Raw genomic sequence first — 144179 nt, forward strand, 5'->3', positions numbered from 1 at the left:
ATTCAATTTAACAAGACTAATAGTGAACTATAAGTCATCAATATGCATAAATATAAATCACATTTACATTCATGCCAGTAACAACACTCTGATCCAAAACAATACAATGAGTTTGAAACTAAAGGCTCCTTCCCTCAAAAATAGTCCTCCTCATTCACAATAAAGCAACACTATTCTTCTCGAAAATCAAAAGCCCTCCTCCTTTCTTCGAAGGTAATATTTATGCCTTTCCCCTTGCTCTCTGTCTCCCCTACCTCTTCATCTCCCCCATTGTTTTTCGGAATGAAAATCGAGTACACAGGGATAGGAGTGGTGAGGCTGTTACCACATCAAAGTCACTTTGTTGGAGCGTTTTGCTTCTCGGGAAATGGATAGGTGTCGAAGGAACCGAGCGTGGCTGTGTATCCCTTCACTGCACCTGTGTGGAATGGTTATTATTCCCTGCCACTTCTTGAGGGAAACTTGAAACACCGTGTCCGTCATCTCACACCCGGCATGCTTTGAGGTGTTTCTGGAAGGAGTGACATCTTGAGGGATCAGTGTTGTGCTTTCCTTGCCACGGAGCGAGCCTTCATCATGCATAACGACAGTCCATCTCCCTTTCTGCATGCTTCGCCTTTGCAGTACCCAACCGGGGTTGCAAAGGTGTCATCTAGACATATAGCGCCTCTATCTGCTACTGGATCTACTCGAGCTCACCTGCAGAGATAATTCATATTAGCCTTATGATTATGAACAAATGTTAAAATGCCTAAAACAAAAAATATTTGCCTTCATGAAGCATTTATAACATCAAAAGAACAATTGTGAAAGAATCAGTCCCCTGGTCTTTAATCCATACATTGATTCAATCCTGTAGGCAAAAACTCTGTTTACACTGAAATTTATCGCAAAACACATAGCCGAATCAAAATCCAGACTTGAAACACTATAGGTGGGAACCTATACCCTATTGGGTCCGCTATATGGAATTTTCCATTAAAAATCGCGACCATGGCATTTTATTGAATACACATGAATACACATAAAAACCCTGTAGCCGGGCCGTATAGCCAGACTTCAAAATTATACACTAGAGCCTATAACTATCGGCGGGTCCGGTAAACAATGGCGCGCCTTATACAAAACTTTGGACTGGGCTAATTGCGATATGCGAAATGCTCCGGACCTGATATATATATATATATATATATATATATATATATATATATATATATATATATATATATATATATATATATATATATATATATATATATATATATATATATATATATATATATATATATATATATATCATGGTTGATAAAACCATTGGGTCCGGTAGATGGTAGCGCGCCATATATATAAGCCCTGTGCCTCCCGATAGCGATAAGCGATTAGCTCCAAACCCAATATATTATATGATATGCTTAATAGGATCAGCAGGTCCGCCACATCGCTGTGCACCTTATGTTCAAGCCTTGGGACCCCACCAATTGCGATATGCGAAATGCTCCGGACCCGAAAATATATGTATTCCAGTTGATAAGGCCGTCGGGTCTGGAGGGTAGCGGCACGCCATGTATGCATATGCCTTGGACTTAGGCCGATTGCGATATGCGACGGGGTTTTCGGACCCGAAAATATATATATTGTGGTTTATAACGCGTTGGGTCCAGAGCCTTATGGCATGCATTATGTTAATTGCGATAAGCCCCAAAAAAGGGATTTATGCATGTTTTGTGAGGGATTTTCATTATAAAGAGTTAGAACGAAAATAAGGTGCGATAGAAGTGAGGGTGGAGGTGATTATGTGAGTGAGCATAGAAGTACCATGAATGCATATGAATATTGAAAAGTTTGATGAAGGGAATGAATGAAGGGCTAAGTTGGGTCAAGAATGAACTATGCAACAAAGATTTATCAAAAGGTGGGTCTTGACCATTACGAATTAAAGATTTGACTTGGCAATGAGTTAAAGTCTCTGGGATAAAATGGATCATTCGGAGAGGTGGAAGATCAAACTTCTAGGGGGACCCATGAAAAATTGCTACCAAGGAAAGTTTTAATAGGGTGGTGGTTGTGGCCACAACACCACGATTTCTTACTCCTCCCATATGTACATCCAATATGTGGACTTCCTCATTATTGCTATCATTTGTACCCATGTAATTTTTCGTTGAGACCCATTTATCCCCATTATGTCTCATCATTATTAACATGCCACCTATTGAATGAAGGATGTACCATGGACATGTCTTTCCCCTTAGGGGCTGAGAACACCTAATAGGATCATTTATTAGCCACTCCTACCTAGGGAGGTAACACTACTTTGATATCAAAGCACCAAATTTGGAAGAGAAGCCCCATATGAAGTCTCAATTTTCCCTTGAATAACAAGGTTGGTTCACATAGATACACTAATGATTAATTGTACTTGATGGTCAATATGTAGCACTAGACATTATGTGTGATTGGAAGGTGATTTCATCATGGGTTGGACAACTTAATTGGGGCCTAAATCCACTAGTGGACCATATGACACCCTATAGGTGAAGCATTGAGAGCCATGGGTGATCCATATATTTTTACTTCATGGATGCATATAGAATTGCATATAAAAGAGCACGTAACCAAGTAACTTAAACACATGAAAAAGAAGTAGAAATCATAAAGCAACCATGATATCAAAGACACACAAATGATTTTATTACAAAGTTCACCTAGTGTGGGCTACGTCTCTGAGCCCTGCTCAAAGTGGGGAGGCCTCTTTCATTAAATGGCAGCAAAAATGAATTACAATCAACTTTACATAAATGACCCTATACCTCCAATTTCTGTCATGGACGAAAAAATGCAAAGCTCAGATGCAAAAACGGACATCACCATTTGATTCATGGCGCGAAATCATGTCAAACGACTATAAAATTGACCATATTTTGAGCAAGTGACCTATGGAGCTCCAAGGAATCTTTAGATTCCCTGCAAAAAGGATTCTCCCAAGGTTCCTTCAGAATTTTTCTTGATTTTCATGCCCGCCTATGCATGGTTCTGGCCTAGGCACTCCTAGTTCCGCCTACAAAATGTTTTGTTGCTACTCAATCCCACCATGTTCCCCCTATCGAACGACAAAGTGAGGTTTAAGTATAAGTCTATGGGCGGAGTTATCAATGGACGAGTCGTTGGCTCATTGGTGGCGAAGGAAATTAGGACAAGGATGGGTCAGGTTTAAAACCCGTTGCGCCCATATATGGTTCTTTGTTTTAACGGCATAACATATTTGAATAATGAATTTTTTATATAGTGCGGTGGATTCAATATAGTTTGAATTTGGAGCCGCGAGTTGGCAGGACGGACCACCTGGGTCAGGTGGGTTCGACCCCCGCTGAATCCTTCATACACATGACGTTGTGGTATTCAAGGGTTGGGAAATTCCAACCGTGAGTGGCTCGCCCACCATTATTATGTTTAGATATATGTAATTTCATTGGAGGTTGGCAGGGGTGGCAGCTCACTGTTAGTGTCAATATCTGCATACTTCCATCCACGATTAAATTTGCTCTTTGCATTTTCATTTTAGGGGTCTCATACTGAAATTTTTGCATCATTTCATTAGGTCATGTCAAACTGATCCACTGATGGTTGTCTTCTCCTCAGAAAATCCAATTTCTCCCTCATAAATTACACTTGCTGACCCATCTCCAGGTTATATTCAGCCATAGTTTCAGAGTCAAATGCAATCATGTTTCCATTAGGTCTTAGGACATGTTTTCACTAGGTTTTAGGGTTCATTTCCAAGGTCAAAGGCATGATTTAAAAGTGTAAATAAAGGGCAGCAAGGGTATGAGGATGATAAATAAATCAAGAATGATTTCTAGTAAGTCATAGTCACTGTACAATTATTTCTTTCACTAATGTAATTTCCACCTCAAAAACATGTTTTTGAGGTGAAAACAAAGTATTTTAGGTTAATTTATATTTTTATGTAATTTAAGTCACTTTATGTAATAAATGATCCCGGCTGCATCAATGCATCTCTCCTTGCTACAAGACAATGAACCACTGCAAAAATCAGTTCAAATTGAGCATCATCCACCTGAAAAGGAACAATGAAGAAAAGGCATTAAAACAAAGATTTTGAAAAGGTCAAAAAACATTAGAAAGTGGGTTTTTCTAATGAAAAATCAAATCTACTCCTATATAAGGTGTCACATTTCATTTTCAAGCTTATCATTCTTATTTGGCAAAGAAGGAGTCAAAAAGTGAAGAAGAGAGGAGAAGTTGAGCGAGTTTTGGGCCAAGGAGAAGTGGCATTGCACTTAGGGTGATTGGCACTGCGTGTTTGGGGCAGTTGGAGGTGGCGTTGCGCGTTCAAGCCGGAGCATTGCGCGTACAGACTGAGCGCTGCATGTAGGCCGGTTTTGGCAGTGGAGAAAACAATGACACTGCGCTTACAAAAGGGCACTACGCATTGGGCCAACAAGGGCCAAAAGACCTCCTGCCACCTAAAACACATCAAAATTTCCCTCCTTTCCCTCAAACAAGTAATTTTTCTCCCTGGACTTCATTATTGGTTTGCAATTAAAGCTTTTAAGGATAATTTACCATGGCAATGTAAAACCCTAGATTCTCCCCTAGTTATGCCTAAAACCCTAACCCCTATTATTCCTCCCATCACCTATCACTAAAACCCTAAACCCCTTCCCTATATCACTCCATAACATTCTATATCCCTTTTTCCTTCATCCCATAAGAAATACTTCAAAAACCCAAGCCCCTCTCCCTCATTTTTATGATTCATACCCTCCCATTCATTTTCTAGCCCACCAAATACCTCACAAGGTCACCTCCCCTTCCCTTATTCCTAATCACTCTTGCTCACCCCCTTCATCCCTTTTCTAGGAGTGCACAGCCTCAAAATTTGCAAACATGGACAGAGGAGATAGAGACTATGAGGAGGAGGAAAACATTGGAAATGACAGTTCAGCAGATAGATCTAGGCATCAGAGAAAACCACACAAGGGAGGCAGAATTATCAGGGAAGAGCCATCAAACCTCAGAGAGTTGCAGGCCTCTCATTTGTTTGTCACTTGTTTTAGACATCCAGGGCGTTATGAGCTCTATGAGCAGGTAGAGAGAGTTCAACACAGCAGGAACAGGTGCAGTAGTTGCACAAAGGGAAAGAAAAGATGCAGGTGGAAGATCTTGATGATGAAGAGGAAAGAGACTTTGATTTGACAGAGCATGATGAGCCAGAATAGCATTATATTCATCATGGCATAGAAACAATTGACTTAGAGGCTCAGGATGAAGCAACAATAAAGAACATCATCATACAAGAGAAAGAGGCTCAAATCCAAGCATTGATGGATAATTTAGAGAGAGCCAAGTATGTCATCACATATCTGGAACAAGAGAACAAGCAGCTGAGTGATAAGTAGGTCCTCATGGAGTTGGAACTTCTCAAGATAAAAAGACAAAGTGACAAGGGTAAGTCATCAATACAAGAGGAAGAAGCACCGGTCACTTTGATTTCAATTGAGAAGAAAATTGAGAGTGATAGAGAAATTTGGCTTGAAAGAGTCAATTTGCACTTAGAAAATATGTTGCAAAAGGCCAATAGGGATAACCAGATCATCAGGCACATGGCCTACCACTACAAGACCCAGAACAAAATTTGCAATATAAGGGTCAAACAGATGAAAGCAAGGCTAAGACGAGCTCTAAAAGGAAAAAAAGAGGAGGATAAGCTTAGGTTGCTTGCTGAAGCTTCCTTGGCCCATCAGAATACTTGAAGATGGTGTTGCTCACCGATTTTGGTCAATTTTGGAGGAGTTTTTTTCATTTGCAAATTTTGAAAATTTTAAACACAGAAAACCTAGCTCAACGTGCAGCGCGCTTTTCCTAGGGGCACCCAATGGACAAATGGCTTGCATTTTTGGATTCAAATCGATGACTACATGTAGCCTATGCATTTTCTACTTTTTTGTGGCAAACTGGTCCACCATAAAGTCAAAAAACACCCCAAAAATGACCTTTCTACCACTTTTTGGACACACAGAAGCAATCTTGGGAGAATCAACTTTTGAGGGGTCAAATAAGCTTCAAATGAGGAAATTCTAGGTGTTCGAGAAAGTAGACTTGAATATCTTTCCATTGAGCTATCATTAGCTTCATTTGGATGCCTGGAAGGCCTCCAAAAGGGACTTGAAAGTGGCATTATGCGTTGGACCAATGGCGCTACGTGTAGGACAAATTTTGCACAGGATGGCCATTTTACTGTGTTTTGATTGTGTTCATGGATTTTTTCTCATGGAGGATGTTTTACTACTATAAATGATGAATTTTCTTGCAAATATGATGGATAATTAGTAGTAGAGGGTAGATTCATTAGATTAAAAGTCATTTTGAGCACAAATGAATCAGTTTCCTCACTTTTACAGGCAAGTTGTTAGGATGCCTAGATTCCAGTTTCTTGTCCAGTGTTGGTTAGATTAGCTCCTCATCCTATGGATTCGACCCCTGAGGATGGGAGGAGATTGAAACAATGCCTATATCTTCTTCTTCTTTCTCATTGTAAAGGGTTGGACTCAGCCAAAGGTTTATCCTCTGATTGTACATCATTTTGTATCAGTTTAGCAGCAGATTAGTCAAATATTGCAGCTATTTCTTTGGGATTCATGTGGTATGCTGTTTAGTTCAGTTTCCTCTCTTTGTGATCATATGTTTAAAAAAAATTGTACTTCATTAATCATTTCATTGCTTCTAAGTGAATGTTTTCAAGTTGATAAGTAGAATCCATAACATTAATGCTCTGCTTTGGGAAAATATTCACAGTTCATGTTTTCAACAGTTTAGGAAGGATCCATGATGGTCACATGCTCTTCCTAGCTTCTCACCGGTCTTAAATCACCTCACCTACCAAAGCCTAGAGTGTTAAGCTTAATAACTACCTTGCCCCATCGAACACCCTACAATTTTGACCTAGTTTCCTTGCCCAAACTGTCTGGCTCCTCCTGATCCAGCAGAACCCCTTCAAAATCAAATCAAACCTTGTGCTACTATACCTAGCCTAATATCATTTTCTTGATCCAGTCATTTTGACTAAGATCCCTACAGAGAGAACCCTCTCCTGGCCTAGTAGGGCTAGCTACTTGGCTAAGCGTGGTTTGTGGTTACCCTGGAATTTCCTTCCTTCAGCCTGAGGCTCAATTTAGGTGATAACATAGTGGCGACCATACTGGGGAACGAAATATTAATCAACCCAGTAATATCTTTCATTTGAATTCTTAAGCTTTTGGATGATGAGTTTTAGAATTTACTAGGCTGAATTGGAAAGTTGTAAAGCAATATATAAATTTTCAAAATTAAGCATACTGGCTTATCGAAAGTACATTAGATCCAATCCAGATCCGAATCCTCCAACCATTATTAGTGATCCTCATAAAATTGGGTGGAAATCTAAGAAAGCTGCAGAGAAATTCAATATAGTAGAAGAACAATCAAGTGAAACTTCCATTCCTCGCGTTCATTCACTCCCAGAAAGGTTAGACACTTTGCAAGATATTGAGTTTGATGTTCATTTTGAGCAAAGTCTATTTCACAGTAAATATTTGAGTTGGATTGATCAAATAGTTGTTGATTCCTCTATATCTTTTGATAACCCCATTGAATACTTGTTTACACAAAGTAAATCAGGGTCACAGCTTATTCATGCTCTAGATCAGTTGCAGAACCTTACTTCAAGCGTAGACACTTGGGTGAAAAATAGGCCATCTTTTGATTTTCAAAATATCTCCTTTACATCTACTGCAACTCAAACAATTCCTTACCCACTGCTTTCATCTTTACAGATTGTTCACACTACTCCAGCTATTGTTAATCCCCCTTTGAATATACCGAGTACCCCAATCCTTGCTTTAAATCCACCTCCCCCACCTCGAGTTATGGTTGCCCGATATGCACCCCTTGTTTTACCTCAAAATCTTGGTGCCATGCCCGTTGATTATCAAACCAAAATACCTTTCTTTGATGCCACCCAAACCATTACAGCTCAGCAGCACGTAGATAAAATGAATGATTTCTTTGACCTCCATGAAGTTGAAATTGAAGATGTAATGATGAGGTTGTTTGTACAAAGTTTTGGAGGTGAAGTTCGGAAATGGTTCAGAGCCCTACCAGCAGCTTCTATCACCACTTTACCAGTCCTCCATAGGCAGTTCCTGGATCGATGGGAGGTGAAGAAGAATCCCCTTCATATTTTGTCTGAATATGAGAACATCAAAAGAAATGTTGGCGAGAGTGTGCAAGACTATTGTGTGAGGTTTAATGCAGTATACAATTCTATTCCTACAAACATTAAACCACCGAAGGGATTGGCTTTGCTTAAGTTTCCAGACAGATTCGATACTGATATGGCATATCAGTTGTGGGAATGTGATCCTACAACACTAGAAGACATGCAAAAGAATGTTGTGAGCGTAGAAGAAAACTTGTTGGCCAAAAGAGCAAGAATGAGATCCGAGAAAAGAGTGACCATGAAAGAAGAAGCATCTACTTCAGATGTGAAAATGGATACACTGATTTGAACAATGGAGCGGATGGTTGACCGGTTATCCATCACAGATAGACCTGAACCTCAGATCCAAAATCCAAATTTTAGAGGCCAGCAGCAGCCCCAATTCCGAATCAAACAGAGAGAACAAAAAGCACTAGAGCATCCAGCACAAAAACAATAGAAAATCAGAACTCCCCTACAGAAAAAATATTTCAAGGAATGGAAGAGGAAGATGAGGAAGATCCAGTAATTGAAAAAAATCACTTTTTCACTGCTAATGGTATGCCCATATTTATGATCGAAGATGAAGAGTATGCAGAAGTTCCCAACATTCAAAAGGATGAGGACTACATCTTGGCAAATGATGTGGTTTTGGAGGCTGAATCTGATGATTATCAGCGTGGTTACATGAATGCTTTGACTGCACAACAGAGGCAATACTCTTTAAGGAGCAGAGATGTACCGGTCAATCCCATTCAGAAAAGAAAGGATGTGCAATCAAAGAATGATCCCTCAAACACTCAAAAGAAAGGAAAAGAGCTTGTTGATCCTAATCCCAGCAAGGTACCATCAACAAGTACCACTGCAAACGAGAAGAACAATCAGCAAAAAGATAGTGCAACGAAAGAGCAAACAGATAAGAAGGACATCAGTGTCAAAGAGGTAGAGAAAGTTTCATCTTTTAATTTAGAAAGTGAAATTGCTAAATTGAAAGTGTCCATTCCTTTGACTGAGCTTGTTAAGAATAGAAACTATAAGCATCATGTATCTAGAATACTGCAAATAGATCCTTTGTCTGACATGGTGAATGTTGAGGATGATCATCCTGAAATCATTTTTGGTCCAACATAGTGAAGTCCCTCCCTTTTATCTGAGTCTTATACTGCATGAGTATATTCTCCATAATGCTATGTTTGATTCCGAAGCTTCCCACAATTTTATTCCCAAGGCCATTATGGAAAATTTGGGCCTTGATATCACCCGAAAATATCATGATTTATACTCATTTGATTCTAGTAGAGTTCGTTGCATTGGTCTCATCAAAGATTTGGTGGTTTCTTTAGATCAAATCCCAGCCAAAAATGTCTTGATGGATGTGGTAGTTGTTGATATACCACCACGATTTGGTATGTTGTTATCTAGATCGTGGGGAGCCAAACTCAAAGGCACTTTGCAACTTGACTTCTCTTATGCTACATCCCTATTTTCGGTCAGTTGAGGAAGTTGTACCAGGAAAAGAAAATGAAGTATATGATCACTAGTAAAGAGAAGCCTGTGAATCATTTGATAAATGATGTACATACTGATTTAGAGTCTTTTGTTTTGTACTCTGGTAGTGGATTGAATGATGTAGATATTCAGCTTGTAGAGGTAGACGATGTACCAGGAATTCCGAGAATTTTAGAGCAGTTCTTAATCAAGAAAAAGAAAAAATAGAAATTTCCTCTGAGCAACCTACACAGCATCAAAAGGTCAGTGAAGATCAGAAAAATGAAGCAATCAGCAAAGGTAAGGTTGAAAATAAAACAGAATTCCAGCATCTAGAAGATGAAGTCGGCCTTTGAAGCATGCACTTCGATCGTGCTTTGGGTAAAGACAGTGCCGGTATTGGAATTTGGATTCAAAGCCCTGCTTTCCAGCCTACCAAAGTCCCAAGTAATGTTAGAGTATGTTCCTACAAGTTAGCTTTTGATTGCTCTAATAATGAAGCGCAGTATGAGGCATTGATTACAGGTCTAAAAATTTTGAAGTGTAGGAATTTATAGGGTAAGTTCCTCAAACAGAACACCAAAGGACACCGCTCACAAATAGATCACAGATCAATACACCAGTATTTTGACGTGGTTAAAACCCTAAAAGAGGGAAACAGTCCACGGCCTGAGCCAATGCGGCCACTTCAAGTAATTTATTAATAAAAGAATGAAATTTTACATAAGCTTCTCTCATGAACATTTACCCTACAAATGACCCTCCATGCTCTTTAAATAGAGATCATGGACCAATCGGGTGTTAAGCCACGGATCAAGTGTCGGTAATACCGAGGAGAGAATGAACCGTCGGATCACTACATATCATGACCATCGGATTGTAAGTTACAAAATGTACATAGTAAAGAAACACACTTTACCTAACTCTATACTAGACCAAGTTATACTTAACTATTTCCTATGTGTCGGAATATCCTAACATCCCCCCTTAAGAACAACTTGGGATAGTATTGAAGGATTTACAAATATGACACGATAGGAGAAGGAAGGAGGCACTAGAGCCTATCCCCCCTTAGTGACAACTTCCTGAACTCCAACCTTAAATCGAAGTTTAGTAAACTTCGCCTCTGTGAGAGCCTTTGTAAAGATGTCTGCAACTTGATCATCTGTTGAATAATATTGCACTTCAAGAACATGGTCATGAATGAGCTTTCTGATGAAGTGCATGTGCAGTTCAATGTGTTTGTTGCGCTAATGTTGGACTGGATCTTTTCATAGTTGAATGGCACTTTGATTATCACACCAAAGTGTAGTCGGATGTTGCTGCTGAAAGCCAAACTCTGACAGGATCTGACGAAGCCACAAGGCTTCCTTACTAGCTTCTACGGAACCACGATACTCTGCTTCTACTGAAGAAAGAGAAATGGCACCTTGTTTCTTGCAAGCCCATGTAATAGGTCCTAAACCAAGAGTGAACACATAAACTGCAGTAGACTTCCGATCATCAGGGTCACCAGCCCAATCAGAATTAGTGAAACCAACCAATAGAGGAGCTGCTTCGGCACTGTAATGAATCCCAAACTGAACTATACCTCGAACATAATAAAGTATTCTTTTAGCTGCTTTCCAATGACTTTCATGTGGGTTTTGCATAAACCGAGCAACAAGGCCAACGGCAAAGGAAAGGTCAGGATGAGTATGGGTTAGATACAAAATTTTTCCTACAAGTTGACGGTATAAGGTAGCATCAACTTTAGGAGAAGTACAAGTGACTGAAAGTTGGACTCCAGACTGAAAGGGAGAAGGGGCTGGCTTACAGTCTTCCATGTGAAAATGGCATAGAATATCACAGGCATACTTGGACTGGGAAAGGGAAATACCTTCCTTGGATTGCAAGACTTGAAGACCAAGAAAATAATGTAAGTGTCCTAAGTCTGTCATTTCAAACTTCTTTTTAAGGCTGGACTTCACATGGTTTATAAGGTTGGGATCACTACCAGTGAGGATAAGATCATCAACATAAAGAACAAGAATGATAAGGGACTTGCCCACTTTCTTGGTGTAGACAGTATTATCAGAATGCCACCTAGAAAAGCCAGATTCTAAAACAAAGCTATCCATTTTTGCATACCAAGCCCGAGGAGCTTGCTTGAGACCATAAATGGATTTCTTAAGCCGACATACAAGGCTGGAGTCTGTTTGAATAAAGCCAATAGGTTGTTCCATATAGATTTCTTCATGCAAGTCCCCATGCAAGAATGCATATTTAACATCCATCTGATGGACTTCCCATTTGAAAGAGGCAGCAAGGGAAAGAACAAGGCGGACAGAGTTCATTTTGGCAACAGGGGAGAAGGTTTCGGTATAGTCAATACCTTCAACTTGTGAAAAACCCTTAGCAACAAGACGAGCTTTATGTTTATCAACGTTCCCATCTGGTCCATACTTGGTTCTGTAAACCCATTTGCATCTAACAAGTTTTCGTCCCTTTCGTAGAGGAACAAGATCCCATGTATCATTTGCCAATAATAAATGATATTCTTCATTCATAGTTGCTTCCCAATCTGGATGGCCTGAAGCTTCTGCAAAGGTGTCAGGATCATAATTCACTGAAGCTTGAGCCAGTAAAGAAGAGGCTCTATCAAACTGAGAATGTGTACGTCGCTGATCTGTAGGATCACCGGCAAGATCACCTGCTGCATCCCGAGTAGCACGGACCCATTTTGGAAGCGGAGGAGCTAAAGGAGGATCCTGAGAAGGTGGGGGAGGATTGTCATCCTCACTTTCATCATCTGAAGAAGAAATATTTTAAAAAGTAGAAGAGATAGGGAGAGGTGGCACATTCGGGAACTAGGTTTGTAGGTCGATATATTTTCAACAAACTTTACATCTCTTCTAATGATAACATTTTTGGACTTAAGTGGAATAAGTCTATATCCTTTGACATCTTCAGAATATCCAACAAAAATAGATTTTTCACTCTTAGGTTCTAAAGCTTTATGTTTCTCATCTGGAATATGGGCCCATGCTTCACTTCCAAAAAGACAAAAGTGACTTACATCTGGTTTAATTGAGCTCCATGCTTCTTCTGGAGTGATATTCTTTAAAACCTTAGTAGGAGTGCGATTTACTATGTAATTTGCACAATTAATTGCTTCTGCCCAAAAATTAAGACCAAGTCCTTTAGATTGAAGCATAAAATTAGCCATTTCCTTTTAGGTGTGATTCTTCCTTTCAGCTACACCATTTTGTTGTGGAGTATATGGAACAATATGTTGCATTTGAATTCCATTCTCAGTGCAAAAGTTGATGAATTTGTCATTAACATATTCTCCGCCATTATCAGATCTTAGCTTAAGAATTTGATGTCCATATTGTTTTTCAACAAAGGCCTTAAAGGCCAAGAACATGTTAAATACTTCACTCTTGAGTTTTAAGAAGTATACCCAAGTGCGTCTGGAGAAATCATCAATGAAAGTTAAGAAATACTTGTAGCCAGAGAATGAAACAACTGGAAGTGGACCACATAAATCACTATGCACAAGTTGTAAAGGGGCTGAGGTGTGCCAAGAGGCACGTTTTTCAGAACTATCCCGATGATCTTTTCCGAGTACACATCTAGAACAAACACCATCTCTGCAAGATACCATTGGAAGACCTGTCACCATATTTTCTTTACATAGATTCTGAAGGGAGCGATAGTTTAAGTGACCAAATCGCTCATGCCAAAGTTTTCTCACTTCATCGTTATGAGCAACAAATACCGAGGGAAGATTTGATGACCCAAATTTGTGAAACTTATACAACCTTGTAGAATCATCAGCAATTCCAGTAGCTAAAATCTGTCTAGGATCTCTTAGGTCCTTAATTACAACATCGTGAGGTGAAAATTCAAAGATTTTACCTTCACCTGAATGAGTTATCTGATATACAGATAGAAGGTTGCAGGATAAGGTTGGAACACATAATACATCATTAAATTGACCATTGTCTATATGAATAGTTCCAATCCCTACAACACTAAGAGATCTATCATCACCAACATATATATTTTTGGTGTTACAATCATTTAAAGAAGAAAACATGGCTTTGTTTTTGGCCATGTGATAAGAAGCTCCAGAACAAATGAGCCACTCATGAGAATGAGAAGAAGAAGATACATTTAGTGCATAGCCAGACCGAGATTCTTAACAACCACATGCAGAAAGTGTTATTCCTGAAGATGAAGTTGAAGTTGAAGAGTGCTCCAAATGGATTTTATGCTTCTTCATTGCTGCTTCCAAGGCTTCCATCTTCTTAAAGCATTTGGATTCTAAGTGGCCATCTCGATTACAAAAGTTGCAATGTCTATCAGTCTTCTTCCCTTTGTTTTTATTTGTCTTATCATTTTGTTGAAATGATTTTTCATTTTGAGGCTGAAATTGCTTAGGACCCTTGTTTGGTTTAGGACCATTCCTTTTAGGATACAACTTCTTAGGATTCTTTGAATTTGGTTGCTGCTAGGCGGCTAACGGTTTCTTAGAAGAGTTTCCAAGATGAAGAAGACCAAGGTGTAAGAGTTTTTCTTGTTCTCTTATTAAAGAATCACAAAAGCAATCAAAGGAAGGGGACTTGTAGGCTTGTCCTTGAGAAATGAAGGCTTCTCTTGTAGAATGGAAGGTGGAAACAAACACAGAATAGGTTGGTCCCAACTCAGTAAGAATGGAATAGATAAGGTTACCATCTTCTTTCTTAACCTTAACACCTTCCAAGAGAAGTCTGAGGGTCTTGAACTTGGACAAAAAATATTCAATGCAAGAAAAATTATTGGGGTCCAATGTAAGCAACTCATTTTCGATTTGATGGGTTTTAAGTTCATTTTTAATTCCAAAAACTTTAGTGATCTATTTCATTGCTTCCTCAGGAGTATTAAGTTCTACAATATGGAATCTACGATCTGGAGAAATAGACATCCCTATCAACCCTCGTGCTTGATCTTGCCTATTTTCCCATTTAGCTGCCTTATCTTCATCTTTCGGTTTGGTTTCTTGGCTTGAGGCTATTATGTAGAGACCTTTACTTCTAAGTAAATCCACAATGTAGGACCACCATTGGAAGTAGTTGGTGCTGTCAAGAATAACTTGGCATGGACTTTCCATTTTAACAGAAACTGAAGCTATAGATGCTGAAACTATGTGTTCCAATGGAAAGATCTCGAAAAATTAGGCTGGTTAAAAAAAACGGCTTCCGGATGAAGAAGTTATGGCTTTTTGAAGAAAAGTTGATGAAGATGCCGACGAAGTGCGGGAATGTGCGGAAATGAATGATAATGTTAAAAAAAAATCCGCCCCCTTTCCAAACTTAATCTAATTAGCTCAACAAAAAGAAGACTTGAACTCAAGACCTCTACTCTCATAAAGTAGCTTTGGACCAAGTGAGCTAAACTAAAAGTTTAGTAATTTTTGGAAAAGAGGAAGGGGGGTTTTTTTTTTTTGGTCGCTGAAGCTTTGGGCTGCGTGCTTACTTTGAGAAAGCTCTTTTTCCCTACAAAACAAAAAACACAAAACCCAACATGGACATACAAAAAAAATGAACCTTACGGCTCGAAGTTAGCTTTAGCCGGAAACTAAATATTTTCCTCAATGTTTCTGATTTTCCGAGATCACACTAAGGCACGACAGAAAAGAGCATACGCATGAGAAAAATCCTTCCTTTATGTTTCTGATTTGCCCAGATCGCACAGAGTCGTGGGGCAAAGAGCATACACAGAAATGAAAGGTATAGATTCGGTAATAAAAGAACAAAAAGCTAAATAAACCGAAACCGAAATAAACAGAGAGAAAATAACTGTAAACTGCAAATAAACACTGTATACCTCCAGATCTTAAAAATGACGTAGCTAGGGCTACCAGAAACCTTTTCGCGTGAAACGAAAGGGGTTCCTCATTGGAACAGATGCTCCTAACACAATAGAGCAGTCCTATCGGTCCGAAAGTAGTCAGAAACAGTAGATCTAGGAAACGACAGTCGGATGCAATTCTACTGGCTTCAGATTTGGATCACCAACGGACGCGGCCCTCAAATAGCTCTGATACCATGTAGGAATTTACAGGGTAAGTTCCTCAGACAGAACACCAAAGGACACCGCTCACAAACAGATCACAGATCAATACACCAGTATTTTGACGTGGTTAAAACCCTCAAAGAGGGAGACAGTCCACGGCCTGAGCCAACGCGGCCACTTCAGGCAATTTATTAATAAAAGAATGAAATTTTACATAAGCTTCTCTCATGAACAGTTACCCTACAAATGACCCTCCATGCTCTTTAAATAGAGATCATGGACCAATCAGGTGTTAAGCCACGGATCAAGTGTCGGTAATACCGAGAGAATGAACCTTCGGATCACTACATATCGTGACCCTCGGATTGTAAGTTACAAAATGTACATAGTAAAGAAACACACTTTACCTAACTCTATACTAGACCAAGTTATACTTAACTATTTCCTATGTGTCAGAATATCCTAACATGAAGAAAATGGGTGCGAAAAGGATTTTTGTTTATGGTGATTCAAAGTTAGTGATTAAACAAGTAAAAGGAGAATATCAAGCAAAGCATCCGCGGATGAGAGCCAACAGAAATGCAGTTCTGGATATTTTGAATATTTTTCTGGAATACACCTTGATAGCAATACCTCGAAGTCAAAACATCATTGTTGATTCCCTCACTACCGCAACAAGAAATTTGAAGATTCCAATGAATTATAGCAATAAATTTGAAATTTGAGGTATTGGCAAGTTTTTTGGGATGAAAATGAAATTAATGCCTTTTTGTAGAATGAAGGGAAGTTTAAGAATGCTTTCATTGATGATGTTTGTGATTCTGATGAACAAGATATTGAGGTAAATCAGATGGAGGTTTTACAACTAAAGGATAATATTATTCCTAGAGGTCTCATACCTTTAGAGGAGCTCTTTGATCAAGATTATGTGTTGATAAAACCAACCTTGGTTCCTACGGACAAAGGAGTTGAAGATGTAAATCTTGGAATAGTAGACCAGCCCAAGCTTGTAAAGTTATCAAAAACATTGTCTCTTGAAGCAAAGGCTAAGTATGTTAAGTTTCTTTCTGAATTTTCTGATGTTTTTGCATGGGATTATTTAGATTTGAAAGTGTATGACAAGAACATCATTCAGCATACTATTCCTATCAAGCCAGATCAAAAACCTTTTAGAAAAAAGTTGAGAATAATCAATCCAAAGTTGCTGCCATCCATCGAGAAAGAGGTAAATAGATTGTTTAAAGCTAGTATCATTGTTCCAATTAGCTTTTCTGATTCGATTTCGAATTTGGTCCCGGTACGAAAGAAGACCAAGAGATAGGGTTGTGCATTGATTTCTGGAACCTCAATAAAGTGTTGGGTGTGGAGCATGAATATCATCCTAATTTAGAGGTCTTTGTTTCAGCCGGATGTATACCCCAAGAAGATTGTACACCCCTCCATGCGGGGGGGACTTGTCCCTCCCACAGGGGTTTTGGGGGGGCCATTCCCCCCCCGGCTAGGGGGTCCGAGGGCCAACGGTCCCCCGGCGGGGGTTTTGAGGGTAGCACCCCTGAAGCTAAAAACAGATGTAAAATTTCCTTGTAAAAGTATAGTAGTTTCTAGTCAATCTGGGTCGTTCATTAGGCAGATGATCTGACAGTGGAATTTATGTTTAGTTTAGGGTTTTTTTCCCTAGAAGGCAACCCCTCTCTTTGTATGAGGGTATTGTATTGAGGCTATGAAATATATGTGTATTCTCAGAGCGAGAAACAGAGAGATGAGACTGTGAGAGAAAATAGAGGATATTATAGCGGATCTGCTGTAGGTTGTGTCTCTTCATTTTGCTGGATAATAGAAAAGAAGGACTGGTTGTTTGGGGTGGATGTAGCCCAAATTGGGTGAACCACATATATCTGTGTCTCTCTAGTTTTATGTGTTTATGTTTTTCTACATATTATATGTCTTGCATTTCTCTGTCATATTTAATATTTTTCTAACATAAAGTGTCCTTGAAGGATAATTACCCTCTTCCTAAGATGGATCATATTTTGCAAAGAGTAGTTGGAGCATCACATATGTCACTACTATATGGCTACTCGGGCTATAATCAAATCTTGGTGCATGAAAAATACCAAGACAAAACTGCCTTCACAACACCATGGGAAACTTTTCAGTATGCCAAAATGCCATTTGGGCTGAAGAATGTCGGAGCCACTTTTCTGTGGGCAATGGACATAGCTTTTTCTAATGAGAAGGATGTTTTCTTGGTAGTCTATTTAGATGATTTGATAGTATTTTTTGGTTCTAATGATGAACATTTGCACCACCTAAGGATTGTTTTTCATAAATGCAGGAAGTTTGGGATTTATTTAAACCCGAAAAAGAGTCTTTTTTCCATGGAAGAAGGTAAACTCCTTGGTCATATAATTTCTAAATATGGTATTCGCATTGATCCTTCAAGGGTGGAGGCAATCCAGCAAATAGACTTTCCGCGCAACAAAAAGGAGATTCAAGCTTTCAACGGTAAGATGAATTTCTTACGCATATTTATACCAAATTTGGTTGAGCATTTACGTGAGTTAACTAATATGTTGAAGAAGGACAGCACTGTGAAATGGACCAAGGATGCCATGAAATTGTTCAACTTGGTAAAGTTTGCTTTAACCACAGCCCCAGTTTTGATCAGTCCTGATTATACTCATGATTTTATTATATTTTCATTTGCATCTGAGCACACTATGGTTGCGGTGTTGATGCAAAAGAGGGATCAAGTGGAGCAACCCATTGCTTTTTTCAGTCGGACTATTAGAGATGCTACTTTGCGTTACAATATCATTGAGAAACAAGCTCTGGCTCTTATAAAAGCATTGAAGGATTTCCGAGTCTACATTCTGCATTCACATACCATAGCATATGTTCCTAATGCAGTTGTCAAAGATGTTCTCATGCAAACTGATCCGGAGGGAAGAAGAGGTAAGTGGATAGCAGCAATGTTGGAGTACGATCTTGAGATTAAGCCTACCAAACTGATCAAAGGACAAGGCTTGGAAAAATTGATGGCTGAATCAAATCTGCATGCTCTAGACATAAATCTCATTGCAGCAATGTCAGATGACGAAGATGGTGGCTCACTCATTCAGGTATCAGAAATGTTTCTCAAATCACCTTGGTATTCTGATATAGTATATGTTCTTCAGCATCTTTCGCCGCCTCCTGGAATGTCAAGAAGTAAAGGTAGATCACTAAAACTAAAGTCTGCAAAATTCTGCATTTTAAATAGTGCTCTCTATTGGAAAGACCCGGGAGGGGTTCTTCTTAATTGTTTGGTTGAAGATGAAGCTCAGCAGGTAATGAATGATTTTCATAGAGGTGATTGTGGCAGTCATTTGTTTTGGAAGACAACAGCTAACAAGGTGTTGAGAGCAGGATATTATTGGCCAACTTTGTTTTCAGATTTATATAAGACAGTTATGAGCTGCCACGAATGTCAAGTTTTTCAGGGAAAAAGGAAGTTGCTTCCTCTTCCTCTGAAGCCAGTTGAAGTAAATGCACCTTTCCAGTAGTGGGGACTTGATTTCATAGGAGAAATCCATCCCACATCATCAGCACAACACATATGGATTTTGACAGCTACCGATTACTTCACCAAGTGGATTGAAGCCATTCCAACAAGGCAAGCCATGGACATGATAATGCAGCAGCATTTAAGTCAAAGAGGATGGTCGAGTTTTGTAACAAGTAAAATATCACATTGGTTCATTCCACGGCATACTGCCCGTAGGGCAATGGATTAGCTAAGTCGTCAAATAAATCCTTGGTGAACATTATCAAGAAAATGTTGGAGGCAAACAAAAATAATTGGCATCGAAATCTTGTCAATGCCTTGTGGGCCGACAGAGTGAGCAGCAAGAAATCAATAGGTATGTCACCTTTTGAGTTGGTTTATGGTACTGATATGGTGTTTCCCACATCACTTGCAGTCCTGGTCATGAGATTATTACAGGAAGTCGGCAGTGAAGAGGATGATATTCAGCGTAGGATTAATCAAATGATTCACCTTCAGCAAACAAGGGAAGAGGTTTCTCAAAACACTTTCCAGTTGCAAGAGAAGATAAAGAGGATTTATGACCGCAAAACCAAGGCAGAAAAGTTTCAGCTGGAAGATGTAGTGCTGCGATGGGATGCATGAAATGAAGAAAAAGGAAAGCATGGTAAGTTTGACAATCTATGGAAAGGACCGTATAAAATCTCAGCCTATCGAGGACAAAATGCATTTTTGTTAAAGGAAATGGATGGTCAAGAATGCTCAGGAGGACTAGTGAATGGTAGGCTCCTGAAACACTACTACTTTTGATGATGTTCCCTGAAGTTGCTTCACCATCATTGTATATACCGGTTTACTTTTCCATGCAAGATTTCAAGTACAATATCATCTGAGCTTGGGGCCCGAAGAGAAGGCTATAAAGCTTGAATGATTTGTGTTGAGTTTGGTTGGTTTTTTTTGAGTCAGTTTAGAGTTGGCTATGATGTCAGTTTTCAGTTTGTATTGAGTCATTATTCTTCAAAATTGTAAAAGAAAAGGGGTTTTTTCAGTCTTTTGTTTGTTTGACCGTATTGGCCCAATCAGCTAGGCACTTGGTCTACGGTGTTCTTGACACCTCCAAGGAGATGCCATCCCCAATAAGGCCAATGTTAGTGTCAGTATCTGCATACTTCCATCAGGGATCAAATTTTCTCTTTGCATTTTCATTTTAGGGGTCCCATACTGAAATTTTTGCATCATTTCATTAGGTCATGTCAAACTGATCCACTCATGGTTGTCTTCTCCTCAGAAAATCCAATTTCTCCCTCATAAAGTACACTTGTTGACCCATCTCCAGGTTATATTCATCCATAGTTTCATAGTCAAATGCAATCACGTTTCCATTAGGTCTTAGAACATGTTTTCACTAGGTTTTAGAGTTCATTTCAAAGGTCAAAGGCATGATTTAAAAGTGTAAATAAAGGGCGGAAAGGGTATGAGGATGATAAATAAATCAAGAATGATTGCTAGTAAGTCATAGTCACTGTAAAATTATTTCTTTCACTAATGTAATTTCCACCTCAAAAACATGTTTTTGAGGTGTAGGTTAATTTATATTTTTATGTAATTTAAGTCACTTTATGTAATAAATGATCTCGGCTACATCAATGCATCTCTCCTTGCTACAAGACAATGAACCACTACAAAAATAAATTCAAATTGAGAATCATCCACCTGAAAAGGTACAATGAAGAAAAGGCAATAAAACAGAGATTTTGAAAAGGTAAAAAAACATTAGAAAGTGGAGTTTTCTAATGAAAAATCAAATCTACTCCTATATAAGGTGTCACATTTCATTTTCAAGCTTATCATTCTTATTTGGCAAAGGAGTCAAAAAGTGAAGAAGAGAGGAGAAGTTGAGCGAGTTTTGGGCCAAGGAGAAGTGGCGTTGCGCTTAGGGTGATTGGCATTGCGCGTTTGGGGTAGTTGAAGGTGGCGCTACACGTTCAAGGTGGAGCGCTGCGCGTACAGACTGAGCGCTACAGGTAGGCTGGTTTTGGCAATGGAGAAAACAACAGCGTTGTGCTTACAAAAGGGCATTGCGTGCCTATAGGAGGCGCTGCGCGTTGGGCCAACAAGGGCCAAAAGACCTCCTGCCACCTAAAACACATCAAAATTGCCCTCCTTTCCCTCAAACAAGTAAGTTTTCTCCTTGGACTTCATTATTGGTTTGCAATTAAATCTTTTAAGGATAATTTACCATGGCAATGTAAAACCCTAGATTCTCCCCTAGTTATGCCTAAAACCCTAACCCCTATTATTCCTCCCATCACTTATCACTAAAACCCTAAACCCCTTCCCTATATCACTCCATAACATTCTATATCCCTTTGTCCTTCATCCCATAAGCAATACTTCAAAAACCCAAGCCCCTCTCCCTCATTTTTATGATTCATACCCTCCCATTCATTTTCTAGCCCACCAAATACCTCACAAGGTCACCTCCCCTTCCCTTATTCCTAATCACTCTTTCTCACCCCCTTCATCCCTTTTCTAGGAGTGCACAACCTCAAAATTTGCAAACATGGACAGAGGAGACAGAGACTATGAGGAGGAGGAAAACACTGGCAGTGACAATTCAACAGATAGACCTAGGCATCAGAGAAAACCACACAAGGGAGGCAGAATTATCAGGGAAGAGCCATCAAACCTCAGAGAGTTGCAGGCCTCTCATTTGGCTATCACTTGTTTCAGACATCTAGGGTGCTATGAGTTCTGTGAGCAGGTAGAGAGAGTTCAACACAGCAGGAATAGGTGCAGCAGTTGCACAAAGGGAAAGAAAAGATGCAGGTGGAAGATCTTGATGATGAAGAGGAAAGATACTTTGATTTGACGGAGCATGATGAGCCATAATAGCATTATATTCATCACGGAATATAAACAATTCACTTAGAGGCTCGGGATGAAGCAATAATAGAGAACATCATCATACAGGAGAAAGAGGCTCAAATCCAAGCATTGATGGACAATTTAGAGAGAGCCAAGTATGTCATCACATATCTAGAACAAGAGAACAAGTAGTTGAGTGATAATCAATTCCTCATGGAGCTAGAACTTCTCAAGATAAAAAGACAAAGTGACAAGGGTAAGCCAGCAATACAAGAGGAAGAAACACCGGTCACTTTGACTTCAATTGAGAAGGAAATTGAGAGTGATAGAGAAATTTTGCTTGAAAGAGCCAATTTGCACTTATAAAAACTACTGCAAAAGACCAATAGGGACAACCAGATCATCAAGCACATGGCCTACCACTATAGGACCCAAAACAAAATTTGCAATATAAGGGTCAAATAGATGAAAGCAAGGCTAAGACGGGCTCTAAAAGGAAAAAAAGAGGAGGATAGGCTTAGGTTGCTTACTAAAGCTTCCTTGGCTCATCAGGATACTTGATGATGGTGTTGCTCACCAATTTTGGTCAAGTTTGGAGGAGTTTTTGTCATTTGCAAATTTTGAAAATTTTAAACACAGAAAATCTAGCTCAACGCGCAGCGCCACTGGCACTGCGCTTTTCCTAGGGGCACCCAATGGACAAATGGCTTGCATTTTTGGATTCAGAGCGATGATTACATGCACCCTATGCATTTTCTAAGTTTTTGGGGCAGAACTGGTCCACCAAAAAGTCAAAAAACACCCCAAAAATTACCTTTCTACCACTTTTTGGACACACAAAAGCAGTCTTGGGAGAATCAACTTTTGAGGGGTCAAATAAGCTTCAAATGAGGAAATTCTAAGTGTTTTGGAAAGTATACTTGAATATATTTCCAATGAGCTATCATGAGCTCAATTTGGATGCCAGGAAGGCCTCCAAAAGGGACCTGAAAGTGGCATTGTGTGTTGGACCAGTGGCATTGCGCATAGGACAAATTTTGCACAAGATGGCCATTTTACTGTGTTTTGATTGTGTTCATGGATTTTTTCTCATGGAGGATGTTTTACTACTATAAATTATGACTTGGCTTTTAAATATGATGGATAATTAGTAGTAGAGGGTAGATTCATTAGATTAAAAGTCATTTTGAGCACAAATGAATCAGTTTCCTCACTTTTAGAAGCAAGTTGTTAGGATGCCTAGATTCTAGTTTCTTGTTCAGTGTTGGTTAGATTAGCTTCTCATCTTAGGGATTCGACCCCTGAGGATGGGAGGAGGTTGAAACAATGCCTATATCTTCTTCTTCTTTCTCATTGTAAAGGGTTGGACTCAGCTGGAGGCTTATGCTCTGATTGTACATCATTTTGTATCAGTTTAGCAGGAGATTAATCAGATATTGCAACTATTTCTTTGGGATCCATGTGGTATGGTGTTTAGTTCAGTTTCCTCTCTTTGTGATCATATGTTTAAATGTTTTTTGTACTTCATTAATCATTTCATTGCTTCTAAGTGAATGTTTTCAAGTTGATAGGCAGAATCCATAACATTAATGCTCTGCTTTGGGAAAATATTCACAGCTCATGTTTTCAACAGTTTAGGAAGGATCCATGATGGTCACATTCTCTTCCTAGCTTCTCACTAGTATTAAATCACCTCATCTACCAAACCCTAGAGTGCTAAGCTTCATACCTACCTTGCCCCATCGAACACCCTACAATTTTGACCTAGTTTCCTTGCCCAAACTATCTGGCTCCTCCTGATCCAGCAAAACCCCTTCAAAATCAAATCAAACCTTGTGCTACTATACCTAGCCTAATATCATTTTCCTAATCTAGTCATTTTGACTGAGATCCCTACGGAGAGAGCCCTCTCCTGGCCTAGCAGGGCTAGCTACTTGGTTAAGTGTGGTTTGTGGTTACCCTAGTATTGCCTTCCTTTAGCATGAGGTTCAATCCAGGTGATAACACTCACCACCCCAAAGTTACATTTCTTTTTATTTTTATGACCATATTAATCAAAATTTCCGTGGAAATTTTTAAGGGTCACTGGGAAAATTAAAGAGGTGACAATTTTCCCATTCTGACCGTCGAATTCTGTGCGCCAATCACTTTTCCAAATTGTTGTCTCATTAGTGACTGCCACTTGGCCTAGTTTCACCACAACTTTGAACGGCTATATCTTGAGCATATGAACTCGGATTTGAGTGTCATTCACACCGTTGGAATCAAGACGACGAGCACTACTATCGATTTTTGTTTTCACTTCAATCTGATGACTTTGATTTTTGAGATTTTTCAAGGCCACTTCTATTTTTGGAGCCACCTAGATCATTCCTCCCCACTAATGAGCTTTTGGGACGCCAAAATATTTATCATTCAATTGGAAAGTGAGGGAATTTCTCTCTCACTTTCTCATTTTCAATCCATTGGGCCTTACTTGGATGCATTCCCTTAAAACCAATACAAAGGTACTCCATGTCTTCTCATCGTGAAGTCCTGGACTTCCTATCAACAATGATATCCTCAGGTAACTTGTCCAAGTATTCAGGTGCAAAATCATCCACTATAGGAACATGTCTAGCCTCTTCAACGGAGGCTCATAAAGCTTCAATTTTTCAACATTCACCACTGAGTACATCTGCGTGTATGTTGGAAAATCAAGACAAAAATCATTGTCTCCAATCTTCTATAATATGGTAAATGGGCCATATTAGATTAGTCTCCAGCTTAGAATTGGTGATCGACTCGGTGCTTTTCATGTCGAGCTTTGTACTGAGCTCGACTTTTCTTTAACTACTCTTGCACTACCTTTTGAATCATCTGAATTCGCTAAATGAACTTTCGCGCTTTGTCCCTGTCATCTTGCCCACTGGAATCTTCATCTCTCCCAAATACCATGTCTAAGGGATCCTTTGGCAAATATTTAAAGCATGTCTCAAATGGTGAGCTCTGAGTGGATGAATGCATTGCTTAGTTGTATGCATGTTGTACATAAGGAAGTTTCTCGTCCCACAACTTGGGATGCTTGCCACAATAGCCTTGGAGTAAATGTATCACTATATAGTTGAAAACCTTCATTTTTTCATTGATCTAAGGATGAAATGTCATGCTCCTCTTCAACTTAGTGTCCATCATTCTCCATAAACTCATCCAAAACTCTCCAAGAAAGCGAGAGTCTTAATTAGACACAATGGATGTGGGTAGCCCAAAGTGGACCCATACAAATTGGAAAAAGAGATGAGAAGTCTTCTCTGCAGTGACATGTTTTTTACAAGGCATTAAGACATACATTTTTCTAAATTGATCCACAATGACATACAAATAGTCATGACCTCTCCTATACAAAGGAAAATTGCCTACAAAATCCATTGACACACTTTCCCATGGATGACTCGGAATAGGGAGTGGTGTGTAGAGCCCCAATTTTCTATTAGTGGGCTTGCTAACTGAACACAACACACATCCCTTTACATATCGAGTCACAATATTTTTCATGTGAGGCCAATAACACAACCTATGCAAATGACACAGTTTTCCCTACACCAAAATGACCTGACAAAAGACAGGTATGTGCGTCTCTGATTACATTTATTCTCTCATTGCTGGGGATACAAAGTTTTCCAAGGTGGTAGAACAACTTTCCCTGCAAATGTTAATTGTCCACCTACGATCCATGAGTTAACTTTGCATAAATCTCCTTAAAAATTTCATCATCGACATATTGTTCAACATATCTTTCAAAAGACAAAGAAGCATTTTGAAAAACTATAGATGAAGAGATAGGAGGGTGAAAAATCATATCTGCCACATTGTTTCTGGTTCCCTTCTTGTATTTTATTACCAAGTGAAACTCCTAGAGGAATCCCATCCATCTGAAATGGCATGCTTGTTAAAGTGACTGGAGGTACTGCAAGGGCTGGTGATATGTGTGAATGATGGTCCCCTTGCCAATCAAATAGTGCTTCCACTTCTTCACGCTTTTAACCAAGGCATATGACTCATTGTCATATGTGGGATAGTTCACAACAACTTGGGAGAATGTGTTTGAATGGTAACATACAAGTTTCCTCTATTGCATCAACACTACTCCCATGGCGTATCCACTGGCATTGATCTCGATCTCAAAAGGATGATGGAGGTCAGATAAGGCCAAAACTGATGCGGTACTGATCTTCTCTTTCAGTGTATCAAAGGATTTTTGTTGCTTTCCTCCTCATTGAAAGGTTTGTTTCACACTTGTCAATGCATGTAAGGGGGATGCAATGATGGAGAAGTTGGCAATGAACCTTCTCCAGTATTGTACTGCACCCAAAAATCTATGAACCTCTGTAACATTGGTGGGTTTAGGCCACTTTACAATCACATCAATTTTAGAAGGATCTATTTTTAATTGTCCACCTCCAACAATGTGACCCAAGTAAACCAAAGAGGTCTTACCAAATTCACACTTAGACATTTTGACATACAATTTTTCTTTTTGCAAAACATCAAGCACCTTTTTAACATGACTCACATGATCTTCCCATGTCCTACTAAAAACAAGAATGTTATTGAGATACACAAGTAAAAAATCATCAAGAAAAAATCAAAAAATATCATTCATCGCCGTCATAAATGTGGTCGGAGCATTGCATAGTCTGAATGGCATCACTAACCATTCAAACAACCCCTGTTTTGTCTTGAATGTAGTCTTCCATACATCCTGTTCTATAATCTTGACTTGATGATAGCCACTACACAAGTCCAATTTTGTGAAATAGACAACATTTTTCAATTGATCTAATAAATCATCAATGCGAGGGAGAGGGTACCGATTCTTCACCGTTATTTTGTTGAGTGCCCTATAGTCCACGCACATCTTCCATGTGCCATCCTTCTTCGGCACCAACACGATGGGTGAGCCACATGGAGATGAACTTGGCCTTATGACCCCTTGGTTCATCATTTCCTATACCTACTTCTTTATCTCCTCTATCTCAATGGCTGACAACCTGTACATAGCAATGTTGGGTAAAGAAGCATCTTGCTGCAAGTGAATCTCATGTTGGATCTCATGCTTTAGAGGCGGCCCACTTGGTTCTTGAAGAAGCCCATTATAGTTAAAAACAATTTCATACAATTCCTTTTTATGAGTGGGATCACAACCTTGGAAATCATTGGATGTCTCTGCATATTTTTCTTTCACAACCATAAGCATGCACACTTTTCTAGAATTGATCAATCTCTTCATCTGACCTGCACTTACAAGACTGGCACTGATTTTGGAACGATGAGCTCTAACAATGTATTCCACCTCATCTTTTGTGAGATGATACTTGTTTTCATGGTGAAAGAAAACTACTTTCCTATCATAAAAATATGGACTCCCCAATACAATACCACAGATATCCAAGGGTACAACATCAAGATCAACCTCATCTACTAGTTTGGATGCAATCACAAATCTAGCTCTACACTGCTTGGTTACATGTAATTTGGCTTTATCACACACCCAACCAAGAGGGTAAGTTTTCAGATGAGGCTTAGTCTCTAATCCTAACTTATGATTCTAAAATCAAATTTTCTTGTGAGCCCAGATCAAACAAGGTTTCCACTTTAGTATGTTTCATTACGACTCTAATGTGGAACAATTCAGTCCTCTTTCGTTCATTAACAAGAGACTCATTTGAAGAACTTGTACTTGCATGAAATTCAGAATTTTCATTAGCATGAAGAGAAAGAGTACCTTGTATGCCCACTGTTGTGATCTATGTCTCGTCACCGAAATCAAATTCAAGGTCATGTTGCACGGTTGCCGCCGCTTTTTGTTTATTCTTCCCACCAAATCTCTTTGGTTTCAACTCTAGTTGCAACTTCCAGCAATGTTCATCATCATGGCCTTCCTTCTTGCAATGTGTGCAAGATGGCTTTTCTCCTTCCTGCTTCTTGGTTGTAGTTGCCTTCTTGTCTCTTGTCATTTCCCTTTCCTTTTCCTTTGAACTTGCCATTATGAGGTTTGAAAGATTATTTCTTTTGTTGCTCTTCTTTATAATTCTTGCCCTTGATTTCAAGGTGAATGGCCTTCACACTAGCCACATCAATAGTAGTAGGCTCAAATAACAATAAATAATGCCTAATGTAACTATGTAAAGCATCAACATACTTTGTTACAGTTTCTAGTGAATCAAGTGAAATGCCCAAGTTTAAAGCTTGTTTTCTAAACTCTTCTGTGAAGCTTTGTACATTTTAACCCTTTCATTGCCTCAAATATTGTCATTCCATTAAAGCCTTTTGTCGATAACCCGAAGGATAAAACTAATATTTTAATGTAGAAACAAAATTGGACCAAGAAGAAAGGAGATTATCCAAGTCTTTGTTGTCTTTCTACAACTTTCTCTCCCACCAGATGAGAGCGGTGTCATTTAGCCGAAGAGATGTTAATTGGATCTTGGCCTCATCTTCCTCGATCTGCTGAATCCAGCAATAAACCTTGATCTATCTAATCCAATTGTTTAGTTTCTCTGCATTACATTCTCCATTATATGTGGGCAAATCAAACTTTACATCTAGCTTTAAAAATGGCTTCTTAGATGTATTCCTATGATGCATATTAGAATGATGAGAAGAAGAAGAAGAAGAAGAAATATCACTAGAGGATGGAGAGGGCGGTTCAGGAGGCTATCCTCTTCCACCTTCATGATACGGAGGCATGGTCATCTGGTTCTTTCTTCCCGGGCTTGATTTTCTTCTCATATTCTGCAAACAGCTTGTCAACTTTCTCTGCCATGGTGAAGAATATTTTGTGGTAATTTCGCTCTTCCTCAATTTGAACTTCCTCATCTGTCATGTTTTGTCTTCGTGGTGCACACCCCACTTTAGGATCAAAGGATTTGAGCTTTCCTTCTCTTTAGAGCTTATTCTTGGTTAGCATTCACTCATGCAACTTGCATCAAAAAGACTTGTTTTGATACCAAACTTGATCCAAATCTTTTTACTTCATGGATGCATACATAATTTCATATAAAAGAGCATGTAACCAAGTAACTTAAACACATGAAAAAGAAGTGGAAAAATATTATATATTAGATGCTGCAAATTTGTAACAAATATGTAAAAAAATAAATAAATCTAACCTTGATATTTAATGCCCACCAAAAAAAAATTCTAACCTTAATATTTAATACTCCAAATTGCCACAATCCAACGTTCACAACTTGTTTAAAAAATGTCAAAGCAGAAACTATCAAATGTTACCCAAACCTTAGTTCACCATGACATTACATGCTTAAAAAATGTCAAAGCAAAAACTATCAAATGTTACCCAAACTTAGTTCACCATGGCATTACATTAAGTGAAATGGAGCACAAAAGGATTGAGGGGGAGGATTTTTTACTTAAACCTAAAATGATATATCCACTTAAAATATTATGTATTAGAAGTGACAAGTTTGTAATAGATATGGGATAAGATTTTTGTCAGCCGTGACATTAAATACTCACTAAATTGTCATATTTCAGCCTTCAAAACTTGTTTTAAAAGAAGCCAACTTGTTTTCAAATGCTACCTAACATTAATTTACTATGGCATTAAATTAACGCTTATTTACTATGGCATTAAATTAAGTGAAATGAGACACAAAAAGATTGAGAGGAAGATTTTTCATGTAGAGTTGTAAAAAAAATTATGAAAATATGTATTTCATAGTATAGTATTTTTGTTTCATTATGAGTTATAGTATTTTTGTTTCATTATGAGTTAAGTTTTTTAGTAATTCATTTTTCAATAACAAAAAAAATTAATCTTTTTAATCTAAAATTTAGGATAAAATTATAAATATTAAAAATTATAATTGTACAACTTAATTGTTTTGAATATTTGATTTTATTTTTTTGGATTTATTATATTGAGTTTTGAAATGTATTGATGCGAATATTTCAAACCATTAAATTCATTTTCAAAGTATATATATTAAACACTAAATCTAATTAAAATTTTCAAAATATTCAAAATTGCTCAATCTATTTATTAAAAGCAACAATTTTATTACAAAATTACAAACTTAAAAATCTAAATTTAAAATTTTGTACATTCAATTCGGATCTCCAGACGAGGGAGATGTCCTTATAAAAACTTTGACATATTGAGATCTCCAGCTAGGATACTTCACACGGGGCTTGAGCATGAGTAAAAGGAGGCAATACCGCAATGTTTGCCAGCCATATATGAGGAACGGGTCCTTCCAACGAGAAGGGTCTTAGACCAGAACTTTCCCATAACTTCATTCGAGATATTCTTTCTCTGGGGAGGTTGATTTAACAAGGTTTTAGATTTGTTAATGGAATACATTCCCAAGTGAGATTGTCGTTGTTCCTCATTTGCCCTTGCCCTTCTTCGAGGTGGCAGGCTATATTAGCATATGCTCATCGGCCTCTTGATTCTGGTTGCGGAGAATATGATGGAAGGATTCATGAACGAAAAAATCCAAGACATTAAAAATTCTGCAGAGGAGAGAAAAAGCATTGTAGAACAAAGGTGTTGAATAATCAAAAGAGAGTCCCCATAACTATAACGGAAAAAATACTCTGGTCCTTGGTTAACTGTAGTACTAAAAAGAGACCATATATTTTAACTGCATTGTTGGATTTCTTCCCAGGCCGAGGTGTACTTGATCTTCCTTTCTCTTTCCAGATTGCTGATAATTTCTTTCTGATGATAATTCCTCTCCCTCTTCCCACCTCTTTTTTCTAATATCATTTTTTAAAAAACTTGTGAAATGTCATTTTGTAGCTTTATTAATTATTTTGAAATAAGTAAAATTTGTAATCAACATAATTCATAGAATTCATCAATTCAAAATGTCAAAAGCAATCCATTACATTAAGTGAAATAGGGCCCAAAAGGATTGAGGGGGAGGATTTTTTACTTAAACCTAAGATGATATATCCATCTAAAATATTAATATATTATGTATTAGAAGTGACAAGTTTGTAATTACATTAAGTGAAATAGGGCCCAAAAGGATTGAGGGGGAGGATTTTTTTACTTAAACCTAAGATGATATATCCATCTAAAATATTAATATATTATGTATTAGAAGTGACAAGTTTGTAATTACATTAAGTGAAATAGGGCCCAAAAGGATTGAGGGGGAGGATTTTTTACTTAAACCTAAGATGATATATCCATCTAAAATATTATGTATTAGAAGTGACAAGTTTGTAATGGATATGTGATGAGATTCTTAAAATTGTCAAAGCAAAAACTATCAAATGTTACCCAGACCTTAGTACACCATGGCATTACATTAAGTGAAATAGGGCCCAAAAGGATTGATGAGGATTTTTGACTTAAACCCAGACCTTAGTACACCGTGGCATTACATTAAGTGAAATAGGGCCCAAAAGGATTGATGAGGATTTTTGACTTAAACCTAAGATGATATATCCACTTAAAATATTATATATTAGAAGTGACAAGTTTGTAATGATATATCCACTTAAAATATTATATATTACAAGTGACAAGTTTGTAATGGATATGTGATGAGATTTTTGTCTAGCCCTAATATTAAATACCCACTAAATTGTCAGGGCACTTAAAATATTATATATTAGAAGTGACAAGTTTGTAATGGATATGTGATGAGATTTTTGTCTAGCCCTAATATTAAATACCCACTAAATTGTCAGGGCCCAAAAGGATTGATGAGGATTTTTGACTTAAACCTAAGATGATATATCCACTTAAAATATTATATATGAGAAGTGACAAGTTTGTAATGGATATGTGATGAGATTTTTGTCTAGCCCTAATATTAAATACCCACTAAATTGTCATATTTCAGCCTTGAAAACTTGTTTAAAAGAAGCCAACTTTTTTCAAATGCTACTTAACATTAATTTACTATGGCATTAAATTAAGTGAAATGAGATAAAAAAAGATTGAGAGGAGGATTTTTCATGTAAAGTTGTGAAAAATTATAAGAAAATATGTGTTTCATGGTATAGTATTTTTGTTTCATTATGAATTGAGTTAAAAATTATTTTATAATATAGTATTTTGTTTCATTATGAGTTTTTTTAGTTGTTCAATTTTCAATAACAAAAAAAATTAATACTTCTAATTTAAAATTTATAATAAAATTAAAATTGTACAACTTAATTGTTTTAAATATTTGATCTTATTTTTTGATAAAATTTAATCTTATTTTTTGGATTTATCATATTGAGTTTTGTAATATATTTATGCCTATATTTCAAACCATTAAATTCCTTTTTAAAGAATATATATTAAACACTAAATCTAATTAAAATTTTCAAAATATTCAAAATTACTATAAAGAATATATATTAAACACTAAATCTAATTAAAATTTTCAAAATATTCAAAATTACTAAATCTATTTATTAAAAGCAACAATTTTATTAGATACTCCATATGCATTATTGTATTTAATCTTATTTTTTGGATTTATCATATTGAGTTTTGTAATATATTTATGCCTATATTTCAAACCATTAAATTCCTTTTTAAAGAATATATATTAAACACTAAATCTAAATCTAATTAAAAAGAATATATATTAAACACTAAATCTAATTAAAATTTTCAAAATATTCAAAATTACTAAATTACTAAATCTATTTATTAAAAGCAACAATTTTATTAGATACTCCATATGCATTATTGTAACAACAATTTTATTACAAAATTACAAGCTTAAAAATCTCAATTTAAAAATGTTTAATATTACTCTTTCAAAACTATTTTATTATAATAATAATAATAATAATAAATTATATTAAATTTATAATTACATGGTGTTAGATACTCCAAGTGCATTGTGTCATGCCAATTTTACTGACTTAAACAAAAACATAATCAGAATCAAACAATGCAACATACCAATTTTACCTAGATGAAAACATAATCAAAATCAAAATCATACCAATTTTACCTAGATGAAAACATAATCAAAATCAAAATCAAAATATTCCCGACTTAAATAAAAACATAATCAGAATCAAACAATGCACCATACCAATAACAATTTTACTGGCTTAAGATGAAAACATAATCAAAATCAAAATATTACTGACTTAAATAAAAACATAATCAGAATCAAACAATGCACCATACCAATTTTACTGGCTTAAATGAAAACATAATCAAAATCAAAATAAATTATTTCGAACGCCCACTTAAAATATACACTCACATCTCAATTCTTAGTGTCGCTCACATAGTGTTCTTCCCAATAGAGTTTTTTTCATTTAATTTGTCTACTCTAAGATTGTCTAAGCATGTAAAATCTTTTACTCTGAGATTCCGAATCAGCAGAGAAGATAACCTATACAAACCTTTACTGCCTATCCAAGGTTTAAGGCCAATTTGAATTCTCTCACCTGCCCACCTTCTGGATCAGCCAGTTACCTACCAAATTGATTTATATAGTTGTTTATCTGGATTTCTTACCAGATTGATTTATATAGTTGTTTATCTGGATTTCTTACCAAATTTTCTTCTGTATCTGGGGCAATATATCTTGCACTGCTCACTTGGACCACAGTCATGTCACTGTAAATTCCTCCAAACATCTTTTGCAGCTACAGCTGCTCCCAAGCAGTTCTTGTCCATGCAAATTCTAATTTTTGCTAGCGGAAATTCTTGTCTATTCTATGGAGTAAGCCGGACGGAAATACATAAAAACTAATAAATAATAATATAATATTTAAGTTTGTACTCTGCTCCCCTTTACAAGAAGTTATATAAGGCAAGAAAGCATGTTCTATCTAAGAATCCATGTATTTGTTCTCGAGGAAAATTCTTAACATAAATGACATGATTCTAAAATAGACACAAATTATGCTGCAAATAATTAACCTCTGTTTTTACATTTTGACTTTGATTTGGCAAAGCTTCAGGTTGAAATGTAACTCCATACATATCCATATTCACTGTGACCTGGGAGCTCTGCACCTGCCATTATACCGGATCTATGAATTGAATACATAACTATATACACACATACATATCCAACTTAATTCAGCATGTTTTTTCTCTCTTTCATCTTGTTTAGTGAGAAATGAGTCTAAGCGACCGGAGTTTTGCAACAGAGATTGAGAACTTCATCCAGGGGAGCATGATCTCCAGTACCCTCATCTTTCCTTGCATACAACAATTCTTTGCCTTTGAAAACAAACATCCCGCCCTGGAAGTGGGTATCATAAGATTAAAGCCTAAGTCAGTTTCACAATCAACAATATACGTAATCACGCCATTGAAATGTAGAATGAAACCGCAATCAATAGAAAAGGTAAAACCTGTTGCAATACACTGCTTCTATCGTCTGGGGTTGCAGAAATTGTGTAGTTCTTCAAAGCTTTCTGTAAGGAATCAAACCTTGTGAGGACCTTAGCCTGCATCATACCAATTATTTTAGAGAACGACCACTTCAGTGAAACAAATCCAAATTCGAGTTCCATGTATGTCATGATAGCGTTTGATAAAAATGACAGATAGTCATATGGATCCGACTCTCCTAATTGTGACGCACATGAAGTTGCTGTATTGAGACAAATTAATTCTCGTTTTCCAAGTGTACAAGTAGTTATAATTTGTTTTTCTTTCTTGGAGTTCCTCCACACGAACATCTAAAGTGCGTAAAGAAGTCTTACACTGGCAGGATTAAAGAATGTCCGACCCAAACCATAGTATAACCCAAGTGCATCATACGCCTGCAAATAGAGCATTACTGCTCAGTAAATATAAATGCATCATATGAAACCATTCAAGCTCTTGAAATAAGGTCAACGTCATGAAGAGTCAAACAATCACCTTGCGATCTGGGTCTGCATAAAGAGAGTCCAATGGGAATGGTAGCTGCAAGCAAGAAAGAGCAAACTGGTAATTAGACGTTGGAGTAGGCTCCAAAGTTTATATTCGCCTTATCTTCCATCTAGAAAGAAGTATCATATGCAAGAAATACACAAAGAATTATGTTTTTCCAAACTGAAATCGGCATTCTACTCAACAAATATTATGATTACCCTTTCACCCAGGATGCGGGCTTTCTCCGGAGTTCCTACACCAATTGCTATTAGCTTCACTCCAGCCGAGTCAAACTTTGGCTTCACATCTTTCAATGTCGAAGCAAACTCCCAACTTCAATGAAAAAAATTGGCATAAATCTCTGTTTCGAATATTCGTAAAGTCTAGAAAGAATCAATATTCTTATGCATGTCGAAAGACAAACAGACTCCCTATATTGGAAAATTTTAGATAAACATTAAACTTAGAATGCACATTCCCAACATCTAAAATAACATCAGAGAAAATAACTAAGTTTCCTGTAGCCTAACTTTATTGTTCAAAAATTGAATAGAAGTTATCTTTCTCCTACCAGCGTTATGAGAAAACGGTTACATACCAGCATGGACACCCAAAATGCCTGAGGAGAGCCACCACAGCCATTCCCTGAAAAGTGCGATATACAAAATGTTTTTAAGCCAACATTTGTAGGTACATATGAATCACACAACCACACTGTAAAAAATCAAAGCTTTGAAATTATATATGCCTAAATATATGATGCTCGATCCAAAGCTCAATATTTGTAAATCCCTTGGGATATACCTTCATATTGTGTTGGTGTATCTTTTTGTAGCACAGGGTCAATAATTCGATAAGTGCAGTATGTACTATGGTTTAGAAGGGGATTTTGCTTTCCTCGGTTTCTTTGTTCTGGACTTCAGTATTTAGAGGGGTTCTGTTATTAATGCCCTTTTTTAACTCTACGATGGTGACTGTTTCTGTCACCTGCATTTATTTTTATATGTTTTATTTGCATAATTGTTAAATTAATACGAAAGTTAGAAGCATATTTCAAAAAAAAACTTGAAAAATATAAAACCGACTAGCAGTCATCCATGATAGTTGCAGACTGTGCAGTGAATTGTTTTTGGCAGGCCAAGCATAATTTTGTTAGCTCCGAAACATTAGCTTTTACAGATCCAGTCGCAATCTCTTTCATTTGTGTAGTTTATTATTTAATTAAAAAAAATAAGGGAAGTGCATAGATTAGGTCAAGAATAAGGGGGTACTAATGTTCAATGCAAGTATTGAAAGACATAATGAAAAACAAGAAAATCAACAATTGGTGGAAAGGCTCAAAGCAGAAATTGTTATTCATCACATTATTCACATGATAGTACAATATATAATACATTCCTCCAATAACCACCTATAACGGTCCACATAACTAAATATATGTGACTTAGAATAATAAGTTATAACGGTCCACATAACTAAATATATGACTTAGAATAATGAATATATTTCAAGATAAACATAAGGTGATTTAGAACTCGATAATTAGGAACAAAATTGCTAACAATCCCCCCTCAATCATAAGTCCCTACAGGAGTACCAGCTAAGCAACAGAGACTAATGCAAATGATGGTAACATATTGTTTTCAACCTAATACTCATGGTATAAAAACTCACGAGTGTTGATGAAGATCCACTGAAAAACTGCCAAAAATGGATGCTGAATACAGAATCCAGAACATTCGTTGTGCAACAAATGAACTAGATAACTTATAGATGTTCACTGAGGTGAACCCAAAATCGATGAGAGCAAACCCTAATGAGAAGTGAATTGGTTGCAAGTCCAACACATCCTAAATCCTGAAAATGCTTGAAAATCCAGTATGCCAAGTGAAAATGTTGAAAAATCATTGGTCCTCTGCAAGGTTAAATGACCATCCCTGTGAAGTTAAAAGACTATCAGGTGAACAAATGTTCACAAAACTGCCATCAAAAATGACAAAAAAATGGTCAATAATCCAGCTAAGTGTCAATTAGCATCCCAAACCTATATCCTGTAAAATCTTGTGAATGATTCAAGCAGATGTGAATCATAATAATGCCAAAATTTGTTGAGAAGTGAACTAGGTGAATTGTCGTTATTGCTCCAAATCCTGAAACTAAACAGTAGATCAAAGTGTCAAACGATCATGCAAGTCACATATTTGCAAGTGATTTAATCCTCAAATGCCAAAATATGGAAACCCATCCATCCATACCAATATCCAAAAATCCATCAAAATATCATCAAACTCCTAAAAATTCTCAAAAATATCAAGTGCTGTAGGTCAAACTAACTAATCCAAAATTCTATGAGTGATCCATGTCAACATCATCAAAGGTCAAACTAAAAAATCCAAAACTCTATGTGAGTGCTCAATTTCAACATCATCAAATCCCGAATCAATCATCAATCCATCATTCTGAAGAAATCAGTCCTCAAAATCACTAAACAACCTCGATCCATCATCCCGAAGAAATCGTTGTCTTCAAAATCACTAAGTAGACTTCAAAACTTGAAAGTTTGACAAGCATACTTTAAGTCTGAAAACCTTCATCAGTATCATCCCCCTTGTCAACTGAAAGTTGAGAAGTCTCGGGACCTATAAATCAGCAATGTCAATATAGCTCCCCAAAAAGCATTCAAGATGAACAAAAGGGCAATTACATTGTCTTTTGGTGAAGTCGTAAGACTTGTTCTTCAACTAAAAACACTAATCAAGTAGGCCCTGGTCATGCTTTAAAACCATCGAGTCTTGAATCAAAATATTCTTGTCTATTTGGTGATGAAACCTCTCCTAATAAACATGTATGCACCTGTGTATGAACCCAACAATAAGACTGCTCCAATAACATGGCTTCTGAATTCCAATGCCAAGTATCTAACAATCTGAAATGTAGTTATTTATTAACAGTCTTTACTTACTTTAGACACCTTTCTGAAAGGTGATTTTGTCTTCCCGTAGAAACAACATGGGGTAAACCGTAAGATCAAACCAATGCAACTTTGTATGGCCAACTTGATGATAGTGTTGTCACAGTTCAAGGATATCATCCAACTCAACATCATCAATTATGTCATCATTATTCCTATCCTTCTATTTCTCATCATGTTCCTCACGTTCAAGTACTTCATCCAACTTATAAGTGTCAACAACATGCCTCTACAAACCATCATTAAGAAACCCTGCTCTCACAAATATAATTGATCTAAATTAATTAGGAATATGAAAAGACTCAGACTCAATCTTTTCACATCCTAAGCCAACTTAGTTCATCTTGAACTGCAATATTTCCTAAGGTCTAATAATTTTATCTTCACTCTCAAATTATCTTCGTATTTATCCTTAGTTTCTTTCTCCAATTCATCCATGTCATCTTTAACTGTATGTTTGGAATCTTCTTGTTCATTGCCAGCCAATGGTAATCCCAAAGAATCTCTAAAGGATTCAAAAATAGGAGCAGAATGTTGAAGTATATCCAAATTCTGAAGATCTCTTATGTGATCCATTAATAACCTTTTCTGAATTTGAAGTAGATCAATATTTTGTGTAGGAATTTACAGGGTAAGTTCCTCAGACAGAACACCAAAGGACACCGCTCACAAACAGATCGCAGATCAATACACCAGTACTTTTGACGTCGTTAAAACCCTCAAAGAGGAAAACAGTCCACGGCCTGAGCCAACGCGGCCACTTCAGGCAATTTATCAATAAAAGAATGAAAATTTACATAAGCTTCTCTCATGAACGGTTAACCTACAAATGACCCTCCATGCTCTTTAAATAGAGATCATGGACCAATCGGGTGTTAAGCCACGGATCAAGTGTCGGTAATACCGAGGAGAGAATGAACCGTCGGATCACTACATATCGTGACCGTCGGATTGTAAGTTACAAAATGTACATAGTAAAGAAACACACTTTACCTAACTCTATACTAGACCAAGTTGTACTTAACTATTTCCTATGTGTCGGAATATCCTAACATCCACCCTTAAGAACAACTTGGGACAGGATTGAAGGATTTACAAATATGACACAATAGGAGAAGAAAAGAGGCACTAGAGCCTATCCCCCCTTAGTGACAACTTCCTGAACTCCAACCATAAATCGAAGTTTAGTGAACTTCGCCTCTATGAGAGCCTTTGTAAATATGTCTGCAACTTGATCATCTATTAAACAGTATTGCACTTCAAGAACATGGTCATGAATGAGCTTTTTGATGAAGTGCATGTGCAGTTCAATGTGTTTGCTGCGCTGATGTTGGACTGGATCTTTGCATAGTTGAATGGCACTTTGATTATCACACCAAAGTGTAGTCGGATGCTATTGCTGAAAGCCAAACTCTGACAGGATCTGACGAAGCCACAAGGCTTCCTTACTAGCTTCTACGGCACCACGATACTCTGCTTCTGCTGAAGAAAGAGAAATAGCACCTTGTTTCTTGCAAGCCCATGTAATAGGTCCTGAACCAAGAGTGAACACATAACCTGCAGTAGACTTCCAATCATCGGGGTCACTAGCCTATTGGAATCAGTGAAACCAACCAATAGAGGAGATGCTTCAGCACTGTAATGAATCCCAAACTGAATTGTACCTCGAACATAACGAAGTATTCTTTGAGCTGCTTTCCAATGACTTTCACATGGGTTTTGCATAAACCGAGCAACAAGGCCAACAGCAAAGGAAAGGTCAGGACGAATATGGGTTAGATACAAAAGTTTTCCTACAAGTTGACGGTATAAGGTAGCATCAACTTCAGGAGAAGTACAAGTGACTGAAAGTTTGACTCCAGACTGAAAGGGAGAAGGGGCTGGCTTACAGTCTTCCATGTGAAAATGGCGTAGAATATCACATGCATACTTGGATTGGGAAAGGGAAATACCTTCCTTGGATTGCAAGACTTGAAGACCAAGAAAATAATGTAAGTGTCCTAAGTCTGTCATTTCAAACTTCCTTTTAAGGCTAGACTTCACATGGTTTATAAGGTTGGGATCACTACCAATCAGGATAAGATCATCAACATAAAGAACAAGAATGATAAGGGACTTGCCCACTTTCTTGATGTAGAGTATTGTCAAAATGACACCTAGAAAAGCCATTTTCTAAAAGAAAGTTATCCATTTTGGCATACCAAGCTCGAGGAGCTTGCTTGAGACCATAAAGGGATTTCTTAAGCCGACATACAAGGCTGGAGTCTGTTTGTATAAAGCCAATAGGTTGTTCCATATAGATTTCTTCATGCAAGTCCCCATGCAAGAAGGCGGATTTAACATCCATCTGATGGACTTCCCATTTGAAAGAGGCAGCAAGGGAAAGAACAAGGCAGATAGAGTTCATTTTGGCAACAGGGGAGAAGGTTTCAGTATAGTCAATGCCTTCAACTTGTGAAAAACCCTTAGCAACAAGACGAGCTTTATGTTTATCAACTTTCCCATCTGGTCCATACTTGGTTCTGTAAACCCATTTGCATCTAACAAGTTTTCGTCCCTTTGGTAGAGGAACAAGATCCCATGTATCATTTGCCAATAATGAATGATATTCTTCATTCATATTTGCTTCCCAATCTGGATGGCCTGAAGCTTCTGCAAAGGTGTCAGGATCATAATTCACTGAAGCTTGAGCCAGTAAAGAAGAGGCTCTCTCAAACTGAGAACGTGTACGTCGTTGATCTGTAGGATCACCGGCAAAATCACCTGCTGCATCCCGAGTAGCACGGACCCATTTTGGAAGCTGAGGAGCTGAAGGAGGATCCTGAGAAGGTGGGGGAGGATTTTCATCCTCGCTTTCATCATCTGAAGAAGAAATATTTTCAAAAGTAGAAGAGATAGGGAGAGGTGGCACATCCGTCGAACTAGGCTCGCAGGCCGATATATTTTCAGCAAACTTTACATCTCTTCTAATGATAACATTTTTGGACTTAAGTGGAATAAGTCTATATCCTTTGACATCTTTAGAATATCCAACAAAAATACATTTTTCACTCTTAGGTTCTAAAGCTTTATGTTTCTCATCTGGAATATGGGCCCATGCTTCACTTCCAAAAACTGTGATCTCGAATCATGATTCGAGACGTGATTATGAATAGTCATTAACTCAAATGATATGATAGGAATAGGTATCGAATCGGATCCACTCTTTTTGTATAGAATACACTCAATTTAATCAATTAATTTATATTTATTAGGTACTTAACTTAATGCTTCTTTAGCTGCGTGCATTACCTCGACAGTAACGTTCAAAATGCCCTTTCGTCGTGCAAATTTTTCTGTATTTCTTTTTACTTCGTCCCTTACAAAAGGGGGGATTTTACCCAATTCTTGCCGACTTTCAAGATCCCAAATTGGACTAATATCCGTGGATAACATCTGGTTTGATTGAGCTCCATGCTTCTTCTGGAGTGAGATTCTTTAAAACCTTAGTAGGAGTGTGATTTATTATGTAATTTGCACAGTTAATTACTTCTGCCCAACAATTAAGACTAAGTCCTTTAGATTGAAGCATACAATTAGCCACTTCCTTTAAGGTGCGATTCTTCCTTTCAGCTACACCATTTTGTTGTGGAGTATATGGAACAGTATGTTGAATTTGAATTCCATTCTCAGTGCAAAAGTTGATGAATGTGTTTTTAACATATTCTCCGCCATTATCAGATCTTAGCTTAAGAATTTGATGTCCAGATTGTTTTTCAACAAAGGCCTTAAAGGCCAAGAACATGTTAAATACTTCACTCTTGAGTTTTAAGAAGTATACCCAAGTGTGTCTGGAGAAATCATCAATGAAAGTTAAGAAATACTTGTAGCCAGAAAATGAAGCAACTGGAAGTGGACCACATAAATCACTATGCACGAGCTGTAAAGGGGTTGAGGCGTGCCAAGAGGCACGTTTTTCAAAACTGTCCCGATGATGTTTTCCGAGTACACATCCGGAACAAACACCATCTCTGCAAGATACCATTGGAAGACCTGTCACCATATTTTCTTTACATAGGTTCTGAAGAGAGCGATAGTTTAAGTGACCAAATCGCTCATGCCAAAGTTTGCTCACTTCATCATTATGAGCAACAAATACTGAGGGAAGATTTGATGACCCAAAGTTGTGAAACTTATACAACCTTGTAGAATCATCAGCAATGCCAGTAGCTAGAATCTATCTAGGATCTCTTAGGTCCTTAATTACAACATCGTGAGGTGAAAATTCAACGATTTTACCTTCACCTGAATGGGTTATCTGATATACAGATAGAAGGTTGCAGGATAAGGTTGGAACACATAATACATCATTAAACTGACCATTGTCTAGATGAACAGTTCCAGTCCCTACAACACTAAGAGATCTATCATCACCAACATATATATTTTTGGTGTTACAATCATTTAAAGAAGAAAACATGGCTTTGTTTTTGGCCATGTGATAAGAAGCTCCAGAATCAATGAGCCACTCATGAGAATGAGAAGAAGAAGATACATTTAGTGCATAGCCAGACCGAGATGCTTGACAACCACATGCAGAAAGTGCCATTCCTGAAGATGAAGTTGAAGTTGAAGATTGCTCCAAATGGATGTTATGCTTCTTCATTGCTGCTTCCAAGGCTTCCATCTTCTTAAAGCATTTGGATTCTAAGTGGCCATCTCGATTACAAAAGTTGCAATGTCTATCAGTCTTCTTCCATTTGTTTTTGTTTGTCTTATCATTTAGTTGAAATGATTTTTCATTTTGAGGCGGAAATTGCTTAGGACCCTTGTTTGGTTTAGGACCATTCCTTTTAGGATACGACTTCTTAGGATTCTTTGAATTTGGTTGCTGTTGGGCGGCTAACGCTTTCTTAGAAGAGTTTCCAAGATGAAGAAGACCAAGGTGTAAGAGTTTTTCTTGTTCTCTTATTAAAGAATCACAAAAGGAATCAAAGGAAGGGGATTTGTAGGCTTGTCCTTGAGAAATGAAGGCTTCTCTTGTAGAATGGAAGGTGGAAACAAACACAGAATAGGCTGGTCCCAACTTAGTAAGAATGGAGTAGATAAGGCTACTATCTTCTTTCTTAACCTTAACACCTTCCAAGAGAAGTCTAAGGGTCTTGAACTTGGACAAAAAATCTTCAATGCAAGAAAAATTATTGGGGTCCAATGTAAACAATTCATTTTCAAGTTGATGGGCTTTAAGTTCATTTTTAATTCCAAAGACTTTATTAATCTGTTTCATTGTTTCATCAGGAGTATCAAGTTCTGCAATATGGAATCTAAGATCTGGAGAAATAGACATCCCTATCAACCCACGTGCTTGGTCTTGCCTATTTTCCCATTTAGCTGCCTTGTCTTCATCTTTCGGTTTGGTCTCTTGGCCTGTGGCTATTCTGTAAAGACCTTTACTTCTAAGTAAATCCACAATGTAAGACCACCATTGGAAGTAGTTGGTGCTGTCAAGAATAAATTGGCATGGACTTTCCATTTAAAAAAAAAAAACTGAAGCTATAGATGCTGAAACTAAGTGTTTCAATGGAAAGATCTCAAAAAATTAGGCTGTTTCAAAAAAAACGGTTCTGAAAACGGCTTCTGGATGAAGAAGTTATGGCTTTTTGAAGAAAATTTGATGAAGTTGCCGACGAAGTGCGGGAATGTGCGAAAATGAAAAAATCCGCCCCCACAAAATGGAGACTTGGACCCAAGACCTCTACTCTCATAAATTAGCTTTGCACCAAGTGAGCTATACAAAAAGTTTGAGAGAGAGAGAAAGAGAGAGAGAGAGGGGGGGTTGATGCTTTGGATTGCGTGCTTGCTTTGAAAAAGCTCTTTTTCCCTACAAAACAAAAAACACAAAACCCAACACGGACATACAAAAAAAAAACGAACCTTGCGGCTCGAAGTTAGCTTTAGCCGGAAACTAAATATTTTCCTCAATGTTTCTGATTTTCCGAGATCACACTAAGGCGCAGCGGAAAAGAGCATACGCATGAGAAAAATCCTTCCTTTCTGTTTCTAATTTGCCCAGATCGCACAGAGTCGCAGGGCAAAGAGCATACGCAGAAATGAAAGGTATAGATCCGGTAATAAAAAAAGCTAAATAAACCGAAAACCGAAATAAACAGAGAGAAAATAACTGTAAACTGCAAATAAACACTGTATACCTCCAGATCTTAAAAATGACGCAGCTAGGGCTACCGGAAACCTTTTCGCGTGAAACGAAAGGGGTTCCTCACTGGAACAGATGCTCCCAACACAACAGAGCAGTCCTCTCGGCCCGAAAGCAGTCAGAAACAGTAGATCTAGGAAACGGTAGTCGGATGCAGTTCTACCGGCTTCAGATTTGGATCACCAACGGACGCGGCCCTCAAATAGCTCTGATACCATGTAGGAATTTACAGGGTAAGTTCCTCAGACAGAACACCAAAGGACACCGCTCACAAACAGATCGCAGATCAATACACCAGTACTTTTGACGTGGTTAAAACCCTCAAAGAGGGAAACAATCCACGGCCTGAGCCAACGTGGCCACTTCAGGCAATTTATTAATAAAAGAATGAAAATTTACATAAGCTTCTCTCATGAACGGTTAACCTACAAATGACCCTCCATGCTCTTTAAATAGAGATCATGGACCAATCGGGTGTTAAGCCACGGATCAAGTGTCGGTAATACCGAGGAGAGAATGAACCTTCATATCACTACATATCGTGACCGTCGGATTGTAAGTTACAAAATGTACATAGTAAAGAAACACACTTTACCTAACTCTATACCTAACTCTATACTAGACCAAGTTGTACTTGTGTCGGAATATCCTAACATTTTGTGCATGATGTCTATCAGTAAAGTTTCACTGATTTGAATAATTTATCCTTTTGTAGTATGAATTAAAGTGTGTTGAACACTGAACAAGTCTTCAATACTTGCCATCCTAATCCAAGCAAGTGCTTCAAATGCCAAAGCAATGTGTTATAACAAAAAACCGCCACAAACAAAACCTCCAAGTGCCACAAACAAGAAAAATGGCCAAGAGTTGCAACAGAAAAATGTTAAGCTATTCCATGAAACATAAGACGAGAAGAATGGTGGAAAATGCTTTAGCCATCTCAACACATGCATTTATCCAATGATATCAATATATAGTACATGTATCTGACAACCTCTAAATCTAATCTCATAGACAACTCATAAGTGGATAAGGATGACACCTCAAATTAGTGGCTAGAGATGTGACTCATAAGAAGGTGATCTCGGACTTTGGACTTTGTGACTTCTTAGGGACTCGCAGTCTAACATCCCCTACCCCCACCCTCTCACCCCAATCATAAGTCCAAGGATAGCAACTCATAAAAGGTGATGTCGAACTTTGTGATTATCTGGGGACTCACAATCTAACATTCCCCCACCGCAGCCCCACAAAATCATAAGTCCAAATAATTATACCAATAAGGCAACATGAACTAGTGCACACACTGATACCATCTTCAATTTGAAAATTCTGAGAATCTGAACTAAACTTCAAATAAGATATGCCTAGAAAAACACAAATATGAATGTTGAATAATTCATCTGAAATGAACTTTGTGTTAGTTTTTGGTAGCATTGGAAGTGCTCTAGCCTTAAAAATTAGTGGATAGGCTAAGGCACATGAGTTCTAAAGAACCCAGAAACCGTTTGGTGAAATTCCACCCGGATTGTATTTTATTAAAATAATTAATATTTTTAATGGAGTTCCTAAGTCTAAACTTAGGGAAATTAAAATATTAATGTGTATTGTTCAAAATATGGGTGAGAATGATCTAGAAGGCAGATCAAGTCATGTTTTAATCTTAGTCGTTGATTAGAGACTTAATCTCAGTCATTGAAGACTCAACGGGAAAAGTATAAAATGGAGGCTTAGGGTTCATTTGGAAAGACACACAAAGAGATTGAGGAAATCGATTTTCTGAGGTGAGAAGTTCTCAGGAGGAAAATCAATTGGGAAGATCTTGCAGCTGAGAGGCAGAGAGAATCCGAGAGAAGGACTTTCCGGAAAATACAGAACAGAGAGGCAAAGAGAGCTTACAGAGAGGCAGTGCAGTAGCCAGGAGAGCTGACGCAGAAAAGTTGTCTGTCACGCAAAATCCAAAACCGTCGGAACGGCCAAAACTGCCGGGAGAGCTAACACAGACGCAGCAAAGTAGTCGGGAGAGCTGACGCAGAAAAGTTGCTTGTCATGCAGAATCCAGAAATGTAGGGATCTGTCGGAACTGCCGGGAGAGCTAACGCAGAGGCAGCGCAATAGCCGCGAGAGCTGATGCAAAAAAGTTGCCTGTCACGCAGAATCCAGAACTATTGAACTACCGGAACAGCTGGAAGAGTTGATGCAGAGGACAGAGAAGGTGATGCAGGGCTGATGCAGAGCCAACGCAAAAATAGTTGGGGTTAGCCAGTCTTGTGCCGGATCAGCCGGAATTCTGCCGGGTGAAGTGAGGTAAAACTCAAATTTTCCGCCAACATTTTCTCTGTAAAGGATTGCTAGATGAGCATCCTAGATTTGTATTTAGATATTTCTCCTGAATAATAATAAAACCCTCAGAGTTGCTTCACTAGTTTTCCCACATTGGGTTTTTCCGAGGACTACTGTGTCCAAAAATAAGTGTCCTATGTATCTTGTTCTTTGCTCTGTTTTCTATTTCATGAGATCAAATGTTTAAGTAGTGTATGCTGCAAAAGTAATTTGCTTCAGTATTCAGAAGAATGACTTGATTAATGTATATTAAACATCAAGTAGGTGAAGTAGATTCAGATTTGCTACAGTAGGGGTTCCTTCGAGTCTAGGAATTTTCACATGGTATCGAAGCATTGATTTTGAAACAAGAAGAGCAGATCCAGTGCTGAGCAATGAGGCCGAAAGCTGCACTTGGCAGCGATTCGAATCCCCTTGAAGGGATTGAGCAATCCTTGCTGAGAAGCAGATCCGAGGAAATTTCCCTCTGAGTGAGACGACAAAGAGGTACAATTTCCAGTTTGTGAGTTTGCAGAGGTAGTGGGAGTGACGCAGAGCCTCAGCATAGTGCTTGAAGGGCACAGTTTTTGCCAGGGCAGAAATCCGGTGGAAAAGAATGGAGATACGTAGAAGGGGAATTTCTCCTCATAGAACTTTCCGCTAGAAAGTTCGAATTTATCACTTGCTGAGCAGCTGAGCAGTGCTAAGCAATGACTAGAGGAGTCAATTCGACAGTTGGGTGAGATGGCATCACATGGGCTCAGAGATCAGGCCAAGTTGGAAGGTGCTTCCATTAATCTTAGTTGCTCTGGAGGAATATGATCTCGAGGCCTACGTCAAAAGTGTTGTAGTTGTTCCGCTGATAACGATCAAAAGAAGAAATACAAGGTTGAGCAGGGGAAGGCAAAGAGGCTCATTCTCGATGGAGTTCGAGATCATGTGGTCTCACACTTGCAGGGCAAGGATACAACCCGAGAGATGTGGGAAGCCTCGCCTTCTTTGTATGAAGGCTCTTCTGAATAGTGGAAGATGTATTTGGAGCAGAAGTTGCAGCGGACTTTATAGCAGAAAGGAGAAGGGTGAACCTCTATCTTCAACGTCTTTAGGACACTAGAGACCAGGTTGTTGTAGTGGGGTACACTCCTCAGCCAACCGCAATGGTGAGGATAGCCTTGAATGGAGTCTTGGATGAATGGCAAGTTTTCGCCCAAAGCATATTTGGCAAAGAAAAACTACCTTCATGGGAGGAGATGTGGGTGACTCTTCAACAGGAGGAGCTAAGGAGGGACCTAGTGAAGGTCAACCTCAGTGGCAGCAGTGGGAGTGGCAAAAAGACTAAGGAGGAGGAGGAGAATGCAGCTCTAGCATCGAAGAGACAGCAGAAGCCGAAGCGAAAGAACATTTCGAAGGTGAAATGTTTCAGTTGTGGCGAGTTGGGCCACTATGCATCCCAGTGTCCTTTGAAGAAAAAGGACAAGGACAAGAAACATGACCCTAAGGCTGCTTCAACAAAGATTGACGAGGATGAGTTTGCCATGAGTGCCCATGCATCTCCAGGAGGGAGATGGGGCGATATTGAGTTGTAGTCAGGAGGACTACATGTGGGTAGGATCCTTGAGGAGTCCACCTCTTGGATCAGTTCCTTGCAATGAGAGCCAAAGATTCAAAAGTACTAAGATGGACTTAGTGTCAGATGATGCAATGGGTTGATTGGAGGACAGATGCAATAGCTTGGGACCAAAGACTGATCAGCGCAGAGCAAGGTTCGCAGCAGTGCAGTTGGCACAGTGCAGAAGTCAACTGTAGCGCGAAAGATTCAGAGGGTCAAAGACTAGTAGCAGTCAGATTCCAGCATTCATTGTATTACGCTGAACACAGTTAAGTTCAGCTAATTTTGGATTTTTTTCAGTTGCTTCTCTCAGCAACTGAGTTGCAGTACAGATGCAGTGTTAATAGTGGCAGTGCTAGCAAAATAGCAAATGCAACATTTGAGAGGGAGCTATAGTACAGATGCAACATGTGGTAGTGGCAGTGTCATGGGCAGCAGTATAGTAGCAGCAGTAGCACAGTGTTGGTGGCAGCAGCAGTGCAGAAAGGAGGTGCGTCAGAAATAGCACAGGATGCAGGTGGACATTGTTGCTAAAGCAATTTCCTCGCTAAGAGGGAGTGTTAGTTTTTGGTAGCATCGGAAGTGCTCTAGCCTTGAAAATTGGTGGAGAGGCTAAGGCACATGAGTTCTAAAGAACCCAGACACCGTTTGGTGAAATTGCACGCGGATTGTATTTTATTAAAATAATTAATATTTTTAATGGAGTTCCTAAGTCTAAACTCAGGGAAATTAAAATATTAATGAGTATTAATCAAAATATGGGTGAGAATGATCTAGAAGGCGGATCAAGTCATGTTTTAATCTTAGCCGTTGATTAGAGACTTAATCTCGGTCATTGAAGACTCAACAGGAAAGTATAAAATGGAGGCTTGGGGTTCATTTGGAAAGACACACGGAGAGATTGAGGAAATCAATTTTCTGAGGTGAGGAGTTCTCAGGAGGAAAATCGATTGGGGAGACCTTGCAGCTGAAGGGCAGAGAGAATCCAGGAGAAGGACTTTTCGGAAAATACAGAATAGAGAGGTGGAGAGAGCTTGCAAAGAGGCAACGCAGTAGCCGAGAAAGCTAACACAGAAAAGCTGCCTATCACGCGGAATCCAGAACTGTCGCAACAGCTGAAACTGCCGGGAATTGCCGGACACAGAGGCAGCACAGTGGCTGGGAGAGCTGATGTAGAGGCAGCGCAGTAGCCGAGAGAGCTGACGTAGAAAAGCTGCCTGTCACATAGAATCCATCACTGTTGGGAAGTATCGGAACAGTCGAGAGAGCTAATGCAGAGGCAACGCAATAGCCGGGAGAGCTGACGCAGAAAAGTTTCCTGTCACGCAGAATCCAGAACTGTCGGAAATGTCGGGAACTACCAGGCGAGCTGACGTAGAGGATAGAGAAGGTGACGCATGGCTGACGCAGAGCGAGCGCAGAAATAGTTGGGGTTAGCCAGTCTTGTGCCGAATAAGTCGGAATTCTGCCGGGTGAAGTGAGGTAAAACTCACTCAGATTTTCCACTGGTATTTTCTCTGTAAAGGATTGCTAGATGAGCATCCTAGATTTGGATTCAAATATTTCTCTTGCATAATAATAAAACCCTCAGAGTCGTTGCACCGGTTTTCCCGCATTGGGTTTTTCCAGGGACTATTGTGTCCAAAAATAAGTGTGTCCTATGTATCTTGTTCTTTGCTCTATTTTTTGTTTCATGAGATCAAATATTTAAGTAGTGTAGGCTGCAGAAGTAATTTGCTTCAGTATTTAGAAGAATAACTTGGTTAATGTATATTAAAAATCAAGTAGGTGAAATAGATTCAAATTTGCTGCAGTAGGGGTTCCTTCGAGTCTAGGAATTTTCACACTTAGAAAGAAAGCATAAATTTTGGAAGTGAACAAATGCCATGTCTGAACATTCCCATGTTAATTTGTGAACAAATAGGATCACCATTCTACTATTAGTGTAAAATTAAGGTCACCAAAGCACTGTTTGAATTTAGCCACAACTACATATTGAACAATATCCAATGAATAGTTGAAGAGCAATGATAGAATTCTCTATTCCATGCTAGATCTTCCCAAATATGTTTATTTGATGAGATTGATTTAAGCTGATGAATTATAGATAGCATATAGAGGAGACTAGTTGTCATGCTGGAATTCCCAAGTTCTAATTGAATTTTGATTGATAAGACTTGAAGCCTGACTATCATTATTGATATCCCCCCTATTAGATGCAAGGTGAGAAGTATGTGGAAGGGGTCTAAGCTTTAGCATTGGATTCTTTTATTTTTGAAATAGCTCTTTCATCACTATAGTTGGTAGTTTTGGTTAACCACTAACCATTGATAACAATGCATTGTACTCTATCAATGTATTCCTCCCCTCTAGGTGTAGAGAGTACAATGTTTGATCATGTTTCAATTTGAAAGACCTGTAGAATTGGGCCCCAATCATGCCCAAAATCTCCATATGACACAACTGTTTGAAACCCTTTTTCTTTTCTGATTTTTTCATGCAAATTTATATTCACCTATGTTTGAACTCGACAATAAAGGAGTTATCCAAATTCCAACCAATATCAATTTTTTGCTTTTTGTCCTTTGACTAAATGATGATTTGTCTTCCCTCAATGAGATAAGCATGGAAATTAAAACACTCTATCTCCATATGGCCAATTCTATGACAATGTTCGCATTATCATGATATTGTAAAATGTTTTTATCATCAACATTCTTAACTTCTTCATGAAGTTCTAGAGCCTTCAAATTTTCATCAAGAAATCTTGCACTCGCAAACTGAAGTTGTTTGGACTAATTTGGAATATGAAGGTTGTTGATTTTGTCATATCGTAAGCCATGTTGATTCTTGCTGAATTGCATTTCTTTTCGAATCATCTTGGAAAAATCACTTTGTACTTCTCAATTTATTTTTTTCTTTGTGGCTTCAAATTCACATTTACTGTTATTGCTATCACTTTGTGCTTCTTCTTGTCACTCAACTTAAGAACTTGTCTTCATCAATTCACTGTTTATAAATGATTCCCTCTCATGACCAGTTCAAGAATCATCAACCATATCATATTTTGCATCTGTATCACCCATCTGCATGATGTCATTTGCATCAAAAGTAACATAAACCATTTGCATTAGGTACTGTGTCACAAGTCAAATCAACCATGTTCTCAATTTGCTATCACTTTGTGCTTCTTCTTGTCACTCAACTTCAAAACTTGTCTTCATCAATTTGCTGTTTATAAATGATTCCTTCTCATGACCAGTTCAAGAATCATCAACCATATCATATTTTGCATCGGTATCACCCATTTGCATGATGTCATTTGCACCAAAAGTGACATCAACCATTTGCATTAGGTATTGTGTCACAAGTCAAATCAACCATGTTCTCAATATGCATTGTTACTATTTCTCGCTCATTTTCAATTAATTTTAGTTCAAGTGCTTCAATCAATTTATCATTCATATCGAACTTTTTGTGAAGATCAACAACCCAATATCCAATTCATATAAGGGGTTTTGTAGTTCTTTAATTTCTTGATTAGTGTCTTGCAAACACTTTCCTCTTTTACCCATTGTAGATTTGTAATTGCCACCCGCGTTTGTGTTCGCTTGTGCCATGCTCACTTGCAATTTGAATTTTAGGTCGGTCTTTTTTGACAATTTTCACAGCTGATTTTTGACTTTGAAAGGGTTTACAGCTCCACCCCTTGTACAACTCAATAACTCAACCTTATGCTTCAATTTCTACTAAACAAGATATTGACCCAAAAAGACACTTGAACTAATTTTAACATAGATCCATTGAATCTTGGACAATGTTCTATGAAATTTAGGGGAAAAAGAAACCCTTAGCCCTCTTGTTTTACAATATCACATCCATCACATGATTGTTTAATTCCTATTTGATGACGATGATGATGATTAACATACATTAAGACTGATATGGTCTATCAGACCTTAATAAGGTAAGAGATTACTCAAAATCCTTTAGCATTTTATTTCTATGCTCGAAAAACATCAAGGGAAGCATTCCAAGATCACCATAGTTTTGTTGAACCAAAAGGTCAATAAGGTTGGTTATGTGACAAATATTTTGAATATTAGATCGAACGTGAGTATAACATGGACGATCTAAGAGACAGTACTTTTCATCTTCAACCCTCTAGGTGTCAACTTCTCTTCTTGAAGGTTGACTTGTCTCGGGGGGTGTCTTTTGACATTTTGACTTTACAATGAATTTCCTTTACATGATACAATATGCCCAATAGGGTCTTTACATATGACAATGAATTCTATGACTCCTAGACTTTATGACAAAGCCCTAGAAGCACTCAATGGGTGCTTGACCTACAAATAAAAAGACCTTGAGCATGAAACACATGCTACAAAAATAATAATAATAAAATTTATTTTTCTCTTTTCATCAATACATAAAATCATGATTACATTAAACATTATGAAGACCGAACCTAGTTACACTTTTCAACACTCCCTCTTAACTAGGGAGGTATTCATAACCCATAAAAGGTACTTGGACATTCTCATACTGAAGAATTCTCATAAGAAGAGTCGGATTGGTAAGCCATCTCATAAGCTATTTATTCAGCTTATTTCAGTGCATCTCATCATATCGACCAGCATTGTCATATAGCAAGGCCTTGACTGAAAACTCTATCTCTCTTCAAGAATAGAGCACAATGTTGGGAGACAATGACTTATAAACACCTTCATCATTGTCTCTCAAGGAACATACCCCATCCGAATGTTCACAAGGTATGTCCTTCTACGACCATTCCCATTTTGGATTAACACATCCTCATGGAATTTCCTCTTCAACTACTCTTACCTATAGGATGCCCTACCTCATCCTCAAAGAGTATCTAAATCAATCTCAGATGCTTACCGAGTCCTCCATTCTTTCTTCATAACATGAAGACAAGAATGATGTGTCTATCCCTCCCTCTCAACTAGGGAGGATCAATTCATTCCTATAAAAGGAATATACCGAAGCTCCCTCTTAACAAGAGACTTTCCCAAGCTCCCTCTCAACAAGGGACTTGTTAGTAGTTACCAACAACATCTTTCTTCAGTGGAGATACTATCCGCTGCTTGTAGGGCTCCTCCTTTCAGCATCATGTCATGAACTTCGACTTCTTCATCACGGAGCCTTCTTCTTCGTAGGGCATCGACCATATTCCCTATCACTTCCTTTCAACGAAACATCGTGTTGAACCAATAGTCACATCATCCTTTTCTTCAACAAGAAGTGATCTTCTAGTCCACATCTAGTTATGCTTCATACAGCTACCTCTTCCAAGTCATCAGTCGTCCAGGATCTTTCATTCAATCTCATGAGTGTGTTGTAGGTGACTCTCCACAACCCTCTTTCAGTAGCCCTATTTCAACCCAACCAAATGTTGTCTCAAAAATCAAAATAAACATTAAAACAAAGTTACCTCTTTATGATGGCCTTTCATCATGACATGAGATTCTTACAACATCAACATCCTTCCGCACACTGTATGAATCCATCCCCAAGACATACCAAGAGTTCTCTTTTTCCAACATATCAGGGTCTTCATATCTTTCTTCATGGAGATGTCATAAGTTATAACTAATCCTTCTAGTTATCGGATGTTGATCACTTATTTTATCTTACATGGCAGTAGATGCATCTTCTTACGAACTCTTCTTTCACCTTTCTTCACATATTGCTTCCTCGGGATCGTTTTATACATAGTTCCTTCATTATGGAAACCATAGTTGCCAACCACCTCATATTCTTCATGAGGTCATATTATGTTGATTTCATCTTGTCAATATGTAGAAGAGTTCAAGGCACATTGATTACATGCCTTCATGCATCATTCTAATGGAAGAGTTTCTTCTTCTTTCATCATGCTCATGAGATAGAGAATTTTAACCCATATTATCTGCAACCATATGATGACATGACTTTATCTATCTATTACCAAATATATACATACCTCTTCCTTCTTTTAGTCATCTAGACTTCCTTTGGCAGCTTCCTTTCCTTGCTTGAAGATGAAAATACTTCAACCAACTTGACATGCTGCACTTCTTTGTCACCATACCTTCATCCTTCTAACCAGTGGATCCCACACAAGGTGGAATGTAGACTTTCTGCGAGACACTTGCTTCTTCTAAGTAGAGGTGAACCTTCTAATGAAGATTCCAATGGAGGATCTTGATGATCCTCATTCTGCAAATGCTTCTTCCTAATGATGATGATGTATGATGATCTCTTTATCTTCTATCTTGCTAGATGACTTTTCTCCAATCATATATATTGTTACTTTGGTTATCCTTATATGCTTTCAATGAAGACGCCATGAGCTATTTCCATTCTATCATGATGATTGTTATCCTTCCATGCTTTTATGATGATGTCATCTTCACTCTTTGCTACAATGCATGCTATCATTCTGGAGATGCTTCTTACTTTGACTTGCAAACTTCTGTGCACTTGAACAATAGGCTAAGTGAGTGAGAGACCTTGTAATAGTGGAGGTCTATCACTTATTCCTTCTTTGACTTCTTATTTTCTGGTTCTTCCACTTCTTTGGTGACATGGGCTTCAGGTCTATCACTTATTCCTTCTTTGACTTCTTATTTTCTGGTTCTTCCACTTCTTCGATGACATGGGCTTCATTTCTCTCTTTTCTCTTCTTGTTGTCCTTCTTAAGTTTAGGACAATTCCTTTTGAAATGCCCATATTCATTACATTCATAACATTGGATCTTTGACATGTCGATTTTCTTTTGAAACTTCTTTCAAGGCCCAAACTTTCCAAATTTCCCTTTCTTCCTTGCCATAGCTGAAAATGCTTGTGTTTGTTCATTTGGCCCAACATCGTTCTTCACTTTTAGTCTAGATTCTTCAATTCTGCATAATGACCACAGATCGGTGAATGGTGTGGTCTCCTTCTTCCCATAGATGCTTGATACAAAATTCCCCCATTCATCTGGTAGTGCATTGAGCACAATGGTGGTCATCTCCCGATTAGACATTACTTCTCCAAGTTCTTGTATTTGGTCTCTAATTTCAAATACCTTCATGAAATACGAAGATATCCCTTCTTCCCTTGAGATTTTCATATTGTATAGTTCGGTTCTTAAAGATATGATTTCTCCTACAACGCTCACAGAAAACAACCCCACCAATTTGTCCTAGATCTCCTTCGTTGTTTTCAACTTTGCAACATAAGGGATGAGAAATCTTTGATTGACTCTATGAGGATCCTTTGTGCCCTTATTTCTCCTTTCAAGAACTTTGATAGAGCTTGAGATTGCTCTTGTGGTGGTTTGGTGATTGATCCTATGACATATTCACTAACTTCACTCTCCATGAGAATTAAATCAATTCTCTTCTTCCATGCAAGTTAGTTCGAGGTCCCAACCAATTTATTGTTCTCCTTGCATAATGAAGTCATTTGATTTGAGGATTGAGACATAAATTATAAAATACTCACTTGTCAAGTGAAGATGCTGCTTGATGATGATATCTTCAAGTTGATGTCTTCCTTGATGATGTCTTCCTTCTTCAAAGATGACAACGTTTTTTTTTCAAGAGAGGGAGATTGCCTTGTTGCCTTCATTCCTTTGATGATGAAGTGCTCTTCTTGTTTCCTTTGGATGATGATTGTGGAATGTGTGAGCTTCCCAAGAATGCTTCAAGTGTTGAGTCCTTATTTGAATGGAGGTAGGGTCTTTGAGGTCTTCTTCTTATACCACAGGTTGTGATGATGTGTCCTTGTGATGTGATGGGTGCTCCTCCTTGATGCTCTCGATGATTTGATGTCCTTGATGCTTCTTAGTTCTCCTTGATGCTCTCGATGATTTGATGTCCTCGATGCTTCTTAGTTCTCCTTGATGCTCTTCTTGTGCTTGGCCCTTGTGTATCCTTCTTCAATTGGATGATCTTCTTCAAGCTGCCTTTCTTTTTTGTAGTCACCTTAGCTCTGATACCAAGTTGAAAAATCTAGGGGCAGCTAGATTAGGTAATTTCTCTTACTTTGATAACTGCTTGTGATGTTCTTTAACTTGATATACTTTTTATTAGCTTCTTCTTTCACTTGATTATTATTGTGTTCTTTAATCATCAAACGACTATCAAACAATAAAGATCAATGAGAGAAGAGGACACAAAATGTAGGCTACAAGCCAAGGCCAAAACCTCTCCTCTTGAGAGGAAAACCCACAAGAATTCTTCTCTTCTTATAGAATGTTCAGATGACGAATTCCAAGACCTATGACCCTTGACAAAGACCCCTCCAAGACCAAGTCAAACCTTCCTTTGATGAGCTTCTCTTCCACAAAGTCAATGTCAGTCAAACTTGCTCCAATACTTCAGATTTCGGCCCTTCCTCAAATTTTCGGCTTCCTGCTTCAAGACTGCAATTTTGGTTTCTACTGCAAAAGGCCTAGTTTGGCACGTGAGAGTGAATGATGGTGAATTTCTTCTCTTTTCTCCTTCGCTGGGACAGTTGCTTCTTCTCTAGCAATTTAGCTTGCAAAATAATCCTTCCTTTATCTGATTTTGGTCTCCTAATATCACTGCAATATTTTGGTTTATGCTACAATAAATGATGCCCTAACTTTCTCGCACGTGTGAAGGATTGTCCACCTAAAACTCAAAATTTTGGTTTGCTCTTTTGTCTCCTCGTTTCTCCTTCTTCACTTATATAAGGTCTTCCTTTCTTTCTTGATCAAACTTATTGAATGCCTCTCAAATGGGACTGAGTGCTTCTTATGTATAGGTTTCTTAGGAACCCTAATAGGCCGATTTCTCACTACTTGTAGGCCGACTTCTCTTCTTGAAGGTTGACTTGTCTTGGAGGGTGTCTTTTGACATTTTGACTTTACAATGAATTTCTTTTATATGATACAATATGCCCAATAGGGTCTTTACATATGACAATGACTTCTATGTCTCCTAGACTTTATGACAAAGCCCTAGAAGCACTCAATGGGTGCTTGACCTACAAATAAAAAGACCTTGAGCATGAAACCCATCCTACAAAAATAATAATACTAAAATTTATTTTTCTCTTTTCATCAAATACATAAAATCATGATGACATTAAACATTAAGAAGACCGAAGATAGTTACACTTTTCAACAAAAGGCTTGCTTCAATCAAGAGAATAGAACAAGAAGTATTTCTTTTAATCTTGAGATTGTAGGTTATATATTGCTTTTGGATCTATTCTAACCTTCTCCACAACTCTCTGGAAACATTGTGACCCCAAACCTCACATCCATGTAAATAACAAGGGTGACAAGAGTACTGGAAATACTGAGAGGGGGGTGAATCAGTATTTCTTAGCAATTAGCACTTTTTAATCTTTTTCAGAGCATTAGTTAATATTCAATTATTATTATTGTTTTTCTTCAGATGATCATAAACAATAATCAATAGTAGACAACACCATACAACAAAGCAGAAAGATAAAACAGAGGACACGAATATTTTTAGGTGGAAAACCCCTACCGGTTCAAAAACCATTGAATGCTTATTTAGTAATTGTCTTCTCCCTGTTAAAAGAAAATTGATTACATCAAGATTTCAGCTATAACTGAGGCAGACATCAATCCCCTAATTCACAATCTACAACCTGTAGGACACTACTAGACCCTAATATCATGTTGCAACCAGACGGACACCCCAAAGACCTCTAGATCAGCCCACAACCTAATGAGTGCCCCAACACTCTGTTTACCAGCTACTGTTGGAAAGGATGCTTCGCTGCCCTGTTTGTTTATCAGCGACAACCGAATAGACGCCACAACACCCTGTGCAATCCATAACTTTCCCTAGCACCACCCTGCCGCCCTAAAGTGTTCTCAGGCCACAACCTGAAGGTGACTCTAATCACCTACCTTCCACCACCCTGCCACCCTAACAAGCCAGAAGACCATGTTTCACAATTTTCAAACTAGATCCCTTGTACTCTAAATCAATGTATAAAAACTGCAAGAAAGATGTGAAATAAATGTCGAATCCTGGTAGCCACTGATCACTGTCCCCACAAAATAATCATTGCACAAAGCTACACATTAAGTTGTCATTGTTCAACTACACATCACTGTCACTGCACACTTCAAAGATGTTGGCTACCACTGAATGTCATTGCTCATGAATGAATAATCATCAATGCACAACCACTATCTTCATCGTATTAGGCTACACTCGATGCTACAACCATTTGGTACTGCTATCAAATAATGGCACAAACAAAGGTGCCTCAGGTCATCCCAATGACCTGCAATCAGTGCTCTCAAACACTATCCCCAGAGAGCTACCAGCATATATGTAAGCATGTTGTTTGACTGGTCAAGCCCTGCTATCCATCCTTCTCCAATAGGTTGTATAACTGGAGGATGTTCCCTTCAATGCTTGCTACCCTACAAGATCACAAATATGTCATCGTACACAAATCCCTAGAAACCCTAGGTCATAAGAGAAATCCAAGGTTATACTAGAAACCCTAGGTCAAGACCAACTCCCATAAATCAAGTCAAATGGTCAAGTGAAATATGTCAACTCAATGCAAGACTGTTATACATGTATATAGGTGTCGAAAACACTAGTATAGAGTCTTAGTCAAGTAAATTCAAAGACACTTGTCAACTAGATGTAAACTCACTATTCCAAACCATGTGTCATAGTTAAGTCTTATTCAAATGAATTAAGGTATCAACCCAAAGTCATGTTTAGGTATTACTATCATGTCACACTAAAGTCAAAGTCAAACTTCATAGAATGTTCACTACATCAATCCTGTCTCACTTCATAATCAAGGATTTATTATGTTAAGCAACTGTCAAGGTCATGTAATTATGTTAAGTCAAATTTTAGGTGTTATACTTGTTGTAGATTATCTTCTCACTGTATAAGAAATTACAGTCTCATTACTTCCATCAAACGGAATAGAGAATACAAACAGTCACACAAACTTGTTCACAACTACCTTGTTGTCCATTACATATAGTCATATTACTTGTCATGTTAAGGTATCAAGCAATTGTCATGTTTCCAGTCAAGTTCATTAGGTGCTTAGTTGTTGCATTCAATATTCTTAGTTAATGCATTCTGGCACACTGTCATAGATCAAACACAGAACTATTGTCACATCCTCAGTGATTAAGGTAACAAGAACAATGTTTTTCTCAAAAGATTGATAAGTCGTGTTAAGTGATAGATCCCCCAGAAAAACACAAAGTCTACCCAGTCACCAAATCATTACATGAATGTTACGTCATCATGAGATCTCATTGTTTAGACAACCATAAGAACTATTATGCTAAATGTCATCGCTATAGAACACATAATATAGGTCTTTGTCATATCAATGGTCATTTTGTCAACTCACTTGTTATGTCTAGGTCTGAGTGTCTTAATGGTGAATGTCAAGTTAAGGTCAAATTGTCCACTGTTATGGTTGTCGTCAAGTCAATAATCTAAATCACTTGCATTCTTGTTAATTTTGTAGTAGTCAAAGTCAGAAACATGCTCACCAAGGTGTTGTTTGAGGTTACGATACATTCAAGGAACAAGATTTCAGAGCTATGAAGCCCTAGGTGACAACTTTGTGCCCTAGAAAGCTATTTTTAACAATTTCCATACAAATTTCAACAATGAAAAATTTCATTGTTTTGGAGTATTCTTGGAGCTCGGTCCAGGCCTTCAATTTAGCCCGCAAGAGAGAGGACAAAGTGCCTACTTGAACCTACAAAAGAAATTCCCCAACGAACCACCAAATACTAATCAAAACAAAAATATAAACCCTTCTAGAATATCGTCCTCCCTTTAGAGCCATAGGTCCGAGTTATTTCAGAGCTATCCCAAAGATATGTCATGTATAGTTAAAGTGCACGATGATAAGGTTTCCACTTACAAAAAAAAGTTTTCCCCAGTGAATCATAATCCAAGGTAAAACCAAGACAAAAACAAAGAAAACTTACCTTTGATTTAGGTTGTTTTGTTCAAATATTGAGAGCCCTAGATGTTGTCCTTAGAAGCCTGAAAGAGTCTTCCTCGGGTAGATTGAAAAATTCAGAGCTAAGTCATAAGAATAATTTGTTATATTATTGTAATTTGAGAGATGAATTAGGCCTTATTTTATAGGTCTAGGATGGACTTCTTAAAGTGGATGTTGAAGTAATTTATTGGAGAGAAATTAAATATTAGCTTTATTTAAATTAAAACCATGAATAAGGTGGTTTAGAATTAAGTTTTAGAAACCCATTGTTAATGTTCAGGAAACCCATTGCATATTTTAATGTGTAAGAAACCCATTATATTTAACGTTAGTGACTCTAAGATTACTTTGCCATAGGGGTAACTATTTATTCAATTACCTTTATTATTATTATTACTTTTTCTAACATGCTTTGCCTTAAGCTCTAATAATATTTGAAGTCAATGATTGGCTTATTAGTGCATATGGTCCTACCCAAGTGTGAAGTCAATGATTGGTTTACTACCTTTGGATCTTGAAATTATTCAACTTATATGTGGTGAGATTACGATGAGAATCCCTGTCATATATTGACAGTGGTTGGTGAATAAGGTGTCATGTCTCTACCCCCTGGGGTTTTAGCCCACAAAACTGGGTCTTCGACTTTAAACTCAACTTTCTCTCAAACGGAAGGAACCACGGGGTGTACAACATATCAACAGAAACATCTCTTCAAGGAGAATCTAATGACCTAGATATTCAACACAAACTCAATGGTTTTACCCTTCAAAAACCCTCGACAAGATCGGGGTACCTCCTCAATGCAGGAAAACCAAACCCTAGGACTTGGGTTTTCAACCATCCAACAGTATACTTCCATCTTGATGTAATCTGACAATTACTAAGAAGCGTTCATTAACCATTTGACATCAATAATGAGTGTTTTTAGTTGAAGTCAAACCCAGTCAACTCCATGGGTTGACATCAATGACAACACCATGCAACAATCTCTTCCTTTGTCATTGATGGCAACACATGTACTCCTACGAGTACAACTCCCCCTGACATCATGCTTCACCTCCTTGAGATTTCAATATCCTTCTCGGGTTTTTCTCTCCCCCTTTGACATCAATGGCAAAGGGTTACTCCCCTTGAGAATTTGCTTGCTTCATGTGGACCTGTTATCTACCTGTGCTCCCCCTGATGATAAACCTTCTTGTAATAGTGTGTCAATGACGATCCCTGTGGACCTATGTCCTGTATGTGTTGCCTTTGAAGATAAACCTTCCTTTGTGAACCTGTAATCCTTCAACTGTTCTGCTCCCCCTGAACCTGTTATGAAACCGCCATCTGGTTCAAACAATCTATCTGTCAATCGTAGACCTTTGCAATATACTACTGCATAGACTACCCCTTTACAAGCTTCAAGGGGTCAACAAGCCAGATCGTTCAAAATAGTGGGTCACCTAACAAACCATCTTGATTCGAGTAATTAACTGAAGCAACTGTTGATTCCTTATGACTTGTTACGAATCTTGAAAGCATAACTTCTGAGACCTTCTTGCCTTCTTGCTTTTCTTGCTCATCTTGTACTTGTTCATCCCGTACCTGTTTTCTTTTCCAAACCTTCTTATTCTCATCATCAAACTTTTCATTCATGGTTGATTCCATCTTGTACCTGCAGTGACGAGCTATGTGTCCATTCATTCAATGTCATTCATAGAAGATTTTGTTTGGTGTTTGTCTTGTGGTCCTGCAAACTTGCTTCTAGGGTTTTGCCGATAATAGTTGTACCTGCAAGAAACTTCACAATCCCTAGCCATATGTCCATAGTTAGCACATAAAAATAAATAACCATTAAATGAACATGCGTACTTGGATAGTTCATTCGAAGGCAGTGGTCTTTGATAATTGTACCTATCAACAACTTTACAATCCCTAGCCATATGTCCAAAGTTAGCACACACAAAAGAATAACCATTAAATAAACGAACATACCTGGAAGCTTTTTCATTCTTTTTGGGAGGTGGTGTTGTAGTCCGTTGTTGTCCTTTGTTCTTGACTGCTTTGGTCTTGTATTTTGGAGTTGCAACATTAATCTTTGGCTTTTCACTTTGATCAACTTCCTTCTTAGGATCATCCTACGAATATGTGGATCTTGTACCTTTATCAACTGGAGTTTTACCAGCTTTAATTGCCTTCACTTTTGCTTCTTCATTTGTCTTATCTTATAAGTGTTCTTTTTCCTATCCCTTGTGTTTGTTGATCTCATCAAGCATTACATCAAGTTCTTCTTGCTTTTGAGCAAGATCTTCTTGAAACCATATTTTCAAGATCTCCAAGATCTCCCTTCTTTTTTTTGCCTCCTCAACCTATAGCTTGAGAAGAGTGGCCTTCTCTACTTATCTATTGAGAGCCTGTATCTGTTCCTTCTGCTCCCCTGCTTAGTTCAGTTGAAGAGGTTTCTAGTTCCTTTTGCTTTTGGTCAACTGCAAATATGTATCTTTGATCAGAATCCTTCCTTCTAATTTCTTCTTCCTACATCTGTTGTTTGAGCCTGCTAATTTCTACAAAAGTTGTGTCGAGTTCCTGTTGCTTTTATTGGACTTCTCTCTTGAGGTCTTGTGTCGAGTTCCTGTTGCTTTTGTTGGACTTCTCCCTTGAGGTCTTGTGTCTCTGTCTTCTTGACTTCTTCCAATTGAGTTCTAAGGTTGCTAATCATCTTCTTAGACTCTTAATTTTCCTTCTTGAGTTCTTTTGTTGTCTTCAATTCTGCTTCCAAAAGTCTTGCCTTTTCCTTTTGATTTTTGAGTTCCTTTATCACCTTGATCACTTGATTTTGGAACTCTGCCTTACTCATTTCTCCAATTTCTTCATCATAATCAAAAGGATCCAATTTTCAATAACATCTTGACCTGATTGTTTTGTTGAATAGAGATTATGAAGCTTTTCCCAAAGAGCTTTATCTGTTGAACATTGACCAACTTTTGTTTTCACAGAATTTGGCAAAACATTCAAAATTACATTCATGGCCTTTGAATTGTACCTTTTAGCTTCGTCGGTAGATGTGTCTCCAAAAACAACTGATTCCCATACTCCATGTGCCTGCAAATGTACTTCCATCCTAGATTCCCATATCCAATAATTATCTGCATCAAAATCAGGGGTTGGTACACAATACTCATTTTCTTCAAAATTTTGTTGTACCTGTACCTTCCTTTGAAATCCTTGCAACCCGCTTCTTTGACTTTCCCATCTCTATGCTCTGAAAACTGCCTTCCAGCGGTTAAGTTGTTACTGAAGGAACCAATCTCTAATTCCAATTGTTGGAAACACTGAGAGGGGGGTGAACCAGTTTTTCTTAGCAATTAGCACTTTTTAATCTTTTTTAGAGCATTAGTTAATCTTCACTTCTTATTATTTTTCTTCAGATGATCATAAACAATAATCAAAAGTAGACAACACCATACAACAATGCAGAAAGATAAAACAGAGGACACGAATTTTAGGAGGAAAACCCCCTCCAGATCAAAAACCACCGAACGCTTCTTTAGTAATTGTCTTCTCCCTTTTAAAAGAAAATTGATTACATCAAGATTTTAGCTACAACTGAGGGAGGCCTCAACACCCTAATTCACAGGCTACAACCTGTAGGATGCTAATAGAACCTAATATCATGTTGCAACCAGAAGGACTCCCCAAAGCCCTCTATACCAGGCCACTACCTGATGAGTGCCCCAACACTCTGTTTACCAGCTACTGTCGGAAAGGATGCTTACTGCCCTATTAGTTTAGCAGCCACAACTGAATGGATGCCACAATGCCCTGTGCAAGCCACAACTTGCCCTAGCACCACCCTGCCGCCCTAAAGTGTTCTTAGGCCACAACCTGAAGGTGACTCCAATCACCTGCCTTGCACCACCCTGCCACCCTAACGAGCCAGAAGACCATGTTTCACAATTTTCAGACTAGATCCCCTGTACTCTAAATCAATGTAGAATAACTGTAAGAAAAATGTAGAATAAATGTCGAATCCTGGTAGTCACTGATCACTGTCCCCACAAACTGATCACTACACAAAGCTACACATTAAGTTGTCACTGTTCAACTGCACATCACTATCACTGCACACTCCAAAAATGTTGGATACCACTAAATGTCATTGCTCATGAATGAATAGTCATCAATGCACAACCACTGTCATCATCGTATTAGGCTGCACTAGATGCTACAACCATCTGGTACTGCTATCAAAAAATGGCACAAACAAAGGTGCCGCAGGGCATCCCGATGACCTGCAATCAGTGCTCTCAAACATTGTCCCGAGAGAGATACCAGGATATATGTAAGCAAGAGGTTGTATAACTGGAGGATGTTCCCTTTGCTGCTTGTTACCCTGCAAGATCACAAATATGTCATCGTACACAAATCCCTAAAAGCCCTAGGTCATACTAGAAATCCACTGTTATACTAGAAAGCCTAGGTCAAGACCAACTCCCATAATTCAAGTCAAAACGGTCAAGTGAAATATATCAACTCAATGCAAGATTGTTATACATGTATTGTTGGGTGTCAGAATTACAATTTAATTTAATTCCTTCAACACTTAATTTGTCAAACTAGGGTACGTAAGCTTCGAGGCATAGCACAGGAAATGCCAAAGATTTTGGTTTAACCCTACAAATCCTACTTCTATTCTAATAAGTAAATCATGCAGAATCAGAAAGAATAAATTACAAGGAAAACCTTTCAATCCTTGCCAACAAAATGACACCACTCCACTCTAGGTACTGGATTCACTCAAAAGCATTAACCAAAGACTTTGCTAAAGAAATAAAGCATGCCATTCAATCAAAACTCAAGAAGAATTCGAAAAGCAAAAATATGTTCCTGCAACTAAATTCCAGTGCTAAGAAAATAGAGGAAGATTATGTCCTATTGTGTTATCAATTCTACTTCCTATACCGAAGAGATCTTATTCCTGTACTAGGACAATCTCATTCTTGTACCAGAACAAATCCATTCCTACACCAGATTACTTTGTTCCTGTACTAGAACACTTTGTCCCTGTACCAGAACGCCTTGTTCCTATACTAGAACAAATCTACAGTCGACAACCCTTCATTCCTTAATTCATAAATCAATACGCTATGTTCATCAAGCATGAAATTGACAAATGCAAAAGGAAAACTTAACTTGAGCAGCAACGAAAGAAATCCCAAATCAAATGCAAACTTTCAGTTCAAAAAGATAAATTGCGAAGATTCATGGAAATTCTATCAATTTAATGAATGATAAATTCTTGCATTAAAATAGAGAATCACTACTTAAAAGATCCCAAACTTGAACCCTCTCTGAATATTTATCACAGTGTGGCACATACTTTGCAGATAAACGAATTTAGTCTTAATATATAAAAGCCTTTATCGCTTAGTCCTAAATTCAGAAAACAACATCAACGATTCTTGTACTTAAAACCCTGATTCACGATCATTTGTTTAAGGCAAAGGATATCATTTGAGCATCAGATCATATGCAGAGAGATCAATACCATCACACAGTTATCATTTATATTTCAATCAGAGTGTGCTTGCTACAAAAGAAATGAATATTTAAACGAAGCTTAAATCACCAGAACATGCAACCCTGACTATCATTCAGAAACGATTCAAGAAAACTTTCTTAGAAGAAAAGGACACATTGCGATGCTTCAGGAAAATAAATGAAAATGCTTGAACTGAAATGAATCACACTTAACACACACAAAAATCCCTCAGATCTGAGATCACGCAGTGAAAGAAATACAATCACAAGAATTTTATCAAACCTGCATGCTCAACACAAAGAAATCAATCTTCTAACCAGTGATTCCTGTACCTAATGCACACAACGATAAAATGGGGAGAACGAGCTGGGTTGGTTATGCCCTAGCCAACCAGCTCATTTCCCTCTTAAGGAAACGCTAAGCTTATATGAGCAAGGTTACCATTACAAGAAATAACAGGAACAATAAATAAAAACCGTGTTAGGATCCAACCCTAACCCCCTTATTTATGTAATAGGGTCGAGTCATAGTTATAGTTAAGTAAAGAGTCAATAAAGCCCATATTAATAATTGTAAGTGGTTGACCCGCATTTCAAGAAGGGACCACAGTTAGTTGCAATGGGCCATGGTATTAGATAGATGGTATTAACAAGAACCATGGTATTGACCCATGGTATTACATGTATGAATCCTATATAAAGGATAGAGACTCCCCTCGAGGAGCATCCTGTCTTATTTTATAATTGAGCTCAGCTCTATTGGAGGTTGCCCCCTCGAAGAGGCAAGTGAACATTGCTTTCCTTTTCTGAATAATAAAATACTTGCTATTATTTCTTATTGTTCTGTGTTCTAGGTATATTTCTTCACATATTTGGTATTCTGATATCTTCTTGCAATTCAAGTACATAACAAGTGGTATCAAAGCACTTTCCAAGGCCGGTGGGATCTCCATTTTTAGCAGAGTTTTTTTTGGCTAGAGACGTGTTCCGGCGTCTTTAAACCACGGGATCTGTCGTTGAGCGCATAAACCTGCGGATTTGGGGAGGCATGCACATAGGAAATACAAGAGGTGGTCACGCTTGTTGGACTCCCTTGTAACCCCTGTGAGTACCCCTTCGAGTAGTAGCGCATTAGAGAGAACCGCACACGGACTGTCTTCCAAGTACCCTCTGGGTATATAGGAAGCCCCCTAGGCTTTCTTGAAACCTCGCCATAGATAAATCGTCGGTCGTCTTGCTGCTACAGCCGAGAACAGCACTCGGGGAGATTACTCGCGTGTACGATAAGGTAGTCGGGTTGTACGGCTAAGGGTACGGTTGATCCTCCTTGGTTAGTGCCCTGAAAGATTGGGCTGAGTACTACTGTCAAACCCTTATGTATATTGCGATCTTAACCAAGCTCAATCAACAGTGCTTCTCTTTCTCCTCCGGTCGCTTTTATCTCTATGCGAGCTTTCCCGGTGCGGTCGTTATTATTTCGGGTGGATGTGGCGTGTTGAGGGCAAGGGGAGAAGCATCTGTGGTCTTGCCCAAAGAGCAAGTGATTATGCTCAGGTCGGTGGTATTACCCGAAGGGCAAGTGATTCTGCTTTTCTACAGGGGCTATTTTTTTGTCAAAAAGAGCGTAGGGTGGGTACACTCATTTTCATGGATATCCATCCTCAAGAAAAACAAGCTCAGGCAAACAAGCTCAGTATGGGTCTCCTTACATCCTCTATAGGTATTTCATTGATAGCCATCCTCAACAAATATACAAGCTAAGTGTGGGTCTCCTTACATCCTCTACCTGTGGAAGTCACACCCAATATAGGTATTTCATAGAAATCCATCCTCAACAAATATACAATCTAAGTGTGGGTCTCCTTACATACTCTACTAGAGCGTAGGGTGGAGGAATCCATCTTCTTTCATAGAAATCCATCCTCAACAGACAAACAAGCTCAAGCAGGGTCTCCTTACATTCTCTACCATAAATAGCCATCCTCAAGAAAAAGACAAGCTCAGGCACTGTTATCCCAGCCCATATATTGGGTGTGACTTCCTGATCTCCACGACAGTTTAATGCATGATGTTAGAATGTCAAGAGCTTAATCAGCTTGACCCTTCCAAACAGAGGTTGCCACTTACTAGAGCAGATGAGAATGTATTGTGGTCCCGAGGGGAGCCTGACATGACACCCAACCACACCGCTGTCCAAATGAGTTAAACTGTACAGGAGGATACCAACAGATTCACGGATGACGTTAGGGAGCCAGGGGACTGCCTTGCCTCACCAGAATGGTACCACCCGTCTGAAGAGGAACGAGTGGGCCTGAGGGGGCAGACATGACTCTCAACCTCACTGTTGCATTGGAGGCTGTCCATCATGGGTCCATCATTAGGCGTAGGATACCCAACAGATTCACAGATGACGTTAGGGAGCCAAGGTGATTCTCTGCTTGCCTCAAGCGAATGGTACCACCAGTTGTAATGGACGAGTGGACCTGAGGGGCAGACATGACTCTCAACCTCACTGCTGCATTAGAGGTTGTCCATCATTTGGTTAGGGAGCAAGGCAGCTTACTGGAGCAATAGGTTACCACTGGCTGTAGTGGGCCTACAAGGCTACCAAGCATGACCTCCCAGCCTCCTAGTGTTGGTAGTGGTTGTCCCTTTGCCGATCATCTATTTATCCATCCTGCCTATCTATCTGGCCTACCATCCTGTGCCACTGACTTGTCTAGCTCTATGTTGGTGTCTGACTTGTTGTTTGTCTAGCTCTATGTTGGTGTCTGACTTGTTGTTTGTCTAGCTTTATCTTGGTGTCTGACTTTATGTTGGTTGTCTTGCCTTCATTTTCTAGATTTGGCTAAGGCACAAAGCCCTATTTTGGCTAACCCGGGCACCTAGCCCACTATATTCACGATGAGCTAGGCTAGAGACCCTCATTAATGATAGCCCCACATCGACTCAGTGCCTTAGTGATTCCAGGACAAGGCATAGGGGTGTTGAGGCCCTTTTTAAAGGTGTGACGTACTATTCTTTGCACCCAATGGCTTACGGCTCAGTGTTGCTTCAAGCTCAATATTGCCTGCACGGAGTAGCACCTGACACTCCTTGAGACCATAGTTCCCTCGTCTCTCTCTGGATCACGCATCATCTTTTCCAAATCAGATCTAGCAGGTGGGGTTCGGTCGCAGTAGCAACAATCAGTTTTGCCATTCAGATCTATCAGATTTGCCATTTAGATCTATCAGATCCGCCATTCAAATCTATCAGATCCGCCATCCAAATCTAGCAGTTTGGGTTCTGCAACAGTCGCAACAATCAGATCCGCCATTCAAATCTAGCAGCAAGGGTTCGATCGCTGCCACATTCCTACTCATACTCTGTAGTTGAGGGTTCGCCAACAGATCTGACTATTTGTGTGGGCTCCTATACCTGGGTGTGATTCTCGCAGGACATTGGGCAGAATTTACTTTTCTGCAATTCGGTTACTGCAATATTCCTAAGCAAGGAGTTAAAAAAAAAGTCTAAGACCCTCCCGAGACGCTTATAGGAGACTTAGCCCATAAGAATCAGGTCGACGAGCTGCGCAAGGTGGTACCATTCACTTGTTAGCGTCAAAAATTTCGGGTGGTCCCAAATTTTATTTATTTCGCAGTAACCATCAATGCACCGGATCGGTGCATGGTACAAACTAGAGCTCAAGCTATGGCCAATGAGAAGATCGACACCCTTGAAAAAAAGTTGGACGCATTATTGACGTCGATCCAGACCTTAGCTGACACAATCACAAAGGGCAAGTCGAGGGAACAATCGGAGGCATATGCTTTTAATGAAAACAGTGAGGGCGAGTCTAGCCATTCTCTTCACCTCTTTGGAAACCACCAACAATCCCAGTCGCGACCACCCAAGCTGGACATGTATAAATTTGATGGCTCTCATCCGACCACATGGCTAGCACAAATGGAGCAATATTTCACATTGAATCACATCAGAGATGATGTGACTCAGCTAAGTGTGGGTAGCATGTACTTGGACAACGAAAGATGGCAATGGTGGCAGTGGCATCAATGTTGCTATGGAAGGCCCATGACTTGGCAGGTATTCTCAAAAGCCCTTACGGATCACTTCGACAATGAATCTAATTTTTTGGGTCGTCTTACTAAGCTCCGACAGACAGGAATAGTGCAAGAATATATTACAGCCTTTGAAGCCTTAGCCTTCCGCACAAGAGGTCTACGAGATGAGTTCTACTTGGAATGTTTTGTCAGCGGTCTCAAAGAAGCCATACAAGCCCACGTCCAACTGCAACACCCAATCTCATGGCTAGATGCTTGCAGGATAGCTCGTGAAGTAGAACGTGCGTTAGCGGCTCAATCGACTCGTCCAAATTTCATAGCTAAGGGACGCCCCACCTAGGCTCCAAGCACTACCCAAACACTTAAGGTTCAAAAGGTGTCACTAGCAGAAATGGCAAAAAGAAGAAATCAGGGATTGTGTTACCACTGTGATGAGAAATACTCCCCGGGGCATAAATGCAAGGAACCCAAATTCTTTCAAATTGATGCTACTGATCTCAGTTCATCGGAGGAAGCCCCAACATTTGAGGAACCAGAGGAGGAAGATGAGGATCACCAGCCGAACAATGCGCTCCCAGCTACACCTGACGAACTAGTTATCTCGCCTCATGCTTTGGCAGGGATTTCTTCTCCCCAAACCCTCAAAATCAGAGGCTTTATTAAGCATCGCCCTGTATTAGTCTTGATTGATAGTGGCAATACGCATAACTTTATCCATCAAAGAGTCGTTGAAGCAGTGCATTGTTTTGTCAAAGCAGCCTCTAATTTCCAGGTGCAAATCGTTGATGGGGGGACAATGAAATGTGAAGGTCGCTGTGAAAATGTCAAACTTCAAATGGGGGATTATCAGTTAAAGACCCACATGTTTTCCATACACATGGGAGGGTGTGACATTGTCTTGGGTGCTGAATGGCTCTACACACTCGGCCCAATCACAATGGATTTTCAGGAGTTATATTGAGCTTTAAGCAGAACAACCACACACATATCCTCCGCAAACTCCAGACGGGGCTCCCTCTATCATCAGCTCGCATAGGATGGAAAAATTGTTAAAAAAGGGCCATCATGGAGTTATAGCCCAATTTAGTGCCATCCAGGCCTTGGAACCCACTTCTCTTCATATTCATCCTGAAATGCAACAGATCTTAAACAACCATCTGCCGGTCTTTGACAAGCCTCATGAGCTTCCACCCTCAAGAGGGGAACATGATCATAGCATTACTTTGGTCCCCAGGACCCAACCACCAAATGTGCGCCCATATCGATATCCGTTCGCCCAAAAGAATGAAATTGAAAAAATCATCAAGGAACTCCTCGAAGCAGGCGTCATTCGTCCTAACATTAGTCCTTATTCATCGCCTGTGGTCATGGTGCTCAAGAAAGATGGGGAATGGCGTATGTGTTCAGACTTCAAGGCTCTCAACAAATTGATGGTCAAAGAAAAATTTCCCATCCCGGTTGTCGATGATTTGCTGGATGAACTAAATGGGACTCAATTCTTTACTAAGCTCGACCTTCGCTCAGGCTATCACCAAATTCGCATGAAAGAAATAGACATTCCAAAGACTGCTTTCCGAACTCATGAAGGCCATTATGAGTTCCTGGTCATGCCATTCGGTCTTTGTAATGCCCCATCCACTTTTCAGAGCCTCATGAACCACCTGCTCAAACCATATCTCAGAAAATTTGTCCTTGTTTTCTTTGATGACATCCTCATCTACAGCCGCACCTGGGCCACACATCTTCAGCATGTAGATCTTCTCTTGCAACTGCTCTGGAAGCATAAATTATTTGTCAAGATGTCCAAGTGCTCTTTTGGCATGGAAGAATTTGAGTATTTGGGCCACATTGTGGGGCATGAAGGTGTTAGGGTGGACCCCAAAAAGATCCAGGCAATGCAGGATTGGCCTCAACCAAAGACCTTGAAGAGCTTGAGAGGATTTTTGGGTCTCACAAGCTACTATCGCAAATTTTTCCACAATTATGGTCGCATTGCTAGACCCCTCACTCACCTTCTCAAGAAAAATTCATTTCTCTGGAATGATGAAGCGCAACAAGCATTTGTAGCTCTCAAACATGCCATGTGTTCCACTCCCGTATTAGCACTACCCGACTTCACCAAATCTTTTGTGATTGAATGTGATGCTTCAGGTACAGGTATTGGGGCAGTCTTAATGCAAGAAGGTCGACCCTTGGCCTTCACTAGCCAACAACTAAGTGGGACAAGATGATGGCCATCTTACATGCAGTCTATACCTGGCGACCATACTTATTGGGGCAGTGTTTCCAAATCCACACAGACCATCAAAGCCTTGAATATTTTTTGGAGCAACGTCTATCCTCGCCACAACAAAATAAATGGCTCACCAAAATGTTGGGATATGATTATGAGATAATTTACAAGAAAGGGCACGAAAATGTCGTAGCAGATGCGTTATCACGCCAATTTGAGGAGGAAAGCACCTTGCACGCAATGTCCCCTCCCATTCCAGAATGGATTGAAGAAGCTCACAAGGAATGGTTTTCACATCCTTTGCTCTCCCAACTCATTAATAAATTGTAGGCGGATCCAAATTCCACGGCGGGCTACTCTTGGCAGGATGAGATTCTTCGCTACAAGGACAGAGTCGTGATATCACCAACATCCACCCTCAAAAGTCGCATTTTGGCGGAGTTGCACTTATCTCCCACTGCAGGCCATTCAGGCTTTCAGAAGACTTATGCTCACACTCGACGTTCATTCTTTGGACAGGCATGAAAAAGGACATTCTTACTTTTGTAGCTGAGTGCGACATATATCAGCGCCACAAAGGAGAAATAGTCAAATTTCCAGGCACATTACAGCCATTGCCCATCCCGACCTCAATCTGGACGGAGGCTTCTATCGACTTCATTACGGGTCTTCCGAAGTCAGGCAACAAATCAGTGATCATGGTGGTTGTGGACAGACTTTCTAAGTATGCTCATTTTTGCGCCCTACCCCACCCTTTTACACCAACTTTGGTAGCTCAATCTTTCATGGACCAAATCTTCAAATTGCATGGCATGCCCAGTTCCATTGTGTCTGATCGTGACCCAATCTTCACCAGTAACTTTTGGCGGGAACTCTTCAGGCTACAAGGTACCCAACTACAACTCAGTACTTCCTATCATCCCCAAACTGATGGTCAAACTGAAGCAGTCAACAAATGTTTGGAGACCTACCTTAGGTGTTCCACTTCAAAAAAGTAACATCTATGGGTACAGTGGTTACCCGTAGCCGAATTGTGGTATAACACTAACTATCATGCCACCACCAAAATGACTCCCTATGAAGCAATTTATGGTCAACTCCCTCCTTCCCCTACTTCTTATATCAAGGGATGCTCGAAGGTACAAGCAGTGGATCAACTCCTACAAAACCGCACAACCATGCTGGCCCACCTTAGAGAGAATCTCCATCAAGCTCAAAACCGCATGAAGCAACACGCAGACCAACATCATTCAGAATACCAATTTCAAGAAGGGGATCAAGGATTTTTGAGGCTGCAACCATATAAGCAAACATCACTCAAAGACAAGGGTTGTCAGAAATTATCTCCAAAATTCTACGGACCGTATCAAGTACTTCAGCGCATCGGAGAAGTCGCCTACAAGCTAGCTTTGCCACCCACTGCAAAAATCCATACGATCTTCCATGTCTCATGCCTTAAGAAAGTGATTGGGAACCCTTGCCAAATTCAAACCAGTCTACCAGAATTGGATGAAGAAGGTTCAATCTGGCTCCAACCTGAATAGGTTCTTGACACGCGAGAACGACACCTACGCGGCCGCACGATCAAGGAAGTCCTCGTCAAGTGGAAAGACACCTCTCCGGAAGATGCAACCTGGGAACCAGCCACTGTCCTTTAGCAATTTCCGCAGCTTCAGCCTTGAGGACAAGGCTATTCTTATGGGGGAGGGCATGTTAGGGTCCAACCCTAACCCCCTTATTTATGTAATAGGGTCGAGTCATAGTTATAGTTAAGTAAAGAGTTAATAAAGCCCATATTAATAATTGTAAGTGGTTGACCCGCATTTCAATAAGGGACCACAGTTAGTTGCAAATGGTCCATGGTATTAGATAGATGGTATTAATAAGAACCATGGTATTGACCCATGGTATTGCATGTATGAATCCTATATAAAGGATAGAGACTCCCCTCGAGGAGCATCGTGTCTTATTTTGTAATTGAGCTCAGCTCTATTGGAGGTTGCCCCCTCAAAGAGGCAAGTGAACATTGCTTTCCTTTTTTGAATAATAAAATACTTGTTGTTATTTCTTATTGTTCTGTGTTCTAGGTATATTTCTTCGCATATTTGGTATTCTAGTATCTTCTCACAGGTCAAGAGCATAACAAACCAGCATTAACTCCTTTTATTAAGAGATTCAAAAGTCTCTGCAAGTATACATGATAAAACAATGGATCCATCCCCATAGGGTTTCTGGCGATATAGATCTCAAAATTACAAAAAAGATGCCAAAGTCTTCCACAGTATCGCTAACCTATCCAATTATAGAACCCTAATTTATACATGTTCTATCGGCGCTCAGCCGTGGTGAATTAACTTAACATGAAACGCAGCAACCAATGACCGACCTCCATCGTTAGCACACTCGTAACGCTCCAAGCTCTATACAGAAAATGAAACAAATCTTCAACGTCAGGTGTGCACCATTCCAATTAACAACTGTGATACATTTGGAGGCAATCTACATGGAACCGGTCAATTGTCCAAGTCTGGTGTAGGAACCGCGGTGAGTACAAGAATATCAGGATCCTGAACCAACCACTTTGACTTCGATTAATGACAAGTACTTATCAAGCCTTAAGGAAATCTAAATTAATGAGTTACATGGTAATATAAACCTATTTAACCTTTTTAACAATTAATAAGCTTATGTAATCCATATCCAAGAAAATCATTAAAAGGAACCAAGAATCATATGTAAAAGGGTTAATTCAAGTTGTAAAACAGAGGTTAAGGTAGAATAATTTAGCGTAAGGGTAGGGTAAAATAAGGCAATTTCGACAACCAACATGTATATAGGTGTCGAAAACACTAGTATAGAGTCTTAGTCAAGTATAGTCAAAGGAACTTGTCAACTAGATGTAAACTCACTGTTCCAAATCATGTGTCATAGTTAAGTCTTATTCAAATGAATTAAGGTATCAACCCAAAGTCATGTTTAGGTATTACTATCATGTCACGCTAAAGTCAAAGTCAAACTTCATAGAATGTTCACTACGTCAATCCTATCTCACTTCATAATCAAGGATTTATTATGTTAGGCAACTGTCAAGGTCATGTAATTATGCTAAGTCAAAGTTTTGGTATTATACTTGCTGTAGATTATCTTCTCACTATATAAGAAATTGCAGTCTCCTTACTTCCATCAAACAGAATAGAGAATACATACAGTCACACAAACTTGTTCACAACTACCTTGTTGTCATGTTAACGTATCAAGCAATTGTCATGTTGCCAGTCAAGTTCATTAGGTGCTTGGTTGTTGCATTCAATATTCTTAGTTAATGCATTTTGGCACACTGTCATAGATCACACACAGAATTATTGTCACATCCTCAGTGATTAAGGTAACAAGAACAATCTTTTTCTCAAAATATTGCTAAGTCATGTTAAGTGATAGATCCCCCAAAAAAACACAAGTCTACCCAGTCACCAATCATTACATGAATGTTACGTCATCATGAGATCTCATTGTTTAGACAGCCATAAGAACTGTTATGCTAAATGTTATCGCTATAGGACACATAATACAGGTCTTTGTCATATCAATGGTCATTGTGTCAACACACTTGTTATGTCTAGGTCCAAGTGTCTTAATGATGAATGTCTAAGTTAAGGTCGAATTGTCCATTGTTATGGTTGATGTCAAGTCAATAATCTAGATCACTTGCAGTCTTGTTAATTTTGTAGTAGTCAAAGTCAGAAACATGCTTACCAAGGTGTTGTTTGAGCTTACGGTACATTCAAGGAACAAGATTCAAAGCTATGAAGCCCTAGATGACAACTCTGTGCCCTAGAGAGTTGTTTTTAACAATTTCCATACAGATTTCAACAACGAAAAATTTCGTTGTTTTGGAGTATTCTTGGAGCTCAGTCCAGGTCTTCAATTTACCCCACAAGAGAGAGGAGGAAGTGCCTACTTGAACCTGCAAAAGAAATTCCCCAACGAACCACCAAATACTAATCAAAACAAAAATATAAACCCTTATAGAATATCGCCCTCCCTTTAGATCCACAGGTACGAGTTATTTCTGAGCTATCTCAAAGATACGTCATGTATAGTTAAAGTGCACGACAATTAGGTTTCCACTTACAAAAACAAAATTGCCCCAGTGGATCATAATCCAAGGTAAAACCAAGACAAAAACAAAGAAAACTTACCTTCAATTTAGGTTGTTCTGTTCAGACATTGAGAGCCCTAGATGTTGTCCTTAGAAGACCGAAAGAGTCTTCCTTGGGTAGATCAAAAAATTCAGAGCTAAATCATAAGAATAGTTTGTTATATTGTTGTAATTTGAGAGATGAATTAGGCCTTATTTTATAGGTCTAGGATGGGCTTCTTAAAGTGGGCATTGGAGTAATTTATTGGAGAGAAATTAAATATTAGTTTTATTTAAATTAAAACCATGAATAAGGTGTTTTAGAATTAAGTGTTAGAAACCCATTGTTAATGTTTAGGAAACCCATTGTATATTTTAATGTGTAGGAAACCCATTATATTTAATGTTAGTGACTCTAAGATTACTTTGCCATAGGGGTAACTATTTATTCAATTACCTTTATTATTATTATTATTATTATTTATAACGTGCTTTGCCTTAAGCTCTACTAAAATTTGAAGTCAATGATTGGCTTAGTGCATATGGTCCTACCCGAGTGTGAAGTCAATGATTGGTTTACTACCTTTGGATCTTGAAGTTATTCAACTTATACGTGGTGAGATTACAGTGAGAATCCCTGTCATATATTGACAACCGTTGGTGAATAAGGTGTCATGTCTCTACCCCCTGGGGTTTTAGCCCACAAAATTGGGTCTTCAACTTTAAACTCAATTTTCTCTCAAACCAGAAGGAACCACGGGGCATACCACATATCAATAGAAACATCTCTTCGAGGAGAATCTAATGACCTAGATATTCAACACAAACTCAATGGTTTGACCCTTCAAAAACCCTCGACAAGGTCGGGGTACATCCTCAGTCCAGGGAACCCAAACCCTAGGACTTGGGTTTTCAACCATCCAACAATATAACTGCCATCTTGATGTAATCTGACAATTACTAGGAAGCGTTCATTAACCATTTGACATCAATGACTAGTGTTTTTAGTCAAAGTCAAACCCAATCAACTCCATGGGTTGACATCAATGACAACACCATCCAACAAAGAGTCCCAAAGAAGAGTATATTTGATCCCATATCAAAAGATATGTTGACTTACCATTGTTTTCAAGCCCATAGTAAGCTTTCCATCCTCCATTTATCATTCTCAATGTTATAATTTCAATTGAGCTTGTGATGGATATGATTCCAGATATTTGTATAAGGAACTTCTTCAAAGTAGTTGTCATATATGAAAGTATCATATGTGATCTTTTTGGATTTAATTATCATGAGTTAGTTTTGTCAATCTTAACAATAATACCCATCTTGGAGCAAAAATCTTGGAGAAGGTTTAATTGCTTACCAAGATCATAATGGCTCCTCACCAAGAGAACAATATCATCAACATAAAAGAGAAGAGTTATGACTGTACCATTGAGTGTGGAGCCAACACAACCTGCATCTTCCAAACACTCTTCTCGCTTATCAATGTATATGTCAAAAAGGGCAAGGGATAAAGGACACCCTTGCTTGACTCTAATATTGCATCTAATTTCTTTCAACCAACCCTCAACGATCCTAAACTTGGCAATAACATTCTCGTACAACCTTGTCACTACAAACCGCAACTCGAGAGGAACCATTATCTCCTAGAAACAATGTCAAAAGTTTTTCTAAAGTCAACAAAACAAAACAAAAAGAGATCAATTTTACTATTGCAACATTCCTCTACAATGATCTTGAGAGTAACAAAGGCGGTCCATAGCTAAATGAAATCTCCTAAACCTAGCATGGCCTTTAGCTCTTTTACCGTGGATTTCTAGCTTATAGGCTAATCTTCTTCTCCATAATAATTTTGCATAGCTTAGCTAAAGTATGGCTAATCATAATTGATGAGCCTTAGTATCTCAACAAGCATTTTGAGACTCCCAAGGCTGCCAGCTTTAATTATGAACTGGGGTTCGTACAAACTTAGAGGTGACAGTGTTATATGCACAATAGGTCAAGTTCTACTCATGCCACCTTCAAGCAATGGATCAGATCAAGGCATACAGAGACCACTCCTTCAACTAGCTTAAAGAAAGAAATTGCATGAAAAGAGAGAGTTCTACTCTATTTGCAGGAATGAAAACATTATTCTAATTGCAGAAATGAAAGTGCTATTCATCCAAATGTAAAGACTGACTCTAGTTGCAAGAATGTAAAGACTATGCTAATTGCATAAATGAAAAGTGTTAGTCTACTTGCAAAATGTAAATCAATACTCTATTTGTAGAATGTGGAAACTTGCTTTGAAAAATGAAATTTGATCTTTTCAACAACAATGCGTGTGACTAAAATCCTAAGAAAGCATAAATTCAAGAATCGGGTCTAATCTACTTTGCATTGGTGAATCACCCTTTTTATCACTATGTTCAAGGAAACTTAGCTTTAGTAACATAATCTATGTACATTTCATAAGAAAACAATCATTGTTATTCAAATGTGGAAATTTGTCTTCTAATTCTAATTGTTATTTGTACTTGCAGTGAAGGAAAGGTGGGTCTAGAGTGGTCTTTGGTCCTCCCCAATCATGGATTCAGAGCCTAGGGGTCATTATTCAATCCCAAGAGGAAAAAATAAATATCCTAGAGCAAATCTAGTCAAGTTTGGACAATGCTACGAGACTGATACAGAATTGCAATAGGATGCTATAAGGTTTCCTTGTTTTGCTATGGGATTGGATCTGTGAGCATCCTGAGGGTAGAAAAAGTGTTCTGGAGGTGGAGAGAGGTAGATGAAGGTGTATGAAGGCTATGTCATACCTTTGCCAAGCTTAGCGCCCTTCAGAGGCCCATCTTGCACAAAAGAAAATGCTCACGGTGTCCTTTAATGACCCAGAAATGTGGTCTCGGTGGTAGAGTTTTGAGGGCAATGTGAGATGTCAAGGAAGAGGTTGATGATGAAAAAAGAGATGTAGGATGAGTGTTGCAACCCTGCAAGCCACTGGTAGTACCTGTAGACCAACAATAAATCCCTTCTTGTTCTTGAAAAGAATGCCAAACCAATGATCAAATTGCAACAGAACAAACTAGGCAAGAAAGGATGAGTCAAATTTTATGAAATCAAACAGAGAAGGATGAGTTGAATTTTATTTCATTAAGAACTAATCTACCTTACAACATGCATCTAACCTACATACATGAAAGCTTGAGAGAGAAATGATTTTAACTCCTAGATTGCAAAAACAAAGTATGCAAGAGAACAATGAGCTAAAGCCTAGCAATCTACAAAGGAAGACAACCACATATTTTTGGCTTGTTGTTGTAGACTCCTCAACCACACTTCCCACAAGAGAGGTGGTAATCAGGTCTGCAACCACAATTTTTCTGGCAAGTAAACTTCTACTAAAACAAAGAAGGAAATGTTGCTACTAAAATAATGCATAAATAAGATACATAAAGAGAGATTGGAGCCTCTAGGTTGGGCCCTAACCCAAGGAGACTCGGCCCTCTTACACAAACTCAGATGTAAAACAATAGTAGACCTTTCATTATCATAAAATGGATTTCAAATACATCATGCAAATGAAAATGAAAATCACAGTTTCAAGCACTTGGCTCTTAGTGGCTCTCCTTGCTCCAAAAGTTCGAATCCTAGTGAGCCCTTGGGCTTGTTGATTTATACAAAGATGACTAAGGGGCAACCTCCTTGGAAAGAGGAATGCTTCCCTCCAAAATCTTGAAAAAAAGTAGATCTAGCTCCCTTAGATCCATGCAATTACTTGAGTTCATTGGCTACCAGTAGACCTCGAGCTATTGATGAGTGATTCAAGGGATCAAGTTGAGTTGAACAAGAGTAAATGTAGGGGACAACCCTCCTACATCTCCTCTAGATGCCTCCAACATGCCTCCGTATAGTAAATGCACTCAAAAATGTTATTTTTCCTACACATTAACCACATTAGGTCACGAAGTATGACAAACACCCTTTAGTCTTCCTACTAAGCATATTATAGCCAAAGAGATGTTAATTAATGTGAGAAAAAAAGAATATATATGCTAGAGGATAACAAAATGGCCTTATAATATGCCTATTGATGGGGCCCATCAATAGTGGTCCTATAATTAGAGGAAATGCTTTTATCCCCGCATTTAAAGATAAGCACAATGAGGCTATGCATGTAAGGCTCAGAGAAGCCTTGTTTAACTGCCAAATTGAATAGTTTATATATGTAAGGGGTGAGGGTAGGCCCTTTCATTTTAAAGGAGGATTGTAAAATTGCTAGAAAAGAAATTAGGGATGATCCTGACAAATATTTAAACTTAAAGCTTGACAAGATAAATACATACAAAGCTCTTATTAAAAGGAAGAAAACATACTATATAAATAAAAAGCACAGAGGCTTAAAAATCAAATCTGAAGTGGACCACTTAGAAAAAATTGCAACAAAACCTATGAGGTTGTACAGATCCATACAAGGCTATATGGTGCACCAAGAGAGGTTAGGAAGGGCCTACCAAGTAGATTGTATAAATCGAACCCGAAAAAAATCACTTAAAACGAACTCCTACAACAAAAGATATTAGCTTCGAAAGAAATAGCTATGCCTGGTAAAAAAATTAGGCTTGGTAAACCCCAAACCTAAAAAGTGCCGAAAAAACTTTAGGTTAAAAAAAATATTAGGCAAACTAATCAAAAAATGGGCAATCCAAAGTCAAATTTCACAAACCAATCATCGATCATATTCCTGAGCCAACGGTGAAATTAGAATTTAAAAAAAAAACAAACTTGTAGCGAAAATGTCCATATCTAAAGAGAAGTCTTAATGGCTACTATATTGACAACACAACTACAAATGAATAATTTCTCAACAAATTAAAGAAAATGTTGTTACAAAAATAATTACCAAAGGACATAGAAAATAGTAACTAGTGCTAAAACAATGTGAGAATATTGAGAATACGAATTAACATACAACAATATAAAACATACATAACCTTACTAACCTCACCTCCTATGTGTTGAGAAATCTAGGGCATTAGCATTAGGTGATTTCTCTTCGATTAGTAACTGCTTGTGAATGCTTTTTACTTCTTTAGATTAAGATCTTCTTCTTCATAGATTATTAGCTATGAAACCGGATTCGTCCAAACCCCTGGACGAATCCCGAATCGGACACGATTCTGTCCTGACACGTGTCATGTTGCAAGGACTCGTCGTGTCATATTCGGGTACGTCGTGTCATGGGCGTGTTCAAAAAATGAATAACGTGTCACGAATTTTGGAATCGAGTCCTGGTTTCGGATTCGTTTTTCGGGCTGCTGCTAGGTTTAAATGCCTGTTGTCTCTCCCATTTGACGGCATTTGCAAAGGAAACAGGCACAGCGATTTGGCATTTGCGATCAGGTTTCATTCACCGTTCACGGAATCACCAGTTGCAGCGAGGAGCGGAATACACTTGCAGGTTAGTTTGCTGAGCGGACCGCATTGTAACCGTTAAAACATGTTTTACGATGACCCAAGACCTGTAGGTTTTAAGTTTCAGTGTATTACATAGCAACACTGAGACTTGTGACTGAGATGTCACGTGACTATGTTCAGTACAAGACTGCATTTTGTATGCCAAGGATATATCTCACATGATTGTGTTTGTATTCACAAGACCGTGTTTTGTATGTTATACAACTACCCGAGACTATATTACGTGATCCTTCTTCGACGGCAATAAACCACAGATTGACGTTACAGAAATTTGTATCTTCTTTGCTCTAGAAGATCCAAAAGAATATTGATAATTTAACCCTTCACAACAGAAAGGCATTATTATAGCTCACTATTGGTAGATTGGCCTCTGAATTTGGTGTGTTTATCTATGGCTAACTGCAAAAAAGAATACAGAATTCTTCTTGTTTGTTACTTTGTAAAGTAATGGAATTCCTGGGACAGGCTCAGGTCAAACCCAGGTATGCTGACTGATTCCTTATAAGAATTGATTAAGAAAATCAAATTGGGCAGAAGACCTATAGAAATTCTTCGCTCTGACCAGCTGAATAAACTTTTAGTATTAGAATATATTTAGCTAAAGTTTTCGTCATAGCCTTTTAACTGTATTCCTATTGCGATAAGTGTATAGAACCCTTATCACAGCAATACTGTAGTCTGTAATCATCAAATGATTCCAAACTCTGTCTTGAGTTCTGTTCTCTCATTCAAATCACAGAGATACCCGGCGTGAAAACTTGTTTACTGCTCCAGTTTATTACAGCAAGGCTGTTGAGTGTTGACCCATGTCATTTGCATGAGTTCATCTCATCTCACAAAAGAGAAAAGCCTTCTTTGTATCCTTTAATGAGGACCTTATTGTGATTGAGATAGTGAAGGTCATGGTGAAAATACTAGTATGTGGACTAAACAACCTTGTGAAGACATCCATTTGTCAATTTCCGTAGGTAGAAAATAAGAAGGAACAAGCTAGTGTGAAGGAAGATGGATTAATCATGGCCTAAATGTGCACAACCTTGGGTGTTGTAGTGATATTGCTGCACAAAATTTTGGTGACACTGAGGATATTACTAATTTTGAGATGTCTGAGGGTGCTGTTAATAATTGTTCTCTTGGTTTTTTGAAATCAATAAATTTGTATCATTAATTAAAATTTGTGTAAGAAATATGCTAATAACTAATTTTTAAGATATATATATATATATATATATATTTTTTAAATATATATATATATATATATATATATATATATTTTTAATAAAATAATATATAACGTGTCCTAACGTGTCTTGTTCCGGGGGTCAGCGTGTCCCGAATCCGACACCACGAATCCCGAATCCTACGTGTCCCGAATCCCCGTGTCAGGTGACTTAGATTATTAGTGTTCTTCTTCATCAAACAGTAACCAATGGATGAACATAAATAGATTGTAGGCCCAAAACCTCTCACTCTGTGAGAGGAAAACCCACACAAATTCTTCTTATAGAGATTCCAATTGAGGAATACCAAGACGAAGACCCTTGACCTATTAGCCACTCCAAGACCAAGACACTAGTTCTCTTGACTGTCTTCTCTTCTTCTTGACTCCTCTTTTGCTTCGACCTTCTTTGCATCAAGACATAGTTATCATTGTGATCTCATTGTTGTCTTCACATAGAGATCTCCTTCTCTTTGTTATATCCTTGAGAACTTGCTTCGGTGATAGTCATCCTTTGAACTGACATGGATCCATTACTTGTAACTGTAATGGCATTCTTATTGCTACCATAAAATCACTGTGAGGACCAAATCATATTCCTTGAGATAGTATCGAATCTGAGGCTGGCACCGAAATGCATGACTGTGATGCAATCCGAACTGACTCATATCCCTTTTTCATTGCCACTGTAATATGAACTTTAGAGGAATCTGAATTGCCTTGACAGCACCCAAACTCTGCCTCTGTACCTTAGTTCGAGCTCCTTCTGTTCTCTCATCCGAATTCTGAGATATCTGAATTCTGCTCTCTCATCTGAATCACAGAGATGTCCGGATTATGAAATGTGTCTAATGCGAAGTGCCTACACGCCTATATATAGTCGTTTGCCCATCAATATAAGTTGACCTGTCATTTCGAATAGATGTGTTTCCTTATAATGTGAGCAAACATGAGTTTCTTATGCATCTTAAGGACGACATGAAAAGTGGAACTAGTGCTTGTCATTGTAGGGCTTCCAGACACCTTTATTGACTCAGATACATTGACACATGCTCAAGAAAAGCTCTTTATTAAAAGCGGAGTACCACCTCTCTAAAAAGGAGGAGGATCTTGAAAATTTCTTTGAGATTTCCCTAAGAGGTTGACTCTTGTCTTTGATAGGAAAAAATATCAACAATAGTGCAATCACCACTACAAAACCAATGGCTCCTTTAAACCATATGTCAAAGTAAGTTCATCCTAAACTCTCCAATCCTATACAAAATGAAAATACGTAAGAGTGAAGTCTACAAAGGACCGGGCATGGCCGACCATAATAGGCCTAGGATACCATAACACATAACACCACATAGCCTACAAGCTTTGACTTGCATTCTCTGAACTTAAAATGGTGTAGCCGACAAAAACAAAAAAAAATGGCTATAGGTACCTTGCTAAAATGAAAGTAACATATTCTATGGCCCCAAAATACAATTTTGGCATCACATTGATTAATCAAAACATCTGCATGGCACTCCCAAACTAAAAGTCAAGTCTCCATCCATCCGGGTTTAAAGAAGGTGATGATGCACTGTTAAAAACAATTACAAGGATCCAACTTTAAAAACTCCTAAATTTTAACCACATAAATAGTATAATCCATCAAGCCCATAAGGCGTAGAACAGTCAAGAAAGAGTAAAAACACTCCTAAATTTTAACCAAATAAATAGAACCATCCATCGAACCCATGGGTAGCACAGTCACGATAGAGTGTACTAGGCACTCCCTGTATGAAAGTCCTTGGTCCAAAACCAAATGGGTCTAGCTAACCCCAAAAAGTAGAACCATCCAGTTCTAAAGGAGATGATATTGCACTGTTTAAACCCCCAAAAAGTAGAATCATCCATCCAGTTCTAAAGGAGATGATATTGCACGGTTAAAAACAATTGCCAGGACACCAAGAAACTCCTAAATTTTAACCGAATAAATAGAACCATACATGGTTCACTGAATGAAATAGAATTGTTAAGCATGCGGATTGTATATACATGGAACTTGCCGTTTGTGTAAATAAAAAGAGAATAAAGTGAAAGTTGATTTACATTGTTTTGGTCCCAGAGGTCTTTGAACAGCACAGGTTCTCCACTGGCAGTAAAAATGTTGATGGGGCCAATCAGGTCTGCTTCATTATAAGATGTAGATGCAGAGGCGACCCTGCATATTACACTGCTCCTCCTCTTACCCGCAAATGCAATGCTCCCCACATTCTCAATTCTATCCGGATGAATTAAGGACAACGGTGATCTTCTGCCTTTACACCCCACATTTATATTGGCCCCGAGTACCAATGATGAAGAAGATAGGGTACCCACGTGACCGACAGGCTTCTCATATGACGCAGAGTAGTGCAGGTTTGTGCTAGTTGCCTGCAATAAGGATGCCACCGCCATAGCTTCTGCAGTTCAGCTGTCGTGTACACACGGCCTCTAGGTAGCCTTCTCTAGGATAAAGTGGCATAGAAAGATTGTCATAAACGTGTCGCGAATTTGTACGTTTTTTATCATTTATAGATTGTGGTTTGTGCTAGTTGCCTGCAATAAGGATGCCACCGCCATAGCTTCTGCAGCTCAGCTGTCGTGTACACACGGCCTCTAGGTAGCCTTCTCTAGGATAAAGTGGCATAGAAAGATTGTCATAAACGTGTCGCGAATTTGTACGTTTTTATCATTTATATTATCATTTACATTTTTGCGTGCACGCCGCACATCGTTTTTTTTTAAATGTGGAACCCTACAATATATTTACCTAGTTTTGTTTTTTTTAAGTTCAAAGTTATATAAGAGGGAGTTGTTTTTAGTGTAATTTTTTGAATTTTTTGGTGTTAGAATTTGGTGGAAAATTTTGAAGTGAAATTTTGATTTGTGTTATTTAAATTAGTTTTTTGACTGTATATATGGATTCAACAAACTGAAAAATCCTTAAGGCACTTCGATTGTGTAGGGGTTACTTATGAAACTTGTGATTTCAATAAATTTCTGCGAGATTTTAGAGAAATGAGACTGAAAAACCCACCTGAAAAGCTTCCAAAAAATCACACTAAAAACAACTCGATAAGAAAGTGGTCTTTTTTTTTAATTCCCAAGTATCTTCACCATCGAAATTTTATATATAAATTTGATATTTGGACATTTTGTGATTTTAAAACTAAAATTATTATTAGTAATAAATTAAGGGAATTTTAAGCATTTCATAACTAACAATTGCACCACATGTTGCAACGGAAACATCGTAAAGGCCATAGCATAGGAAAGAGTAGTAGATCAAAATTAATGACTTTTTGATTCTTTTAATTCGAATTTTGATCTTGATCACGCAAATATCACCACTCAAATGTAACTCCATGCTTCACAAGATACCCACACTCTCACCATGGATTGAGAAATTTGTGCCAACTGCTAATTGATTTTTAATTGCAGTGTATCAGTTGATTTTGCTCATAATTATCCCAAAGATACACGAAAACTCCAAATCATCCCTACCTAAATCAATCCAACCTATGTGACCAAAACTGACTGAGATTTTTCTTTATATGTTCTCATTCCCTTTCGTGTGTTGACACTGCATTAGTCCATAAGTAATCAATTTTATATGCATAATATATGGAGATTTGGGACTTCACACTTCTTATCTCTTGAAAGCCTTTAAGCCTCTTTCTAGTTTCTTTTCCATTTTCAGTTTCCTCTTTCTCATTTTCGGTAGCATAGGATATAACAAAGCTATCTCAAAGAGCTATGTGTTGATCCATGGTATTCACCCATGGTATTAACCTATGTTATTGATCCATGATATTAACCTATGTTATTAATCCATGGTATTCATGTGGAATATAATCTATTTAAAAGGGGAAAGGCCAACTTAGAGCGGATCTACCAATGGCATAAGGGATCAAATCTCTTTTCACTCTGAAAGAGATTTGCACCTCAAAAGATTTGATCCCTCTAGACACAAATACGGAGTTAAAATAGATCTAGGCTAGTTATTATTCATTCTCTCTAAATAAGGTTACTTTTTCATCAACATGCAAGTAAGAGACACCTATAACACAAGGTATGACTATGATGGGTGCTTAAAAATAATAAATTAAAAAAGACAATTATTATACCAATGTTAGTGTGTTAGAAAGGACAACAAAAGTGATAATTGACATAGAGGTTTAAAAGGATTGATACTCACAGTCCCTTTTTTATACATTTTGTTCTATACTTCCATATAAAAAGAGAGAATATAAGTTGAATCTTTTGAAATTAAAGAAATTAATTTGTAGTTCCTAATTTTTACAAGTTCTAATAATGGAGTATTTTGAAAAAGGGAATAAATGATAAGAGAAAAATCCTAGGACTACTATTCCTTAAAAATACATATGTCGTTTTGATATTTAGAGCAATTTTTCGATGTTTAGCTAAGGCTTCACAAAATTGTCCTAGCATAAAATTATATGTTTCTTCAAAATAACAAATATTTGTGAAAGCAATATTATGTAATCTAATCTTCTTCTTTTTTCTCTTTTTTTCTTTTCTTTTATTTTGAGGGAACAAAAACCTATGGCAACTCAATTATTAATGGTTAGTGACCCATCACTAGTTATTGTATGCAAATGTAGGCTTACTCATCACTATTATTCAAGGAAAATTACATCACTTGAAAATCTCATGTTATGTAAAGAGGCATAATTTAACTCCTATTGAATGCCTCTCGGCCTTGGACCATTAACATGTTTCCTTATGTCCAACAAAAATGAACTTTTAGCAAATTAGAAATAGTTTTTGGACATACTATAACACTGAAAAGTAATTTAAACATAAATAATATTTAAAAAAAATCATATTCAAATCAATATCCTTATAATCATTACTAAAATTGTCTTCAATAAAGTTATATATCTTATTTTACATAATATGTTTTTTTTATATCATTTATTTAAATAACAAAAATATGGATCACTATACGTCCAATAAAATTAAATTTAAAATTATATTATAAGATCTTTTAAAGATACCTATACCAAAATGAAGGCTACATGTCTTCTATGAAAATGAATTGATTTGAAAGATTGGTATCACTACGTTGCAATATAGACCAATATGGAGAACAATATGTGAACTTCATATGATGTCCAAACATCCAACATTGAAATTGTTGTGAGAGAAAAGAAAACGCCTTTTTTGCAGAGTAATAACAAAATTCTATGAAGAACCATGACATTGCTAAGTCATGTTCACATTATTTTAATAAGGAAAAAAAAATAAGGTACAGAAATATGAGAATTATGGAAGTTAGATTATCACTACGTTGCAATATAAACCAATATGGAGAACAATATGTGAATTTCATATGATGTCCAACGTCCAACATTGTAATTATTGTGAAAGAAAACACAACTCCTTTTTTCCAGAGTAATAAAAAGAATTCTATGAAGAACCATCACATTGCTTTGAAGGGAGCGCACTCCGTAGATAACAAAGTTGAACAGGTTGAATTGCTCTGGAAAACATGAAAAGTAAATTAGGAGACAAGATTTAGTTGTTAAAATAGAAAACATGAAAAGTGTCACAAAGAACCGAGACAGACAAATGCCTTAGTCATCTCCAATACATACATCACAAAATAAACCAAACCGAGGTCACAAGCATTTAAACATTAAGATAATGAAGGGAAATTAAAAATTGTTAAAAACTTTAAGTCAAAGAATAGTTGACATGTAGGGTAAGAATGAGTCCTCTCAAGATTAATAGATCTTGAGTGTTGAGACAAATATATGTGTTGTTTACCATTAAGAGATGGCTTCCTTTTATTCTTGATGGCTTATAAGGGTAAAGCAAATTTTGTTGCACCATTTGATGGGTGTTATTAGGAGGACCTCCTTCCATTTGAAGAAATCAATTCAATTATACTTGGGAAATAACACAATTCTCTAGAAGCCTCCATATAAAATTTGCATGTAAAATTTTAGTGCTTCTATTTCACCATGGTTGTCGATATTAAGAATTCATTTATGTCATTTCTTTCACTATGGTGGCTTATAAATTCTATCCTTGTAGTAGTGGTTGTGGTATTTATTGATCTTCCATTTTTGTATCTCCTTGAAAAGTATATCGAACACATTATTTATTGAATACAAATTTGTGATGTTTAACATAGTCTAAATAGCTATTAGTTTCATAAAGCTGAAAGCATATTGACTCAAACAATGTTATTGCAAAATTAGATTGCGAGTAAAAACATAGAAATCTCATGGGTGAATCACATTGCTACTGTTATTGATCTCCGCAAGGGAACTCTAGTAACTCTATTGGTTTGAGTGATCCATTCCCAAAAGAGAAGAGAAGACAAATAAGTATGTACAAACCTTGGAATGAAAACCAAATTTGTACTTGATATTCCTTCTCAAGATTTTCCCATTCATAACTGAGCCAACCAACAAACTTTTGACCAGTTATAAAATGTATTTGGAGAAGCTTTCGTTTCCATCACCATGTTTGACTTTTAAATCCATATCTTCACTGCTCAACATTTTAGATAAAATGGTGTATCAATATTGTATATTATTAATAAGTACTCCATCCATATGGAACTTAATGATGAAGTGATTACACTATGCATTATTTGAGTTTATTCCTTCTTTAATAGTAATTGCATGCAAAAATGAAGGTTAGTTTATTGTCATCGCTGATGAACTTGAAAATTCAGCTTCACATTATCTTAATAAGAAACAAAATTAAGGTACATAAATATGAGAAAGATTTCAACCCCTTCTCAAGATTTTCCCATTCAAAACTAAGCCAACAAGCAAACTTTTGGCCCGATATAAAATGTATTTAGAGAAGCTTTGGTCTCGATCAAGGTGTTTGCTTCTGATATCCATATCTTCACTACACAACATTTTAGATAAAATGGTGTATCAATATTATATATTTTTAGTAAGTACTCTATCCATATGAAACTTAACGAATGGATTACACTGTGCATTATCTGAGTTTATTCCTTGCAACCAAAATGCCAATATCACCAATTACCACTATTAATCTCAAAAAGTTTACATAAAGACTAAAGATAGGGTACGGTTGGAAACCGTAAAAAAAAAAAAACAAACAAACAAACAAAAACAAAACAAAACAAAACAAACTTGGAAAGGTAGCTCCTAGGCCAACCTAGAAAGATAGTGAACGAAGGGTTAATAGTTGTATAATTTGGAGTTTCTTGCATATCTATGGAATCCTGAGAGGGAAAACCCAATTCATACATGTGAAGGAAAAAATGGAAAATAATTAGCGAACTTTAAGATTTAGAAAAAAAAACAATATTATATGAGATGTAAACCCTTACCTGTAAGGAAAAATTAATGGTTATCCCCTTAAAAACCTAAAAGATTACAGAAAGAATGAAATTGGAAAACCCATAAGAATTACCATCAAATTGACAACGACAATCCAAAATAAAGAAAGTTACTATTACTGGATTAATTGGGACCCTAAATAATTTAACTGTTGATGGCAGATTTATTTTTTTGAAAGGGTTTCTCTTGAATAAGTAAATCCTCTTTCTCTTGAATAAGTAAATCCTCTACTCATATCATTGCCAAATAGTATTTGTATTGTACCCACATCCTTACTGGCAGTCCACACCCCTACCCGCAAATGAACCCTTATCAGAAAATGACGAAAGCAGTTTGTACCCACACCCTTACCGGCAAATGAAGACAACAAAAAAACCTTGCAGGCAAACCCAAATCCATCAAGATTAGCATTCCTTTGAAATATATGTGAGGTATAACAAAAGGCGAGTATAAATTAACCTGTGAAACTGGGAAATAAGTCGAATGAGCATCCCAAGCCAACGATTGCATTGGAATTAAGGTAATTGCAAGTAACTACCTTGTGATGTTCCAAAGGTGGAAAACGTTTTAATCATCTAACACACAAAATCAATGGTTCACAAATGCACACAGTGTCACCTAGGGGAGTTCTTCTCGAAGGGAACGCCTTATGGCGTAATTAGCACAACCATATTAATAAATGTGGTTGATAAACCCATATCAAACACATATAACAATTATCAATAATATTTAGAATTAATATTATTAATGTTATTATCAATAATATTAATATAATATAAGAACCATATTAATAATAATTAATATTATGGTTTATCGGTTATTCGCAGCTGTTGGTCCCCTCCTGTGACGGTTACTTCGGAAAACGGTGGCAGCTGGCATAACCCCCGGGGCAACAATGGAGACCGACCTAATAGACTACTCTGAGGACCCCCTCGAAGGTATATCCATTTTCGGCAGGCACACAAGCTCTGAGGTTTTCTTCCCTTTCAGCAGAGAATTAACTGAAGTCATTGCTCCACTCCCGCCACTCACGAGTCCATCCAGTGCGGTCATCGATCTGCCTGAAGTGCCATCCTCTTGGCCGCCCTCCGACGTTCCTCCCCTGACGCTGATCTCCCAACATTTCGCAGCCAGGAACACAGGCCCTGATCCAGCAGCTGGTTCATCCAGACTCTCATCCCTCCAACCCTCTGCCGCCTCGCATTACCCCTCACAGTCTCACCAGGGAGTGTCTCTGCCCCTTCTAACTCCCATCATCTCGACCACAGCTCCTATTCCCCCCTCTGGCTGCTACACGAATGTCCCCCCTCTCCCAGATGCCTTCCCTATTGGCCCTGACCTAACTCCCCCAAACCCTAACCCTAATCCTACTAACCCTAATTTCGACGGAGCTCAAGGGTGCGCAGAAGCCGCGGAGCCGAGACCTAGAAAGAGGTTAAGGTGTGTTAAACCCAAGGTGCAAGAGTTTTTCATTGACTGGGAGGAGGACTTCCAGTGGCAAGATACCATGGACATGGCTGCGACAGTCCTGGTGGGCAGAGTTAGGGGACGGAACTACTCTGCGACAAGACTAAAGCAATGGGTTGTAGAAATATGGGGCCAACATCTAGCTGATTTGCCTTTCATACAAACCTTTGTCTGTGGTTGGTTTGCTCTGTGATTTGCGCAAGCAGAACATACAAATTGGGTATTGTCCTCCTTCTAGCATATTGAGCAGGCCCCGATATTGCTAAGGAGGTGGAGTCCGCTCTTTGACCCAGACAGAGAACAACTTGGGGCTGGGCCAATATGGGTTCGTCTCCCTGGTCTGCCACTCCATTTCTGGACTGAGGACATCTTCAGGAGAATTGGGAACTCCCTGGGCACCTTCTTAGATTATGATAGATCATACCTCTCCACTAGGGTTATGGCTTATGCACGGATCCTGGTTCATTTAGACATTAGAGAAGGGTTGCAGGAGCAAGTCACCCTGCATTGGAGGAATTACAATCGAACCCAAATCATCGACTGCGAGGAGGTCCCCTTTCAATGTAGACGATGCCACAGAGTTGGTCACCTCTACAAAGATTGCCCTCTTCTAGGGAAATCGAAGACTAGAAACAAAGGGAAGTCATCTCCCTCATTAAAGCTCAGACACAGGCAGATCACTCGGAGGAGGCAGAGCATATAGACACTGAAGCAGCTAGATCCAGGTCGGTCTCAACAACACCGAAGAAGCGCAAGAAAACACCTCTCCGGCCTCCTTCACCTCCACTAACCAGGTCTAAGGCGGCCGCTGGAGCCGCGCTATCTTTGGGTATGTCAAATTCTGAACCTTGCTCTGCAACATTTACTATTTCTTCGGCATATAATGATAAAGCTATGGGACCACAGCAGAGCCCTGTTACCTTGCCATCCCACCCCAATCACCTTGAATGTCCCCTGATTCCCCCTCCTCCTACTATATCATGTACCCCTCCTTCTTTCCCAGAGGACGTGCCATTTGATTTGAAACCTGGAATTGATCCCATCCCCCATCATTACCACCTTCAATCACATTCTCGGTTCCGGGCACCAGATGTTATAGGCATTGGACTAGTACCTTCCCCCACCTCTTCGAAACTCCCTCGAGGTAGACCATCCTCCCTGTCAAAAGCTAAACAACAGGCAGGGATGGAGATTGCCACGGGGAAACAACTTACTCTTGACAAGGTCCTTAGAGCACAAATCCCTTAGAGCCATCTCCTCCATGAAGGTCCTCTCTTTCAACCGCAGAGGGATTGCTAGTCCCGAGAAAAAACTAGCACTGCAAAGGCTCCTCCAGACTGCGCCGACTTATATAGTCTTCCTATAAGAAACCTTGGGTGTTGCTGATGCCATTTCCCCTCTCTTGGAATTCATGCTCCCCGGATGGCATTTTCAAGCCATAGATGTAAATGGTCGCTCTGGTGACATTGCCCTAGGATATAATCCACACTCAATAAAGTTGACCAGCACCTGGGGTGGCATTGGATTTATAGGGGTGGATATCTTCTCTACTGAACTAGGAATTGATATCAGACTGATAAATGTCTACGGGCCCTGCCACCATCGGGAGGACTTCTGGGAGCATCTTCTGACATCCAATATCCTGCAACCAGATAATATCATTCTGGGTGGAGACCTTAATTTCTCTCTTGGTTTTTCTGAGTCATGGGGGCACCATGCCCAAGTCGATCCTCTATCAGCCTTCTTCGAACACCTCCTAGAAACCCACAGTTTCATCGACATCCCCTCTGCAAAGTTAGTCCCGACTTGGAGGAACAGAAGATGTGGGGAGAATAGTCTTGCTAGAAGGCTCGATCGCTTCCTCATCAAGGAGCGATTCCTGGAGAGAGGATATACATACCGCCAGTGGGTTGGCTCGAGAGGATTATCGGACCACTTGCCGATATACCTTGATATTCGGGGAGATATAAGTAAACCACGATCCCCCTTCAAATTCAACTCCACCTGGTTGAAGGATAATTCCTATATCCGCCTTGTCACATACTTTTGGAAGGCCCACCCTCTTGTTACAAAAGGAAAATCACTGATGGTTTCGTCGAGAACCTAAAAGAACTGAAGAAGCTATCAAAGATTTGGGCTCATAACAAGAGGATACAAGAAGAACAAAATCTAAGAGACATTGAATTAGAAATTTCTAATATGGAGGATGAAAGCGGGGGACTCTTCCCATCAAATGATCATAGGGATAAGCTCACCGCCTCAATAACCAAGAGGGGAAACATTCTTAAAGAAAGGGAGGAAACTTGGAGATTGAGAAGCATAGTAATATGGCTGATGGAGGGAGATGACAACTCAAAATTCTTCCATAAATTTGCAAATGGAAGAAAGGTAATCAACACTATCTGGAAATTGACAAATGAGCAGGGTATTGTGGTGGACACCTTCCCTCATTTGGCCACTCTCGCCACCTCACATTTTAAACAAGTCTATCAGGCTCCTCCCAATGCCACCCTAGTAGAGGTCATAAGAGTAGCACAACTTTTTCCTCGGTTCATCGATCAAGAGGATGTTATGGATCTGAATAGAGAAGTCACTCTTGGGGAACTGGAGGCCACCCTGAAATGGTTTAAGAGAGACAAGAGCCCCGGTCCAGATGGCTGGTCGGTGGAGTTTTATTTGGCTTTTTTTGATATCCTAGGAGAAGATTTACTCAAGGTCATCGAGGAATGCAAGATATCTGGGTGAATGCATGGGGCCATCAATTCCACTTTCATCACCCTCATCCCCAAATCAGACAACCCGTTAACTTTCAATGATTTCTGGCCCATATCCCTGTGCAACTGCATATACAAAATCATCTCCAAAATCATTGCAAATCACCTCCGTCCCATTCTTTCCACCCACATCTCCTTAGAACAATTTGCCTTCCTGCAAGATCGACAGATACATGAAGCTATAGGAATGGCCCAAGAAGTATTGCACTCAATACAGACAAAGAAGATCAAAGGTATGATTCTCAAAGCTGATCTATCTAAGGCATTTGATCGGGTAAGCTAGTTATATATCAGAATGCTCCTAACACATTTAGGATTTCCTGTGGGAGTTATAAAATGGATAATGTGCTGCATCACTAATATATCCTTTAGTGTCCTGATAAATGGTGTTGGTTCTCCTTTATTTCACTCTGAAAGAGGACTCAGGCAAGGATGTCCCTTATCACCCCTACTCTTCCTACTGGTTATGGAAGGGCTCAACAAACTTATTAAGGATATGCATCTCAGAGGTAGGCTTACGGGAATTAGGATCACAGACAGATGCACGATAACACACCTCCTCTTTGTGGACAATGTGTTAATCTTCCTCAATGGGGGATTAGGATATTTGACTACCATACAACACTCTATCAACCTATTCCAAACTGCAACTAGCATGACTATTAATAACTCAAAATCCACCCTTACTGTATCTAACTACTCCCCTCATGAGATCCAATTTCGCACTACAAAGGTTTCCTTTCACCCTGTTATAGCTGGAAGAAGGCCTCTGGTACCTGGGATACAGGCTGAAGTTGCTCGGCTACAAAATAGCTAATTGGACATGGTTGATCTCTAAACTAGAAAGGAGACTTAATATATGGTATCACAAGTATCTCTCCAGAGCTAAAAGACTAGTGCTTATCAAAGCTATGCTTGAGGCCACCCCGGTGTATTGGATGTCACTACCTTGGATCCCAAGGGGCATCCTTACAAGAATACAAAATCTTTGTTGTAGATTCCTTTGGAAAGGCAAACAAACAGGGAGGATTTTTGCATGGGCAAAATGGGATCTATTGTCCATACCAAAGAAATGGGGAGGTTGGGGCATTAAAAAACTGGAAGATTTCTCCACAGCACTAGCAGCCAAGCTAGGATGGCAATTAATCACCTCTAGCAACCTCTGGACCAAAGTAGCCTCCTCAAAATACATTGATCCATTAAGGCCGATGGATTGGCTGAGACAGCTAAGCTGGAACAAAACAGCGATCTCAAACATTTGGAAAGTGGTACTGAAATCATTGTCACTGATCCATGATGGGCTTACCTGGAGAATTCATGATGGGACATCTGTTCGTATCGGCCTTGACCCTTGGATAGGATGCGGGAATGCACATTTATTACCAGAAGGACTAATACAACACCTCAAAGAGTCTGGCATCACCCACATCAGTCACATTGCTGACCAGGAGAGATCTACCTTCCTACACCAAGCTTGGAAATCTACCCACAACCTGCGCTTACCACAACAATGGCACCATCATTGGACGGCATACACAGTGGCTCTAACTGAATCTCATATCCGAATCTTGGAAGGGGAGGATGAGATTATATGGGCAATTGCAAAAAATGGTCGGTACTCTCCCAAAGAGGGATATCTTCACCTTGCCAATAGACATAGACCACAACATATTGATATATGGTGGAAAGGTATGTGGAAGCTCAAAGCCCCCCCTAGAACAAGACTGCTCATGTGGTCAATTCTGAAAAACAAAACCCCGACTGGTGACAACCTGATCAAGAGAGGTCAACATGGGCCCTTTTGGTGTTGCCTATGCAAAGACAATTCAGAAATAGTGGATCACCTATTTCTCACTTGCCCCATCACTATTGACCTCTGGAATACTACGTTCTCACATACCCCTACACCTAACTCATGGAGAGGTCAAGCTATCAGGGAGGTTTGGGCCAATTGGTGGACAACTGCATCCCCGCCGAAAGCAAGGAACCTCCCCCTCCTCATCAGCTGGGAAATTTGGATTGCTAGGAACCGCATCATCTTTCTGGATATCGCCCCTCACTGGCCCTCCATCTCAGCTTAAATCCTAGCCGATTACAGTAATATACCTGAAGATGATGATAACACACCACCCAGACACATCATTCCTGAAACCATTGATCACTCCCAGCCTCGGGCTTATTTTGACGAATCAACGCAAGAGGCAGGATGTGGGGGGGGGGGGTGCCGTACTTTACTTAATTGACTCCCATTACTATCACATACAAATGGGACTTGGAGGGGACATAAACAACTATGCAGAACTCATCACAGCCAAACATCTCATTCATTTTGCTATTGAAAAAACTGCAGGAACCTACAAGTGTTTGGTGACTCAAAAATTGTTTGCGACTGGATAAACAAAACATCAACATGTCATGCTTACACTCTGTGACACATTTTGGATGAGGTCCATAGATATATATCATCTTTTGACAGTTTTGCATGTCGTCATATCTACAGGGAACGAAACTCACTCGCTGACCAACTTTCCAAAGAGGCAGCGATCCGGCCACGCAACATCTAGATGATACAAGAACAAAGAGATGGGGAGCACTACCAATATTATCACCACCCTTATATGGACCATGTTGCACAGGCTCACCAGGAGCCTGATATCATATGATATGCGACTTTTTTTCCTGTTTATATTTATTTTTCTTTTATATCTACAGCTACATGTTACAGAAAATACTCTCTGCGTAGAGTAATTTAAATTTTGATAACTAAACAGTACATATCTAAGGAAATGTCTCCCTACGTGGAGAACATATATATATCTGCTTTTATATTTTGACAGGCTTACAGCCTTTTAAAACTGCATATGCACACAACATCTACAACATGTAATTTTCCTTAATATTAATGAAAATTACGATTTTTCCAAGGGGAAAAAATAATAATTAATATTATATTAAATAATAATATTAAAGATAATAACAATAATTATAGTTTTTGAATTAAGACTTATGTGATCCATAATATTTATGACAACATCTTTCGATAAAATTCACATGGGAGACAATGCCGTCGACGTGTTTCGAACCAGCGAGTGTGGTTCATCTTCAAGACCAAGATGAGGAACCAAATCTAGGCAACGAAATAAATAGATGAAGAGATAAGATAACTCATCGTTAGAATATAACAACTAGTTTGACTGAATAGTCGTTATTAATAAAAAAATATATTGAGATTTGACCAAGAAAGGGAAAGGGTACAGTTATCACCCCAAGAAACTCACCTAGGTTGTACATCAGTGATGCTCGGGAACATTACAAACTCAACAAAATGTTGGATAAAGTGATGGATGAATGAAAGAGATGTTGCATATTCAAGCCAGATAACCACTCCTACTATGATTGACCCCAGACATGGGTGAACACCCCCAAACTACAAGGCTTTTAACCACCAATTACTCACATCTTAAACAAAATGTGATGATGGAGAAGACTAACTACACTAGCAGATACACAGGACACTGTGATGGCTAGCTGCAACCAGTAAGGAGGTCTGTGAATCTGTTATCTAACACACAGACAAGATGACAACTCTCTGCTATTAAAACAACATAAACCTGCAAGCAAATTCAATGATACATGCTAAATTCTAACACAGAGGTGGGATGATAGCCCCTCTGGTGCTAAACATTCACAACACATGAATAAATGCAATACAGGCACAACCTGGAACATAGAAGAAGTGAAAAATGAGCAACTGACAGCAAAAGAAGCTTGTATTAATTGGAAATGAAGACCAGAAGCTGCAGGTTACAAAGTGGTTACAGTCTCCAGAAGTTGAAGCTTACAACAGAATTGCATTCATCTAACACTCATCAAACTAATTACATCGTTTTTCTGGGTATATATAGAATTTGTTTACAAAAAATCTCAGCTAGGTTATGCGTGGAGGTGTCTTAATGGATCACCAACCGCATTTACAACATGATATGGGTCTTCTGATTCATTTTGACTATTTTAAATGAACAAAATGGCTCTTTCTGTACCTCAGTGTCCTTCCTAAACAGTTGAAATATTATCTTGATAACTTTCAGTAACTGCTACTGTCATTGAACTGCTCGAGGAACATTCTCTTTGTCCTTGGCTGTATTGTCTTTGAATGCAAGTAGCTAAGAATTTAACCTACTGAGTACAGGGAGTTGATGGCTTGCTTTCTCCTTTGCACGCGCAGAACCGGTCCAAAAATACTACAGAACCCACTGAAAAATGCTTTCAAAACGAACATAGGCTGAAATGGAACATTGGCCGTTGAATGGATTACACGGAAAATCAGGGAGGAACGAGAATGGGTAGCTGATGGCCGTTGGATCGCAGCGGAATGATCCAACGGCTGACGAGAGGAGGAAATGACCACAGGTTAACGGGCGGGGAAACAGAGAGTGGTTTTATCGCACCGCTTATGGTGCTGGGGAGGTTTTCGTACAAGGCGATGCGATGGAATAATAATAAGACACGTGGCTGGCGGAATACCACTTCCCCGGGGATTATATAACGCGCAGGTTGATGGAGCGGGATTTGCGTACAACGTTGGATCAACGGGTAGGATCATCGGATGGTCGAGATTAAGCGCTCCTGTTTGAAGTTTGATGCGACAGGCGGGGGTGGGCCCGGGCTTATTAAAACTTAGGGTTATGGGTTTTAATAATGTTTAAAACGCAAAAATGCCCGGGGTAAATAAAATAAGGGATTTAGGCAGGGTTATAAATGGATTATGAGGGTTTTGATGCAAAACCGGGGTAAAAGGGGTTTAAGGGAAACAATGGAGATTTACGAGGAATGAGGAAACGAAAGTAACGGAGCAAAGGGAACAAGGCACATGCAGGGAAATGACAAAATAAACAACTGCCAACCCTCTGCAACACAAACCAACCCTGTTTAATACTGATTTAATCCCTCAAATGCTGCAACCTGTAGGAGAGCTAACAGGTACCAAACTAAATAGATTCAAGGAACAATTATTATTAAAATGAATTATAATGAATAAATAATATTATTAAAATAAATTTTGTTAATACTAAGAATCAAACCAATTTTTTAATAAAAGTTACTAAACCAAAAAAGATATACTATAATAGGTAATACTATTACTAAGAATTAGTATTATAGATAATAATATTATGAACAATATGGTTAAATTAGTATTAATAAAATTTATTCTTCCAAATAATCAGTGATACTATTACTAAGAAATAGAATTATAAATAATAATATTATAAACAATATTGTTGAATTAGTATTAATAATTCTTTTATTCTTTCAAATAATTTTATAATGGTTATTCAGTCAAACTAGTTGTTATATTCTAACGGTTAGTTAGCTTCTCTCTTCATCTATTTATTTCGTTTCCTACATCTGACTCCTCATGTTGGTCCTGAAGATGAACCACATTAGCTGGTTCAAAACGTGTCGACGAGATTGTCTCCTATGTGAATTTTACCGAAAGATGTTGTCATAGATAATTATAGTAATAATTATTTAATAAATTATATTAATAATCATTTAATAAATAAGAATGAAGTAATTATACTCCAGATCGGGGTGTGAAGGGACCCTGGATCTAGACAGAAATCAGTTATGATAGAAGGACTAATGAGGAGGGTACGTGGGCGGCCCATCCAAGGACCCCACACGAAGGAGGCAGGAGGAGCCGGGAAAAGGAGGCAAGTGGAGGATGCCTCGAGAAAACAAATAGGTAGGTGGGTGAACATTCAAGAAAAAAAGGTGGCAAGAGAGCTGGGTGAATGCATGTGAAGTGTGAGAGGAGAACGAGAGCCAGGCGTTGCGAGTGGTAGTTGAGAGGAGAACCTGACCAACAGGAGAAGGGGTTGCCATCAGCAACTGGATTCTGCCTGCATCGACTTGGAACGAAACTGGTATGTAAACCAAGCCTTCCTAAGTCTAGATTTGGCACCAATGTCGCAAAATTGGAGGAGAGTCTGGCATAAAAGGAGGGTGGTGTCGAAAGTAGTTGGAAAATGTTGGTCTTGTCTTAAGATGTTGATGTTTAGTTTCTTAATTGCTGTAAGAAATGAAAAAATACGAGAATTTTGGTTCAATTGTCTGTTGTTAATGTTTGGATATGAATTGATTGCATTTCATGGAAGGCGAGGGGGAAGGGATTTGTGGAGGGTTTGGAGGGTCTCTCGAACCTAGGGGAAAGAAATTGATAACTACCATAGTGAAACTCAACAGCCTGGGATTGAGAAGAGGCTATGGCTCCTCTGACATCCTGTGGGGGTCTGGTAGTTTCCAAAAATAGTGGGGGATGCGAGGGGGTATGGAAAATGGAAGACAAGCCCTGCCTAGCTAATGGGGGGCTGCCAAACCCCAAGGGGAAGGAAAGAGATTCAGTGGAATAGGAATGGGGGGAAACTAGACCAGTGGGTCTCTGTAAGGTCGGGGGAAATCCATTCTTAATAACCCTAAGTCAAGATGGACTGCAAGGGCGGGCCAGAACTCGAAATGATAAGAGGGAGGGGTCAGTGCATCTCAAGTCCAGAGGGTCTGCCCTGGTGGTGAAAACGGAGCCAAAACCTTGCCTTCCCGACATTGGTACCCCAAATCTTTGCCTGCCAGCTCCCAGGAGGAGAGATGGACCACTGCGGGGATCCCAGTTGGAGGTCTCCAGGGGGGTCTTTGAGCGGAGGAGAGAAGCGTTACCCCTACTGTTGCTAAGAATTGGGGGCAACTGGGTTGCGAGAAGCAAACTTGTAGTGGGTATGTTGTAAAGAAGAACTACAAGGAACGACAGAAGGCTGTGAATGAAATATGGATTGGTTTTAATGTATGCACTTATGTTAACATTACATGTTTAATTAACTCCTATAACATTCAGTCTCCAACGCTCCGACATCAGGAACAGGTAAGAACGCAAGAGGGGTGGGGACTGAAGGAATTTCCGAAGGAAAATATGGTGAAAGCAGAAGCGAGACAGGGAAGAAGAGGGGGCCAACAAGCAGGTAAATAGGCAAAAAAGAACAAGAAGGGTCTGATGGCTTCAGTGAGTAAAACCCAACACAAAAGGGGAATAAAAACGGGCAAGGAAAGTATGCGAAACTTAATGCATGCTTAACATGTAGGCACTCCAACATAGGTAAAAACAATAATAAAAACTTGGGAGGTAGAGTTAATTGCCAATCTGGCAAATTAAGAACTTTCAATGGAAGACTAGGAGCCATTGCTTATCAACCTGATACATACCACAGGTCGTCAAACACTGTTCAGACATACCATCTAGTAGTATTGGGTCATGAAGAATCTGCTAGCCAGAGCAATGACAACATACAGGGACAGAGAAGTACTAGACCAAGCCAGGCAAGAGGAACCAAGTTTAAAGGACATACAGGTTGTGCATGTCCAACAATATCAGCAGAACCATTGTTTTGGGTGAATGGAAAAACAGATCCAAACCTTGATGCAGAACGAAGTGCTCGGGTCAAATGCCAAGGACTCAACCCCTATCGAGTCATCTAATGATTAATGCAGGGGAGTAGAAAGCAATTCTTGTTATTATGACGGATAGAATTTACTTTACAAATCAAAGAATCAAGCATATAGTAGATACAGTAGCAAACTTAGCATAGATGATAAGAATCAAACAATTTAAATTTTGGACAACTTATGTTGGGATGGGGTCCCTTGAGTTAGTTTTGGGGTTAAAAACCCAAGTTTTGATGTAATATTTGTAAAAAGATGTAAAGTATCCATGATTTGTGGATGTGGACGCATAGATGATTAGGAGTAAAAGGGGTTTTAGCCCCTTGTTTATGTAAAGTTGAGTCGGCTTTGAGATCCACCCATGGTCCGCAGACCATGGAATTGTAAAAATAAGTGTGTCTTAGAGAATCTAAGGTAGGTCTAGGAGAAAATGTTAGTAATGGGTCAATAGAAGATAGTGCGGAGAAGTGGGTCGGATAGGAGAAGAAAGGATCTGTAGCTAAGTTCGCAGAGGCCTAGGTAGATTCTGCAGCTGAGTGCGCGGACCCTTGCAGCTGAGTGCGTAGGGTAGTTTTGAGTCTATAAATCCTAACTGAAGATCAATAAAGAAGATTATCAAAGAATTCTCGTGTTTATCTATTTATCTCTGTTTATTTATGCTTGTGATATATGTTGTTGATGAATAATATGCTTATGAAATATTGATCTAATGATGCGCGACTCTATGGAATAAGTCTTAATAATTGTACACAATGCATGTTAAATACTTTCACGAAGATTGTGATACATTCTGTTATGTTTATTAAACGCTTAAGTAGATTTGTGTGAGCTTAGATCTAGGGTTATTTTCTGATGCGCGTAAGTGGATAATTCAATTGATAAAGGTCCGCAAAATCCAACCGTAGACCTTCGCGAAGGTTTAGGGGATTTTTAGACAGAGTTGCAGTACCAAGCCCTAGGGACTTATAGATCTATGCGAAGGCAAATCTAGGGCAATAAAACACATCACATGGATCTCTGGATGCAGAAAATTGGTTCCAACATCCCCCCATACTGCTTCAAGTGAGACTTCAGCCTGCACTACGCTGGTTGTTGCCGAAAGGGCCAGTAGTGTAGGGCTTTTTTTGGTTGGCGCAACTAACTTTGAACCTAGGTTAGGACCCCCTAAGCCAAAAAATGGTTCTCTTGCCAGGATCGGGATCTGCCTAAGGAGATGTGTGATGTCACATCACTGGAATCTGACCAAGAAAGAAATTGAAAAGTGGTTGGACAGAAAGATTCACGAATTCGTGGCGTAGGAGAACATGAATCCGTGCTTGTCAACGGATCAGTGGTTGGACATATATTTGTATACGGAAATACACAAAATTTTCTTCTACACCTTCCAGATCAAATTATAGGAGTGGATAGCTAAGTTGGCATACGGATGAGGGAGGTGGAAGCTTGACGCTCCAATAGTGTGGACTCCAAAGCTAGTGCGATGATTAGAAGCCTCTGAAGACAAGATCGTGTGCATTGTCGATCACTGGCTCAATCGAATTATAGGAGGATTTGTTACAGAATTCGCAATCGATACCTTAGTCAGCTACAGCGAAGCAGAGCGAAGGTTTTTCAAGGGACCACGAGGTAAGTATCTAAGATCTCTAAATACCTGGATTAAAATGTTGTTGTGCGAAAAATGGGTTATGCCATTGCCTTAATGTTTGGAGCTAAAGTGGAAAACTATTCAGATATCGAGAAAGATTAGGTCCTGAATATAGGCCATTGATTGGACCTCCTTCGAGCGATGACAAGGGGGCGGTATAGGCTTCGTTGTAGAGCATTGTTCAGGTGATAAGACAGGGTTTTACGCAAACACATCAACCATCCACACCACCTCCACCTCCACCGCATACACCTTCGCCCACACCACCTCCACTCAACATGTCGAACACAATGAACCTGTCGATTTTCAAGGGCATGGGGAGCGAAGATACAAATCAGTTTTGGTTTGTTGCGAATGTTTTGTGGACATCGTAGCAGATTACTGATGAAAACATAGAGAAGGCACAGTTGGTTACTGCTCTATAGGATTGCGCACTAACGTGGTATATTAAGTACTGTTATGATCATCCTATGGAAACATTAGCAGAGACTGAGGCTACGTTAAACAAAGAGTTTAGTAAGCTTAAGTCTGACTCACAGTCAGTGGTTGGATTTAAGGAGATCACGATGAGGGTTAATGAGATGCCTTGGGAGTTAGATCAAAGGTTGAAATGTGTGATCCACAAAGCTAATATGTAGTTCACAGATGGTCAGAAACACGAGTGGTTTATAGCTTCGCTTCTGCCCCACCTGAGGATCACCCTGTCACAGCAGAAGATAGGAACTGAGGCAGAAGCCCTAGAAATCACGATGAGGTTGCATGCGACGCCTATGTAGGTTACGACCTTGGGGGTACAACAAATCCATTCTTAGTTACAGAGCATATGCTTAGAATTGCAGAGCTTGAAGAAAGATAAGGAGACTAAGCCAGAGGTGCGCAAGGAAGTCTAGTGCCTGAAGTGTAAGATCTAGGGGCATGATAAAGACCATTGTCTCGTATTTGTGAACTATATCACAGGAGGGGGACCAATTCCCCTTAGCCTAGAAGCTCCAGTAGAACCGAGTATGGGGGCCGCACTATGATGCATTATTTGTCAGGTAGCTGGAAAACACACAACATATAACTATCATTTGCTTCAAAATTTCATTCAGACACCACAACAATTGTTCTGCAACTTCTATAAATCAGTGGGACATGGTGAGCGCCACTATCGTAGCTATGAACTGATGATGGAAAGAAAGCCTACCTATCGAATGCAAGCAGAAACTTGGCCTCCAGAGCAAGGCGCCGAGGGAGCGTGCGGAGGTTATCAAGGAAGAGGATGGGGCCGTGGAGGAGGAGGACTTGGTAGAGGTTGCGGATAGGTCATTTGCTATAATTATGGAATGTCAGGGCACTACGCGCGGGAGTGTCAGAATCAGACACACCCATCATGTCAATACTGCAGCCAGTTTGACCACACTATAGAAGAATGCCCTGTGCTAATAGCTAAGATGTAGGAGAAAAAGGTGCAGCCTCAACAACCCACACAGAACTTACAAATGATGAGATTTGAGCCCCACAAAGAAGATCATAATGTGAATATAGTGTTGAGGAGCGGAATAACGACTAGCGATGACAAGGGAAAACAACCTGAAGAGGACGAGTGGGTCTGCAAGGCCCCAAAAAAAGAAGTTGGTTTTGATTTGGCACACGCTAAGGAAACTTTTATGGAAGCCAAGAAAAGCTTCACTAAGGCCTCTACCTCAGGAAGCCAGAACAAAGTACCAGAAACAAGTGCACCTACAGAGGTTGATCCCTATGTGCTTACCACATTCTTGGAGACCCGTATGAAACTGCTGCGTGATAGAAAAGTTGTGAAAGGCCTGCAGGAGTTAATAAACAAATGTGTCGGCAAAGAAAATGTCCTTGATGGACACCGCATAGTCAGAAAAATTGGTAAACATAAAGCACGAATAGGGCGCGAGATGAGGCTCACCGTGCAGATAGGAGAATATGAGATGGACTAGGTCATTCTGGATCTGGGGTCTGACGAGAACATTTTTCCCAAATAGACATTGGAGAGAATGAGGAGACTCGTGCTATAGTGGTCTCTGATCCAGCTTAGAATGGAAAACAAACAGAAGATCATCCCTATGGGACAACTACATGGGGTAATAGTGGATATAGAAGGTGCGAGCGCGCTAGCTGACTTTGAAGTAATAGAGATCATTGATGACAGTAATCCATACCCCATGCTCCTCAGAATTGACTGGGCCATTGACATGAATGGAGTCATCAACTTGAAGAAGAGGAAAAGGTTGTTTGAAAGGAAATCACTTCAAGTTGTAGTACCGTTGGACCCTGCAGAAGGGTCGCATTACACTAAATTGGTCCGCGATTATGAGGAGAGTGAAGATGACTTGGATCAAATCTACAAAATCATAGTGCGAGATCAAGATTGGATCAATCCAATAAATAGATGGGAGGATTGCATGGGACTGGGTGAGTTCTTGCACCTTTGATTCAGATGAAGAGTTGGAGCATTGGCAGAATTGACTGCATGAAGTGTCTACACTGCGCTGCAATATGTTGACTAAATTATCACGTTGCATTTCGTCAGAGGTAAGGAATTTACCTTATTATGATGGTTTAACTGATGTGGATAAGTTTTTGGATGCATTTGAGCGTGAAGTCCCTGAGCATCACCACTTCCAAGCGTTAGATTTGGCACTGCACGTTACACCCACATGATGGTGGGGTACGCACAAGGCTAGCTTTAATGGATGGAAGGATTATAGAAGAATGATGAGGTTGCGGTTTGGTCGACCTAACCTTCGATTGACTGAGACATATTGTTATAGATATGACCTACAAATATATGAAATGATACCAATATACCCAATAACTATAAATAATCACCAGAAATAATCAGATCTGAATATAGATAGAAATGCTTCTTTATTAATAAAAACCCTTAAGGTAGGGCAACACTGTACAATCACTCCTTAAGGAGAACACTCCACAAGCGATATGCTTGTCCATACAATATTCCTTGACCTCTTTCAATGGGGAGTCTCTAGCCTCTATATAGGTCTCATACATGCAATACCATGGGTCATTACCATGGTTCCCTCAATACCATCTATCTAATACAATGGACTTATCACATTATTGCTAACTACTTGTGGTCCCTTACATGATACGGGTTAACCACTTTATTTATTACTATGGCCCATCCCATTATTACATTATTCCCTTGGGTACCTCCCTTTGTAACCCATACTATCCCCCCTAGGTATACTACATTCCACCCCCCTTAAACATGTTTCGTCCCCGAAACATCAAAAGAACACAAATAATAAGATCTACTCAAAAGAATAGTCCACTGGTACCATGCATGTGCATCTAGCCATCCAAGAGAAAGGTGAACGCTCGATATAGTTGGTGCCTTGCTCGCTTGAGATGGAAGTTGACCCTGGCGACTCTTCTGTGTTGATGTGTAGTAGGTGGATCATCGCCCCTCTCTATCTGTCATGCGGGGGTTGTTGTCCTTGTGGCTAATTTGTTGCCATCGTGTTGGTTGTTTTCTTATGGAGTGATGTGGGTGGTGATATGCTGAAGTTTTAACCAATGGTGTATCTTTCTTTAATTCACCACCTAATGGACCTTGATTGGTATCTGGTACATGTTGTGGCATTTGTTGTTGTTGCTTATCTTCCAATATTACTTCAACCATGGATTCTGTACCTGTAACATTTTCTGCTTCAGCCTCCTTGGACTCTACTTGTTTTGCTCGTACCTAGTTTGATGTTTGTGTTTGGTTGTCGACCATCAAGGTCTCATCATCTGATGTGTCAGTCCCTGGAACATCCTCTGCTTCAGCCTCCTTAGACTCTACATGTTTATTGATGGAAATATCCTGTAATGTAATTTTCTTCTTTTTATACTAGAGCTTCAAGAATTTTTTCTGCACATTAATATTGATAGTACCAACAGATTCCATCCAAGGGTATCCCAAAACAACATCCACATTAGCCATATCTGAAGCATAAAAATCATAATGAAATACATACTTATCCATAGAAATCTTCAGATCTTTAAAAACTTGCACCTGCTCATTATTAACCTGTGTGTGCTCCATTTGTTTAGCTGGAATTTGCAATCTTTTAGCCAAATGAACATTAATAAAATTATACTTGCAACTAGGATTGATAGACACAATTATCTTCTCTTTCTGAATACATCCATGAACATGTAATAAGGAGATACCATCAGAAAATAACCTCTTACATGTCTCATTCTCCTATTTTCTAGCATGAGACCATTTGTCTAAAAATACTTTTTCAAATTCTTCATCCGGAAGTTTGTACAACTTCTTGCCGTCAAGGGAGCTCCACCATATGGTAGCTTCATCTTTCAAACCAAGCCATACGAAACTTTTCCAATATTTCAGATGGTTTTTCTTAAGATCTTTTATGAATTCTTCAATAGTAGGACCATTATCTTTCCCTGTAAAAAAATGCTTGCTAGAAGCCATGAAGAGGGTTTTGAAAAAAAATCACTTGGCAAAAATTTAAAATGGCCACCGCTAAGTCAATATTGCTCAGAATCCCTAATATGACCTATTTTTGGAAATGGAACAACCATTCTACATCTTCCCATGTGATATAAATCCCGATATAGGCACTGGAATTTCATATTCGCGCTGTAACTGTCTCGCCATCACAAAAATATCTGAAAAAAGAGTTGATTTTAATTAGCGATATCTCCCTCATCTGAACTCCGATTCGACCGATTGTTTTTTTGAAATCGGGTATTTTTTCGCAAAGAACTCAGACCTGCAATTAGATTCTGTAAATGTTGCCCCAAAACGTATAGATCTGATCTGCAAACTCGCCACCCCAAAAGATGTCTAAAACACAACTGATTTTTAAATCAGCGATATCTCCCTCATCCGGACCCCAATTCGGCCGATTTTTTTTTCCAAATAGGGTATTTTTAAGCATTCCAGATCTGCAATTAGATTCTACAAATTTTGCACCAGTACATACAGATCTGATCTGCAAACTCGCCGCCCCGAAAAATGTCTACCACATAGCTGATTTTTAAATCAACAATATCTCCCTCATCCGGAATCCGATTCGGCCGATTTTTTTCTTTTCAAATTGGGTATTTTTTCACAAAAACCCAGATCTGCAATTAGATTTTGCAAATTTTTCACAATAATGTATAGATCTGATCTACAAACTTGCCGGCCCAAAAAATTCCTGCAAAAATAAAAAAAATAAAAATAAAAAACCACTTTTTCCAAGAAAGTGCTTTGATACCACTTGTTATAGATCTGACCTGCAAATATATGAAATGATACCAATATACCCAATAACTATAAATAATAACCAAAAATAATAATATCTGAATATAGATAGAATTGTTTCTTTATTGATCAAAACCTTTAAGGTAGGGCAACACCGTACAATCACTCCTTAAGGAAGGAGATCACTCCACAAGCCATATGCTTGTCCATATAATATTCCTTGACCTCTCTCAATGGGGAGTCTATAGCCTCTATATAGGCCTCATACATACAATACCATGGGTCATTACCATGGTTCTCTCAATACCATCTATCTAATACAATGGGCTTATTACATTATTGCTAACTACTTGTGGTCCCTTACATGATACGGGTTAACCACTTTATTTATTACTATGGCCCATCCCATTATTACATTATTCCTTTGGGTACCTCCCTCTGTACCCCATACTATCCCCCCTAGGTACACTACATCTAGCGAAGTGTGCTAAAGCCTATGGATCGAAGCCACAATCAGAGTGGGTACACTTGTTTTGCCATACTTTAGACAAAATCCCCATGAATTGTTATTTGGAGACGGAGCTCCCCCATGGCACTGCGGAGTGGGATATATTAAGGGAAGGATTATTAATGGCCTTTAGTTTTGAATATGGGTTCAAGAGCATTGATGAAGCTCTACAGGAGGTTAAGGCAATGATCTTCAGAATACCGCAAGAACCTCTAGAATGGGTCCAACCAGATTGGGGCACCTAGTTGCGCCATGCGCTGGAATGCTATAATGTGATCGCTGAGGAGGAGGATGAAGATCCAAGAAATATTAATATTCCAGAGGCCGAAGGGCATCACAAAGTCAAGGGCCCACAAATAGAGAACCCGGACATCACTGTGCCGTTGAAAACCAAGCAAGTGAACATTGGGATGGAAGCAGAACTGAAGTTTGCAAAAAATTAGGGATTATTGGGATGAAATTACTATGGATAAGGTTGTCGAGTTACTCCACAAATATCAGGATCTGTTCCCTACTAAGTTTTCAGACTTGAATGGTATAATAGGAGACTTGGGCTTTATGAAAATCACTCTGAAGCTGGACGCGAAGCCTATTAAGTAGAGGTTGTATCCCCTGAATCCTAAGTATAAGGAAAATGTTCGCTTGGAATTGGATAAGATGCTGGGAGTAGGCATCATCAAACCAATGGAAGAGTCTGATTGGCTGAGCCCAATGGTGGTCCAAGAGAAGAAACAAAAGGATGAAATAAGGATTTGCGTAGATTTGAGGAAGCTTAATGATGTCTGTGTCCATAACCCATTCTCGACGCCATTTACAAACGAAGTATTAGACAACGTTGGAGGGCAGGAGGCCTACTTGTTCACTAATGGATTTTCTAAGTACCATCAGATCAAGATCACGCTAGAGGATAGGAGCAAAACAACTTTTGCGACGGAATGGGGTTGTTTCCAGTATACCGTGATGTCGTTTGGACTCAAGAATGCGTTGGCAATATTCTCTCACATAGTTATAGCAGAATTTAAAGTATTCATCCATAAGTTCTTGGAAGTTTACTTTAACAATTGGACGATGTTTGGTTTAGTAAAGCACCATGTAGCAAGTCTGCACCTGATGTTTGATACATGTTGTAGATACCAGACCGCGCTGAATCTAAAGAAGTGTTTAGTCTGTGTCCCCTTTTGGATTTTGCTGGGTCATGTGGTGTGCAAGCAAGGGCTGATGGTGGACCCTGCCAAGATCGTAGTGATAATGAATTTGGAGGCCTCAAGGACTGTTAAGCAGTTGCACGCGATTCTGGAACACACAGGATATTACAGAAAGTTCATCAAGGCTTATGCTCAGATTACCATGCCCATGGAGAAACTGTTGAAAAAGGATGCTACATTCTATTGGGACAAAGAATGTCAATGTAGATTGGATGTGTTGAAGGAGAAGATGGTCATTGCGCCAATCTTGGTCTTCCCTGATTGGAAGAAGGAATTCCATGTACATGTTGATGCTTCTTGCATTGCGTTGGGTGCAGTGCTAACACATGCTAGTGAAGGAAATCTGGACCATCCTATAGCCTTCACAAGTAGGAAATTATCAAAGGCCGAGAAGAATTACTCAATGACGAAGCGCGAAGGATTGGCTATGGTGTACGCGCTTCAAAAATTCAGGCACTATCTGTTGGCAAACATTTCAAGATGTACACAGATCATTTCGCCCTGAAATACCTAGTCAATAAGCCTATGTTGGGGGGGAATATCTGCCAATGGTTGTTTCTATTCTAGGAGTATGACTTTGAGGTCATTGTGAAGCCAGGGAGGTTGAATGTAAGACCTGAACATCTATCGTAGATCGAAACAGGAGAGGAACTTACTAATTTGGAGGAAGGGTTGTTAGATGCGTAGCTCTTCGCTGTGCATGTAGCAGAAAATCATTGTGCATATATTATTCACCTTTTACTACGAGGATGGCACCAGAAGGGTATACAAGTTAGCAAAAGAAGGAGCTAGTAGTGCGCAATGCAGACTTTTCAGTGATTGTGAGACATCTGTATAAGATGGGTGTTGATGAAATACTGCGAAGATATGTGCTAGATTTTGAGAGAAATAGTATTCTCACTGAAGCTCATGGAGGGGCTACAGGAGGACACTATGCAGAAAAAGCGATGACGCAAAAGATTTTACGTGAAGGGTTATGGTGGCCCATGCTGCATAAATATTCCAAAGCGTATTGTAGGGCATGCGATGCATGTCAGAGAATGGGCAGACCATTGCGGAGGGACAAGTTGCCACTGAATCCTCAAGTATCATTGCAGCCATTTGAAAAATGGGCAATTGATTTCATTGGGCCAATTCAAACCCCAGGCAAGAAGACTGGTGTGTGCTACATCATCACCGCGACGAAGTACTTGACCATATGGGCAGAGGCACAACCGGTTAAAGATTGTACAGGGGCCACAACAACAAATTTTTTGTTTGACTATGTCTTAACTAGGTTTGGTTGCCAGAAAGTGTTAATGAGTGACAGAGGTACACACTTTCTAAATGAGACCATTAGCGCGTTGACTGAGGAGTTCCAAGTCTACCATCAGAAGAGCACACCGTATCATCCTCAGGCTAATGGAACAGTTTAGGTCTTTAATAAGATTTTGGAGAACACACAGACAAAGATTTGCAACGCGCAGTGAAATGATTGGGATGTGCACATACTTGCAATGATATGGGCTTACAATGCTATGGGCTTACAAGACTACTTGTAAAAAGATGACAGGGTAGACACCTTTTAGTTTGTTCTATGGTGTGGAATTTGTGATGCCAATGGAATGTATCATGCCTAGTCTGCGAATAGTAGCTCTCACAGGAATGGCATATCACGAAGCCTTGGAGGAATGGCTCGTGCAACTGATGGAGCTTGAAGAGGACCGATTCTTGGTTGGATTCCATCAACAAGTATAGAAAGAACGTGAAAAGCATGGCATGATTGACACATCAAGCTTCACACGTTCAAGGTAAATGATCTGGTATTATTATATGATAGTAAGTTTACTAAATTTCCAGGGAAATTTCAGATGCACTGGCTTGGGCCATATGTTATCAAAGAAATTATAGATGGAGGCACAGTTCAACTCGTGAAGCTGAATGGAGATCCTTTTCCGAGAAGAGTGAATGGAAGCTGATTGAAGCTGTATACAGGGGATCTTGCACAATGACTATAAGGTGGCAAGATAGTCTTAGTGCTCCAAGCAGTTGCAAGGGAGCGCGGGACTATAAACTACACTGCCAAGTTCGGAGGACTACGCAGCAGGCAGGCTACGCGGAAAATGGTGGAGTTGCAACATATGGAGCTACATGCTAGGAGTTGCGCTATGGAGAGGGGTACCATGCATAACAACAAGAAAGTGATCGTTGGAGTCATTGTTCATGAGTGGATAGCCAGAAAACAGTTAATGGGAGCGGGTTGGCAGCATTTAAGGCCAAAATCTTTGAAGATTTCCCTATAAATTATGCGTGCCAGTCCAACAAAGAACACTTTGCACACTTGGAGCTTTGTCTAAAATTTGTTGTCTGTTGCTTATGAGCCGAGCGTTTTGGGAAGAGTTCTTCGCCCACACAGACGTTTCTCTTGAAGCCCGTGAGCTATTTATTTAGAAGATGACTGCCACCAACCCACGCAGAACCTTTGAGTGCAGAGGCCACTGTATCTGACGTCCTAGGACCTAAAATATCCAGTGTTGAAGCCACACTTGCAGTACCCACAACACCAAGGTCACAAAGACTGAAATAATCCATGGAAAGGGAGAAGCAACAGAAGTTGGTACAAATACGCACTTCCCCTAGGAAGCACACCGCGACACCTGCATAGAAAAAAGACAAGCAGCTAGAAAAAGGAAAAGAGAAGGTTGTAGACCTGGAAGTCTAAGAAGTACAAGGAACCAAAGATGTTGATGACGAAGGAGCAGAGCCCCTCACAAAGCTTCCTTAATATCTCCCTTCGAGGAAGGGAAAGGCGAAGGTTCCAAAAGACCCAGACTCTGAGAAATTTGTCATTTCCACACACCTGCTACCTGAGCAGGTGCCTTTTGAAGGTCCGCGGTTTGCGCGAGTCCCGTTACGAGGATGGAGGACTGGGACTTAGTGAATCACGCTAAGTTCCCACACTGAGTGACGAATAACTTCATTAAACAAGTGTATTATGAAGGCAAGGGTTTGACAATGCTAGAAACAGAGGAATGGGCTCGCGGTGTTGAGAAATCCAAGCTGCAACTTACTTTGGGTGTCGCATTACCACTGCACCCCGATTAACACAACCTACATACGACAACTGCTCACTTTGGTCCATGAAGGGTATTTATGGCTGGGAGGGCCTATACCCATCATAGATATGCTGGTGCATAGGATTACACACTTGCCGCATGAAGGGTTGAATCCGGCCAAGGAGTTTGGTGGAAAGACAGGAGAGAAGGAGTTGGCTGAGTGCATGAAAAATGATTATAAACTGGTGAAGAAAGTGCGAGGGTATTCCATCCTGTCAATAAATGACCTTGCAGTTCAATTGGTTGCACAAATATTGGCAGGCAAGGTGATGAGGAAGTGCCACGCAGATGAGGTTTTGGCACCCGTAGTGTCTCTAGCAGCTCAGTGCGTGAAAGGCGTACTGTTCAATTGGTCGAGATACCTATGCCAAGAGTTCCTCGTGAATTGCTACGAGGCCCAGGATGACACCAAGTCGTTTCATTACGCTTGGTTGCTGCTCTCCATTGTGTTGGTTGCATGGGAGCTATCGGAGGATAGCCAGTTTCCTCCATTGGAAAAAGGATTGTCGAAGGCCACGCAATTCGCCTCCCTATAGGCTATAAAGGACCCCACACACATCACAGAGACGAAGATTTTTTGGGTCTTGATGGAAGCAAGTCTCCACATGGCAGTTAAACAACGTCCAAGTTTGTCCCTAACCTTGTACACACAATTTTCAGCTTATGCAACATTCAAAGATGACTTTCACAGAATTTATATCCAGGAACGAAAGGATCCAACGCAGAAGTGGCATGATTTGCCATACTTGGTAACAAAGACTGATGTACAGGAGGTAGTGGCGCACTGGACAATCGAATGGTGTGCCCCTTCAGATTAGTTGCTGGACCTAGTATAGGTGTGAAAAGTGCGGGCGCGAAGAAAAGGAAGGAGGTAGCCAAGCAGGCTGCGCAGAATCTAGATGTGCAAAAGAAGAAAGATGTTGCTGAGAAGGCTCAGGTTGAGTAGGAATGGGATGCCAAGGAGAAGGTAGAGCAGGGGCATCGCAAGGCCCAGAAAGGTGACAAGTCACCTTCGACAGCAACAGAGACAGAAACAGGGCAAGGCAGCGGAGGCGAAGAAGGGAAGCGCACCCCCTTCGAGCTGAAAAGGTGTGAATTGGAACAACAGGGTGGATCGAGGAAGAAGGAGAAGGCGCAGAAAACACAGGTTGATCTCCTGGTGATCACAGAAAGCGACTTAGACGTGATCAGTGATAAATCAGGGATGTCACCATAGAAGTACTGCAGTAGTTGGAACAACAGTACATACAAACTTTAGGGGGAATCCAGAAGGATCTTCGTGAGTTGTAGCTATTGGGTGCCAAATCTACATACTTTTTCTCTCCATTTTCACTCTCTCTCTCTTGCTCCTTTTCTATCATTTATATTCGCTAATCATTCTAATTGCACAAGGTAAACCCTCTTCCATTGTCTTCGTGGAATATTTAATTAATGAAGTAATAGTCATGGAGATTTTACCTATGCGAGTTACTAATCTTGACATTTCCGCAGATCCGGTGGTCAAAGGTTACAGGTGCAAATCACAGAAGTGATTTCGAGCTTCCAACACCATATCGGCAAGCGTTGTAACAACATAATGAATTTCAGGCCTATTCCAGAGCTTTCTTTTCTTTCTCTCGGCAACTAGTTGGTCGTTTCAACGATTGTATAATGATAGACATTAACTGCCATATTGAGAGACAATTTTCTCTATGTATTATATAAGAAGGGTTTCAATGTTGTGAATCGGGGTTATCCATGCAAGAGATTGAGATTGTAAGAGAAGATTTATTAATTAATTGAATGCAAGTTATTTTTTTGTTCTCTCTATAAGTTGTGAATCCACCGCAGCCCTGGTCAGGGAGTTGGGCCCACTCTTCTGATCAGGTGCTTCGTTATTTTTGTGTGTTGTTATTTCATTTTTGTTGGTTTATTTTGATTACTCTTACAATAATTTAATTAATTGCTGTGAATGCTTTTTATAGTTCTGCATTTTATTCTTATTTACTGTCACAGTGGTTCTTTCGTTAACTCAGTTACTGAATCTAACATTGGTGATTGATTGTGTCATTGATACCCGCATATATTTTGCGCATTAACTTGAAATAATGTACGCACCCGGATTGATAAATTAAATGTAGAGAAGGGTTGAATAGGTATTCACACTCTGAGCCCAACATTTTGGCATCGTTGTCGGGGAGGCTAACAAGGTGCAAGAACATGATCTACACTGATCTACAGATCAATCTCTCATCTTAGGGAGGGAATTTGTTACCCTGCTCTAAGTCCTGAGCGTAGTGTTCTATTTTCTTTTCTTTTTAATCGTTTTCTATTTTTCTGATTTCTTAGAAACCAAATTCTCGTTCTGGGGGGGGATTGTTACCCTGCTCCAGATCCTGAGCCTTAGCTGTTCTTTTTGGTTTTTCCTTTTGTTTTCTTTTTTATTTTTACATAGGGGCCACTCTCTCGTCCTAGGGAGGGAAAGAGTTTTCTCACCCTACTCCAGTTCCTGAGCTTTAGTTTTCTTTCTGCTGATTTATTGTTTTCAAATCATCCTCTCATCCTGGGGAGGGAAAAGAGTTTTTCACCCTGCTCCAGGTCTTGAGCTGTGAAATTTTTAATGTTTTCTTTCCAATAAATGTATGAACAAGGGTTCAAATAAAAGGGGCAGAGGAGGACCCCAAAGGCAAGGAAGGAAGGATTTGGGGAGGAATACCTATATCCAGGAAATTATCACAAAAGCTGCATCAGAAGCCTCTTCGCGAGCTGCTGCTAGGGTGAAGGTTCACACAAGATCCAAAGGACATTCTGTGGAACAACATATACAGCCTCCAAGGGTGGAAGTATCCTTTTCAATAGTTGCAGGAGAATTAAGAAGTAGGGCATCAAAGAAAGCAGAGACACTTCCTATGGTATCAGACAGGGAGGAGGTTGCCAGTAGAGGGTCAGAAGAAGAACTCCACTCAAGGATTGAAGAAGGAAATCTCAGAGGATTTTCTTCACCTCGCGATCAGGGGAGTGTTGTTAAACTTTCACAACCACCAGTTGTTATACAGTAAGAAACTATTGAAGCTCCAAGTGACTATTGGAGGATATTTATGGCACCAACAGCATCTTCAATTGAATTCCTAATTGGAGAAATTACGAGTGATGCACCAATGAAGCCTATTCCACTGATCGCACTGCCAAACTTCCATGCGCTTTCCATGGAGGACCCAAACACTTTCCTATTTGATTTTTATATCATTTGCAGAGGGTATGACTATGTCAATGATGCTCAGAAGTTGAAAATTTTTCCTGCTACATTAAAAGGGACAACATTGCGATGGTTTATGGGTCTAGGAGGAAAGACCATTTCTACCTGGGATGACATGAAGAAGGCTTTCCTGGAAAAATATCAAGATTACTGTAAATCCCGGGACATTAAGGAAGAAATTTTCAAATTCATGCAGAAGGAGGATGAAAACATGGAGGATTGTGTGGAGTGTTTTAAGTATACTCTGTAGAGATTTGCCCACAGTGACCTAGATAAGGATATTTTGAAAATTATTTTTCTTCGGGCCTTGAGGGAAGAATATTTGGAGTTGTTAAACATAGTAGGTAAAGGAGATATATCTAAGGAAGACTTTGACACCATTTGTGAACTCTGTATGCAATGTTCAAGGGGAGCTGCAAGGAATAAACAAGGAATCCGTACTTTCAAAGTGTTGGACACCTAATCCTAAATGGGTTAGTGTGGAAGCCGAATAGACCAAAGCAGTCCAAGAGACCTTGGGATCTGAAACCCAAGAGTCACGTATTGTACTATAAATGTATATCTCATGTTAATAAAAAATGTATTGCATGTTTTATCTTTCATATTGTCTTTGTTGTCCATGTGTGTTTAACATGGTATCAGAGCAGGCGTATTCCTGCCCTGCATAATTAATTTGAGCCATTTGTTTTATGGCCTTTCTATGCAGTTTATTTTTGCCATGAAATTCATGAATATTTTCTCATGAATATTTCTTCAGCTAAATTTTAGCTGCAACCTGTTTATACTGCTGCTGGTGTCTGTTGTCCATAAAATTTGCTGCCCCTCTGTCTGACTGTTCAGATCTCCGACTGTCATAAACGTTTCAAAAAGGGCGTTTTTTGCACCTGCGCCTCCATTGATTATTCTGTGCTCAGATCTGAAATAATCTGCCTCTGCCTTATTCCAGCACTGCCTCATAAACGTTGTACGTTAAATTTCTTCATGAATAGCGCTGGTTCATGACTGACAATGCTGAGTGGTGTATGATGAATCTGCGTTGCACTGGCCTGACATGCTGATGAGCGTTGTTTGAACGCTGTTGTATATTAAATCATAGCAGTGTCGTTTCCAGTTTTAGCGCTGAGGCTGACACGCCACCATCGATGAAGGTCCAGCTCCTGGTATGCCAATGGTATGCTTATGATTCAAGTTTGAATGCGTTATGAAGTTGAATGCTCCTGTTGAATGCGTTATGGATCGATATTGAATGGTATGCGTAACGCTGTCCAATGGTATCAACGTTTGGTTTATTGAATGGTTTTTTGAATATTAACAATGTTGAATGAATGCGCTGTTGAATGGTAGTTGAATGCGTTTGAAACGCTGTGGTAGTTGAATGCGTTTGAGTATTAACGCTGTGGGTTTACTCACTGAAAAACCATGGATTCCACGGCTCTCTTAATCTGGAATCGAGTTTTCTCCACCTAAATATGTGCAGATCCATCCGGTAGAACTGTCTCATGAGGAGCGTGAACTCTACAATAACGTAGAAACAGAAGGCAGAAAAGTGGTTCAAAACTTCATTAATTCAGGCACTGTGCTAAATAATTATTCTTCTATCCTTCAGATAATTCTACGGCTACGTCAAATTTGTGATGATGCGTAGTCGTGCCCATCTCATGTGAAGTCATTGTTTTCGTCTTTCAAATTAGAAGATGCTTCAGGCGATCCCAATTTGCTGAAGAAATTACTTTCAGTTTTGCAAGTTGGAGATGACTTTGACTGTCCAGTATGTTTATCACCACCATTAGAGGTTATCATAACCATCTGTTCACATGTGTTTAGTAAGAAATGCATTGAGAAGATATTGAAACATCTAAAGCCACAGTGTCCATTGTGCCGTAAGCAGCGTACAACATCTGATTTTTTTAGTTCACCAAAGGTTGCTTACGAGAATGAAGTTACATCAGAAAAAGTAGCCAAAACTGATTCAAAAATTAATGCATTAATAGCTCTATTGAAAGAGTCCCAGGATCATGATCCAACTACAAAATCTGTTGTATTTTCACAATTTCGAAAAATGCTGATCTCTTGCAGGAACCTTTGGAAAAGTCAGGCTTCAAGTTTGTCCGTTTAGATTGTTCTTGCTGCCAAGAAACTTCTGCATCACAGAGCCGAGTAAAGTGATAAGGCATTTCAACTGATTTACCCCTTAGAATATGGTGCTTCTCTGAAGGGAACATGCTATTCTCTCCACTCTTCCAATGATGCAACTTCCGAGCATTCCGTTGATATCTAGAATCAATAAAGAATCTAGTGGGTTCCTTGACAATTGTGTGCCTCCCCTCAAAACGTAAGCTCGTGTTATCATCTTCTGGAAATCGCCTTTTCTTATAAGAAGGAAATTTCATTTTCTCCCAGGAAAGAAAATCAGTTGACCGATCCTTCTGCCAGCCTTCAGAAGCTTTTTCTTCAAACCCGAGCTGTTCAACTCCTTCTCCTGCCCTACGACGAGGGGTGGAGAGGATTCGAACTCCTCACCTGCTTCATCTTCGACTTCTGCTACATCGGAGAGATCAAGATCTTCGTCTGCCATTGATTTTTCCTTCAAATGAGACTACAGAGAATACACGTATTGCAACGAAAACCGCATGCATCATCCTCGTGCAAAGGCTCATATTGCCCTTGCCTGGAATAAACGTGGGCCCGTTGCCTGTGTTCGTTATGGTCGGATGAAGCCATAATTGATGAAGAATGGGACGACCCAAAGATGCGCGCTGTCCATGGTTATATACAGTGATATATGAAACGATTCAATAATATTGAATGCATTGTTGAATGTGCGCTGTTTTAAATATTGAATACGCACTGTCCTGGAGCTACGCATTACCTCTTTACAAAGGGTCGATACCGTTGTTTGCCTGGGCCGTGTACCATTCAGTGCTTGAGCATGGCCACTGAGAAAAGGTTATTCATCTCCATGGGTCAAGTTAGGATCAAGAAGTGGACATGAAGAGACCCTGCATATCAGTCTAAGGCTCCACATATATCTTTGCTGGCTTTGTGTGTTTGCAGTGTTAATTTGGAGACCGTATCAGTGGAGATAACACGCATTATCGTTGGGTTCAGCCACCTGGAGATTGCACTGCTGGAAGTTCCCTTGGAGCGGGTCAAAAATTTTGGAAGACACCTTGCCACTCATATGCCAGAATCCCAAAAAGAATGGACCCATAAAACTCAGAAATATATTGTAGAACAGAGGTATTCTTAAGGAGTGGATTTTACAGGACGAGTCCATATGGCTGTGACAAACCAAGTTTGTACCTGAGTACCACGTGGTTTTTCTGCTGAGCAAATTGAGTTATGTCTACAGCCTATCCACTACCCTAGTGCAAGTTTTCTTCTGTGACTGAGCTGTGTATGTGGACTGCCATTGACTGTCTATTTCTCAGGAGTAATATCGGAGAGTACTATCTCTTGATGAGCTTCTTGCTGAGGAGAAGAACAATATCAACATAAGAATATTATATGGCAGTATTGAGTATCAAATGAAGTAACTGAGTAAAGGAAAGGAGTTGGAGTTGCACAAATTCACCCCTGGCATAGTTGAGAAACCCTTTGTGTCCATAACCAAATCAGAAAAAGGAATCTGGATAAGGTTGGATTCTCTCGGCTAAATATTGAAGGATAATATCCTGGAGATTTTTCTGAAAAATCTCAGGATATCTGTGGCTTGTCCTGCGTTTTTCTTTAATCTGCAGGATTTTCTTTGTGTAGCTTGAAGATATTTACCAGCTGATAGTTTTGCAGCAGTCGAGGGATTTCTTCAAAATATAAGAGGATTTGGGTAACTATCAGCTAAATATAGAAGGACTTGGTGATATTTGTATAATTTTCATAGTTTCAAGATATCTCTGGTTGGTTTTTTCCCTTTAAGCTACAGGGCTTTCTTGTGTAACTTGAAGATATTTAGCAGCTGACATTTTTCTGTGGGATTTTGGAGGATTTTTAAGGTGTAGAAAAATGGCTAAGCTTGAAAGAATATTAAAGTTATTGAGAACTCTAATCGTATCCACTGCTGATAGCGCAATCATAATCAATAAAGACATTATTGCTGACATTCAAAAATGTATACAAAATGCACAAGAAAAGATAGAGTTTTTGCAACTTGAGACAAAGCTACAGTAGGAAGAACTACAGCAATGGAGTCATCATTCTGAACCTGTTTCTATTCATAAGATTGAAACAGACTCCCATAAACAACAAGTCAATAATGTTACTGTTCATTCAAATAAAGCAGCAGTTGTACATGCAGATGCAGAAACTCAGTCTGCACTTCCCAAGCCCATCATTAGACCTTGGGAACAGCTTGTCCACAACAAGCACAGAACTGGTCTTGGATATGACAAGGACTTGTCCTTTCATATTCCAGACTATGCCAAGCCCATTTAGTTTCAGAGTGCTGGATTTATTCATGACAGTTCACCTCCAGCTGTTCCAGATTCTACTCCTCTTCCACCGCAACAACAACAACAACAGATTGTGAAATGCCAACACTGTGACCGAGTTGGCCATATGAAAGATCACTGTTTTGATCTTCATCCATGTAAGCACTGTCATAAAACTAGTCATTCTTCAAACAGATGCTTCAGAAACAAACGTCCTGCAAGAACAAAGATTCATCTAGGATGGATCGCTTCTTGGCAATGGGCATCAACAACCAAGAAGATATTCCAAACACATGTCAGAACTTGTTCCAGAATATTGAACAGTCTTGCAGTCGAGTTTCCTCCATCATCTCACCTTGTATCTGACAGGGGGGAAATGATGGTCATCTACAAGCTTCAAAGTCACATCAAGCGAGCCTGAGCCACAACCCGCCACACCAGTTTCAGAGTTGTAGCCAGAGACAAAGATGCCCGTGAACATGCCTTCAGTTGGAAATCTGGGACACTTCCTCTAGCAGAAGACTTCAGCTTCTTGCCAGTTTCGGAAGCATTCCAGGAACATAATTGAGAACACTTCCTCCAGCAGAAGACTCCAGCTTCTTGCCAGTTTTGGAAGAGTTCCAGGAATTGCATTAAGCATTCCAGAGTTGTTGGTCATCCTTAAACCATCACAGGTTGAGACTTCCCCTTTCAGGTTGAAGTTTTACCTTTTATGCGGGGTGAGACCTCCCTTTTATGGTTGAAGGTTTCCCTCTTTAAAACAATAGGATCACTTCCTCTAGCAGAAAACTTCAGTTTCTTGCCAGTTTTGGAAGAGTTCCGGGAACTGCACTAAGCGTTCCAGTGTTGGTGGTCATCCTTAAACCACTGCCCTTTATACCAACATTTCATAGAGCACATTCAGCCTAGTGCTGCCATGCATTTTTTGCACATTTTTTATTACAACTCTCTTCTTGGACTCATACATAACCCTTCGGATTAAGGGGGGGAATGTTGGACACCTAATCCTAAATGGGTTAGTGTGGAAGCCGAATAGACCAAAGCAGTCCAAGAGACCTTGGGATCTGAAACCCAAGAGTCACGTATTGTACTATAAATGTATATCTCATGTTAATAAAAAATGTATTGCATGTTTTATCTTTCATATTGTCTTTGCTGTCCATGTGTGTTTAACACAAAGCATCAAGCAGGGAAATCACAAAAGCAAAAATTGGGAACCTGCTAGATAATTTGAAAACCGATATCCTAAGTACATTATCCTCCTAAATGGACACATTACAGGTAAAGTGGAAATAGATGGAGTTGGAAAAAACTATGGCTATTTTCTGCCCACGATGTAGAAAGAAACACCCACTGAAGGAGTGCCCACTAGACACTATAGAGACATGTGCTATCTGTGAATAGAGTCACTCCACCGGTGCGTGTCCATCTCTTCCAGCACTAAAGGCAGTATTTTAGGGGGCGAATGAAGAACCAGATCAGCTATGCTTCATGGGGTCTAAAAAACCATGGCAGCCACGATCATCAGGCTTAAATCCAGGTACATCTCAAGATCCTTTTCAATATTATAATATGTATCCTCAATCAGTTCTTTTTTGGCCTCAATATTATCAATACCCACCTTGGCAACCATGGTGTCCTCAACCTAATTCAAGTTCTTCATGGTCTCAAGGCTGGTGTAATCATGTTCCCCCTGCTGCTCAATTTCCTCAACCTACACAGTAGCAACAGTTACAACTACCCTCTAATGTTCCCTCCAATAATCCTCCTCTTCGGCCTCAACTTCCTATTCAGCCAAACCCAAATCCAAACAATAAGGGTGCTCAACAAGCAGACACCCTCAACCTTCCTTCGTATAACATTTCTACCATAGGGTTTAATGAGATAAATCTGCGATCTGGCCAGGTAGTAAATGCTCCTACATCGCCTGTTATTGTTGAACATCTTGACGATGAGAATCTAGAATCTCAAGTAGTCAGGGATGAAACAACCCAACCATCTATGGAACATTCTCCTTCTCATTTGACTGTTACTCAGGCCTGTCAAACTAATCCTCCTTATCCATAACGATTAGCCTTGAGTAAACAGGTCCCTCAACCAGAATTTGATCTTTTAGGAGAACTACAGAATTTGTTTGTAAAAATCCCTTGCTTCAGGCCATGAAATATGTACCAATTTATGCTAAAACTATAAGAGAATATTGTTCTAAGAGACCTGGGAAGAAAACAAAAGATCCACTTACAATTCACGTTATGGGGAGGTTATCTGACATTATGCTGGGAAAGGCTATGCCTGTAAAATATGGGGATCCTGGGAACCCAATTCTAACAGTTCATATTAACGGGGTAGATATTCCGAATGTGCTGGTAGACTTGGGTGTTGCAATTAATGTAATTACTTCTGAAACCATGCTTACATTGGGATTACGTGATCTTAAGCCAACCCTATAGTCTTAGAATTAGCCGACAGATCTACTATCAGACCAATAGGGAAATTGGAAGACATAACAATTTCAGTGCATTCTTAGCGCTATCTCGTTGACCTCCTAGTCTTACATATGCAGTCCCCAACTGGTGGTCATCTCCTTATTTAAGGACGACTGTGGCCTGCAACCGCTGACACCTATATCAGATGTCAGTCAGGGAACATGATAATTTCTAATGGGGAAATACGAAAAATCTTATTCTCTATCCCCCTGCTGAACCAAGCTCACAAAAAAAGCTAAAGTAGAACTCTTTGTCTTTGGATGGGATCGAAACTAAACATCAGGAACTCCAGCAAATTCTTATCATGGGGAAAGCCCTCTGCTTTAAGAATGAGACAGAGGATGATACTATCAGCACTTTTATTAGTAGCCCTCATGCTGTTACAAATCCAACTCGGTAGTTTTTGGAATCAATCATGAGCTGTGAAACACAGGAAACTATCGGATCTGAAACCGAAGGTGAAGACATTCCTATAACAACACTTTCTGACAACATACCAATGGAGATTGAGCCAGGGAAGACATTAAATATCAACCCGAATCTTTCACCAGCCTAGACTAAACAGCTCCTAAAGATCCTTCAAGAACAGAAAGAAGCTTTCACCTGGGATTATACTGATATGAAAGGTATCCTTGCCGATTTGTGTACTCATCATATCTACATTAAAGAAGATTGTCGACCTGTGAGACAACCCCAAAGAAGGATGAACCCTGCCTTGAAGAACATTGTCAAAGAGGAGCTCCAGAAGTTATTGGATGCAAGATTTATTTACCCAATCTCGGACAGCCAGTGGGTATCCCCACTAGTCATCGTTCCTAAAAAGAATGGTAAATGGCGGATTTGTGTAGACTATAGGGAGTTGAATAAAGCAACCTTGAAAGATCATTTTCCTTTGCCATTTATCGACCAAGTCCTTGATACCCTGGCCAGGAAGAAGTTTTTCTCTTTCTTGGACAAGTTTAGTGAGTATAACCAAATTCAAATAGCTCCTGAGGATCAGGACAAGACTACCTTTACATGCCCTTGGGGAACATTCACTTACCGAGTCCTTCCATTTGGTCTTTGTAATGCACCTGCTACCTTTCAAAGGGAAATACTAGGGATTTTTTCTGATTTACTCGATGACAGTGTTGAAATTTATATGGATGATTTTACACCATATGGGGGGTCATTCGAAGAAGGGTTGGAAAACTTGGAGAAAGTCCTTAAAAGGTGTAAACAAATGCATGTTTCTCTGAGTACAACGAAATGTCATATGATGAGAGAAGAGGGAGTAGTGCTGGGACATTTTCTTTCGACTGTTGGAATACAAGTTGATCCTGCCAAGGTAAAGGTAATTTTTCATTTTCCTGTTCCCAAGACACCGACTCAGGTACGTAGTTTTATTGGTTGTGCTGGTTACTATAGGTGTTTTATAGAAAAAATTTCCAAGATCGCATTTCCACTTTTTCAGCTGTTAACTAAAGATGCAAAATTTTTATGGACAGATGATTGTGAAGTAGCTTTTGAGAAGATCAAGGAACTAATATGCCAAGCTCCAATCTTATGTGGTCCCAACTAGGAACTCCCATTTCATATCCATGCAGATGCCTCTCAAACGGCTATAGGGGCAGTGTTGGGACAACAAGAAGATAAGAAGCCGTATGCGGTCTATTACGTCAGCAAGAATTTAACGTCTACTGAGATAAACTATACGGTAACGGAGAAGGAGTTCTTGGCTGTCATCTATGCTGTTAATAAATTTCAACACTATATTATTGGGTATCCTACTTTTGTACACACTGATCACGTAACAATTAGGTATTTGATGAACAAACCTGTAACTCTTGGGCGTATAACAAGGTGGTTGTTACTACTTCAAGAATTTGATATCACCATTATAGATAAACCAGGCAAGGATAACGTAGTTCCTAATTTTCTATCTAGATTAAATGTTGATAATGAAGGAGAACTGTCAGTTTGATCGCACTTGCCATACTGAACTACAGTGGTGGCGGAGGTGGAGTGGGTGGAGATGGAGGTGAGGGGGGTGAAACGGGTGGCGATGTGGGTGGGGGTGGTAAACGTGGAATTCTCTGTCTTATCAAACTGACTGCGCTTCTTGGAGAAACTTTCGCGAGCTCCTCCTCGCTTTCCCGCGAGGGTGAAATTAAAGGATTGTTTTCCAACTCCTCACTACTTCCGCTTCTGTAGATCTTCCCGCTTCGCATAGTCCCAAACATTAATTTATTTGCATAACCCGCTTTTCACACAATAACATCTTAATCCAAGTGTTCAAAGATTTAATATACTTACCTCACAATCCCTTGAGAAAACGTTGCTCTGCCTCACTGTAGCTGACGGTCGTGTCTACCACGAACTCAGTGATAAATCCTCCTATTATTTGGTCGAGCTAGTGGTCCACAGCTCGCACTATCTTATCTTCTGATGCTTCTAGTCTGTGCACTAGTTCCAGAGTCCACACTATTGGTTTGTCGAGCCTACACCTTCCCTGATTGTCTGCTAACATCGTGATTGATCCAAAATGGATCCTAAAACCTCTAAGTATTCATGTATATTAACTATCGGAAACACTATCGCAAGGGAAAACAATGAAAGAATGGCGGAAAACAAAGCTAAGCAAAGGTGGAAGTAATGCTGCACAGGATCCGTCGGATCAGACTGATCAACGGTCCAGATCAAATCGGAAGATCGCATTGGAGGGATTGGCGATATCGCAGTTGGCGAAGTGTATCGGAGGCGGCCCTATGGAAATCGTGATAGCGATCAATGCGATTTAATGAGGACCATTGATCGAGTGCGCAGATCAACTCGCAATATCGCATCGCTATAACACAAAGGGAGGACTTGTCAAAGGCTCAAAGACCATGCGATATGTGAATGTGATATATCGCATCGCAGCAATACAAAGGAGCAGGGTCTATACAACATGCGACTTGCGATAGCCGGACCCGACGGGGTTTATAAATGTGGCCCTATAAATTTTGAGTTCCGATATAAAAGTATTTATCGGGCTTTTCTGTGTATTAGCGCATTTTCGTTATAAAACCGAAATACAAAAGGAAATGATTTGAAGCGATAAATCCAGACCTGAAAGATTTATAGATGCAGCTTTATGTTATTAGATTTCCATGGTAAGCGGGATTTCGGGCAGACCTCAGGCGGTAAGTGGTATTGGACAGGCTCTGCCGATCCCATACACTGGCCGACACGTGGCATGGCGCAGGAGAGAGAAAACTGCCTTTTCGGGCAGGTAATCTCCGTGCAAATGGGCCGCCCGAAATGGATGTCAGTCATTGGATCGGAGATCACGCAGATCAATGGTGTGAAATACAAAGGGGCTTGCGACAACGATATAACACGGACCCGATAGGGATTATGGACACGATTGGATATTATTTGAAGTCCGATAGAAAGTGTTTTGTCGGATTTTTCAGTGTATTCTGTGTAAACAGAGAAGAGTGTTTCTGGGATTTCACCCGCGCCAGTGGTCCTTTCCGTTACAAACAGGTGGCCACCATACCTTCAGCATTTTACAATGATTGTTTAACGCTCGAAAGGGAGATGAACGAACAGGGGTCGGGAGCTAGAAAGCTTGAGAAAGGAATGCAAACCAACAACGCCGATAGGCTTAAAAGCCATTCAATGGTAGAGATAGAGGGGGGCAGTTGCTAAGACGGAGAGAGAGCAAGAGAAAGTAGAAGACAGAGGGCAAGAGGGGGAGTTTGTGTACTCTTGTAGACTTGAGAATTTCAAGTAAATCCCCGTTGTTGTGTCACTGTTGTGTTGAGACTCGGTTTGAACTCACACTTGTAATAATCTACTCTTGAAGACATAATATAGAGGTCGACATTGAAAGCTGGACCAGGAGACGTAGCCAGGAAGTCTGGTGAACTCCTTGATTATTTGTTGTGTTGATGTGTGTGTCTGTTATGTTTTCTAACTACTCATTGTCTATATTATTTGCAATATTTTCGATCCGTTGCACTAAGTAATATAGGAATTCCTGCACATGAGTCTGTAATACCATTATATTGATTAAAGATCTCATTTTCAAATCAAGTGGTATCAGAGCTTTTGGTTTTGGTTTTGTTAAGGTTAGACAAGCTTGTGCTAGATTTTGAATGCTAACTAGATTAAAGCTCAGACTAGGAGAAGGAGAACTTGTTGAGGCTAATCCAGAGATTGGAAGAGTCTATTCTCAGAGGAGAATGGCAGAAGAAGCTCCATTGGGATCAGAATCTCAATTTATAGAAAGTTTTAAGGCCATGCAAGCCATGGTGGAAGAGATGTATCTGGAATTTAAGAAGGGTCGATGTGAAAGCACTTCAACACCTAAACCAGATAAAGGAGCAGAGGAACCTTTTCTAGTTGCCCATCTAGAAGGAAAAAGGAAAGGGGAAATGCCTCCTCCACCATCTCCTCCATCATCACCTTCATCATCCTCATCATCTTCTTCGCATAAAACTAGCCCTGATAAGAAAAAGAAGAAAACTTCTTTGATTAAATTAGATGTGAAGTTTGATTTGCCAATTTATGATGGAGAACTAAATGCAGAGAAGCTAGATAATTGGATAAGATAGATTGATGTATATTGCAGGGTGTAGAACATTGATTCAGAAAGGAGGAAGATTCAGCTGGCTAGCCTTCGACTTGGAGGAACTGCACTAGTATGGTGGGAAGGCAAGACACAAGTTGATCTGCAAAAACATGGTAAAATCCTTTCTACCTGGAATGACTTTGTTTCTGCTATCAAAAAGCAATTCTATCCTTTAGCTTACATGCAGCAGGTAATGATGAGTTGGCAAACTCTTCGCCAGTTGAAGGGTCAGAGTGTACAAAGTTATACTCAAGAGTTCAAGAAAAGAGCTTTAACTCTAGGTATATCCTTGGACTCACCTGAGACTTTATTGAAGTATACAGGTGGTTTGCATGGTTATTTAAAGCATACTATACTCATGTTTAATCCCACTAGCTTAGATGATGTATTAGTTCAAGCAACACATCTAGAAGCTAGAGGTAAGAATGTAAACCCAGAGGTTGGGGGAACATCTAAATATTCTGTAAGCAAGAACAAGGAAAAGAAGAAACTGAAATGGAAGGAGAGGAAAGCAAACACTGTAAAGAAGGATAAACCTTCATGCACTCATTGCAAGAAAGAAGGACACAATGAGGCACACTGCTGGTCTTTGCATCCAGAACGGAGACCTAAGAAGTTCGGTGGTAAGGAGAGAAAGAATGCTGCAGCTATTCAACAGGACTTGGGATCAGATTCAGGCGATGAAACAACAATTACAGCCACAGGTATTAAAGGTAAAGATTTTGAAGCATCCACTAGTAATTCTGCACAATCTGTTGATAATGAAAATAATGAGAGAGAAAGAAATGAGATTTTTCGTATTAGAGTAATTTCCAAGCATAATAAGATTGATACTTTGTTTTATAGTAGATCACAAGTAAATTTGATTTCTGAAACAATTGTAAAGAAGTTGGCATTACAAACAAAACCTCATGAAAAGCCATATCCATTAGGTTGGGTGTGTGATAAAACAAAGCTACAAGTAACGAGACAATGTAAACTTAGGTTTGCTATTGGATCAACATTTGTAGATGAGTTTGAGTTAGATATAGTTCCATTGGATATATGTGGTATTGTTTTGGGAATTCCATACTTGTATGATAGGAAAACTATTTTCTATAGAGCTGAAAATAAGTATCAACACAGTAAAGATGGAATAGAATATATTGTAAGAGCTCATAAACTCAAAGGTAATTATTCTCTCATAAATTCAGGACAGATGAAAATAATTGTGAATTCAAGTAAGCAGTTTTTACTCATGGTTGTAAAGGCAAAGGATCCTGAAAAATCCAATGCATTTGAAGGCTTGTGATTCTAAACAGAAAGATGATTTAGTCAAAGTTGTTTTAGAGTATGATGTTCTATTTCACGAACCAAAAGGTCTGCCACGCAAGCGAGAAATAGTACAGGATATTTGTTTGCAGCAAAATGCTCCATTACCTAACATTGGAATGTACATGTTGTCAGCTTTAAAGAATGCAGAGATAAAGAAGCAGGTACAGGAGTTTCTCAAAAAAGGGTTTATACGACCAAGCACATCACCATGTGGATCTCCAATCGTTCTGGTGAGAAAAAAAGATGGTTCGTGGCGAATGTGCATTGATTATAGAGCATTAAATAAAATAATGATCAAGAATCGTTATCCTCTTCCTCGTATTGATGATCTATTAGATCAATTGAAAGAAGCAGTTTACTTTTCTAAGCTAGATTTGCGAAGTGGTTATCATCAGGTCAAAGTTGCAAAACAAGACGCATGGAAGACCGCTTTCAAGACAAAGCAAGGACTGTATGAATGGTTGGTTATGCCTTTTGACTTAACTAATGCTCCTGCTACATTCATGAGAGTTATGAATGATGTACTCAGACCTTTTATTGATGATTTTGTAATTGATTATTTAGATGACATTCTTGTTTTTAGTAAGACATGGGAAGACCATGTAAAGCATGTAAAGCAAACGTTAGATGTTTTAAAAAGAGAAAATCTCTATGTAAAATTGTCAAAATGTGAATTTGGCAGGACATCTTTAAATTATTTGGGTCATATTGTAGGGGGTGGTGAATTGAAGATAGATCCCTCTAAGGTTGAAGTCATTGTGAACTGCCCTAAACCCAAATATGCTACATAGGTTAGGAGTTTCCTAGGGTAGGCACAATACTGGAGAAAGTTTATTGCTAACTCTTCTTTGATTGCAGCTCCATTACATGCTTTAACAGGATTGAAACAGGTGTTTCAATGGGGAGGCAAACAACAGAAAGCCTTTGACACCTTAAAAGAGAAAATCAATACAACACCAGTACTAGCACTGCCAGATCTTCAACATCCATTTGAGATTGAGACAGATGCAGTGACTATGCCATGGGAGCAGTGTTGATGCAACATGGAAAACCCATATGTTATCATTCTGAGACATTTACTTCTGCAGTAGTTAATTATCCCACATATGATAAAGAATTGTATGCATTATTACAAAGTGTGAAAAAGTGGAAACATTACCTAATGGGTAAGGAAACAATCATACATACAGATCATTGACCACTTCAATATTTGCACTCACAAACTAAATTGCAGCAATCAAGACATTATAGGTGGATGGGTTTTCTATAACAATTTCATCTTGTCATCAGATATAAGAAGGGCATACACAATAAGGTTGCAAAAATGTTATCAAGACCAATCATAAATGCATCTATTATACTTAAGCATAACTAAGTAATGCATGAAAGCTACATTGAACAATATGCTCAAGATGTAGATTTTAAAGATGTATATGCAACTTTAAGTCATGGCAAACATGTAGAAGAATTGGATTATTATGTAAAGGACGAAATCTAATATCATTTGGGAAAATTATGCATTCCACAAACTAAAAGAGTTAACATAATTCAAGAAGCACATACTTCTCTAATATCAGGTCATTTTGGTGTAAGTAAAACAGTTGCACAATTACAAAGATTCTGTTATTGGCCAAGAATGCATGAGACGGTTTCTAGATATATCAAAAAGTGTACTCTGTGTGCTACAAGCAAGCCCAGTAATAGAAAATTAGGCTTGTACACTCCACTTCCAATTCCTTCTCGTCCTTGGGAAAGTGTTTCCATGGACTTTGTTGGGGGATTGCCAAAATCTAGAAAGGTCATGATTATTTGTATGTTGTTGTGGATAGGTTCAGTAAAATGTGTATTTTGATACCTTGTAACAAGCAGGTTACAGTTGAACAAACAGAAAGTTGTTCTTTGGGAATGTATGGGTTCATTTTGGTTTACCCACTTCTATTGTATCTGATCGAGATTCTTGATTTGTTGGGAAGTTTTGGTCAAATCTATGGGAGTTGATGGACACCAGGTTGAAGAAGAGCACAACATTTCATCCACAAACAGATGGTTAGACAGAGGTGGTAAACAGGATAGTGATCCAGTTGCTCAGAGGCTATTGCAGCAAGAATCCCAAGCTTTGGGATGAGCATTTGAGACTTGTTTTGGGTTTATATCAAAGTCTCCCTTGGATTTTGTCTTTGGTAAAGACATAGCAGTTGATGGACATAGTGATGTGGACAAAGTAATCAAGTTCATTGAACAAATCGAGGAAATTCACCAGGCGGTACAGAAACAGCTGGAAAGAAGTCAAGCCAAGTACAAGGCAAGATATGACAAGCATCGGGTTGAGCATAGTTTCCAAGTTGGTGATCAAGTTTAGCTGTACATCAACAAAGACAGAATGCAAGGTGAAGGTAAGAAGCTAAAACCAATAAGGTATGGACCTTTCAAGATACTTGATAAAATTGGTGAAAATGTTTTTCGCCTTGATTTTCCAGTTTATACGCAAATCTATTCAGTCATTAATGCAAAAAACTTGAGATTGTATGAACCTTAATTGATTGAAGATCTTGAAGAGCAAAGTCAGTTGCCTTCTATTGAGGATTTGTTGCCTGAATATCTCAATGAGTTACAGGAAGATACAGTTCTAGACAGGAAGGTGAGAACTATGCGTGGAGGGGATGTTGAGTACCTGAGAATAGGGCTCAAAGGTTCAAATCCAAGCAAAGCACGATGGATAGAAGTTAAACAAGTGAGGGAGCTGTATCCTCACTTGATCGATGCCTAAAAACCAACTTTTGGTGGTCCAAAAGCTTTTCAGTGGGAAGGCATGATCCAAAATGGATCCTAAAACCTCTAAGTATTCATGTATATTAACTATTAGAAACACTATCGCAAGGGAAAACAATGAAAGAATGGCAGAAAACAGAGCTAAGAAAAGGTGGAAGTAATGTTGCATAGGAGCTGTCGGATCGGACTGATCAACGGTCCAGATCAAATCGGCAGATCACATCGGAGGGATTGGCGATATCATAGTCGGTGGAGTGTATCGGAGGCGGCCCTATGGAAATCGTGATAGCGATCAACGCGATTTAACGAGGACCATTGATCGAGCGCGCAGATCAATGGCCCAGATCAACTCGCAATATTGCATCGCTATAACACAAAGGGAAGACTTACCGAAGGCTCGAAGACCATGCGATATGTGATTGCGATATATTGCATTGCAACGATACAAAGGAGCGGGGTTTATATGATCCGTTTTTAAACAGGAACGCAACAAATTACAGAGATAACCATATACACAAAGATGCAGCGGAAATAATACTTCATTTCATTAATGGAAAATACTGAAATATGCTTACAACCAGAAATGGAAATAAACCAGCTAGGGCGATGGTAGCTTATCTCTGAGAAGAGATGTGATGGCTACATGCCTCTGAACTGTGTTACAATGAGGCTCGAAGGCCTATTTAAACAATGGAAAACCCTTAACATTCCAAAACCTAACCCTAGGAGATGAAACGCCAAACTGTGGGCCCTGTTTGGGGGTAAGTTGGTACATCAACTTCCCGAGGTCGTAACTTTGGCATATGATCTTCGTTTGACGCATATAATAGCTCATTAGAAAGATCTATCCGAGCACTATCATTGTTGGAATGGGCAACATCGGTCCATTCCTTGGACCCATGTTGCCTCCGGATTCCCCAAAAAACGTCATTTAGGGCCTCAAAACGGCTCCGGAAGTTCAGGACCCGAAAAACTGCTAAAAATAGTAAGTTGTGCTACAATTAAGGAAACTGAAAATGCTGAGAAAGACAATGGTGGGGGTCCAGGTGGACTTGGCAGGTGGCCACCAATATCCACCTGGATCATTCCTCCCCCCTTAGGAAGCAATGGTCCCCATTGCGTTGAGCTCCTCCATGAGATGAGGAAACTTCTACTAAACTTGTTCCCTGGTGAGCCACTTGGCCTGCTGAAGGAGTTGGCCTGCTTTGACAACTCGATACAGTTGGATATTTTGTTGGCGAGTGTTCTTGATCTGTGTGTCCATGATCCGATCAGTTGCAGCTTGTTCTATGCAATCTGGATTTAATTCTGTGGGTTTGAGCTGTTCTGCAATGTCGGATGTGTCTAGAAATGGTGGAAAGTATGGCCGAAGGCGGTCCACATTGAACACTAGTTGCAGGCCAAGGAATGGGGGAATGCTGAGCTCAAATGCATTGTCTCCCATAGCCTTAGTAATGGTGTAAGGACCATATCGGAGTGGTCTCAATTTTCGATAGGCTCCAGTAAGGCGTTCCTTTTGGAAATGCAACCAGACTTTGTCGCCCACCTGAAACTTGTGTGGCACCCGATGTTGATCATGTCGCTGCTTGTACTTGGCATTTGATTTCTCAAGAATGTCATGGACCTGCTGGCGAATATGTTGGATGCGCTCAATGAAGCTGGTGGCCTTATCTGTTTCGGACTGGACATGAGCTGAATTCATGTGAGTAGCTGCAAGTGGCATGGCCACATCAATGGGGCATAGTGGCTGGAATCCCAAACCCACCTGAAAAGGGCTATGGCCAGTGGAGCTGTGAAGAGCTCGGTTGTAGCTGTGTTGAACATAGGGGAGGCTCTCGTCCCATGTGCGTGGATGCTTTGAGTTATACATGCGTAGAATGTGCACAATCATCCTATTGACAACCTCTGTCTAGCCATCAGTTTGAGGATGGAAGGCTGTGGACTTCATGAGTTTGGTGTCCAGCATTGACCAGAGACTGGACCAAAATGTGCTGAGAAACCGACTGTCCCGATCTGAGATGATAGACTGTGGGATCCCAAAGTGCACCCACACTCGTTCAAAGAAGAGTTTAGCAGTGGCTTCTGCTGTGATATTCTTCTTGCAGGCCACCATAATGGCCATCTTCGAGAACCTGTCGACGACCACAAAAACACAGTCATTTCCATGCTTAGTGGAAGGAAGGCCTGACATGTAATCCATGGAGATGGATTCCCAAGGTCGACTAGGGGTAGGTAATGGGGTATAGAGGCCGTGCTTCTTAATGGCCGGTTTGGCAATGGCACAGGCAGTACATGATCGGATGTACTTCCCAACATCCTGTCGAAGATTCAGCCAATAGAAATAATTTTGCAGTACTGCCACTGTTTTCTCGACCCCGAAATGCCCAGCAGCCCGACTGTAGTGTGCTTCCCAAATCATCTTGGCACGCTCGCTTGAAGGAACACAAAGGTGAACGAGGTGGCATAATAGGGCATCCTGGAGGTGAAAATCTGCAACCTGCCGACCCTCCAAGAGTGTCTGGTATGTGTGGCCGAATTCTGGGTCGCTTTTGTAGAGAAGTGGCCAATCAGAAGTCTCGTGCCCACAAGAGTTGAGCACGGTGGTTAGCGCCATGATCGGTGGTCGACTGAGGCAATCTGCAACATTATTGGTGCTGCCCTTTTTATACTTGATATTCAAGTGAAACTGTTGCAGGTATGTAGACCACTTCTGATGGCGATCATTCTGCAATTTCCCTTGGGTCTGTATGAACTGCAGAGGCCGGTGGTCTGTGTGGATGACCGTTTCCTTCCCCAAAATGTAATGCTTCCATTTTCGGCAGGCCTGTACAATGGAATACATCTCTTTATCATAAGTGGGGTACTTCCGGACTGTGTCTGAAAGTGTTTCACTGTGATATGCCACTGGATGTCCATGTTGAGTAAGGACTGCCCCAATAGCATAGTCAGAGGCATCTGTCTCGACCTCAAATGGTTGTCGTAAATCTGGTAACGCGAGCACTGGTGCCGTGCAGAGGCGATCCTTCAACTCCCTGAATGCCTTCTGTTGAGATTTAGACCAAAAGAATTTTGCTTTTGCCCCGCCCTTGGTGACTTGACTCAAGGGCCAAGAAATATGAGAAAACCCCAACACAAACCTGCGGTAGAAGTTGGCAAGACCTAGAAAGCTGCGGAGCTCTGTTAGAGTGGTTGGAGAGGGCCAATCCCGAATGACTTGGATCTTGGCTGGATCGACATGCACCCCCTGTTCATCAATGATGTATCCCAGATACTGAACCTCGGTCATGCCAAAAGTGCATTTCTCCAAATTGGCACATAGCTTGTGTTGCCGCAGTGTTTGGAGAACCTGTCGGATGTGGTGGAGGTGCTCTTCCCAACTCTGGCTGAAGATCAGAATGTCATCCAAGTATACTACTACAAAGGAGTTGGTGAATGGCCGCAAGATGTCATCCATTAGCCTCATAAAGGTTGCAGGAGCATTCGTCAATCCGAAAGGCATGACCAACCATTCGAAGAGGCCCTCCTTGGATTTGAAGGCAGTCTTCCACACATCGGAGGGTTCGATTGGTACCTGGTGATATCCCGACTTCAGGTCGATCTTGCTGAAATATTTCGCCCCCTTTAGTTGGTCTAGGAGGTCATCAATCCGCGGGATCGGGTACCTATTACGGACAGTGATCTTGTTCAGCGCCCGATAATCAATACAGAGTCTCCACGTCCCATCCTTCTTCTGTACCAACACGATCGGGCTCCCACAGGGCGATGAACTCGGACGGATGTGACCTTTCTGCAGGAGCTCCTGAATCTGCCTCTTGATTTCATCGTTCTCCAGAACGGAGCGCCGATAAATTGGTCCATTGGGTAGCGGCGCACCTGGGGTCAGATCGATGGAGTGCTTGACTTGACAGTGCAGAGGAACCCCTGCTGGGGAGGTGAAGATGTCCTCGTACTCCTCCACAATCTTGTCCATCTGTAGTTGTCGTGCAGAGGGGCCCCGTTTGGAGGCCGCGACCACTGTCTTCTTCTTTCCTTGAGGGCGTATCATCAGGAAAACAAATTTCCTGGTTTTGGAAATGATCTTACTGCATTGTTTTGCAGTAATCAAAGAGAGGGCGGTAGGTGGTGCTACCTCTGGTATCCTGAACAACTTATTTCCCAATGTAATAATAACAGCACGGGGCCTTGATTCATACACAGCATGTCGCTTCCACAAGTATGGTTGTCCTAGTAATACATCACAAACTTCAAGGGGAGCAATGTCACACAATACCTCATCCGTGAAGGGCTTGATGTTGTATGGAAGGCGACACTGCTGGCTCACGCGAAGATCTCGTCCTTGGTGAAGCCACCCAATGGTGTATGGTTGTGGATGTGCTGTGGTCGGTAGGCCCAACCGCTTCACGACCTCTGCCGAAATGAGGTTCTTTTGACTCCCGCTATCAACAATGAACTGTATCGGGGAGCCCTTTACCCACATCTGGGAGTGGAAGAGACGCTCCTCCTCCTCTGGATCTTCGGGTTCATTTTTCTGGATCTTTGCGGTAGCAACAGTGGCGCTGGGGTCCGCATCAATGATCTGCTTCCCTTTTTCATACCCCTTATCGGGTTCTGACTCAGAGTCGGAACATGCATCTGATTCTGAAACCTTTAGCTCAGCCACCAGTGACTGCTTGGCCCGACACTCACTTGTGTTGTGAGTGGAGCTCTTATGGAACTCGCACCATTTTCCAGTGTCCTTTCTCGGCTTCACGGCGTTGTTCTTTGCTTGCAGCTTCGGTTGGTTGTCTTGGGCTGTCCCGCCTTGGCTTTGTCCTTTGTTCTGTGGTTTAGGGGCACCTTTCCCCTGATTTGGATTCGCAGATCCAAAGTCTCGCTTCTTTTGTTTAAACTTCTGCTCGACCTTGACGGCATACCGGTATGCTGCGCCGAGCAAGGGGATGTTTAGGAATTGTATTTCTTCCTGGATGTACTTGTGCAGACAGCCACGGTATTTGAGTATCAAATGTTGCTCCGAATCCTTGATACCCAACTTTGTGCGAAGGGTATGGAAAATATTGGTGAACTCCGGCACGTCTTGGTCCCTTCCCTGCCGCAGCGTGGTCCACTTTATGTATTCATCCTCATAGCTCCCGACAGGGTAGTACTGCTCCTTGATGGCATCCCGGAACGAATCCCAGGTGGGTGCGGCTGAAAATAGTGAGCCAGTACTTTCATCCTTCTGCTCGCAGTAGGTTTCCCACCAGTGCTTGACGTGGGGGGCTGCTTTGAGGAGAGCAAAAACAATCTTTTCCCGACTCGAAAATTCATGAACAGAAAAATAACCCTCTAGTAGATTTAACCATTTATCTACGGCATCTGCGTCTATCTGACCCTCGAATATGGGGATTTCAAAATTAACTTGTACCTTAAAGGGTGTGGCGTTTCCAGAGTAGGTGCTGGAAGCCGATGCGTTGCTTCTGGGTAGCCGCTGAAGGATCTGGGCAAAGCTATCCATCATCGCGTTCCGTTGTCGCTCGAGGGCTTCTTCGAGCAAGATTTTGATGGGATCTCCTGCCCCCTCGTCTTTCTTCTCGTCCGCCATGGGAGGCCGTCGGGATTTGCGAGTGATGAGCCCCAATTTTTGGTACAATTTGGGCTCATTTGGCCTACTTACCTTGCTCAACCATTCATCTTTTATCACTTATGCATTCATTTCTTAGTATATTCATGTTGTTTGTAGGAAGAAGGGCAGGCATTATATCTATGTGACTAATACATGATGATTTCAGGTTTTTTGGCATTAAAGAGAGCAAAAGACCACGCAAATGGAGACAAGGAGACAGCAAAGGTGACATTGCGGGTTCATAGGGAGGTTGTCCACAGTCTTGATGACCTTCCTCGTGATTTTCACCTTAACTCCGAGCTCCAACAGCTCTCCCCACCGAGCTTAAAGGCAGCCAATAGATTCTATAGGATCAGCAGTTTGACTTTCAGTTGGACAGCCAAGCTCCACGAATGGAGGAAGCCAGCTTGATCTTCATTGTGTATAAATATGAAGGCCGTAGCCTTTGATAGAAGCTTTTTGAACTTTTGAACTGATATTGTAATTTCTGAGCACGAGCTACAGCTCGGTGTTTGTTTTTGTAAGCCAGTTTTGGCATGACATTAGACTCTTGATTATGAATAAAGGCAAGCAGATTTGGATCTAATTCTGAGTTTTTAAGGGAGCTATAGCTCTCAGGTTAGGGCCCAACCTGAGAGCAATAGACCTCCTCTTCTTGTAGTGTTATTTGCCTTTCTTTCCAGCACTTTGTTTCTTTGTTTTGATATGCATTTCAAGAACACAGTCTGCTGATTTGATTTCTTTAATGAGATTGAGTAGGATTAGCTTATGGTTAAATCACTTTCAGTTGCTTAGATTAGAATAGGAGGATTGTAATTCACTGGAGCTCCAAGAAAAGGTTGATAGTGCCTTCACTGCCATCTCTGTTTAGAGATTGGGGTGCAGTCTGTCCCAACCACCAAAAAAAACGCAGTCTTTTCCTACTTTCATGCAAGCTGCAACACAGTCATTTTAGTTATAGATCCATCCATGCACTCTGATCTTGAGCCATACTTCTTCATTCCGCCTCCATGCACGACTTCTCTTCACGATTTACATTGATGTTCATTGGTTTAATAGCACAGGTAGCACAGGTTAATGGATTCTCGTTTTGGTGCAAGACATAAGCAATTTGTTTTATTTACACTGCTCAGTATCATTCCATTTCCTTCTTCTTCTTCTTAACCACGCCTAAAGCCATCTACTCGACCTCTGTTCAGCTCGTTTACCTTCCAACTCTTCCATTGCCCACGTAGCTCCATTTTCTTGACCTTTCGTTGCTCCCATCCTTCCATCCACCCACCAACTTCGTGCACTCTTTCTCCATCTTATTTCTCTGCCCCTGAGCCATCACAAGCTCCATCTCCATCTTACCTATCGACCCATACCGCTCCATCACTTCACCATCACCCAAAACTCCCACGGTAGAACATCCTGTAGAAGTTAGCAGATTTTCTGTAGAATTCCTGAGTTTCCTGTAGGATCCCCTGCAGACATCCTGTAGAAACCTGTAACCTCGGTTGCCGAGCACCTGAACGTTGTGGACTTCTATGGAATGATGTTTTGGATCCCCTGGGACCTCTCCTAGCCCTCCTGACCTTTCCCAAGCTTTCTCTCCCTTCGCACCACCTCTGCACAGCCAAACCCTAATAAGAAACAAAACCATAATCACTCCAACCACTTAAGCAAAAATACAAAAACAATGTTCTTTTCAATGGAAGTAGTTTGAGTTCATGCATTTCACATCACTAGAAGTAATGGCATCATTTTTAGACATTTGCACTCTCACTATTGCATCATAGAGGTTAAACTAGTCAGATTAGGGTTTACTAGGGTTTCCATGTTTTGGTTGGCTTTCAGTTCATTTTTGCAAAGTAGATTACTTTCCTTTGAGATAGCCTTCGTCCATCATTTAGAAATCTTCTTCTGAGAACATATAGAAGTTGGCTTGAGCCCTAGCGGACTTGTGCCAGCTGACCAAGTGACAGCTGCGACAAGAGTTAGTACTTGTGCATACAGCACCGTCGCTTCCAAGTTTGTACGAACTACCGGGTTGATAAAAGTAGAGATAGGAAGCCCCAAGAGTTGTATCATTATTGCTACAATACTGGAGCCCACCATCTTTTTGGCGCCGTTGCCGGGGAAGCGTCAGAGTATTAGTAATTGTTGCTTTTCTTCTATTTTCTTACTCTTGCCTTCTGCTAAGTAGTTTATTTCATTTCCATTCTGCAAAAGTAGCATAGACATTTCCTGCTTTCATAGATTATCATTTCCTGCTTTCATAGATTAGCATTTCTTGCTTTCATAGATTAGCATTTCCTGCTTTCATAGACTAGCATTTCATTTCTGCAAGCGTAGATTAGTGTTTCAATTCTGCAAGCGTAGACTAGCATTTCCATTCCTGCAATTTCATTTGAGCAAAGTAGATTAGTTCTTTCCTGCTTTCAGTTTAATTCTGCATCTTTATAGTTAGTTGTAGATCAATCTGTTTCAGTTTTGCAGGTACCACAGAAAAACAAAAGCAATCAAAAAAGTCTTTCCATTTCATGCCTCGTAGGAATCGAGATAAAACAGGCAAATTCCTACCCAACACCCCCACCACATCACTGAGTCACCCTTCTCTCTTCTTCGGTGACAGTGATCCAGAAGAACCTATAGGTGAACATCCCGAGATATACGAAGATCCTATAGTAGAAGAAGAATTAGAGACCACTCCATCTGAAGCTATGGCTGACAATAGAAGAGAAGATGAGAGAATAGAAGGTGCCTTCCCCATCCGAGAGACCAATGGAGAGATGAAAATGAAGAACATTAGCCCCTCCGCCTTACCTCACTTCCATGGACTGACTACTGAAGATCCTGATACCTTCCTGTTTGAGTTTGCTGTCCTTTGTAGAACCTATGACTATACTGAAGATGAGCAAAAGCTGAAACTCTTCCCTTCAACTCTTAAGGATGCAGCATTATGCTGGTTCATGGGCTTACCTGGGAATAGTATCACCACTTGGGCTTAGATGCAGCAAGCTTTCAATACCAAGTACAGGGATTACTGTAGGTCCAAGGAAACCAAGGGAGAAATCTTTCGGATGACCATGGGAAATGATGAGTCCTTAGAGGATTATGAGGAGAGGTTCCAACTTAGCTATAAGCGGACCAGGTGCACACTTGACCCTGAATCCCTCAAGTTGGTCCTGCTCCGAGGAGTCCCTGAAGACCTCTTATATACCCTTCACATGTTAGCTGGGGGGACATTTACCAACTGCCTTATGAGGACATCAAGACTGTGTTTAGAAACCACTCCAGGGCAGCACGGAAACGAGGTAGAGGAAACCTCCTCTCAACTAGTGTCCCTTTCTCCAAACATGAGCTTGCAAATCAATTAGAAGATCTTAAGAGTGAGGTGAGACAGACCATTGCCATGTAGCTGGACACATTCAGGATCCAGCAGAAGAAAGAAGAAGCTGAAAGAGCCTTAGCTGTCTTCTGCCCTAGGTGCACAAGGAGACACCCTAAGAACGAATGCCCATTGCATTCAGTTGAAGTATGTTTCGTTTGTGAGGAGGACCATCCCACAAATCAGTGTCCAACCTTACCTGGGTTTAAAGCCATGTACCAAGGGACAGAAGCTCCCACTGAACCTCTCTATTACCTCAACCAAAGGAGGCCACAAGGATCTAGACCTTATCAGCAGGGAATGCAAGGGGCACCTCAAGCTTATTACAGCCCCAACCAATCGACTCCTATGCCTTCCTGGGGTCCCCCTGCTCATCCTTCCTGGTCCATGCCTCCTCCATGGTCTTACCCACCTCAGTACCCTACTCAACCTACTTCTCATTCATATCATTCACATGCCCAGCCACAGCCTCAGTGGAATGCACCTCAGTCGGGGTGGAGGCCCCAGTACAATACTCCTCCCGCCATTTTGCCTCCACCACCAGTTCAACCTCAGCCATTACCTCCTACTCCTCCAAGGCAACCTCAAATGCCTGCTCAATCGAACCCAAACCCCAACAATAGACAGGCCCAACAGGTATACACTGGGGAAACCTCATGCCCTACCTATGCTGTGGAGATCCAGGAGATCAATCTTCGATCTGGAAAGACTCTACCAGATCGCCAACCTCCTCCCCCAGAGGATGAGGAAGATAAACAGGAAAGTGAACCAAAGGCTATTCCACCCTTTCCTGAGAGACTAACAACCACCACACAACCCAACCCAGAGGAGGATGAGCTTCTGGGTGAGCTCAAGCAGTTGTGTGTAAAAATACCACTTCTCCAAGCCATCAAGGATGTGCCAATATACAACAAACTGGTTAAGGAAAAGTATTTCAAACACCCAGGCAGGCGGAAGAAAGATGCTTCAACCATCAATGTCATAGGACAACTGTCTGACCTTATGTTAGGACAAGTCATCTGCCCAAAGTACCTAGATCCTGGAAGTCCTGTAGTAGATGTCCACATCAATGGCACCATCATACCACACACCTTGATTGATCTGGGGGCTGCCATTAATGTGATGACCAGGGATACCATGCTCAAACTCAATCTTCAGGGTTCCTTGAGGAAGACCTCGACAGTACTGCAATTAGCAGATCGCTCCACTGTGACTCCCGAAGGGATTATGGAGGATGTCTTGGTCTCTATCGACTCTTGGGAATACCCTGCAGATTTCTTGGTTCTGCAACCCAAGGCAAAGCTTACTGGATATCCTCTCATTTTGGGAAGGCCTTGGTTAGCCACTGCAGATGCTTACATAAGTTGCCGTGCAGGAAATATGACCATCAAAAATGGTCCTATGTCCAAGCAGCTAGTCCTGTACCCTCCTGCCCAACCCTCCTTAGAGCATGACTTACCACTCTGGTTAGAGGAAGGAGAGGAAGACGAGGTGTACTCAGCACCTCTGTGCACCTTAGATACCACTAGAAGAGACCCCCCAACCGAGGATGACTTGATCGAGACCTTGATCCAGAATCCACCTTCCAGTGCACTATCCTTAGAGAAATTGGTGGAGGATGCCCAAGCTAGCACCTTAGTGGATCTTTGTACAACCAACCCTGTCACTCCCAGAGTCAAGAATGTGGAGTTCGGCCCTGAGAGAACGTTAAAGATCAGCTCCTCCCTATCTCCTTCCCAGGAAAAGGAGCTGTGTAGCTTGTTGGCCAGTCACCTAGATGCTTTTGCTTGGAGCTATAAGGAGATGAAAGGAGTCCATCCTTCGGTCTGTACCCATCACATATACATCAAAGAGGATTGTAAGTCAGTTAGGCAACCCCAGAGGAGAATGAATCCAGCCCTTAAGGACATTGTCAAGGAGGAATTGCAAAAACTGTTGGATGCCGGATTCATCTACCTCATCTCAGATAATGAAAGGGTGTCCCCTCTGGTGTTGGTTCCCAAGAAAAATGGGAAATGGAGAATCTGTGTGGACTACCGAGAACTGAACAAAGCTACCAAGAAAGACCATTTCCCTCTACCTTTCATAGATCAAGTGTTGGATGGACTGGCAGGAAAGAAGTTCTTCTCTTTCCTGGATGGGTTTAGCGGGTACAACCAAATCCAAATCAGCCCGGAAGACCAAGATAAGACCACCTTCACTTGTCCTTGGGGCACCTTTGCCTACCGAGTCCTTCCCTTTGGGCTATGCAATGCTCCTGCTACCTTCCAGAGAGCTGTCTTAAGCATCTTCTCGGAGCTGGTCCATGATGCAGTGGAAATCTATATGGATGACTTTACTCCTTATGGGGCCAACTTCCAGGAAGCATTGTCCAATCTGGGAAAAGTCCTAACCAAATGCATTGAGATGAACTTGTCCCTTAGTCCTGAAAAATGTGAATTCCTAATGACTGAAGGGACCGTGCTAGGCCATACCATTTCTTGCCAAGGGTTACAGGTGGATCCTAACAAAATTGCTCTCATCAAGAAGGTTCCACCTCCTCAAAAGGTAAGGGATGTTCGGAGTTTCTTGGGATTAGCAGGATATTACCGGAGATTCATTAAAGACTTCAGCAAGCTAGCCTCGCCATTGTTTGGCCTGTTGGCAAAAAATGTGGAGTTTAAATGGACTGACGATTGTCAGAGGGCTTTGAATGAATTGAAGGACAAGTTGGTGTCAGCCCCAATCCTGAGAGGTCCAAACTGGGCCCTACCTTTCCACATCCACACTGATGCCTCGAACAAAGCCATAGGTGCAGCTTT

The 144179-nt window shown here is 39.7% G+C and overlaps 1 protein-coding gene across 1 annotated transcript; it reads right to left on the reverse strand.

Annotated features, from left to right (window-relative positions):
• Window positions 1–33898: 33898 nt before the first annotated feature.
• Window positions 33899–85420, reverse strand: LOC149146176 (thioredoxin-like protein AAED1, chloroplastic). The gene is made up of 7 exons (XM_089446793.1): window positions 84861–85420; window positions 35633–35679; window positions 35253–35367; window positions 35041–35085; window positions 34881–34940; window positions 34527–34622; window positions 33899–34414 (listed from the first exon to the last, which is right to left on the reverse strand). The coding sequence occupies exons 1-7, from the start codon at window positions 85206–85208 to the stop codon at window positions 34295–34297; spliced, it is 831 nt and encodes a 276-aa protein (XP_089302919.1). The 5' UTR covers window positions 85209–85420; the 3' UTR covers window positions 33899–34294.
• Window positions 85421–144179: the final 58759 nt, after the last annotated feature.

This window comes from Pinus tabuliformis, chromosome X (genome assembly GCF_031772625.1).
Source record: "Pinus tabuliformis cultivar Carrire ecotype Pingquan chromosome X, CPIR1, whole genome shotgun sequence".
Classification (NCBI taxonomy): domain Eukaryota; kingdom Viridiplantae; phylum Streptophyta; class Pinopsida; order Pinales; family Pinaceae; genus Pinus; species Pinus tabuliformis.

Bases quoted from the DNA above. Each gene is read 5' to 3' on its own strand.
- LOC149146176 (XM_089446793.1), bottom strand. From the start codon at position 85,208: ATGGCGGTGGCATCCTTATTGCAGGCAACTAGCACAAACCTGCACTAC. The intron at 35,368-35,632 runs GTATGTAACCGT...TTTTCATTGAAG, and splicing joins CATTTTGGGTGTCCATGCTG to TTGGGAGTTTGCTTCGACAT. The intron at 34,415-34,526 runs GTTTTACCTTTT...ACCCACTTCCAG, and splicing joins GAAGCAGTGTATTGCAACAG to GGCGGGATGTTTGTTTTCAA.